A 102,516-nucleotide genomic window follows, 5' to 3' on the forward strand; every position below is an offset into this window, starting at 1 on the left:
GACCTCCTGTTCATGGGGTGATGCTCAACCCCTGAGCCACACCGGCCAGGGTAAAGATACTGGTTTTCAAAGGCAGAGACTACACAGAGTTATTCTTCTAATAAAATAATTATTTTAATGAAGTATTTGAAATAATTTCAAACATCTGATCAATAAGATTATACACAAATATGAGAATATGCTGCACTTTACAAAAAATAAAGTTAAGCATTTAAATATACAAAAACAACTTTAGGTATAGATCTCTTCGTAAAGTACTCTTAACATACACATAATTTATAACATGTACACTGTAACTTGTGGAACGAAGATGGGCCACGTTAGACTCGCTGGAGCGGGGGGCCGTGACAGCCCACGGGGGGAGGGAGGAGCCCTGCTCGAGGGCTTCCCTGGAGTTCACCCACTTCTGTGAAACTTCCTTGGAGTGTCTTCTCCTCCTGTGACTAACTACAGCTACCACTTGTCACCAGCCACACGGTGGCATTTAAAACAAAACAGCAAAACAAAGCAGGGTCTGCTTCCGCGAAATCAGCCTCCTCCTGGGCGAGTCTATGGAACATGCTTCTCAGATGCACGTGGAGCCGAGCCCACGAGCTTCGAACCCTGCCTGAGTCTAGAACCCCCAACGGAGTCCCGATTAAAACCTTTACATCACCAATTAGGGTTTTTTTAATGCAAAAAGGTGCTTAAAACATAGGGCAACTAAAAGAGTTTACAAAACTGTCCTTGAGGTTAAAGCGATCACAGAACAAAGAACTTGGTTTTGGAGACTGCAGTTTGGAAACGTAGCGAACATTCCCTTTGCTCGGGCTGGCTGTTTCCCATCAACAAAACACGGCCCTGAGCTCTGGGCCCGACTCCCCCACGCCCTGCCCTGCCGCGGGCACAGGCGGCGCTTCCGGCTGATGCTCCTTGCTTTTGCCTCCTCGGTCAGTCCTTCTGGTACGCTCCGCCCCGCCTTCTCCATGGGCAATGAGGTATGTCAGCAGCTACACCGGTCAGATTTCCCCTGCAAGCTGGGCCTCGCGTGGCGGCAGCCGCAGCGCGTGGTGCGTGAACGGAGGACAGCACCTCAGGCACACAGTCCCATCCGTCTCCGTCTGACACGGGACTCGGCGACCAGTGGCCACAGGCCTATCCCTGTGGCTGGTCACCTTCAGCGTCAGGAGGCGGCTAAGCAACGGGTTCCAGCCGAGCCCCCGCGGAGACGCCGCAGAGCTGGAGGCGGCCCCTCCCGGCACGGCGGTGCTAGGGCGCGGGGAGAGCCCGCCGCGTGCAGGCAGGCTCTGCCGCGGGTCCCTGCACAGGAGCAGATGCCAGCGTCTGCGTGCAGTATGTCACGACCGGTTCCCAGGAGGAAAGCGGAGTCCACCCCAATGTGCACGTGAGACGTAACGGAAGTTCATGACTGTAAACTAGGGCCCCCGGTGCTGAGCCCCCGCAGGGCAGCCCCGGGCCGAGCCTTCGAGCCTCGGCTGGAGGGACAGCAGGCGGAGGCCGCTCACTTCAGAAGCGCGAGGTAGAGCGCGCGGGAGTGCTTCATGTCCCGCTCCTGCTCCATGCAGAACACCAGGTCCCGCAGGCAGACCCGCGTGGCCCGCGGGCGGGGCAGCTGCCTGCTGCCTGTCAGGCTGCCGGTCCCGGGAACCAGAAGGTTGTCTTTTAAGCCCTGAACAGAGGCAAGGGAGAAACATGTTAAAATAAGCCTCGGCCACTGGTCAGTGCTGGAGACGACAGAGCGATGCCGCGAGGCGCCGCCTGCAGGACGCGCCTGCGTGGGGGCCCGGCTGCCGCTCACCCAGCTCAGGGCCCGCATCCCTGGCTCCCGGGCCACGCACAGCCTCCTCCCGACTTCTCTGCTCCCGGCTCCACTCCACGCCCTTCTCTGCTGCCGACTGTCCTCTCTGAGGGGCTTGGACACGGCTTTCGGGAATAACGGGGATGGCCAACAGTTTTGAGTGTGGTGATTCCACAAGTGCATGTGCACGTAAGCCCTGTCAGAGCTCGCACTTAGAATGTGGGCCGTCTTCTGCATGTCATCCATAGACTAAAAGCCTAAGTGACCGTACGGCAGAACAACCAGAACGACCGGTCGCTATGACGTGCACTGACCACCAGGGGGCAGACGCTCGACGCAGGAGCTGCCCCCTGGTGGTCAGTGCGCTCCCAGAGGGGGAGCATCGCTCAGCCAGAAGCCAGGCTCACGGCTGGCAAGTGCAGCGGTGGTGGCGGCAGCCTCTCCCGCCTCCGCGGCAGCGCTAAGGAGCAGCAAGCAGGTGGGTGGTAAGGAGCAAGGGGTCCAAGACTGTGAGAGGGTGCAGGCTGGGCTGAGGGGACCCCCCCCCCTCCAGTGCACACATTTTGTGCACCGGGCCTCTAGTCTATATATATAAAAGGCTAATATGCAAAGTGTCCCCTTGGGAGTTTGACCGGGAGAACGGGAGTTCAATCACTTGCTATGACGTGTGCTGACCACCAAGGGGTGGCATGGAACATTGGCGGGCAACCTGAGGCAGTGGGGTGCTGAGGGAGTGAGGGGAGGAGGAGGCAAGAAGGTGGGGAAGTGGGGGACGGGGGGCGCTGGGTTACCGCATGATGGCGGTGTGTGGGTGGCAAGGGAAGGAGGAGGCAGGGAACCTGATTGGCCCTGATCGCAAGCCAGGCCTAGGGACCCTACCTGTGCATGAATTTCGCGCACCGGGCCTCTAGTTATAGAAATAAAAGGGAAAGACGTAAGCGGCTCAGATCCCAGCACTCTATGTCCCAAATACCTTCTGGTTCCGTCACTACTCTTTTAGAGCCACAAACTCTAATCATTCCCTCCACATTTTTTTTGTTTGTTTTGCTTTTTAATATATTTTATTGATTTTTACAGAGCGGAAGGGAGAGGGCTAGAGAGTTAGAAACATCGGTGAGAGAGAAATATCGATCAGCTGCCTCACTGGGGATGTGCCCACAACCAAGGTACATGCCCTTGACTGGAATTGAACCTGGGACTCTTCAGTCCGCAGGCCGACGCTCTATCCACTGAGCCAGACCGGTCAGGGCTGTTTGTTTTGTTTGGATGGAGCGGAGGGAAGTCCCGCTTTGTGGTCTCCAAAACACTAGGGTCAAAACAAGTCAGCCTGCATGGCTCCCTTGTCCCAAGAAGCTCCTTGAGCACTTGCTACGTGCTCTCCACACATAATCTACTTTCTTTTATATAAAACTGAAGCACATTATATGGGTAACGTCCCATTTATCAAATGAGGAAACTAAGCTTAGATAGGTTAAGGTCACACAGCAACACTGAGCTGGGACTCAATTTCTAATTTGATCTAAAGGGAGGCTTGCCCTGGTCGGGTGGCTCAGTTGATTGGAGCATCGTCCCATATCAAAAGGTGTTAGGTTCGATTCCCAGCCAGGCAACCGATGGATGTTTCTCTCTCACATGGATGTTTCTCGTTCTGGACCCTTCCCCCCATTTCCTCTCTTTCTAAAATCAATAAAACACATCCTCGGGTAAGGATTAAAAAATAACAAAAATAAGTAAATAAATGGTGTCCTCTCTGTCATTGCTATAGTGCCCATCACATCAGATACAAACTCACCATTGGCTCCCCCTCCCCGCCTCATTTCCCATCACTCCTTTACAGAGCACCTCGACTCCAGCCAAAGGCAGAGACCGGCCAAAGGCCACTCCGGGCCAATATACTCAACTTCTAAGAACCATTTCAAGTGGTCTACGCCCCCTCTTCCTGCAGGGAATTCTCACTGTGGCAAGTGCCTTACACAGTATATCACAGCATCTGCGGCCATCACCAGCCCATGGCCACACCACGAGCTCTCTGAGGACAGGGACTATCATCTCTTGGACAGCTAGGACTTACTAGAGGACACAGACAAAGGTAGATTAACCTTTTGCACTCGGATGTCGAGTGTGACTCGACACGGTTAGCATTAGAATAAAGGAATCGAGAAAAAAGCGAGTGCAAAGCGTTAACAGCAACACTTCCTGAACTGGATCTAGTGGTTTAAAACAGAACCAATGTGAGTTCTAACTCCCCTCAATAGATGAGTGGATAAAGAAGGCGTGATACCTACTAGGTGTACCGGTTAATAATGCCGATTTTTGGAGTTACACATACGTTGATGTATATGCGATTTGATCTGTATGCTATTTTGTTGTATTTACAACAAGCATCAAAACTTCATATGTCAAATTCGCTGAAGGCGTTAACATCATAGATATTTTTACACTTAAAAATGTCAAATTTCGTGCCAAAAAAAGAGCATTTTCGGGAAGTTTTAATTCATTATTTTGAAGAAAAGTGCTGCTGAATACTTCGGGAAGCTTATGGTGAACATGCTCCATCCCAAGATACTTGTGAATGCTGGTTTAAACACTTAAAAAGTGATGATTTCAATGTGAAAGACAAAGACTTTCAGGTTAACCGAAAAAGTTTGAAGACCAACAATTATAAGCATTATTGGATGAAGATGCTTGTCAAACTCAAAAACAACTTGCAGAAAGATTAAACATTTCTCAGCAAACAATTTCCGATCGTTTACAAGCAATGGGAAAGATGTTAAAGGAAGGAAAATGGGTGCCACATCAACTGAACGAAAGACAAATGGAAAACGAAACGTCATCAGTAAAATGTCGCTTCAACGGCATGAAAGAAAGTCTTTTTTGCATCGAATTGTGACTGGCGATGAAAAGTGGATTTATTTTGAGAATCCCAAATGCACAAAACCATGGGTTGATCCAGGTCAACCATTAACATCGACTGCAAGGCCAAATCACTTCGGAAAGAAGACAATGCTCTGCGTTTGGTGGGATCAGGAAGGTGTGGTGTATTATGAGCTTCTAAAACCAGGTGAAACCGTTAATACTGATCGCTACCGACAACAAATAATCAATTTGAACCATGCTTTGATCGTGAAACAACCAGAATGTGCCAGAAGACACGGCAAAGTAATTTTGCTTCATGATGACGCACCATCACACGCTTCAAAACCAGTTAAAGACACGTTAAAAGATCTTGCCTGGGAAGTATGAACCCACCCGCCATATTCACCAGACCTTGCTCCTTCAGATGACCACTTGTTCCAATCGATGGCACACGCACTTTATGAGCAGCACTTCAAAACTACGAAGAAGTGGAAAATTGGGTCTCTGAATGGTTTGCCTCAAAACAAGAAAAGTTCTATTGGGACGGTCTCCACAAATTACCTGAAAGATGGGGAAATGTGTAGCTAGCGATGGACATTACTTTGAATAAAGCACTTTTGATGTTTCTCTTGAAATTATCGTGTTTTCTTTGATTACAAAATCCGCATTTTTAACCGGCACACATGGTATTATATACTATGGAATACTATGCAGCCATGAGAAAAGATGAAACACTGCCATTTGGGACAACATGGACCTTGAGAATATCATGCGAAGCAAAGTAAGTCAGAAAGAAAAAGTCAAGAACCTTATGATTTCACTCATATGTGGGATGTAAAGCTGAAAGCAACAAATGGACAGATAAAACAAACAAACAAATAACTCAGACACAGACAACAGCATGGTGGTTATCAGAGGGGAGTGAGTAGTAGTAAAGGGAAAAGGGGGTCAAATATAAGGTGACAGAAGAAGATTTGACTCTGGGCAGCGGGCACACAGTGCAATGCACAGGTGATGTATCCTAGAATTGTACACTGGAAACCTGTATCATTTCATTAACCAATGTCACCCTAATACATTTAATAAAAAAATGAATGAAACCCAATACACCTGTATTAAGACAGTTTTCTAAATATCAATGTACACATACCACTATTTAAAAAATAAGATTGGAAGAAAAAATTAAAAATACAGAATTCCTAGACAAGGGGTAATTTTATGAAAAAATCCTCGATTCTCGCGTTCTTTTTTTGCCACACTTCGTTTCAAAAACATCTTGATGGGGTGGGCACCTCCTTTCCCCCCGAAGACTTACACAGGAAGCAGACTGGTTCTGTCACTGTCCTTCGATGACCATCAGTCACCATATTCCCTCCACGTTCCTTTAATGGAGGGGAGGGAAGGCCTTCTTATGCTCTCCAAAATCACCACGGTCAAACAAGTCAGTTTTTAAATTTTAAATCCTCACCAGGGGACATTTTTCCCATTGATTTTTAGAGAGTGGAAGAAACACAGAGAGAAACATCGATGTGCAAGAAACACATCGATTGGTTGCCTCCCACACGGACCCTGACACTGAGGTCCGTGCCCTTAACCAGAATCAACCAGAGACCCTTCCGTCTGAGAGGTGAAGCTCTAACCTGTGAGCCAACCCGGCCAGAGCAAGTCAACTTAATTTACACATATTCACGGAATGACTGGGGGCATCTATCTAATGGTCAAGTAAAATCTCCTTAAAAGATACTATTCAGTTTGAGGGGACATGATGTCACCACCACATTTCTGCACGCCTTAGGTTAAACCTGGAACAAATTCTGGCTTGTCGCTCCTGCAGGCTCTTGGTCATGAGCAATTTGTACAGACACAGGCGACTTCGGCCAGGAGCGGCGTCGGGCACCAGCCGTCCCTCCTCCCTGCTGGCACTGCCACCTGGAGGTGGTGTAACGCAGGTGTCATCTCAACTACTGTGCATGAGCACCATGGAGACACTTCCATGCGATCCTGCAGAATGGGCCCGCCAGCTCGGATTAAAAGTGTCCATTGGGCAGAAAGCGAAGCAGGTGTGTCCTGGGCAGTGAGCGGCAGTTCTGTTGTGGACTGGAATTACCTGTTTAAAGTTATACAGTACACTAAGCAGAGACCCTTCTCTTAGGCAAAAATTGGTTACATTATGCTAAAGCTGAGTCTCTATATATTTACAAATGTTTTCTAACAAGAGTTTGCCCCCAATCAGTTATTTAGTGTTTTATATGAATTGTGCAATTGAACGCTTAGGTGGACGCACTGTCTGGCAATTCTACCTCAATGTAAATACCCAGGAACATGTCCTCTGTCCACCTAACGACACATGTGAGCAAGTTTAGCACCACATTTGATGACAGCCCCAAGCCAGAAACAGCCCACAGCCCATTAAGAGTAGAATAAATAACGGTGGATAATCATACAAACGGAAAACCACACAGCAGCAACACGCTGGGCACCCTGGGGAGCTTCACAGAAATGTGAGCTGGAGGAGGCAGACACGGGAATATACAGCGTCTGAGCCCTTTTCTCTGTAGATAAAAGCAGGCCTGGCTGCAGGTGAGGACAGAGGCCGAGGGAGAGGACGGTGACTGGAAGGGGTGGGAGGTGTGCTGGCGATGTTCTCATTGGCGCGTTTGGCTCTGGAAAACCAGAGCCTAGGACTGGGTGCTTTTCTGGATCCATGTCACAGGCTTCAAATGAAAGAAGCACTTAACAAAACCCTTGGCTAGGTAGGAAAGGAAAGGGGGAGTAAAGAGGGAACAAGAGAAAACAAAGCAAAATTGTTAAGCAGAAAACATGTACAAAGACCTAATGATCCGGGAGAGGAACAAAGGGGTCGCAGGTCACGGGTGTCACGTGTCACGTGACAAGCCTGCAGGGCCCAGGGGCAGCCACATGGCAGCTGCGGCACAGGGTTGAAAGCAGGTCATGCGACAGGATGCGGCGGCGCCCGGGGCGAGGTTCCGAATGAAGCTGCCGGGGACCCGCCGCCCACAGGAGCGCCTTTCACGCGGCCCGGGCCCAAGGTGACAGCAGCCCCTCCCCCAGCAGTGACCGCCCAGAGCCAGCCTTCCTCGAACCCGGCACAAACGCACGCCTTTGATTCCCGGGCTTGCGTTTCGGGAGAGTCCGACTGGCGTTTTCCCGATGACCGGCAGAATCATCAGCCACCTCTCCACTGACCACAGGAAGGGGACAGGACGGGGAGGGGGGGGGGGCACACAGTTAAGTTAAAGCCCTTTCATCGACAGTTTTCACCCTCTTCCACCCACCGAGTCCTTTCCCAAAGCTCCTCAGCACTGGCTTCCGGGCTCCCACTGTCAACGCCCAAGAACACGGATGTAGCTCAGAGGAGACTTTGTGCCCACGTGCGTTCATCTCCGGGTTTCCCAGCCGCTGCTCCACAGGAGGATCTGCCTCAGCCTGGGCTCCTCCTCCGATGAAGGGGGTCGGGGAGGCGGTTCTGCCTCAGCCTGGGCTCCTCCTCCGATGAAGGGGGTCAGGGGGGCGGGGCCAGTGAAGAGGACACGGGGCACCGCGGCTCCGGGACGCACAGCAAACCGGAGGCCCGCAGCCGCCGCCAGGCCAGGCCGAGGAGAGCCTTCACCTGCTGAGCCACACGCCCCACGGGGTTTGTTTTCATGACGAAGCCTGAGGGGCTTCCTGCTCGGAAGAAAGTAACGGTCACGTGTTCACCCGTGGGGGTCTGCTGGCTCCTTCGGAAGAGCTGGGTGAACACCGCCTCTGCAGGGACACGCACCGTGGTCTCCGCGCTCCCTCCACGGACATCTCTGGCCTGGCGCGAAGAACCAGCAGCAGATGCTCCCGCAGAACCGCAGCCGCCTCGTGATGGTCTCTGGTGTCCGTTTCTCATCGTCCGTGACCGGACGCCATTCTGACAGACACTGGCAGTCACAGGAAATCGCCACGTCCAACGAGAACGGGCGAGGTGTCCCATCGCCAAGGGTCACCCTGCTGCCTCCCCAAAGGAGAAGCGGCAGACACCTCGGGATGATCTTAAATTAAACCTGGGCGCCTTGGGGCTTCTGGGCCTTTCAAAGTCTCTTGAGCATTTTTAAACAGAAATAAATTCGGGCTCACAAAAGAAAAAAACAGTCAGTCACCAACTTCAAAGAAATAGCGCCATTTTAAGAATGACCCCAAGTCATTTTGAAAATGCACGTATCCAAATGCTCCTTCCCCCAGCCTGAGAGCAGGCTCTGGGGAGGGGCCCTTACCAGCCTTTCTGCTCCCCCGCGCCCTTACACGGCTGCCCCCCACTGAGAGGGTGCCCCCCACTGAGAGGGTGAACCGCCCCACTGAGAGGGTGAACCGCCCACTGAGAGGGTGCCCCCCACTGAGAGGGTGAACCGCCCACTGAGAGGGTGAACCGCCCACTGAGAGGGTGCCCCCCACTGAGAGGGTGAACCGCCCACTGAGAGGGTGCCCCCCACTGAGAGGGTGAACCGCCCACTGAGAGGGTGCCCCCCACTGAGAGGGTGAACCGCCCACTGAGAGGGTGAACCGCCCACTGAGAGGGTGAACCGCCCACTGAGAGGGTGAACCGCCCACTGAGAGGGTGCCCCCCACTGAGAGGGTGAACCGCCCACTGAGAGGGTGCCCCCCACTGAGAGGGTGAACCGCCCACTGAGAGGGTGCCCCCCACTGAGAGGGTGAACCGCCCACTGAGAGGGTGAACCGCCCACTGAGAGGGTGAACCGCCCACTGAGAGGGTGAACCGCCCACTGAGAGGGTGAACCGCCCACTGAGAGGGTGCCCCCCACTGAGAGGGTGAACCGCCCACTGAGAGGGTGCCCCCCACTGAGAGGGTGAACCGCCCACTGAGAGGGTGCCCCCCACTGAGAGGGTGAACCGCCCACTGAGAGGGTGAACCGCCCACTGAGAGGGTGAACCGCCCACTGAGAGGGTGAACCGCCCACTGAGAGGGTGCCCCCCACTGAGAGGGTGAACCGCCCACTGAGAGGGTGCCCCCCACTGAGAGGGTGAACCGCCCACTGAGAGGGTGCCCCCCACTGAGAGGGTGAACCGCCCACTGAGAGGGTGAACCGCCCACTGAGAGGGTGAACCGCCCACTGAGAGGGTGAACCGCCCACTGAGAGGGTGCCCCCCACTGAGAGGGTGAACCGCCCACTGAGAGGGTGCCCCCCACTGAGAGGGTGAACCGCCCACTGAGAGGGTGCCCCCCACTGAGAGGGTGAACCGCCCACTGAGAGGGTGCCCCCCACTGAGAGGGTGAACCGCCCACTGAGAGGGTGCCCCCCACTGAGAGGGTGAACCGCCCACTGAGAGGGTGCCCCCCACTGAGAGGGTGAACCGCCCACTGAGAGGGTGCCCCCCACTGAGAGGGTGAACCGCCCACTGAGAGGGTGCCCCCCACTGAGAGGGTGAACCGCCCACTGAGAGGGTGCCCCCCACTGAGAGGGTGAACCGCCCACTGAGAGGGTGAACCGCCCACTGAGAGGGTGCCCCCCACTGAGAGGGTGAACCGCCCACTGAGAGGGTGAACCGCCCAGTGAGAGGGTGAACCGCCCACTGAGAGGGTGCCCCCCACTGAGAGGGTGAACCGCCCACTGAGAGGGTGAACCGCCCACTGAGAGGGTGAACCGCCCACTGAGAGGGTGAACCGCCCACTGAGAGGGTGCCCCCCACTGAGAGGGTGAACCGCCCACTGAGAGGGTGAACCGCCCAGTGAGAGGGTGCCCCCCACTGAGAGGGTGCCCCCCACTGAGAGGGTGAACCGCCCACTGAGAGGGTGAACCGCCCACTGAGAGGGTGAACCGCCCACTGAGAGGGTGAACCGCCCACTGAGAGGGTGAACCGCCCACTGAGAGGGTGCCCCCCACTGAGAGGCAGAACCGCCCACTGAGAGGGTGCCCCCCACTGAGAGGGTGCCGCCCACTGAGAGGGTGAACCGCCCACTGAGAGGCAGAACCGCCGGGCCGCCCCAGGGCCTGTCTCCAAGGCCGCCGTGCGGGCAACTCAGCTCCGTGCGGCCCACGCGGTCACCTCAGCAGCTGCCTGGGCCACTGGGCATGGGGCAGCTCTGTCAGGGGCAGAAGACAGCAGGAGGCCCGAGAGCGGGGAACACTAGCTGTGTGTGTGTGTGTGTGTGTGTGTGTGTGTGTGTGTGTGTGTCCCGCAGGCAGCCTCACAGCACTGAGCTTCTCTGCGCCTGCGTTTCCGACCCGCAAAGCGAGGCAGTGACGGTGACTGCGCACAGCGGCTGGAGAGCTGCGTGAGACCAGGGCCCTCACGGCGGGAGCCCCGCTCTGTAAAGGGGCCCTCACTTCAAGAAACTCACTCATCAGTCGGTTGGGAAGCAGGCGGGCTGACAGACAGAGACGCGTCCCCTCCATCCAGGCCTTTCCTTCCATCCCCTCGTTAACCAACTGACCGCTCCTGCCACCCTATTCCCTCAAGTCCTGGCTACCGTGGAGCTCATCTGTCCTGCCACTCTCCCCTCGTCCGCCCCACACGCCCCCCTTGTCCGTCCCAGTGAAATCTTTAAATGTAGTGGAGCTCTGAATGCCTAAAGCTAAACACTAGACTAACGGGCATGTCACACACGTGGCAGCAGGTGAAGGGCATGTTTCCCATAAGCTCCTCCAGCCACAGCGAGCAGCTCTCGGCTTGACAGAAGTGACCACACTTATCAACAGGGTCTCCAGATGCTAATGGCAACCTCTCCCACTCTACCCCTGAATGGCAGGACCACGCCAACAGACCGCGTTCCTGAATCCTGACAGTTAACCAGGCACAACAGGGCGATGCTTAACAGAGAGCAGAAAGCTGCACCCCATTTCTCAGACCGCCTGCCGGTTTCACTCTAAGCCCATGTTACCTCGGCAGCTCTCAAGGGTCAACTCGAGTCTTAGCCTTTCAGGGGAAAGAAAGTAAGAACGAGGCATGGGAGCAGGGGGTGAAATGAAGAAACGGCTTCGAAAGAAAAATCAAACCTCTTCTAAGCCTCGGGAGCAGGTCACCGAACAGCGCCTGGCTGCTTGCCTGTGTGACAAGAACACGACACCTACGTTCCAAAGGCCCAGCTTCCGCCAGAAGGACAGCGCCGAGGAACAGACCGAGCCGAGGCGGACTGCCCTCTGCTGGCCAACAAGCAGGACTTTTAAGCAGCAGATTCGCCTTCATTACCTTCATTTTATTCTTTCTATTTCAGAATACTGACAACCCTGCACGTTACTTCGGAGAATCTTGTCACTTCTAAGTCTTTTATAAAAGTAACATGTCAAACTAGACTGATGTGACAAGCAGCCACGGGCTGAGTTCTAACCAGCTGTGTGATGAAGAGAGCAATAAAGATAATCCTGGCTGTCCTACGGTAATGACCCCATCTTTACCCAAAGAACGCCTTCTTAAATTCCAGACCTCATTTTCCACTTCCTAGTGAGGTCTCCAACGCAATGTACCATACAGTCACCATGTTTCAAGTCCTGTTCCTCCCTCCTTCTTTTCTTTCTTATTTAAAGGTCAGAAACCTCCCTATGACCAGTATGAATATTACACTGCAATGAGAATATTTCTAAAATAACAAATAATCCGATAATACTGTTTTCCTGCTTAAAACACTCCAACGGCAAAATCTCCTACAAGACCAGGTCCAAGCATCCAAGCGTGACACACAAAGCCCCCGCCGTCTCCGCTCTCATTCCCTCCTCCGCCTCAGACTGTGACCAGGCCACAGGACAGCTCCCTCTTTCTCCCCACCCCAATCCTCTCCCGCACGCCTCCTCCAGTCCCTGTCCCATCCCGGGACCACGTCACCCGAGTCCTTTAAGATCAACACAGGCAGCACCTTTCCCCAGTGCCACACACACACACTTACCACGTCGAGATGCGGTGCGGCTCCCGGGTGGTTAGCAGTGCTGTCTCTGACTACCATCACAGGCATCCAGTGAGGACCAATACCTTGAACTTCCTCACTTGCCAGGAGGCAAGGATTGGTGCCTCTGAATATTTTAGTGTTTGGCACTTAGTTGGTATCCCATCAATGTTTGTAGCACAATCAGGTGTCTAGTGCCCAGTAATACCACTGAACAAACAGTGAAAATGAGCCATATTATGGGCTTTAGAGCATTTACATTAAGACCCTCTGTCATCCTTAGCTTTAAGCCAAATAAATTTGGAAGAAAAACACACAGCCTTTTGATGGCTTGTTCCCAAGCATTACTCATCCCTGTAACAATCATCTCATCTCCTCGCTGCCACGAAGCTGCCACCACACATTATATTGGAAATGGAAACATATGGAGATGGATAAATTACAATACGCCAATGAAACGTGTAGAACATTTGAAGACATGGGTAAGATGTGCACATTATGTCATTATGTAAAAAAGTAGATTAACAGAAATATTACTGTACTATGATTTTTTTAAAATGTGATAGGATGTGGATAACTTTCTACAATAAACCTATTATTTTTGTGAAAATAAACATTTTAAATATAATAAAAGCCTAATATGCAAATCGACCAAAGGGCAGAATGACCGGTCGCTATGACGTGCACTGACCACCAGGGGGCAGACACTCAACACAGGAGCTGCCCGAAGCCCACAGGCCAGCCAAGGCGGGTGCCAGCGGGAGGGCCCCCCCATCATCCCGCCGGTCGCCCCGCAGAGGAGCTGATGGGTGGTGGTGGCGAGGAATGGGGCCGGCGAGTGGGCGGCACCAGACTGGCCAAGGCAATTGCCAGTGCCCCCTCCCCCCCATCACCCTGCCAGTGGCCCACAGATCGGCCCTGATTGCCGGCCAGGCCTAGGGACCCCACCTATGCATGGATTTTGTGCATCGGGCCTCTAGTTTTAAATATAAAATTTTATGTTACCGAACCAGGGGAGGAATGCTTACACAAATGCTTCAATACAAACAGTCTGAGGAGCCACAAGGCTCATGTGCCAGGAAGAGCTGAGAGTGAGGCCTGCTGGAGACACAGGAAGGAGACCCTGGATGAGGAAGGCCAGGCTTCCCAACGCCTGTCAGGCAGCTGGGCGGAGCCAGGCTTTGGGAGGGGACGTCCCCGTTTCACAGCACAGGAGGCCAATGCTGCCTTTCAAACCCAGACGTGTCCTTCCTCTGCGATGGCAGCAGACAGAGCAGCAAGCGGTCTCGCACCCTGGGAAGGCTGGCTCAGCAGGCTCCAAACCACTGGACGCCTAGCAGGCTCACCGGACGGCAGACGCTGTGCTGCGGGGGTTCTCCCCTGCGTGCCCGCATCTCACCACACGTCCAGATGGCTGCCTCTCGCTCACTAGCTCCAATAGCTTGGTATCGGTACTCGCATTCGCATAATGGCCTGGAGAGGAGAGCTACCCGGGTCTGGAAGACTAGCTATGACACAGGCCTGATGGGGAGATGGCAGTGAAGGTACACTGCTGAGCCTGCTAGTCAAAGGCATCGAATTCTGACGGTCTTGACTAGTAAGAAGAGAGGGAAACGCATGTGCCAGATCAGTACCTGCTCACCAAGTGCCAGGGGCTGCACTGACTTGCTCTCGCAGCAACCACAGCCGAGCACTCACCAATGGAAGCCAGCACCGGGTTAAGTTTATACAAGCAAGCACCGTCCTCTGAGAGCCACCCGTCTTTACTGCCCGACAGGTGAGCTGCAGGGGCTGTGCTGGGAATCACCACTGCAGCATCTCCCCCCCACGCGGCTCTGCGCCCTCCTGGGGGAACAATTCCCACGTGCTGGTTAGGCCGCATTCTAGTGGCGCTACTGGGCTTTCTCCCTCCGTCAGGGACCCACGGAGAGAACTCTAGTGTTACTACGTCTATCCCAATTACGCATTCCAGAAACACGGAAGCCCCTCCCGCCCACTGCGAGATGGACCTCGGCCCAAACTCCACTGACTGGTGGCAAACAGTGGTGCCTGGGTCCCCAGAACCCTCAGGCCCAGGCAGGGTCCCGCAATCCCTCCGAAGTCTAGTCACGCTCCCTGCCCGATGCCCAGTCAGAGCAGACGGCCGTGCATCATGGGAAAGGCGAGGGAAAGGCGAGGAGGAGGTGCAGGCAGACGCTGCGTTGTACAGCCGGGTCGTTCCTCAAGAGGCCCTGGCTTTGCCTTCATTCCAGGTCTCTGGGTCCACGGACGGGCTGAGGGGCTCTAACTCCGTATCTGCTGGCATTGCAGTAGCTACACCTAATTAGTCTTCAGCAATTAAGAGCCACCTGCCTCTGCCACCGACTTCTACCACTCCCGCCGACTTTAGGGTCCTGGTTGGATGGCCGCGATTTCTGTCATTACCAACTTAAAGAACAGCCGCCAGAGCCCCTAAGGACGCTGAGGCTCCCCTCACGAATGCGTATCTCAGCTTTGTGGGACAGAACAGCTGAGGTTCGTGGAAAAATGAGCCGGCAGATTCGATCTTCACAGACAAGCTGGGTTCAGATACACAGGAGAGAGGATTACGTAAGATGCTATAAAGAAGGCACAGAAATAAGAAGCGGAGAGAGTGAGCCTCCGTTTGACTAGAGACGGAATATAGGGAGAAGTACAAAGTAAGTATTAAGTAGGAGTGAAGTTCAAGGTGATACATACTTTACGACCTGACAGAAGTTTAGGTTTTATAAAATAGGCCAAGGGAAATGTTCAGAAGCGTTTGGCAGCAAACACGTGCCAGGCAGGGTGAACTACCTGCAGGAACTGCTTCCTTCGGCTGGCTGTGCCGACGGGAAAAGAGAGCAGCGAGCATTCCATCCTACCTCGCTCCCAGGCCCGGCCTCCAGGGGCCTCTTCCTCCTCGGCCCGATGGCAGCCAGGGCGGTGAGGTTCGCGTCCCGCTGCTGGATCTGCGCGAGCTCCAACTGCTGCAGCTGGAAGAGGGGGAGAAGGCAGCGTTTACACTCAGTGCGCAGAGGGGGAAGCTGGCCGCGGAGCCCCCTTCTGTCTTCGTCACACATTTACAAAGAGCAGGATGGAAACAGGCGAGAGTGCGTGTGTGTGGTGAGACAGGCAGTCTCAGGGAGACAGAGAGGTCGCTTCAGATTAACAAAGCATAAACCCCAGGTAACTGAGTTGTAAGTAAAGCAGAAAACATTTAACTAAAGAAAACTCATTAAGAACCATTTTCTATTTGTTCCACAAATGACAGGATAGCAATCTTTCTTTTAAAATGTGTTTGCTTATATAGAAATTGCTAGGAGAGTGTTTTCAAGAGTTGTAAATTATCTTCGGTTGATGCTGGCCTTCTTAATAAAATATGTCGTCTTAGAGTCTGATGCTGGCACATCCTGAGACTTTGGGGGTAAAGTAGGTTTTAGTTAATCCGCCCGCAGTACAAATCAAACAAGCTGGACTTCAGAGTCTTCCTGTGCAGAGAAATGGCATCTGCAGATGGTCACACCAAATAAAGGGTTAAAACTGACTTCTGTCATCGAATTCCTCTCCCATGGAGTCAAGTACAAAAACTGTGAGCTACACTTTGGTTGCCTAAACTCTCACACATGATATCTTAGAAAATGTCTTAAAACCCTAGAATTTTAATTTGGTTCTAAGATTATCCCTTGCCTTTTCCACATCCAAATAACACATTATTTTAATCAGTAATGAGCCTTCTTACCTTGTTTCTTGCACAATAATGCTTTATGGAGAATGGCATCACCTAGAGTTTTATACTATGTTTTCTATAAACAAAAATCCAAAATTCCTCAAGGTGCAAGTTTTCTAATCTATTTCTCGCTTTAACCATTCAATACTTATTCTTTTGCCCCGGTTCTAAGGTTGCACTGTGACGCCAGCCTGTCAGCAGGGTATGTCCTGCATCCATTTTCCTTCCTTCTGGTCAGGAACCAAGGAAGGTGGGATGCTCGGACCTGCTAAAGGGAAGTGAGTTCTTCGTCTTGCTCTGCAGATGCCCTGGCCTCCCATTCTGAGGGAGAAAGAAGACATCCCAGAGGGAGGAGGGCTGCAGCACAGACAGGAGTCAGGACGTCGGAGCTCCGAGGTCAGACAGCTCCCTGACAACTCTGGATGGTGGGGTGAGGAAGGAAAGCATGAGGGCCGGACGGCCATCGAGGGCACAGCACACACTCAGACATGTCTGCAGCTGCATGTCACACAGATGTGCCTACTTGTGTGAAACTGGAACATGGCGATTAGGAACCGATTAAAAACCTTTCTCAAACAGCGGGAAACGGAAGAATGTCAATGCTTACATTTTAGGAAAGGTATCTAGGAAAAAGATTTTTAAGTCAAAATTTAAAATTGTCAGTATTTAAAATATAATGTTACAACTGAGAGAACGCTTATATTTTTTCAGGCACAAATGGAAAAAGGGAAGCAGCCCTAAAGTTGAAGCAGGGATCTGCAGACATTTAGCCCCACAACAACAAGGTTCCCAAGCAGACAGGGAACCTGCGGGGTCCCCAAGGACAGCAGGCAGGGAGCAGCGTCCGTGCACGGGGACGAGCCGGAGGCAAACCCAAAGGCAGCGTTTTCTTACAGCGCCAGAGGAGCATGCCCGCCCTGGAAGAAGTCACCAGAAGGCTGAAAACCACTTTGTAAGAAGGGGCCAATGTCAGTTTGCCCGCACATCCAGAATGCGAAGAAGAAATGACAGCCTCTCAAGCCGCATGAGAGAAGGGACCACAGGGAGAAGATCCAGATCAAAACTCTCGTCCTCATGCCGAAACCGGTTTGGCTCAGTGGATAGAGCATCGGCCTGCGGACTCAAGGGTCCCAGGTTCGATTCCGGTCAAGGGCATGTACCTTGGTTGCGGGCACATCCCCAGTAGGGGGTGTGCAAGAGGCAGCTGATCGATGTTTCTCTCTCATCGATGTTTCTAACTCTCTATCCCTCTCTCTTCCTCTCTGTAAAAAATCAATAAAATAAAATAAAATAAAAAAAACTCTCGTCCTCACCAGGCAAAAGCGAACGTGGCCCATAGGATGATGCAGGAGGGGATTCATGGTGTGGCTTCATATTTATGTGACCGACATCGTTGCTGACACACTTCCTAGCAACAATAAAGCCTCAACTTCTCTAAACAGCTCTTCCGAGTCCTGTGTTCAGAAAATGCAGTCACTAACCTGTTTCCTAGGACCAGCCTGGTGGATAGTGGGACAGGAAAGCAGAGCAGTTTTGAATCAAGGAGCTCTAAGAAATCTGTGCTAATGTTCACAAATGAACCAAGAAAATGTGTCTTACCCTCCCCGGCCCCCCAAAAAATCAGAAACTGAAGCTTTCTGCTTTATACCACTGTGATAACCATGAGCACATCCCAAATGATAACCTGACAAATGACCACAGAAGAGAACAATTCAACTCCATTTTATTAAGGGAGGGTCAGTGATTTCTGCAACTAAACAAAGTATGGCATCCCTCTGTGCTCGACTCTGAATTAGGGCCCTTAGAACATTCAAGGCAGTAAGAGCTCTGGGGGTCAGGGAAAGACGAAATGACAATGTTTTACTTTATCAAACATGTGCGACTAACACAGAGTGGCTCTGTTCTTGGAATGGGGCCAGGGTATCTGATTCTTTTTTAATCAAGTAGATCCAAGATAGAACACTTTCAAAATATTTTGGAAAGAAATTATATTGAATTCATTTAATCTCGTGGAGAAAGAACTAAACGAAGATGGCAAGGGAGAGGGGAAATACAAGCTTGGTACCACCTGCTCTCATTAAGAGAAGTACTGTTTGTTCACATTTACTCTTACAAATTAAAAAAAAAAATGCTATCTACCAATTCATCTCTCAGGAAATAATTATACACAATATAAAAAACAAACAAACAAAACCATCCCACACAAACGGCGGGAAAAGTTCATCTCAGTTCAGATGTTTATGAAGGAGGAACAGGCAGGATACGATCTTTAAGGATAAAAGGGTCAGCTTTATGATGTATTATTTCCCATTACAGGGATACAATGGAAAGAAAGGGCATAGCATCTTACCAATCCTTAATTAAAACAAAGAGGGATACCCATGGCTCAGAGCAATAATAGTCGCCCATCCCCAAATAATCTATCATCAAGCCAAGCTTGCTGATAAAGGATTATAGGAAGAGTTCTCACATTACTTTTTTCAGAAACTATTTTACATGAGTTTTCCACTGGAAAGACGTGAGCATGAGAAATGTTTTGCTGTTGAAACGAAATGTTTCTGGTTTCAATTCTCTTTAATGTCTCCCTTCCAGTTCTCCTCACGCCAATCCAGAAACCCTGCCATTCAGAGCTCATGTATTTTCCTTCTCTACCTGAGTGTAAAAAGCCCACGTTGATTGTAAGATTCTTACTAGATTTCCAATTGTTTGCCTCAGCTCCTACATTAATCCAAACAATCAGGGCCTTTAGAACCTTCATGAATAACCTGCTGCTGCTGGCCCCTCGGAGCTGCGTGCAGCGATGTTAAGCAACAACAAATTTCATAGTTCAAGAGGCGCAGTTAAGGAAAAAGGTGGCTCAGGAAATCACACTTATTTAGCACCAAGATCCTTACAATTGCATGAAATCAGTCAAGTAACTATAGAAACCAATTTCTTCAGCTTCATATCACACGTCTCACACCTCGATTGTCTTTCTTATTGTCTGCTGTCAGATCCTTAATCAGAAATGTGAACGGGCTTGATGATTTATTCAGCAGGGAAAAGAATCTGTAGGTCAAGTGAAAAATTTCACACACACACACACACACACACACACACACACACGCACGCACACCCCAGCTTCAACCTCAGGTACTTTCATTTCCTTCTGTTCTCTGCAGCTCTGGGGGCAACTCCAGTGAGATCCAATATTAAGGCTCAATTAAAATAAGCTCCAATTAGTGGAGCTTTTTTCTCTGGGGCTAGAAAAGTCAGGAAATGGATATTGGGAAATGTAAAAAGTCAGCTACTGAGAGGAGGCTGCAGACATAAATGAACTTATTTGTTGATTTCTACAGTTGCTATGCAGAGGCCTCTGGGAGTAAAAGCTTAACCAGTCTGAGCTATAAACTAAACCCCTGCAGCTAGACATGAACTGTGTGAAACAAGGGCTCCATTCCAGAACAGAAAACTGCTGGGCCCAGAAAATTAAAAGCCAGAGGCGTTTTCCATTTAAAACTAAATCCCAGTACCGCCTCCCAGCCAAAGAATTATAAGCAGTATCAGATTTACAAAACGAACAATTACCCTGGAAAAATGTAGCCTATTGTACAGCCCCAGATGCTAAATCTCAGAAGTTACTTTTCCCCTTAATCCCCCGTTATTCCCTCCAAGGGTGCTGGAGCCCACAAAGAGCCCTTCTCGGCGGCCCAGCCCGGGCGCCAGTGCCCACGGAGAGCAAGCACTCCCGCCCTGACCTCATTCCAGCCTGCCCTTGCCCTCGGCGGCCCCCGTCCTCCAGGCCTCGCACACGGCACGCACGGCCAAGGCGGCCCTGACGCGCTGCCAGGGGAGAGCTGCCAGCCGCCCCAACACAAAGCAAACACGGCACCTCGGAAGTCCTACCTCCTTGGCCTTCTGCTTCAGTCTCAGCTGCTCTGGATCTTCTTTATTGGCACGGCTCTATCAAAGGAAAAGAAAATTTAATAGAAATTACAAGCATCTAAACACCACAGCTGCCGTTAAATATTTAATAAATGACAATTTTCTCTTGTGATTGAAAACCTGAGCTCCAGGGGAAATGCCTCAGTCTAGTTCTGTGCACTCTCCCCCTCACCGCTCCCCCCCCCCGCCCCCGCGGCCCCCCTATCGCCGGCGGCTGCTGCAGCTCCAGCCCGGAGCTCCGACCCAGCGTGATGCTAACAATGTCAGGCAGGTCCCGTGGACGCTGCTCCTGCCAGGGCACGAAGAACTAAACACCATGGTGTGGACGCAGGAGAAGAAAAGAAGGGTAACTGTTGGCTTAAAGGAATGAAAACAATCAACAATGGCTAATCTTTAGGGTAAAACCATTTGGGGGACGGGGGGACGGAGGGGGGGGTTGAGGGGACTACTAAAATCAAGACCCTGACTAGCTTCAAACCAATTCTCTCTCTCTCTCTTAGAAAGTGTAATTAAAAAAAAAAAATTAAGTAGAAGCCTGGCCAGGGTCACCCAGTGGTTGAACATCGACCTATGAACCAGGAGGTCATGGTTCGATCCCAAGCAGGGCACATGCCTGGGTTGCGGGCTTGATCCCCAGTAAGGGGGTGTGCAGGAGGCAGCCGATCCATGATTCTCTCTCATCACTGATGTTTCTCTCTCTCTCCCTTCCTCTCTGAAACCAATAAAAACATATCTATTTTAAAAGCGCAATGTGGAACGTCATTCAGGAGAAGGGTGAGTTAGGAACATGGTACTGGCCTAGTGCTGTCTCACTGAACATAACTTACCATTGGCCAGCCTCCAAATTCCCTCACAGGAAAAAAAAAAGATCCAGAGAGAGAGAAACACCGAACAGACCGTCAAACGTCAGAGGGAAGGCGGGGCGAAGGGGCCGGGAGGAGGGGTAAGAGAACAACCAAAGGACTTGTGTGCATGCACATTAGCATAACCCACGGCCACGGCCACTGGGGCGGTAGGGGGCTTGTCCTGGGGGTGGGAGTGGCCGGGGAGGGGTCAATGGGGGAAAAAGGAAACATGTAATACTGTAAACAAAAATAAAATAAAAATAAAAAATAATCTTGGTAAAGGAGATGAGCATTCTTTATGTAGTTCGGGCAACTTTTTGGCGAGCATGATACAATTTTTTTTTAAAAATTTGTTTCTGAAAAGCGATTCCAATGTAATTAGGAACAAATACTCTAAAAGGGGTGGCTGCCAAGAATGCTAAAAACTAAAACTAAGGTGTTTAAAATTCAAAACAAAACTAGTGTCCAACTCCGAGGCGACGCACAAAGGCCCCGAGCGGGACAGAACGGTGGGCAACGGTGCCAACTGCAGGGGGCGAGCTTCCCTCCCGCACCAGCAGCCCGCGGACGTTCAACAGGGAAGAGGAAATAAATAATAGCGTCGCCTGTTCTCTCTTACTCCCTCTCTAACCCATTTCTGGAATCCTACATTTTGTTCCATAAGATCCTAATTACTCTTAATTTTACCCATACCCTGCCTCTGTCTACCTTCCCAATTTTCCTCTCTCAACTTCAACGAGCTTGGCATAGATCAATCATATAGCTAAAAACACCATGAAAATTGTATAAGACATTTGTTGGGGTGATGCTAGGCACACAGAAATTGAGAACGAGGTATCTCATTAAACTAAATTAAATGAAAGCCACTGTACCCACCATGCTGGGTGTGAGAAATTTTATCAAAAGAAATCCTGGAGAAAAAGCTGAAGCTAGTAAAACCAAGACCGTCAACCAATGAGGAACCAGTTCTGCCCTCCTGGCCAGGCATGCTCACTCAGGCAGGCGGGCCTCACCTTGGCTGCCCTCAGTAGCATTTCTCTTTCTTCTAAGTCCTTTCTCTGCTTCTCCAGTTGATCCAGCTTTTCGAGAAATTTGAGCTGTGACCTGGTATCACTCGACAGGATGTAATTTTCACTTGTCTGGAAATAAAAAAGAGTCTTATGATGGTCCTAGGCAACACATTCACGTTAGGTCTTGTTACAAATCAGCTAACGGCAGGACCAGCAATATACAACAGGGCCGCTAATTTTTCAGAGGTAACATTTTAATTTCTGTGAAACAAACGTAACAAAAAAAAACTTTAATTACTCTTAAAATGTGAGAAATGATTAAGCATTTAAATTTTGAAGAGTTTTCCTAGTAAGCTTCATTGGGAAAGGGTGGGGGGATTAAGCCAAAGACGATCCTAACAAGTAGAAAGCAACAGAGTGTAGCATTTAACTGTAATCTAAATCTTTTTAGTTAAATTACTGTCTATCTGAGCAGACTTTAATGTGATTAATTAAATCTCAGGCCTGTGAAGGACAAAAACAAAACAATCACTTCACTGACAAACAGACCAGAGAAGAAAGTTATCACCCTTGTTTCCATCCTTGGATTGCTCTAACCTTGTCACGTGAATACAATTCCCACCAGACTAACAGCATCAGATCATAAACCCTGTTCTGAGGATTCCCTTAAGCCAAGCACGGCCCACAGGCCACATGCAGCCCACCACGATATTTCTGTGGCCCAGCCAATGCAAGGGGATGTAAGAAACGTTTTAATAAAAATTTAGTGACAATTTTATAATATCCTGTTATACATAATTAATAAAGAACTACAACGTTCGCTAATGACTGATTAATCGTGTTGCATTCATTTCCCTTACACGCCTTACGCGCAGGCGCACCATTTCTCTCCACTAATACTAGCAGCGAATATTTTAGCAGCCGATGGCCACGTCATTAGTCTTGGACTGACTTGTTTGGTGTGCACAACAGGAAATATTCCGCTTTCGGACAAGAAAAATAGGTTTATTTGCATTATGCTTATTAATTTGTGCAGTTATTCAGTGTCTGGTAAGTTAATGTTCAAGAAAAAATATTTATTTTTATTAAAATGTTCTATTATTTTGTTAACAATGACTCATTTATTTTAGCCCTTTGTCTCTATCGAAATAAACCTACGTTTCTATGAAAATTGAAGCTTCTGTTTTCTTTTGCGGCCCACATAAACTTAAACCTTGTTTATTTGACCTGTTTTGCCTTTGAGTTTGACATGCTTGCCTTAAGCTATGAACTTGGACAGACCTACAGTAAAAGAAATTAAATATCCTATATAATCCTATATAATAAAAGCCTAATATGCAAATTGTTCGACTGGGAGTTCGACCACTTGCTATGACTTGCGCTGACCACCAGGGGGTGTTGCGGAACATGGCAGGCGCTGGCGACAGGGTACTGGCAGCAGGCAGCAGTGGAGGTACTGCCGGTCCCAGTGGGCCCCAACGAGAGCAGGACCGCGGTGGGATGGCAGAGCAGGTGAGTGGGCAGCGCCAGGCCAAGGTGGGGGCAAGCGGGGGCTCGATCACCCCACCAATCGCCCCACAGATGGCAACCAGCAGCAGTGGCGGGGGGCCCACCACCCGGGTCCCAGGGGCTGAGGGAGCCCAGCTGATCGCCCCGCAGGTGGGATGATAGAGCAGGTGAGGGGGCGGCACCAGGCCACGGTGGGGTGCCAGGCGGGCCTGCAGGGCTGTGAGGCTGGGAGCCTGGGGCCTGATCCCCGCAGGCCACCCCAAGGGACCCCACCGGTGCACGAATTCATGCACCGGGCCTCTAGTACACTTTATAAATGAGAGCCATAACAGAAGTATAATTACGCCTTAATTGATCCATAAAATAATAAAATTTACATTGTTTCATTTATTCTGATATCGCAGAGTATAAAACAATCTAAATACTTTGTTATTTCCTCCATCTGATCCGACGACCTACCCCGCCTCTCTAATGCATGAGGAGTGTGTACACTTGTGGTGGAGGGCAATTTCCCATCAATATGTGAGACACCCTGCCTCCGTTCGCCTAGTGATTCGAAGTCAGGCTACAGGAGAGGGACCAGAAGACTGCGTAATTGGAAAACTTGGGATGTTTCTAAACATTCAGTCCAACAGCCAGGGTCTGGCTTGTAAACCCCGGGTACAGCACCACTCCCGTCTTTGTTTTACCCCGTGCTCACGACTGATCCAATTAACTGGGACTGAGAGATGGCCTATGTCCAAGATTCTTTTTAAATTAAATTTTTATTGTTGGTATTTCACTAGATCACTGGAGTATTGCATAGTGTAACGAACAAGGCTGTATTAGTGCTACTTATTTTACTTCATGTATAATAACAAAAAGAATTCTCAAGTGCTTTCTAAGTTAAATAATACAGATAGAATATGGAATACATTATAGGTCAACCATAGAGATCCTACCTAATAAAAGGGAAGTATGCAAATAACCATCACTCCACTACACCCACGATTGGGCCGGTGAGAGGCTGGGGGCGGGACTCGGGGTGGCTGATTGGGCTGGCGGGAGGAGCGGTGAGTCCCCGCCCTCCGTTCCTCTCGCGGGCCAGCGCTGCGGGAGGACCCATGGGGCCAGCAGAAGGCGCCTGTGGCGGAACTCAGGGTGGCCGATTGCGTGGCTGCTGGCACCAGTTTTCCGCCAGCACCAGTTTTCCCGATCGGCAGGTGGCCAGAGGAAAACTGGTGCTGGAGGAACTCGGGGTGGCCGATCGCGCTGGCGGGAGGCGCTCCAATCGGTGGGTGGCCAGAGGAAAACTTGGTGCCGGCAGCCAGGTGAAGGAAGGTCTATTGCACGAAACTTCGTGCAACCGGCTTCTAGTATAAACATAATAACGAGCGGTTTCTTAAATACTTCATCTTTATAATTTTGTATTCGATATACTGGAGATAGGTTACTTTAAAAAGACAACAAACGGTAAATTAAAAAAGGACAGAGACTTTCTAAACTTTCACCCAATCTCATTCCCATGCTGAGATTCCTCTTCTCTCCCCGACTTTGCTAAAGCCACCTCTGGCTTCATGAATGCATCCTTACTACTGTCCCCCCCACACAAAACAAATGAGTACATTCTCCTCTCCTACTGAGTCCCCGACCTTATTTCAACAACAGCACCCCAATCTCATCCTGTTCCTTTCTGCCTACCCAGAGGCCTAACTGAAGATTTCATGCACCACAGGGTATGGCTTAGCAATAAAAATACAAGGACTTAGACCAGTGGTTCCCAACGTGGGCACACACCCCACAGGGGGGCAGTTTGATTTTTAAGGGGGGCAATTCGAGAATGCCTTATTAACAGTGAATTTTTTGCATTTCGTAGGGTTCTAGGGGTCTTATTTATAGTATGTAAATATATATTATGACATATTTATGCATTTCAGTTCTCTACTATGTTTTGAAACTTTATTTGCTATTTTTTTCATGTCACTTCATATATTACTATTTTTTAACAATTTCTTAGTGATGTCTTCCTCAGGACTTCCACTGTCCTTTCGTTCTTTTCTTTTTATCTTTCGTGGATGCCGTGTTCTTGGGAAGGTTGTTCAGACCAAGTTCATGGCCTTTTAGGCTTCCTCCATATGAGTAGAATAGGAGTTCACTTTTTGAATAAGAATTATATGTCACAAGGGGAGGGATCAGGATTTTCGAGATGCTTAGGGGGGCATGGCTGAAAGAAGGCTGGGAACCACTGACCTAGACAAACGATAACATCGTCAGTGAACCCCAGCTAAGGCAAGACCGCAGTCCCTCCCTTCAACTGGAAACAAGGAAGCCCAGACAGCCAGGCATGCAGGAGCTGGCCTCCTTGTTCCGTGGGAAAACACCTGGCAGACAGACCACAAGCTCTGTCCCTCACGTCACTTCCTACTCCTTTACGGAAATCTCAGTCCACTGACCAACTGACTAGAGAATTGTGTCTAACCAGGTGAAAGAGTATCAGAAGCAGATGGGTTTGAAGTGGGGGAGTGAGAGGAGTGGGATTTTGCTTTAAATAAAAGTAGCTCACTTTTGTGAAATTCATGGACTAAGGACATACAGAAGGCCTAGAGGCATATGAAAACATGCTCAAAGTCACTAATCATCTGAGCGATGCAAATCAAAATGACAATGCGGTACCACCTCACACCTGTCAGAATGGCTCCCATCAACAAATCAACAAACGACAAGTGCTGGAGAGGATGTGGAGAAAAAGGAACCCTCGTGCACTGCTGGTGGGAATGCAGACTGGTGCAGCCACTGTGGAGAACAGTATGGAGTTTCCTGAAATATTTCTTTTTAGATAACTAATGATCTGCATTAGAGTAAATGAGTCTCCACCATGTGCTATCAAATTCTATTTTTTGCTCTTTTCAAATAAAGATATGAAAAATGCTGTGCTGAAGAAAAAATCATGGAGTAAAATTTCCCACACTGTACAAATAAAAAAAATACATCCTTTCAGGGATGAACTTAAATATAAAGACAGGTTCAATGCTCTGACACAAAGATTATTACAACCAAAGCCTACAAAATAAGTATAATTTTTGAAAATATCTTTTTACTGACTTCAGAGAGAGGGAAAGAGATAGAAACATAGATGAGAGAGAAACAATAATCGATGGGCTGCCTCCTGCACGCCCTCTACTGGGGATCGAGCCCAGAACCCAGGCATGTGCCCTGACCGAGAATCGAACCGTGACCTCCTAGTGCGTGGGACGATGCTCAACCACTGAGCCACCCCGCCAGGCCAAAATAATCTTGCAGTAGATCCAAATATAACTAAATGATTATCATTTCTCTTTAGAGGAAAATGTGGCTGCCTTTCCATGCGTACAAATTCAGACAGGGGCACTGACTATATTAAGGAGTGAGTGTGGAGAGAGGTGATAAGAGAAAATCAATCAGGACAGGCAGGGAGTGCACAGACAGAAAGCTAAGAAAGTATTAGCTTTACGCTAAGTTATTCAGGGAGGTTCCAGATGAGGGAGATACTATTCACTTTGCAAAGGGTAACCAAACCCTTGGTACACATGCTACTGACATACACCAGAAGAACTGCATCTGAAGGCGGTACACAATAGAGATCCGGAGACAACTCAGAATAGTAAGCTCTACCTGGAAAACTCCATTTCATACTAAACTGTACATGTTACATTTTGTATAGAAACTGCCCATCATAAACAAAAGTGCACTATGTACCTCTGAACCAACAGGGTGATGGAGGCAGGAATAGGGGAGAATCCAAGTTTGAAAAATGATGACTCTAAATGTACGCAGCCCTGGCTCAGTGGTTAGAGGGTCAGCCTGCCCACTGGAGGGTCACTGGGTTCTATTCATGGTCAAGAGTAGGGTTGCGCACTGACCGGTGTGGCTCAGTGGATAGAGTGTCGGCCTGAGGACTGAAAGGTTCCGGGTTCGATTCCGGTCAAGGGCATGTACCTTGGTTGCAGGCACATCTCCGGTAGGGGGTGTGCAGGAGGCAGCTGATCAATGTTTCTCTCTCATCGATGTTTCTAACTCTAACTCTCTATTCCTCTCCCTTCCTCTCTGTAAAAAAAATCAATAAAATATATATATATAAAAAAAGACTAGGGTTGTAATTTCCATCCCAACCTCAGTTGGGGCTCATGCAAGAGGCAACCAATCGCTGTCTCTCTCTCACATGGATGTTTCTCTCTCCTCTCTTTCCTATACCCCTACTCCCTTCCACTCTTTCTAAAAAAAACAAAAACAAAAAAACAATCAATGGGAAAAATATCCTCACTTCTTGAGGAAGGGTTTTTAAAAATATATACACAAAAGCTCTGGCTGGTGTGGCTCAGTGGTTTGGAGCTTTGTCCCATAAACTGAAAGGTTGTGGGTTCTATTCCCAGTCAGGGTTCCGTCAGCGCATGTGCTGGAGGCAGCTGGTCAATGTTTCTCTTTCACATCGGTGTTCCTTTTCTCTCTCTCTCTTTCTCTCTCTCTCTCTCTCTCTCTCCCTCCCTCCCTCCCTCCCTCCCTCTCTCTCTCCCTCCCTCCCTCCCTCCCTCCCTCTCACTCTAAAATTAAACATATCCTCGGTGAGGATGAAAAAGAAAATTAAAGTTGTAAAATACACACACACACACACAGGGAATGAGAAGTACACAAACAATAGATCAATTAAACAAACAAAAAAGGCAGTAACAGAGGAAATGAGACAGAAAATAGTGAAATAGCCGTTCTTCCTTATCAGTAACTGCTTTAAATGTAAATGGCTTAAACTAGCCAATCAAAAGGTAGAGAATGGCAGAATGGATAAAAAAACCATAATCCAACTATATGTGTCTACAAGAGATTCACTTCAGATGAAAGCACATAAAAAGGTTGAAAGTGAAAGATGAAAAAAGATATTCCATGTGAAAAACAACCAAAAGAAAACAGGGGTGGTTATATTAATATCAGGCAAGAGAGACTTTCAGTCAAAAATGGTTAAAAGCTACTACATCTAGTGACAAAAGAGTCCATTCATCAAGAAAACATACACACCAGGGCCCTTGCACTGAAGGGTCGTAGGTTCGATTCCGATCAAGGGCACATACCTGGATTGCAGGTTTGACCCCAGGTCCCAGTCAGGGTGCATACGGAAGACAACAAATTGGTGTGTGTGTGTGTGTGTGTGTGTGTGTGTGTGTGTGTGTGAGACTCTCTCTCCCCCTTTCCTTATATAGTTCAATAATAATACCTGAATTCTTCAATTCATCACTTTGAATAATGGGTAGAATATCTAGACATAAGATCAATAAGGAAATGGAGAACGGAGCACAATAAACTAACTAGATCTAGCAGACTTACACAAACACTCCGCCCAGCAACAGCAGAACTTACCCTTTTCTCAAGGGCACATGGAACTCTCTAAGACAGACCGTAAGCTAGGCCACAAAACAAGTCTCAATAAACTAAAATGATTAAATCACACTAAGTATCTTCTCTGACCACAATAAAATGAAGCTGAAAATCAATAGAAGGAAAATGGAAATTTCACAAAAATGTTTAAATTAAACAACTCTAAAACACCTGTTAAAAACTGTCACTCTTAATCAACCAATGAATGAATCAAAGAAATCTCAATGGAAATTAGAAAATAAAGAGGAATGAAAACAAAAACATAATGTATCAAAACTTATTTATGTAGTAAAGCACTGCTTTGAGGGAAATTTGTAGCAGTAAATGCCTCCATTTAAAAAGGAAAATCTTATATATCAGTAATTTGCTTTTACAAGTTAAGGAACTAAAATAAAAATTAAAGTAGGATCATTACTGATCTTATAGAAATAAAAAGGATGATGAGAATACTATGAATAATTAATGCCCTAGAAGAAACAAAGTCTAGAAACATACCCAAGAAATACTGATATTGGGTATTTTAAAGCTTTTTCTTCTTCTCATCACATATTTGTAAGTCAGTCCAGCAAATTCTGGCAAAGACTTACAGAAGTGAGGACCTCAGCAGCGACATCAATAGCCCTGCCCAGGTTCCCAAGGAAGCAGAAAGGAGAGAACACGAGTCCTCAGGGATGTGCCGGGGACCACGCTGCCCTGGCGTCCGTAGAATCTTTGGGCGCGAACCGCATCACATGACCATCCTCACGAACTCAAACCCCATGAGACGACCCACACCCCATGTTGTACAAAACCGCGGTATAAACAGTTCTTGGTATGGGGGAAAGCTTTACCTTTATCCTTTTTCTTTTTCATCCCCCACCTCTCTCCTCCAATACCGTAATTCAATGAGTCAAGGGCTTCCATCTCGATGGTGGCAGTGATGTGGCTCACACCACAGGGCAGAGGGCTACCCTTGCCGCCACTGTTTCCGATATAAAAGTAGTCAATCGAGAATGAGTGGCACAGTGTTAGCACCGGGGCAATGACCGCCGGGCTGAAGGGAAAGGAGTGCGAGCAGAGCACAGACCGCCCCAGAGAAGAGAGCTCCAGTGCTCCGTGCTAACACATCTCCTCCCCATCACAAGCTGGCGGGGAGAAGCCGCGGGCAGAGCAGATGCGGATTTCAATTTACACTGGCACAGAAGCTTCGGTACCCTTTTAAACTCTATTTTAAATTTTGTTTGTCATGCAAGCTAATTAAGGAAGGCAAATTAGGAATGCGATTTTGATTTTCTACCAACATAAAATATGTCTCAATCATTTTCTTTAAAAATATACTTAGAATACAAATCCTTACCAAAAACTGCTCTGAACATGACAAAGAGGAGAGAAGAACCTCGACTTCCCGCATGATCCCCTTACCTTGTAGGCTGTCATTCGATGCCGAGCAATAGTTGTCAGCTTCTCCAGAAGGCCTCGCAGTCGCTCCTGTGTTGCATGGGAGATCAGATTCACGGCCTCAGAGCTCAGTTCCGTAACGTCATGCTTTTTACCTGTGCAAGCAGAAGAAACCCAGGACGCGTTTTGGTGGAGGCTGATAATGGAAATAATTAGCACAGCAGGTATTCTGTTCCCCCTGGAAGTCAGACCCATTATGAATAAAGGTTTGGAGATTATGATTTTCCTGGAAAAGTCACAACTTCAAAGACCTTAGACATTGTATTAATAAACCTAGCCTGAAGCCTCAGAAAACACAGACATTGTTTCCCTTAGCCTCGAGGATCATTCTCCTGCAAGGTCATTTATAGGACAAAGTTAATAAGAACACAAATCAAGCCTAGGATTCAGGAAGAAAAATGGTAACTGCAGAAATGAGTTTATTCTGTTAATTTTAGTAATAAAAAAACAGAAAATTACACTTAGTCCTATTTGGCAATGCTAACCATTTCTGGCATTTCAAAGAATTCAGGTTGTGAATTTCTGTTAACGCCTTGTCTACAGACAAACCTATACTCCTTTTGTCCATTACCAATCATGCTGACATTCAAAATGGGTTCAAAGTCTCCCCATTTCATCCATCCTTTTGAGTCACTTCTCTTTCACCGTATCTCCTTCAGTACTCTGAAACCAGACTTTCATTCTTCCTCTTACTAACTAGAAACTTTCAGGAAAACATACCCAAAGGCAGAAGTTCATTTACAAGTCAACCTTATCACTACTTACATAGTAATTCTCCAGCTTGGTGAAACCACCTATACCAACAGAGACCTAAATCTAAAGATATAGGTAATTAGGTAGTGGAATTTAAGTGAGCTTTAAATAGTGCTGCTGTGTTTGTTTTTTAATCCTCACCAGAGGGCATTTTTTTCCTCATTGACTTTTAGAGAGAATGGAAGAGAGGAGGGGAGAGGGGGATAGAGGGAGAGAGGGAGAGAGGAGGAGAGAGGAGGAGAGAGGAGGAGGAGGGGAGAGAGAGAGAGAGAGAGAGAGAGAAAGCATCAATTGATTGCCTCCTGCACATGCCCCAACCTGGGCTGGGGATCAAGCCTCAATAGAGGTAGGACTTGAACCCGCGACCCTTCAGTCCTAGGGCAACACTCCAATCAGAGCCAAACCAGCCAGGGCTGTTGTGTTTGTTTCTAACATATGCCTATACACAGAAATTTTAAAATATTAATTTGATTTTGCACTCTATGTGAAGTATACTTATATACTCATCACAGTGTGAATGAGTACAGTAAAAACAAACTTTAATTAAAAGCCAACAAATCTCAAATTCATTCTTTGACATTATTCCATAATAAATGTTAAACTTTAATTCAAAACGTGGACTATAGTAAACCAGGCAGAAAGATTTTCAAAATGACCCAGCGGGCGCACCAGAGGCCTCGGATTCCGTCTGCAGGCGTCTCTGAGCTCGCTTGGGCACCACGGGCAAAGCTCAGCCTCCCGAGTCACAGAAATGGATGGACCAGAGTTATGGAAATTAAATGGCGCAGACATGCCCAAGGAATACTGCAGGGACTGGATCCCTGAATGACTCTTGTGAGGATGAGCGTGTGGAGATGGCATGTGTGGGAAGAACAATACCGAGTGGTGGTCAGACGAGGACACAGTGTCCTCCCGTCAGAAGCCTTGGAACGGGTGTAAAGAGTGGCTGTAAGGGGAGCTATGGGGGGAAAGAGGAACATCTGTAATCATCTGAGCAATAAAGATTAAAAAAAAAAGAACGGCTGTAGTCACCAGAGAAATCAACTGCCTCCACATGTTCCCTCTCCACAGCACCTGCTTTACTACAAGATAAAGTGTCCTGTCCATTTTCACATTGAACTTTTGTTAAATAAACTTCTGTACTAATCAAAAAAAAAAAATTATCCAGCTTCTCCTGAGGCAAACCTTCAAAATATACGTCATTACTTTCTAACAAAACTGAATTCATCACCGACTTTAGATTCAAGAGGGGAAAACACACCACAAGGTCAAATCTACTAAAGTCATCAGCATAAACAGGTAGCGGGACCTTCTACAGAAGGGACAGGACAACTTCAAAACACCCCAGTGATTAACATTACAGCTACGCACAGGGGAGACAGACAGGGGAGACATGCCATTCATGCTTAAATGAAGACAATGAACATTCTTAAATATTTAGTTTTGAAGGGGATGTTGAAATAATTTCACATGTATTTATAAAACAGGTAAGTCATCCTATGCAAAAGATCACACTTTTCAAATATTAAAATAAACAAGGCTGGATTTGTAAACAATTTCAGGATTTCGTGAACAATCAAATGTTTAAATATCTTCACTAAACCTATTTAAAAATGACAAAGTTAATACGGTCAGAAAAATCCCCACTATGAAATAAAACACTTTGTTAAAGTCAACATAACTGATTAGGAGAGCTAGTTGGTGCTTGCAAGCTTGCTATGTGACTTACAGATGCCTGTGCGAGTTAGTTTACGTAATTACCAAGAAGAGAAAACACTGGCATGCTTCCTCTAACATATTTAAGTAGGAAAATCTTCTTCCAAAATTTTTGGGGGTAAATTTGTATTTTCTGTTACTAAGGAATGATCTTATAGTTTTTAACCTGTTCAGTAAAAAGGAAATTTTACTAGAAATGGAAAACATTCCCCAAAATAACATAACTCCATTCACTCTATGGTCATTTTTTGAAAGCTTAAGAAAATTCAGAAATAAGAAGTTTTGCAATTTCTCATCCTGTTAAATGACAAGTTTGTGCTTCAATAACTGGAAATACCAATAGTTGTCCCCAAAACTTTCCTTGAAAACAGAGGCTGCACACTGAATGTGGTCTCTATTTAGTTTATGTATAAAATTGGATGGGAATACATTGTGCCTATTGCTTACACACTGTCTAAGCTGCTTTTGTAGTAACAGCAGAGGGGAGCAGCTGGGACACAGACCACAGGGCCCACAAAGTGGCAAATATTTATTATCTGGCCCTTGCAGAAAACAATCGCCCATCCCTGTCCAAAAAGATTTAAAAAATGCTCTTTCAAGGCTAAAAATTGTCCTATCATATAATCAAGGCTCAAATCAAGCTAGAAGTAAAATATGTACGAGGGGCAAGGAATTGACAAAATTATCTACTTATATGCTACCAAAGCTTCAGATAATTATATGGCTACAAATAGCAGGAGTTCAAGTACCAGGAGATTTCCCAAGCTGTCACAGAAAAATAGTGCTTAGGCTTGTTCCAAAAATAAAGAGCTGGCTCCTGTGCAGTACAGAATGCATATGGAAAGAAGAAAACTTGGAGAGAGAGAGAGAGAGAGAGAGAGAGAGAGAGAGAGAGAGAGAGAGAAGAAAGAGAGAGAGAGGGAGAGAGAGAAGTCAAAGAAAACACAAGCAAACAGAAAACAAAGTCAGCTCTCCTGAACTCCTATCCTTCGGACCACTTGCTCGCTTTCCATGATAAAAGGAAGATGATATGTACCAACTTAAATCAGAGATAAAAAAGTAGTAATAGCACAGCGTAGGAGCTCAAACATAGTATTTTGTAAAGTAAAAGTAAAATATGTGAGAGTGATGCACTTTGTAGTCCTTAAATATACCGTGGGGATATAAAAAGTCAGAAACCTTCCTATTTCCGTTAGACCTTCGATATAAAATGCGAAGACCCCTGCTCAAGTGCACTCAAAGGCACTAGCACTGGCCCCAAATTCGATGCGGGTGAAGGAAGAGACCTGCGCTCCAGCAAGCCCCGGGGTCAGGACGCAAGAAGCAGGTAAGTCACCTGCACAACACCTCGCCAGTCTGTCTCTTTTTCCAGTTAATCTGAGGGGATTGCCGTCTTTCACATTAACACAAGTTTGTTATTAAACAACAGAAAAGCTGTTTCGCTCCAGAAAAAAGGTATGTTCTCTTTAATTTCACATAATGTAGCCACCTAACAACCTACTGGACCTAGAAAGAACCTAACATTCTAATTTAGTTCTTCTGAAGCAAGGGAGGGTTTGAATTTCAGGGTTAAAGATACAAAAAAGGGGAATTACTCTCAATAGCTATTTCTTTATTTCATAAACACAAACTTGTAACCTAAGTATACATCTGTATATATATATGCCTAAAGGCCAACCAAGGAAGAAACAGGACAGAAAAAGTTTATTATATGTATACTAGAGGCCCGGTGCACGGATTCGTGCACCAGTGGGGTCCCTTAGCCTGGCCTGGCCTGCGCCCTCCCGTAATCCGGGACCCCTCAGGGTTTTGGCCCAATCCCTGCAGGGCACCGGGGGACCTCACCATACACCGGGCCTCTAGTGTGCATGTAAGATCTTTGGTTAATCTCTTCCCACCCTCTCCCCTCCTCCCTTCCCTCTGAGATTCATCAGTCTGTTTCATGTTTCCACGCCTGTGGTTTCCACTCCTGCGTTTAACATCTGCCCCCTGGTGGTCAGTGCAAGGCATAGCTACCAGACGATCGGCCGGTCACTTAGGCTTCTATATCTATAATAATAAAAGTAATATACAAATTGACCGAACGACTGAATGGTGGAATGACAGTCCGCACGACCTTCCAGATGAAGCCGGGGCTGCGAGGGCAGAGGCAGAAGGCCTACTCTTGCACGAGTATCGTGCATCGGGCCTCTAGTATATAGATATTCGTATAAAAATGTTAAGAAATATGAATAAAATAGTAACTTCTATTTTAAAAATAAAATACTTCTTTCTATAGCACTCATGAAATCTATGGAAGCCTCAGAGTTCAAGGAAGACCATCCAAGGCCATTTCCTGAGATCACTGTCTCTGGAACGAGCAGTCCTATGAGGTCAACACCATAAGCGGGTCCTTACCAATGTCTAAAATCCTCTTCTGTAGAGCGCCAACGAAGAGGAATGGCTCCTCTTTACACGACTGAATGAGTGTGCCAACCAGTTCAGAGTTTGTTGCTAAGATGCAGGCGTTTTCTTCATTGAGGTTGACCCCGGCCATGAAAGTCACATCATTGATGTCATCTTCATCTCTAATAGGAAAGAAGATACAGCTCTGAGGTAGTGGCAGTGGTGGTGCTTATATGTATGAATGATCTAAGAGATATCAAAGACACGATTTTACTCAATTCATCCGAGCAAGAGAACTGAAGAATGGTGTCCTTCCCTGTAAGCCTTTAAAAGTAATTGGTAACTCTGCCCACTGTGTACATTTACTATCAGAAAAATAACCCGAAGCAACTTTGTCTTCTAGTGCACTCTCTCCTGCTCTTGTTTAGTAAATGAGATGCATCAAGAGGGATTTGGAACTTACACGACGTTATCCACATCCCCCCCACACACAATGAAAGACAGACTTCTTTGTTTTCATCCAAGATGATGAGAAGCCCCCAAGTTCCCCAGTGCACTCCCCGGTCCACTGCGGGGCGGCAGACATGGCCCAGTCCTCAAAAGTCTGTACCTACATCAGACCCTGGAGAAGAGGCTTTCTTGACTAGCTATTCTGAAACCAAATGGCTAAAACACACTATTAATAATACAACAGCAAAACAATGAATTACATTTGAAGCAAGGCAGAACATATGGTTAGTCTATGCTAGAGAATCTGATTCCTGCAATATGAAAAAATGGACATTAAAGTTGGAGTAATACTATCTATGCAAATAACATGTAACCATCCTATATTATTTTCTCAAAGTGGTTTCCAAAGAAAAGTTTCAAAAATCACATTAAACTCCTAGCTGTTCAAAGACCTCCACTAACAGAAGTAATATATATGTATTATTCATCCATAAATATTTTATTACTTCTCTCTAAAATATAAAGACTCTAAAAATACTTAACCATAAAGCATTATCACAGTTTCCAAAAATCAACAATAACTCCTAAATTATCATCAAATAGCCAGTCAGTTTAAACAGGCCTAACTATACAAACATGCAGAGGTAGTATAGTATTTGTCACTTCTAATTCTGAAATAGTAAGGGTAAAACATGAATCTCTGGCACCCTCAGGTGTTTAAGAATGATATTGCTACGGTTACTCATTCAGGTACACTGAGCAGAATACAAAATATGATTTTCTAAGTGGAAAAAAAATCACAAACCAAAAAATTTTCAGTTAAGCAAGTAGTTTTGAAAAAGTAGGCAGATATCACTGTTATTACACCTCCTCCAGTTAAGTCAAGACAAGATTTAACGCCACAAGAATACTTGCTTCTTACTAACAAGAGTCAACATTTCAACAATAACTGAAGTGATATTGATATTAAATATCCAAGGAAGCAAACTTAAATATAAAGATATCACTCTAAGCTGTGTATACAACCACATATGACTCAAATTACTGCAAAGCATTATATAATGGAAAACTGTAGCTTAGTGCAAAAATAGAAGATATCAAGGTTTAAACTGAACTCAGAAGGACCAGGCCACACGAAGACGGGGAGACAGAGTCCCGGGCCTATCAATCTCAAATATAGCAGGACACCACTAGTGTGAAGAACAGAGCGAATGAATGCAAACACGGAGCCCCAGCCCTGACGCCACGCGCCATCACACCACCACGGTCTCCCTACTTCCCCTTCACCTGACGAGACTCTCTTCTGTCCTGCTTATGCCACTGCTTTTAGTTTTTCTGTTATCTACAACCTCACTGGATTCTAACCTCTATACCTAGAATTCATAAAATAGCCAATTCTCCCCCAAATTAATCTGATCACGTCATCTCAATGCAAGATTTTCACAGAGCTGTCCTGTTTCTAAACTTCACGTGCAACAGAAAATAACAAGGAAAAACCAAGGTGTCTTTGATGAAAAAAGGGATGAAGCGAAAACACATGCTCTATCAGCTATAAAACAAATACTGAAGTGGTAATAATTGAAAATGCAAAAATATTAACATAGACATAAAACAAAAACATAGAACTAAAATGAAATTTTATAGATGTAGCCTTGTATACATGAGGATTTACTGTACGATAAAGGCTGCATTTCAAATTAGAAAGATAATGATGAATTCTTCTGTAACCACTTTTGAGATGAACAATCCAATTGGCAAAAAATTCTTAATTTCCCTCATCCAGAACAGGACCCTCTTATAAGCCAGTATTTGAATAGGATTCATAAGCTAAAGTCATTTTTTCTAGAAAGGATGTTTACATTTCAGAACATAAGCTGCAAAATGGCAAATGACTGAGTCAGTTACGAAGAATTTTTAGCATGAGACATTTACAAAGATAAGATAAAAAGGTATGTGTGCATATGTGAGGTGTGTGTGTGTGTACAGATATCTTGAAAAAAATATAGGATCACATCACCATGAGCTGTGGACAGGGAAGGATTTCTTAGAATAGGTGAAAGTCAAAAGCCATATAGGAATCCAATATTGTGACAAATCCAAACCTTCATATAACAAAATACACGAAAAACAGTGACAAGTTAAGCCAAAGAGTAAATATTTACAACATATACAACAAATAATTACACACTCACATATACATATAAACCTAAAAAACAGTAAGAACTCAGCAGATAAGTGAGCACAAGTAATATGCTAGAAATTTCCCAAAGAAAATACTAATGGTGACACTTTTGCCTCAGGCAGGCAGTGGACTAGATTTACTAAGGAGAAATTACATGACATTACAACTAGACCAGCATACGACATTTTCATTCCAGTGTCCTGTGCACAGAAGTTGTCAAAAGGTGTCAGTAAAAATAAGCCATTGCACGCTATAAAGGTAGAACTGCCTCGCAAAAACGCCCGTGGCCAGCACCAGCTCCTGGGCCTCCGTTCAAGGGGAGAAACTGTATCTAAGTCAGGTTCCCTAGAAGAGGCTCAAGTGGGCCCAAGTCAATAGTCAGCCCCGTTTGCTGAAGAAACAGCCACCAATCCTCCCTGCAGTAAAGCAAACTGGATTTGGGCCTCAGGGTCAATCTAATTTCATAGCCAATAAGGTTCTAAATTCAACAATTACATTTTACACTTCTCAAGGTCTTATTTGGTTCTTTTTCAAATGTTTGTATTCATTTCTTAATAGGTAATTATTACTTGCTCACTTTTGTGATTCCACATTTTATTTTTAACCATTTTAGGATAGTTTTTAATACTGAATATTTGATCATCCAATGTTGAAGTCACTGGAGTTCCAAAAGTGTTGCTCTTTCCCTGTAGTTTAAAGCAGGGTAACGCCCTAGCCAGTTTAGCTCAATGGGTAGAGCGTCGGCCTGCGGACTGAAGGGTCCCAGGTTTGATTCCAGCCAAGGGCACATGCCCGGGTTGCAGCTGTTATCTACAACCTCAGTCGGGGGTGTGCAGGAGGCAGCCAATCAATGATTCTCTCTCATCACTGATGTTTCTATCTCTCCCTCTCCCTTCCTCTCTGAAATCAATAAGAAATGTTTTTTTTTAAAAAAGGGTAACTTTTCTATACATGTTTTATCTGTGAAAGCGAACACACACATGGATAGCAGAAAACAACAGAAAGACATTTTTAAACTGCTGAAAAGAGAGAGAAAAAATGCAACCCAAAATTCTAATCTTACTCCTGATCATATCATCTACATAAATAACCTAAAATAATCTGACTTGGAGAGCAACTGGAACTGTCATTATTGCTGGTAGGAAGATAAAATGGTACGGTCTTTCTGGTAAACAGTTTGATAGTTTCTTAAATACAGATGCTCCTGGACTTAAGCCCCGGGAAGCTGAAAATATTTTAAGTCGTAAACGCATTTAAAACAGCGAACCTATTGAACCTACCAGCTAAGCCTCGGCACCTTACACATCCTCGGAACACTTACGTTAGCCTACAGCTGGGCAAAATCACCTCGCTGCCCTGCCCCGCGCCCTGCGAGTTGTAAGGCATTCTGCCGGCCCGGGAAACAGTAGCAAGTCAAGATCCGAAGTACTGTTTCTACTGAATGCATGCAGTTTTCAAGCCACCATAAAGTCAAAAAACCATTAAGTTGAATTGTAGTAAATCCAGAAATCCAGGACCTCTGGAGTTAGATACACACTTATGTAATGACCCAGCCATTATACTCCCACATATTTACTAGAGAGAAATGAGAAACTATGTTCATACAAAAATCTGTACGTAAATGTTTATAGTGGCTTCATATATAATTGTTAAAAACTGCAAACAACCCAATGTTCATCAACAAGGATTTACATTCATACAACAAATACTTCTCCCCAATGCAAAGAACAATTTTCTAATATTCATAATGACATAGGATATGAACTTCAAAAACATAGAGTGAAAAAATTCAGATGCAAAAGAGCAGATAATGTAATTTTTCATTTATGTGAAGTTTAAGAATAGACAAAAATGACCCATGGTGATAGATATAAAAATAGTGGCTGTAGGAGGCAGGGGATGGGATATTGATTTTAAAGCAGCATAAAAGCGTCTTGATCTGGATTATGATTACCCCAGTATATGTTTGTCAAAATTCATTAAGATGTACACTTAAAATCTGTGCACTTATTGGTTTATAAATTATACTCAAAGTTATGTTAGATTTTTAAAATGCATAAATATATATATTTATTAAAAGTACTGTTATCTCTTCTTTTTTTAAAATATTACTTCCTTAAACCAAATCAAGTTTCAACTATTTATGTTCTTTACCTCAAGGACGTCACTCCATTCTCCTTTATTTTATCTTTCAGAATAGAAGATACTTGAAGAGGCAGGATTTTATTTCCTGGCAGGGTAGTTTGCTTTAGAATGGGAGCTACAAAAACAAAGCAAGAAAAAAGTATGCTTTTAAATAGGCAATCACGCCACATGATGAAAAATTCAAAACAGCTTTTAATATCAAAGAATCATCAAAGAAAATCTCAAACTGCCCTAAAACTATGTTTAAATTCAAACATGACAATGAATTTATTCCCTGCACACAGAATCATTCACTAAAATCAAGACCTCCAGCCAGAATTACCAGCACTATAAAAATAGTATGCAGAAAAAGTGACAGAAACATGTTAATGATATATCATTTCTATGGAAGATTTTAAAAACAATAAAACCTCTAAATTTTATGCGCAAGACTAACAAAGAAAGAAGCACATCTTAAAAAGAAAAGGCTACAGAAAACTTTGTAAGTCAAAAAAGTACTTATTTACTACTGGACCGTTGTATCTGATTACAAATACTGTGAATAGTTGCTTCTTTTATTCTAAAACAACAAATACCCTTAGAAAGTGGCTCTGTGTGTACAAAGATGTACCACCGTTATCTTTCAGTCTTCTCTCTCAGGTCCCAACATAAAAGACCACATCTCTCGTCTCTTAATAGAACATGAAGAGAGAGTACAAAACCCCCTCCTGTTTCAAACCCAGTGTGGTGGGTCCGAGTCTGGCTGGAGGTGGCTGACCGGAAGCTACTGCAGTGGTCACTGGCATCTTCTTCTGAAGGGTCAGTGCTGGGGACGGGGGAAGCGTGCCCACTTGTTGTGAAAGGCCCCCTGCCGGCTGCGGGACTACCTGCAACAGCGAGAACCGTCATTACAGTCATGCAAGCCAACCTGCTTCCGCTGTAACTATAGGACAGCAACTGTGCTCGCCCAGCTGTCACTACACCTCGATCACAGCATAACAAGAATGCCTACTTAATCTTAATCTGTATGCAGCAAAATTACATTGTTCAAAACTGAAAAATATGACTATCTCACACATTATATTTCTTAGAGTGGAGCTCAAATTTACATTACATATTGCCCAATTTAAACCTCCATATGCGCCATATTTTCATTTTTTAACTTTTATCATGGAAAATTTCAAATATATACAAAGGCAGAAGAAACAATAAGATGAAACCACCTATGCCATTATTGCCCAGCTTCAATGATGATTAATTCTTTACCAACCTTGTTTCCTGTATATCTCCACCCACTTCACTACCACCCCCAATTATTTTAAAGCACCTCCAGATATAACTTTTTATCTACTAGAGGCCCAGTGCACGGATTCATGCACCAGTGGGGTCCCTCGGCCTGGCCTGCGGGATTGGGTCGAAACCGGCTCTCGGACATCCCCGGAGGAGTCCCAGATTGCAAGAGGGCGCAGGCCAGGCCAAGGGACCCCACTGGTGCATGATCGGGGCAGGGGAGAGATGCAGGGGAGGCTGGCCAGCTGAGGAGGGACAACTGGAGGGCTCCAGGACATGTATGGCCCATCTCACTCAGTCCCGATTGGCCGGACCCTCACAGCAAGCTAACCTACCAGTTGGAGCGTCTGCCCCCTGGTGGTCAGTGCACATCACAGCGAGCTGTTGAGTGACCTTAGCATATCATTAGCATATTACACTTTGATGCTTTGATTGGTTGAAGAGCCAACCAGTCGACCGGACACTTAGCATGTTAGGCTTTTATGATATAGGATAAGTATTTCAAAATACTAGTAGATCTCCAAAAGATAAAGACTTTTAATGGGACGTTTTTTAAAAATACCTGGAAAATGACAATGCTAAAGGCATCCTCCAAAAAAAACAGTTCAAGAAATCCAGAGGGTGAGTGTTGGGGACAAAGGAAGCAAAGTTAAGGTAATAGCAGGGCCTTATTTTTAGCTTCAAAGAAGGAAAAAAGTACAATAGCAGAAGTTCCTTTTTTTTTTTCCACCTCAAAGAAGAAAAACAGTCACCATGTATTTGAGCCAGCTACTGACAATGAACTATTTGTAAGTGCTTAAATTCGTTTTTGGCTAATATAAATGTGCCAGGAGACAGACTTCTGAACAGAATTTGGGAGTACAATTTATTCTGTATTTTAATTTTTTTTTGTAAATAAAATATAAAATCTAGTGTGCATCAATCACTAAATAAAAGTAACTCATAGGAAACTCAAAATAGGAACTAATGCCCCTAGAGAAGAAATACAAAATTGGAATAATTCAACTGCCATCATTCTGAGAATACTCTTGAAAGAGAAAAAAAAAAACACTCTTAAAAGCAATGATTTATTTTAGCAAGTTGAGATCATACTTATCCTATACCAGAGGCCCGGGGCATGAAATTCATGCACTGGAGGAGGGGGGTGTCCCTTAGCACGGCCTGCGCTCTCTCAGTCTGAGACCCCTCGGGGGACCCGATGCTGGTTGTAATACCTTGCGCAGAACCAGCTTGGGAAGGTGAGCCTCAGTGGAAACCTGCATCTGGTGCTGTGCATGGCCTGGCCTACAGACCAATCAGGGTCAAGTTCATGCCAGTGGCAGGAGGCAAAGGTGTCAGTTCAAATACATGTGTGTACACACACACACACACAGAATAAATGATGATATGGGATGTTTATATGTATCACCAAATTTGAGCTGGGACACACAATCTAGGGTCCCCATCATTGCTCATCATAACGACCATGAAACGGGGCAGCATGTGCAGCATTAGCATTCTCCTGCACATTTGTAAACAAAAGTAAAATCATGAGTGAAAATATGTAAGAGATTTATATATAGAGAGAGAGAGAGCAGGAGGAGCAGGAGGCAACCAATCAATGTGCCTCTCTCACATCGATGTCTCTCTCTCTTTCTCTCCCACAACCCCCCACTCTCTCTAAAAATCAACGGAAAAAATATCCTCAGGTGAGGATTAGAAAAAAACAAAAAACGAAGAGACTTTTCCTTAAGGGGTACACAGTATGTAGAGGTGCAATGTCATGATTTCCACCTCGCAAATGGTTCAGAAAAAAGTGTGTGTGTGTGTGTGTGTGTGTTTTGTAGTATGCCAGCAGAGTGTGTGTGTGTGTGTGTGTGTGTTTTGTAGTATGCCAGCAGAGTGTGTGTGTGTGTGTGTGTGTGTGTGTGTGTGTGTGTGTTTTGTAGTATGCCAGCAGAGCGAGGGAGAACAAGCAAATGCGGTCAAACAGTAACAACCGGTCAAACGTGGCCCAGGGGACACAGGGCTCACTGTAATTACTAGTCTTGCCAATTTTCTGAATGATTGAAATTTTCAAAATAAGGAAGTGAGGAAGGAAGGAAATGTTACTCACCAGCTGCTTGACTGTCACTGCCTGTGGGAGAGCAGCCGATTGGGAAAGGATGGGTCCCGGCTGTGCGAGCGTGATCTGGACCGGAGCGCCCACGACAGGCTTCTCACAGGTGGTCCCCGCACAAGTAACGACAGTTTTCACAGACACAGACGGAAGGCAAAGAGCGGGTGAAGTTTCTCCCAAAGTTACTGCTGGGAGGGCCAGCGTCATCCCTGCGCCAGAGACCACTGGCCTTTCCGGGGGCAGCGAGGCGGCTGTCACTGTGTTCGGTACAGACGGCACCAGCGGCTGTGGAGTCTGCAGCACACCAGGTCCCGCTGCTGCTCCTCCTGCCACAGCAGCTGGACCCACAGGATGCAGCGTCACCACCCCAGCTTTGGCCCCCCCTGGGCCAGCGAAGGAATTCAGACTTTGTACGGACACCGTTCTGGGTGTGGCTGCTCCAGAAACGCCGAGGGCCTTTCCAGCCGGGACCGAGGAGTCTGTGGCCGTCACCACAGCGGTCACCGGTGTGGAGCCGGCAGCAGCGCCGGCCGCCCCGGGGGTCTGCTGAACACACTGCTGGATGAAGCTCTGGGAGCTGGGCAGCAGCTGTCGCAAGGCACTCACACTTTTCTAGACGCAGGGAGGGAACACCAATCACTAAGGAGACCAGTGACAGTGAAACAAAAACACTTTGCATTTCATGTCTTTACAACATAAAATAATCCAGAAGTCCATCAACTTTTCAGTTGAGGAAATCTGACATCACTAATGTATGTCTGTCAATATCCAAGATTCAATTTATTTCAAACGAAAAGTGCTTTATTTTTCAATATGAAATGATTATCTCTCAGTCTTAAACTTGTGAATACTGAACATCAATTTTTATTCTGCCAAACCAGGCTCTTATTGTCAAAGTTACTGTTCTCCGTCAAAACTGTTTAATTCAATACATCTTAGAGAAGACTATGCCTACTAACAAAATAAATTAATTTTTAAAACAGCCTCTCCAGCCCAGCCGGCATGGCTCAGTGGTTGAGCATTGACCTATGACCAAAAGGTCATGATTCAGTGGTTGAGCACTGACCTATGACCAAAAGGTCATGGTTCAATTCCTGGTCAGGGCACATGCCTGGGTTGCAGACTCGAAAAGCAGCCAATCAGTGATCCTCTCTCATCATTGACGTTTCTATCTCTCTCTCCCTCTCCCCTCCTCTCTGAAATTAAAAAGAAAAAAAAAAAAAAAGAAGCCTTTTCCCCTAAATTTGGCATTATGCTGTTAATTTCTAAGGGAATGTGAGTCATTAGGACAGAGCAGAAGGCCCTATTTTTTTAAATGTCAAGAAAGTTGCACATACAGGCATTAAAATAACCTATCAGGTTATCTTCATGACTGAGATGTTACTTGTTTTCCCAGTGTGTTCCGAGCCAAAGAATGTGAACTAGCAACGTGAGGTACAGGTTACAACACTGAGAGGCCTCTCCTACATTGCTAGTTACCTTCGCCTTCAGCTGATAGCAAGCTGAAATATCCGGGTTTTAAATTACGTTAAAAGTAATCTAATACCAAGAATTTTTTCAAAGTAATAAATAGGTAACTACCTTAAGAAAAGGGACTAGGTGAGGCTGGGGTGAAGACTTGAGTTCAACATACAGTTGTCTAGTAAATTCCTCCGCTTCGATTTCTGCATCCTGAGGACAAGGGAAAGAAAGACACTTTTAGGTCTACAAATATTTTAAAGCAGAAACAACGTGTAATTCATGATTGTAAACATAAGCTCTGAACAGTGACAAGTCCATCACTCAACGGAGGCCTTTTTTTCATGTCCCTTGTGAAATGAATAAGCGTCATGGAGATGTCTGTTCATGCAGGGATGATCCCAGTAAGCAAAACCAGAGTAGGGACGGCAGGTTTTTCGTTTTGGTTTTTCAATTTTGAAATTACCTTCATCAGGATACACCGTTTTTAGAATGCGGGGAGGCTGTAATAACAGATGTACATTGTTCCGAAGGACTTCGGAAGCCTTCCATACTGCCCCACATGCTAAGCATTTCAGGGCTATAAGGTCTAAATTGTTTCCATATTAATACTAAAAAGGTGTTTTTGGCCCTTTTCACTGTGCTGAGATTTGCACTGATAGTATAGAAGCATCAGTAGGTAAAATTGCTGGCAAGAAAGGCAATGGCCACAAATTGAAAGAGGTGTCATCATATTCTATATCACGAGGTACTTGGGGTAAAAAAAAAAAGAGCCAGTTTCCTTTTTAAATGTCCTCAATGAAGCAGTAAAAGTTCATGTGACTAAGTATCAACCCTTCAGGAGGCATCTTTTCCACACTGTGTGCTAAGAAACGGGAGCCACACACAACCTTTCTGCTCCGGACCAGACCAAGACGCTCAGGGAAGAGCAGCTCGTGGCGGAGACGCTGAGGGAGCCAGCACCCAGTACGACACCCTCCATCACGGCAAGGGAACCGACCAGGTGCCTGATCTTGAGTGGACGTCGACTCCTGTTTATGGACATCGAAGACTCCTCGAGGGTGAGAAGCCACTGACACCAGAGACAGACAGCTATCCCAAGACACCGACCAAGCTTGTCTAGTTCTGGACTGAGACCGAACTCGGAATCCATTTTGTTTTACTGTTTTTCACTAAAATGCTAATGATATTAGTCATAATAATTGTTATACTTGTTCTTTGGGTTTTTCTATATAGTCCAACTATTTCTGACTATTGGACGTGTATACTGTTAATACTCTTCTCGTGGTTTATGTAAATGTTATACTAGACGCCATATACAGAAAAATAAAACAGAAGGTAAAAAACTCAAATCATGATAGTTCATAGGATAAAAATGATCTAAGACTATTTTTCACAATGAAGGTCATAACTTTCCATTAACCTTCCATTAACCTGCTCTTCCCTTTTTGGGAAAAATACCACCTCACTCAGATCCTATGGCTACGGTATTGCCCCATCCCCAATGGTCAACAAGTCAACACTGACACTGAGACTTCCCCAGAATGAGGCTTCCAAAAGCTGGAGACCACACTCTCCGACTAAAATTTTGGTCTTCAATGCACCCTTCCAATTGATTTATGATCAAAAAGGGGAACTACGGACAAAAAGAGGGGTGTTCTATGGAAAGTTAGTAACCTCACAGGGTGACCTGATCATAAATTCCTAACTGGGCAGCTCATGGGCAGTCATGCCCCAGGCCTGAGCTTTAGTGGGAAGCTGAAGCCAGCTCTGTCCATTGCTCTTGTGCTTTTATATAACCAACCTTTGAAATGGCAGAGATAAAAACCCAGAAAGGGGGTATTAACCCTCAAAAGAGCACATAATCTTGTTAACTATCCTGTAATCCAACTCCTGCCTTGATTTTCCCCACTTCCATGTAATCTTCCTTATGTTCCCGCCTTAATTTCAAATGCATACACAAAGATGCAAAACTGTTATTCTCCAGAGCATTTGGAATCTTGCTTTTCAGTACACATATGTCATCAGTTTGGTTCAAATAAACTCTTATAAAAATAGAAATCCAAAATTATATTTGTTACATCCTCAGCATATTTCTTAAACATTTAATATGCAGTATTTGCTAATTTCCACATTCATCCACTTTTTAACATATCTAAGCATTTTACCTGAAAGAGGATAGAAGAAACCATTTGGTAGCTAAAAGACATGGCATCTTGGCACTTACATAAACCTCAACGATCATCACGTCTACGCTGCTCATCTCAGAGAAGGAAGCTGAGGCGTAAGGAAGTTAATGTATTTCCATGGGTCCAAAAGTTTGTTGTTTGGATATACAGAACTGAATTTTATCATTTAATAGTCCAGCTTTTGGTATTTACAGTTCTAATAACTTTTTATTTGACAAACAATCAACCTTCTCTCCAAGACCCCTTTTGGCTAAGGGCAGAAGACTGACACGGAGAAAGGAATGTATACTACCCAGATTGGCTTGTCTGAGACTTATAATCATCACAAAGCTTTCAAGCAGCAAAAGCAAAGTTTATTTAAAAATCCATTTAAAATAAACCTCATTTAAAAATAGTCATTTCCCATTTAAAAGACGTTCTATGGATTCTTACAGCGCTTGCAAGGTTTCATCTCACTAACTTACCAAAAGTTGTCCCACCAGCTTCTTGACATTCTGCCCCATTTCTGGGGACTGTGATCCACTACATGCTAGTTTTATTAACATCGCAAGGAAGTTCTTACATTTCTTCACATTTTCTAGCATCGCCTAAATACAGAAACATAAACAAGCACTCATAATAGAGTTAACGTTTTTTGAAGAGCTGTATTTCTGGAAGGTGCAGGGAGAGCTCACCGGAGTAAGACTGGTCTGAGCAGCTGCTGAGTTCCCTGCGTTGAGGGTGGGCTCGCTAGAGAGTGCGTGTGATGCTCCCAAACTTGAAGGCTTCAGGGTGGTTACAGTATTCGACGGCTTCACCGGAGTGACTGTGACAACACTGGATGGCACCGCCACAGACTGCAATGAAAAGGAGCATATATTTAGATATGTATTACTATGACAGGTATCATAGTGGCACCTCATTTCACTTACCAGACTATGCAGGTGGACTTGAAATCTTTGCTTTTATTTTATGTTATGTAATAGCTACAAAAGCTCTGGACTCTAGCAGATCTGGGATTCAGTCTCACCTACCTACCTTCTTTTCATTGACACCTACTGAGTGTTGACCTCAGGCAAGTTACTTACTCCTGCTAACCCTCTGATTCCTGTCTATAAAAACACAGGAATAGCAATGGTACTACTACTTTCGGGTTCTTTGTGAAATACAGTGCCAAGCACAAAGTCCTCACAAAATATTAATACGTCTCTAAAAAGGATTGGAAATAGTAAGCCTTTATATAGAAATATAGAATTTCCTGTTCTGTAATTCTCTGCTTTTTCATAAGTAAAAAGCAGAGAGATTTACTGGCCATTTTATCCTATATAATAAAATCCTAATATGCAAATCGATCAAACGATGGAATGGCCAGCAGGGGGCAGACGCTCAATGCAGGCGGTGCCAGGCTGCTAGCCAAGGCAGGTGCCAGCGGGGGCCCGCCCGATTGCCCCACCCGCCAGGGGCCCCACAGATGGCCCTGATCACCAGCCAGGCCTAGGGGCCCCACCCTATACATTGGGAACAGTCTCTTAGATTTAAAAATTAAAACCTGGCAAGGCTCCTCTAACACTGAAAAAACAGGATGATGCTGCGATGACATGCATGGACTCTGGCTTACACTTTTGTGGTCAGCCCTGATTCTGACACTTATAACTGTGTGACAAAGCCAATTACTTAACTTCTCTCTGCTTCAGTTTTCCACCCATAAGATGGGGAAATGGTACTACTGCCTCAGAAGGATCATGTCATGTACTACTTTTTATAGTCAGGGCAAAACAATGTAGCTGCCCATACAACAGCAAGATGCCTTTCACCTGCATGGAAAGTATGGTCACTGGTGCATGCAGCGTCCGGGATTGCCAGAGAAATGTCTGACTGCCAGTTTAGGCCCGACATCCCCCAGGGGTCCCAGATTGTGAGAGGACGCAGGCCGGGCTGAGGCGACACCCCCCCACCCCCGCCCAAATTCATGCACCAGGCCTCTTGCTGATAAGCTGTTTTCATGTAGACCATACGAGTAACTAATTGATATCTTATTTTCACATTGAAAAGAATTTCAGTTGCTTCTTCTACCCTGCACTGAAATGAGCTGTGATTATAGCACCACCTGCAGGATAAACAGTTTCATACAAGAAATCAAAGTCAGGTAGTAATTTAGAAAACCATATTGAGATCAAGCAACAAGCTTATTTTAAGGACAGACACTAAAAGTGACAGAATATGAGTAAAGTTTGAGGGTAGAGAGAGAATAATATTTACAATTCACACATAAAACTGAACACTGCACCATAATTCTAATTTAAATGCTTGTATTCTATAGGCATACAGCACCTGCTTCTGGACACTTGGGAGACATGGCAATTTGATGCATTTGTGTTAATTTAAAATACTCAAGTAAAGTTGATATTCCACGAATCTACACCATGTTTATCTTGTGTTTCTCATACCTCCAACAGTTACCAGTTTGATACGTGTCATCACATATCACTGAATTGCTCTCTTCAATGTCACATAGTCAGCAACTTACACATCTGGCAGAAAACAGCTAAATAATAAAGAAATATGGAAGAATAACCAGGCACACATGGCCACACGTCTGTCACACGTACTTGTACTAAGGAAGGCTTTGTAACAGTGGTTACCACAGTAGCTCCCATCTGTGCCAGTTGTTTAACAGGTGCCACGGCCACTTTCTTGATTAACTGTGAATTAGAATTCTGGGGGTTGGAGAGATAATACAGAGTCATCAGCATTAGTAATTTAAAATCAACCAGTACTGGGGTAAACATTAAAACACTTTACCATAGCAAATTTCTGGGTTATACCTGGCTTTCTAACCTTATCAATGTTATGCACATTCTCTACTATGAAACTAACTGGTCAATCGACCAGTTGATATTTCATATACCTAAGGAGGCAAGTGATTTAACAAATAAGTATCAAATTATTTCAGGATAAATTTCCAAACTCAACTGTATGGCGCATATAGAAAACATGAATTCTTATTTGCTATCAATGATAGAAAAAAATCTGCTAATCTATCTTCTCAACCCACTGCAGTTAGATACAGCAAACCAGAGAGGGAAGGAGTAGCTATCACTGACAGATACAGTAACAGAGAAAACAACTGGCTGAAAAACCAGAATCAAATTAGAAGAGTACAAAATGGGGGTGGGGAGATTTAACCTGGCAGAGAATGCTAGTACCACAGAGAACAGTGCAATCTTTCTTTAGGATGAGCCTGACTCATCAAGAAAATGCTATACTATATTCAGCACTTTCGATTTAATCAAAGAAAGGTGCCCATAAGTATGTGTATATATATATTTTAACTCAGGCACACAAAATAAGCTTCAGGTACATGAAATGACCATCATGTATGTAAAATAAGTCAGTTCTGTACAACGCCAAGTTGATAAAATACTACATTAGAGTTCTGAATTTCTTAAAGGTAATTTCTATAAGCTATGGATAAAAGTGAATACTATAGTCTTAATATTTTGCTATAAATTAAAATTGAAGCAGAATGGCTTTCTTTCTATTTAAAGATACAAATAGCCCTTTGAACATTCCCTTAAAGACTACAAAATCTTTGAGTATGAAGACTCAATTTTTATTGTTTTAGCAATCAGCAAATGACAAAATCAAGTATCCTGATAAATTAAAGAAAATGGGGGGGGGGGGGGTAAAAAAAAAGTGAAGGTATGTTACCGGCATTGCACAGATTTTGACTGTTTGAGGATTTGTTGGAAGAGCCGGCCTTGAAATTATGGTTCTTGTAGTCTCGGCTCTTGTTACAGGTTGCTGAGGAGATACCAACATCAACTGACCACTGTTACTTTTGATCAAAACTGTTCCTATATTGAAAAATAAAAATAAAATTGACGTAGCTGATAAGTGAAGCATAATCATCAGATATTTCTTCTCCTATTTCTTCCAATCATGTAAATGGTCTGAAAAAGCGATTAGTACATACTGAATTCTATATATATATAAAAACCTAAGCAACCAAAATGCCAAACGATCAGAACAACCGGGACAACCGGTCGCTATGACACGCACTGACCACCAGTGGGCAGATGCTCAACGCAGGAGCTGCCCCATGGACAGTACGCTCCCACAGCCAGCCTCCTGTAGCCGGCAAAAATCCCCTGCCCCCCACCCCCCCGCACCCCACGCCCAGCAGCAGTAAGGCCCCAGCCGGCAGCCCAAAGGCCCCTATCGGCCCTGATTGCTGGCCAGGCCTAGGGAACCCACCAGTGCATGAATTTCGTGCACTGGGCCTCTAGTTATCATATATACTATAAAAATGTTGTTAATCAAACCTACTTAAAAGTCTAAGTATATGGCTGAAACCTTTCTGGAGGAGGCAAAATACTTTTTTCTTCATGACATGAAACTATTTATAAAGCTACAGTGAGTAAGATGCCATGAGTAAGAAGGCATGGTAAGACTATACAAACTGACCAACGGAACAAAACAGAGAAGCCCAAAATAGACTCATACAGACATGTAATATTGAACTTTCCTAAGAGGCCCTGCAGATCAGTGAGGAAGAGAGACCGACTATGCAATAAACAGGACTAGGTCCATGCATTATCTACATGGAAAAGATGGAAAGCTTCACACCATCCACAAAAACCACTCAGATACAAGGGTAAAAAAGTAAAACCTTTTAAACTCTTAATGTAGAAAATTATCATTCTTAACTTGGAATAAGAATTTCTTAACTATATAATGTTGGATACATTTGACTATATCAAAAGAGCTTTTGTTTAGCAAAAGACCACCAGGTAAAAAGACAAACCACAAGATGAGAGAAATTTTTAGTTCACATATACTAAAAGGACAAATGTCCAAAATGAACAATAGGAACAGATGCCAATGACAGGGAAAGGTAGATTAAGACACAGTGATATATCAACTTATATTTACCAGATCGGCAAAAATTACGAAGTCTTGAAAAGCATTTGCTCATTTCATGTCTCTGTGTCACATTTTGGTAATTCTCATGATATTTCAAATTTTTTCATGATTATTATATTTATTATGATGATCTGTGATCAGCAATCTTTAATTTTCCTGAAATTGTTTTGGGGTACCACAAACAATGTCCATGTAAGATAGCAAACGTAATAAATGCCATGTGTTCTAACTACTCCACTAACCGGCAAGCAATTTCCCCCATCTCTATCCCTTTCCCCAAGACACACCAATACTGAAATTAAGTTAGTAATATTAACCCTACAATGGTCTCTCACTGTTCAAGTGAAAGGATGAGTCCCTCACCTCTCACTTTAAATCAAAAGCTAGAAATGGAGTGAGAAAAGCACATCAAAAGCTGAGACAAGCTGAAAATTAGGCTTCCTGCACCAAACAGTTAATAATGCAAAGGAAAAGTTCTTGAAGAAAATAAAAATATTACTCCTCCAGCGAACACATGAATCATGAGAACGGAGGACAGCCTTATCACCGACATGGAAAACGTTTTAGTGGTCTGAGGATTAGGTCAAACCAGTCACAGCACTCTCTTAAGCCGGAGCCTCATCCAGAGTACGGCCCTAACCCTCTCAATTCCACGAAGGCTGGGAGAAGTGAGGAAGCTGCAGAAGAAAAGTCTGAAGCTAGCGGAGGGGGGTTCCTGAGGTTTAAAAAAAGGAGCGGTCTCGGTAACATAAACGGAGAAGAGGTCTAGCTAAGACAATTAATGAAGGTGGTTCAGGTGACACAGGTTTGCAATGTCGATAAAACGGCCTTGCTTTGAAAGAAGGTGCCATCTAGGACTTTCACAGCTAGAGAGAAGTTAATGCCTGGTTTCAAATCTTCAAAGGACAGGCTGACTCCCTTCTTAGGGGCGAACGCAGAGAGTGACTTTAAGTTGAAGCCAATACCCCTCATTTACCATTCCAAAAAACCTAGGGCCCTTAAGAATTATGCTAAATCCTCTCTGCCAGAACAAAAAGCCTGGATGACAGCACAAGTGTTTAAACATGTTTACTGAATACATCGAACCAACTCTTGAAACCTACTTCTCAGAAAAGACTCCTTTCAAAAGAATTACTGCTCACTGACAACGCTCCTGGTCACCCGAGAGCACTGGTGGAGATGCACAATGAGATTAATGTTTTTGTGCCTGCTAACCCAACATCCCTCTGAAGCCCATGGTCAAGGAGTAATCTCACCTTTCAAGTCTTATTATCTACACTAATAAAAGAGCAACATGCTAATTGACCATACCTTCATGATGCCCACCAGCCAATCAGGAGTATGCAAATAAACCCAACAAGGATGGCAGGTTAATTTGCATACACAGGCACCAAGTGGGACACTTGCGACGTCGCCATAGCGACGACACAGGCGTTCTGCACCACCCCAGGCACTCCTGGCCTCTGGGCAGCGTGGGCAGGCAGAAAGGCGGCTCTGGGCCGGAGCAAAAAGGCAGCTCCGGCCAGAGCGAAGGCGGTGCTGGCAGCCAGGGGAAGGAAGGCCCATTCTTGCAGGAATCTTCGTGCATCGGGCCTCTAGTTTAATAATAAAAGGGTAATATGCAAATGGACCAAACAGCGGAACGACTGGTCGCTATGATGCACACTGACCACCGGGGCAGACGCTCAACACTCGGCCACAAGCCGGGCTGACTGCTGGCAAGCGCAGCAGTGGTGGCAGGCGCCTCTCCGGCCTCCACGGCAGCGCTAAGGATGTCAGTCAGACATCCCCCAAGGGCTCCCGACTGCTAAAGGGCGCAGGCCAGGCTGAGGGACCGCCTCCCTCCCAGTGCACCAATGTTGTGCACCAAGCCTCTAGTTATTTAATAAAGAAATCTCTTTTGTACAGCTATAGCTGCCATAGATAGTGATTCCTCTGATGGACCTGGGCAAAGTAAATTGAAAATCTTCTGGAAAGGATTCCCCACCAACAACACTCTCCCTCAACCCCCTCACCAGAGCTGTCTACGCATTCTCTAGGAGTCTGTCTCAATTTTGATTGTTAGTTCAATTAGAGTCCACACATGAGTAAAATCCTATGGTATTTGTCTCTCTCCGACTAGCTTATTTCACTTAGCATAATGTTCTCCATGTCCAGCCATGCTTTCACAAAGGGTACGATTTTCTTCCTTTTTATGGCCAGTAGTATTCCATTGTGTAAATGTACCACAGTTATTTTATCCACTCATATACTGATGGACACTTTGGCTGCTTCCAATCTTGGCTACTGTAAGTAACAGTCTCAATGTGGCCTCCTCTGTAAGTCCTTGGTTACAAGGCTTCTCTCCAGCTGCTCTTCAGATGGTTATTCAGGATGATTTTTCTATACTTTAGTTGTAATTCAGGTTTGGTCCTGGGAGAAGGTGAGTGTAGCTTCCATCTAATCTGCTGCCATCTTGGATCTTCCCATATTTACATATTATTTAAACCAGTTCTGATCATAGAGGAAATTGTGAAGTAAAGAGAAATCAAATACTTAAAGTATATCATCAAATCACGCTTCTCGAATGTCGCCCATCTCCAACAATTCAGTTCTCAACCAAGTTATTCACAGAAAAAATGTGTCAGTTGTCAACCAAAACTTCAGTGTTCAACCAGACAACCCTTTCATGCTGATACCTCAGCATGACAAAAAGCCTCTCTCAGGCAACAAAGGAGAAAATGCTTTTGTTGCTGGCGAAATCAGAGAGTAGCGCAATTTTAAAACATAAAGAGGCAATTAAGAGGGCTAATGCTGCTGAGGGTGTGAAGATGCTCACCAAACACAATCACAGGCAGCGGAACAGGGAGAAAACTGTTGTTGGCTGGTTGGATAAACTGAAAGCAGTTCAGCCAATGCTATCGGTGGTAGCATTTCAGAGGCAGTGATAAATGAAATATTTGTTTAAGGCTAGTGGGGGTTAGTTTGATAAATTTAACAAGTGTTTATTGATAGATTAAACAGCACATTAGATATGTACATGTATGTGAGAAAGGTTAAAACGGAATCATTATGGGGGTCTGGGATAGATTAATTTAATTTACATTATTTCTAATGAGAAAAGAAATGATTCGGTCTTCAAACAAATCGCCTTCTGGAACAAATCAAGTTCAAGAACCCAGGTTCCACTACCATGTATACTATCCTTAAAGTATAAGACTTCTATATAATTAAGAAAATCATCCTTGAGTAATCAATTGCTAATGCTCAGTATGTAAAAGAAATGGTACAAGAATCATAACCTTGCAAAAACATTAGTGTTTCCATTTCATTCTTCAACTCCCGGTTACCTTATTCTGCACGGATGAGAACACAATGCTCTCCTGCCACATGAGCAAGAATTCCCACAAGCTGCTCCTCAGAAGCACGCCCCCCTCGGGAACGGAACACCACGACAGGCAACTATCTCCTCTCCTGCGAGCGTTTCTTCAGGGCCACCGCGTGAAATGTGTTGGTGCCACATACGCAGGCTGCGGCCCTGGTTTGCTGCTATCTAGCGCTGGCAAGTTTCAGTCTGCTTTCTGTGCATAAGAAGATTAGGCTCTAAAACTCTATAAATCACCTTTGTCACTGATACCCAATGAGACATAACTGTACACACACCAAGTGGCAAGCACAGTGCTGTGGAAAGAGGACAGCAAAACAGAGCTGGATTCAGATTCCCTGACACCTATGAGTTTAGCATGGGGCACATTACCCTTAGAGAATGGTTATTTGCTACCTATTATGAACAACAAACAAAAGAATACAAATGCATAAAAAGTGCCCAGCCCTCCATAGGTGATCAGTACACTCTCAATAAGGGATCAGTTCCCACTTATCAGCACGTCTTCACTCTTGAAAGTTCTCCCATTTTAACCCTCTTTTTGATTGCTTATAAACAAACTTCACTGACTACACGGCCGTTTAGTTTCAGGAGGAGATGTCATTCAAACACATTCAGAACTCCTTCAAGAGAATGCACGCAGGGTAACTTAGAACCAGAAGGAAATGTACCCAGCGATGCACACAGCTGAACAAGCGTATGCACCCGTGTCCCATACAGAACTGAAACAGAACTTGATCGGAGGTGACCAAACAGAACATCAGCTACAAAAGAGACCCCATCATTTCGCTATGACCCATCTGACAGGCCACGGTGGTGAAGAAGTCCAAGCATTTGATTGAAAAGATTTCAATCAAATGCTTGGACTTCTTCACCACCGTGGCCTGTCAGAGTTCCAATGCTGCTGAGCAAAATTAACAGAAGAGTCCGCTCCGAAGAATGTGCAATGAGCTTCCCCACCCCGCAGTTCCAAGAGATTTTCAGGTGAGGAAAGCGAGTCAACACTCCAACATCCTTTATCGAACTTGTAACAGGAAGTGATCGGAGCACAGCCTCTGCATAGACCATGGGGAGCAGGCCCTGGGTCAGAGCGGGCTCAGGCCCCTAACCGGAGCACGCACGCCCCAGACCTCAGCGCGGGTTCTCACCGCACCATCCACTCCGGGCGCCGGAAGCAGTCAGCGCGCTGACGTTGAACTGTGTGGCTTCCATGTAAAACCCTCTTCCTTCCTAACACCAGGGAACTTTCCAATGCTCGCCCCGTCACCCCGGCATGTGTGGGTAGGTCAACTGGCCCTTTCTGCACTTGAACAGACTCAGCCCTGCCCGGGCGGGAGCAGGCCTCGGCCCGGAACACGCTGCCCGCTTTCACCGGGGCGCTCGGGTGAGAAAAGCTCCCGTGACGGGGAACCTGCGCGGGGAGGACTCCGAAGACGGGTCCTCTCGGCGGGGCTTTCCGTCAGCTGCCCTCGAGGAGGCGCCATCCGGGGCCCTGACGTCCCTGTCCCCGCGGCCGGGCGACGGCCACCCCGCCGGGCACCCACCTACCCACCTACCTGGGGGCAGCGGCCACCCCGCAGGGCACCCACCCACCCACCCACCTGGGGCAGCGGCCACCCCGCAGGGCACCCACCCACCCACCCACCTGGGGCAGCGGCCACCCCGCAGGGCACCCACCCACCTGGGGCAGCGGCCACCCCGCAGGGCACCCACCCACCCACCCACCTGGAGCAGCGGCCACCCCGCAGGGCACCCACCCACCCACCGGGGGCAGCGGCCACCCCGCAGGGCACCCACCCACCCACCTGGGGGCAGCGGCCACCCCGCAGGGCACCCACCCACCCACCTGGGGCAGCGGCCACCCCGCAGGGCACCCACCCACCCACCCACCGGGGGCAGCGGCCACCCCGCAGGGCACCCACCCACCCACCTGGGGCAGCGGCCACTCCGCAGGGCACCCACCCACCCACCCACCCACCGGGGGCAGCGGCCACCCCGCAGGGGACCCACCCACCCACCCGGGGGCAGTGACCACCCCGCAGGGGACCCACCCACCCACCGGGGGCAGCGGCCACCCCGCAGGGGACCCACCCACCCACCCGGGGGCAGTGACCACCCCGCAGGGGACCCACCCACCCACCGGGGGCAGCGGCCACCCCGCAGGGGACCCACCCACCCACCGGGGGCAGCGGCCACCCCGCAGGGGACCCACCCACCCACCGGGGGCAGCGGCCACCCCGCAGGGGACCCACCCACCCACCCGGGGGCAGTGACCACCCCGCAGGGGACCCACCCACCCACCCGGGGGCAGCGGCCACCCCGCAGGGCACCCACCCACCCACCTGGGGGCAGTGACCACCCCACAGGGGACCCACCCACCCACCGGGGGCAGCGGCCACCCCGCAGGGCACCCACCCACCCACCTGGGGGCAGTGACCACCCCACAGGGCACCCACCCACCTACCTGGGGGCAGCTGGAGGCTGGCGGGCAGCTGGATGGCGGCGGCGGGGGCTTTCACGGCGACTATCTGCGCGGCGGGCAGCGCGCTGACAGGAGCCACCTTGGCCCCCAGGGTCCCCACGGGCGGCCGCGAGGGCTGGGACGCCGCGGGCTCCACGCGGACGTGGACGGGAGCCTTCGTCACGGCGCCCGGGGCCACGGAAGTGCCCTCCGCCCGGACCGGCCGCGCCCCGGCCGGCGCGCCCGTCAAGGTCCCCGAGGAGCTCACGCCGGCGAGGGGCGCGGGGCCGGCCGGTTCCGAGAGGCCCGCGGGCATCGCGGGGGCTCAGCGGCCGCTGCGGCGCCGCCGGTCCGGGAGCGCGGGCGGGCGGAGGCTGGTCCCGCGGCGGCCGGCTCCGGGGAGGATCCGGCGCCACAGCATCTCCGGGGGCGCGGGGGCCGCGGCACGCGAGTCACTGACAGGCGCCGGCGGGGGCGGGACACTCGCGCCCGGAGCTCCCTGCGGCCGCGGGACCCCGCCGGCGGCGCTGTCGGCTCCGCCGCTCCCTCCGCCGCGTCCGCACGTGCGACGGCTCCGCCCGGCGCCTCCGCCTCGGTCCCGCTGCCGAGCGCCCGGCGGCGCGGCTCCCGAAGGGGCGTCGGCGAGGCGCTCCCCGCCCGGCCGCGCTCGGCGCCGCGGTTCCCCCGCCACAAGTTTCAAACCCGCACGCGCGCGACCCCCGCCCGCCGCACGCTCCGCGCGGCCCCCGCCGGCCCTGTTTATATAGCCACGCGGAGGCTCCGCGCACGCGCACCGTCCCCGCCCCGCCGCCCTGGGCTTTCCCGGAATCCGGACTCCTGATTGGCCGCGGCCTGAAATCGCGCTCGTGACGTCACTAGGGGCGGTGCCAGGGGCGTTAGCATCTTCCCCGGGACCCAGAGGGAGGCGGGGCGAGCGGGCGGAGGTCCGGCGTGTGGGCGGGGCCAGCGTGTGGGCGGGGCCAGCCGCGCACCTAAAGCTGCGGCCTCCGCCTTCGCAGCCGCCTTCCCCTCCGCGAGGTCCCCGCGGCGTGATCCTTAAAAAGCCGGGATGGCCTGGCCGGTGTGGCTCAGTGGACAGAGCACCGGCCTGCGAACTGAAAGGTCCCAGGTTCGATTCCCGTCAGGGCACATGCCAAGGTGGTGGGCTCGATCCCCAGTGGGGGACTTGCAGAAGGCAGCCGATCCATGATTCTCTCTCATCATGGATGTTTCTCTCTCTCTCTCCCTCTTCCTTCCTCTCTGAAATCAATAAAAATATATATTAAAAAAAAAAAAAAAAGTCGGGATGAGGCTCTCCACCGGCTGATACCTTATAAGCAAGTTCACGGAGGGCTGGTTTTGGAAAACAGGAACTCGGTAGTAAAAACTCAGGGTTGTTCTGAGGGCTTTGCTCTAAGGCCATAGCTAAAATTAACATTACAATCGACATGGTGAATGTCTTAAACGTCCTTTTCTTTTAAATGTTTAAGAACGTTGTATAGTCCGTAAGACCTGCCTATTTTCATGTAATTTGAGTTGAGCTGCCCCCTAGGAAAATCCGATTCCCTCCACGCTGCTACGGAGGTCTCCGTCAACCCCAACTCACTCAGATTATTTCCGCCTCTGTCTCCTGGAAAACGGGGACCGTGTCTGTTGACTTGGATCTTAAGTGCAATCCTAGATATTCTTTGAATAAAAGTGCTCGTTGAATGAATCAATAATACAGTCCCATGTGGATTTCTACAAGGAAGATGTCTTGATTTCTGGCCATGGTAATAATATGGCACGCTTATAGGAACTGACACTGAACTGAAAGGGATTTTGCAAGTAGACAGGCAACCTGAAGTTTATGGCTTCTAGTTCTCTCCCTCCATGCAAAACCCAATGGACAAGGTGCTGGGTCCTCACAGGCTTAGTCTCCCACACCTCAAGTCCAGACCAAGAACCTATCCAATGAACAGATCCATCGCATCCCTCAATCCACGCAGACTTGTATGATCCCTTACCTCCTAGAAAACTCCAAGTGGAGTTGTTGGGGGTGGGAAGGGAAACTAAATTAACTGAGCACCTCTGAGTGTGCTGGTCACTAAGAGATAGATACATGTCCTTGTTTCTTCCCACCCCCAACAACCACCTCACCTTACTGATGTGAAAACTGCATTTAAAAGAGGGATTTCTCCAAGAAGTTGGATTCATACCGGTCTGTATGATGTCAAAGGACATCTCTTTCCACTACTCCACATCCACAAAAGTCTGATTCATCATACATCCCACACTGCCTCTGGCAAAATGCCTTGCGCACACAAGGTATTTAATAAATATGTGCTAAGTGAATTTATTAACGGAGCCAGGCAACATTTTCAGTGAAATGGATTTGAACCCCGGAGCTGCTCTTCACTAGCTGGGCAAACTGTTTAGCTTCGGCATTTTTTCTCTCCAGAGAGGCTAGATAGTTCAGTAAGTATTTGTGGGAAGAAGACAGTGTTTGCTCTGAGAACGCTCCAGTTTCCAACTTCCATTAGACCACCACCTTCAACTCACATATTTTTCTTAGGAATGTAAATAACCTCAAGCAAGCTACAAAGAGGCTTGGCAGAGAAAGTATACTTTTTCCTTAAGGTGACCTAGCATATTTTTCTTATAACGTTTTGTTTGCTTTATAGCTCGATTCGCTGATGGGGATTTTAATTTTCCAGTTGCAAAGAACATGCTCCTTACTCAGCACAGAAACGACTGTCCTGAATTTGGAGTTTAGTAATAATTATGTTCACTACATTTCCTTCCTATAGAAGCATACTAATAAAGCAGGATATGTAGGAGGGCAACATGCATTTTATCCCTCTATGCAAGAAAAGAAAAAATGGCGAAGATTACAACTTGATTTTATTATGTTTATCTATTAAAATATTGGTAAAATTAAAGATATTGAAAAATACGTACCCATTTACTTTATGTCCTAGGCCCGTGGTCGGCAAACTGCGGCTCTCGAGCCACATGCGGCTCTTTGGCCCCTGGAGTGTGGCTCTTCCACAAAATACCACGGCCTGGGCGAGTCTATTTTGAAGAAGTGGCGTTAGAAGAAGTTTAAGTTTAAAAAATGTGGCTCTCAAAAGAAATTTCAATCGTTGTACTGTTGATATTTGGCTCTGTTGACCGATGAGTTTGCCGACCACTGACCTAGTCCATTTGAGCTGCTGTAACAAAATATACCATAGCCTGGGTGGCGTAGAAACAGCAGAAATTAAACTCACAGTTTTGGAGGCCGGAAGTCAGATCGGGGTGCGGGCATGGCCAGGTGAGGGTCTTCCAGGTGAGGGCTTCTCCGGGTGACCTCGCCAGGAAGAGGGGGGAGGGGTCTTTCTGGAGCCTTTTAAAAGGTACTGATTCTATTTACCAGAGCTCCTCCCTCGAGACCTAAGCGCCTCCCAAAGGCCCCACCTACTAATTCGAAGGCCTTTGGGAATTAGGATTTCAATATTCCATTGGGGGGTGGGGGGGGGGGGGTGGGGGGGAACACAGACATTCAGACAAAGCACCCTTAAAATGAAGGAGTGCATCATTAATTGTCCAAGAATTCTGCTCATGGATTCAGGCAATGAGAAAGAACTATGAACAAACAGAAAAGTTACACTTCCAACATTTCACTATTTTATACACACACACACACACACACACACACACAGGAACACAATTTAACTTGGGTGAAACCAAAGGCTAAGAGTATAATTATTGGGTAGAGAATGCAAATTATTTTTATTATCCTTACGATTTTTCAAGCACCTACAGTCTCTTCAGAAAGTAAATAAAAGCTTACTACTCTAGAATTTAAAGAGGAAGCCCTCTTTACCTGTGCGATGAGGCTCACTGAAGAATCTGCCGGGGAAGACAGAACTATTTGGCTAAGACGGTCATGGCCTCACCTTCAAGTTCTGTGCCTGAATCTGTCCCCTGTCTGTGCTTCTGCATCAGAGCATCTAAGGTTTTCTGCCACAGAACACACTCCCACAGCACCGCTCTGTCGTGTCTTTGCTCAAGGAATGCAGCTTAAACTTATAAAAAGTTTTGGCTCTACTAATGAATTCCATTTTTAAATGTTAACATTTTTGTCCTATTTTTACTTTTTTTTTTAAAAAAAAATCTTCATCCAAGGATATGTTTATTGATTTTTAGAGAGAGGAAGGGACAGAGAGCAAGAGAAACATTGATCTGTTACCTCAGACACACGCCCCGCCCAGGGACCCAACCTGCAACCTGGGTATGTGCCCTGGCCAGGAAGCACACCCACAACCTTTCGGTGCAAAGGGTGATGCTCCGACCATCTGAGTCACCGCCAGGGCCACTTTATTGTTTTGTTGAGATATAAATTGACATAACATGCTAATTTCAGGTGCATAAGACAATGATTAATATGTGTATATAATGTGAAACCATCTGATTCCTTCATTAAAGTTTTAATGAGACTGAGTCACTTTTTTAATTTTTTAGTATTTAAAAGTAATGCCCCTATAAAGGTAGATACAACTGACTAATCCTAACAGAAGAGATCCATTAACACTAGTCAGTCATTAAGATTTACACTTGTAGAGGTACATTCATGGATATGGAAAAATGATATATAGAGGCCCGATGTGTATACTAGAGGCCCGATGCACGAACTTCATGGAAGAGCAGGCCTTCCTTCCCCCGGCTGCCGGCACCGTCTTCCCTCTGGCACCCGGGACCCGGGCTTCCCTCGCAGCCCCAGCTTCGTCCGGAAATATGTCCGGTCTATTTAGCATATTACACTTTTATTATTATAGATTGTTAAATTTAAAAAGGTATAAAATAGTATGTAAAGTATGATTTCATTTTTTTGTAAATAAAAAAACTTTTATCCAACAAGCAAGTAAATTATGTTCATAAGAAAATCTAGATTATAGACCAAACTGTTAACAGAGGACATCTCTGTTTAGAGACATTCTAAGTGATCATTTTCTTTTTCTTTTTCTGTATTTTCTAATTTTTCTACAATGAATGAATAATCTCTCTCTCTCTCTCTCTCTCTCTCTCTCTCTCTCTCTCTCTCTATATATATATATATATATATATATATATATATATATATAACACTAATATGCAAATAGGCCGAACAGCGGAAAAACCGAACAACCGGTCAGTATGACGTGCGCTGACCACCAGGGGGTGTGCACGGAACATGGTGGGTGTAGGCAGCAGGCGGCAGAGTACAGAACATGGTGGGCATTGGCCGCAGCGGGATGGTGGAGCAGGTGAGCAGGGAGCCAGACCAAGGTGGGATGCCAGTCGCTGTCATTGGAGCGAGCCTCTGGTGGTTACTGAAAATTCTTTGTTCCCACACACCACGGTCCCATTGGGTGCTCGCACCCGCTACTGGCGCCCAGCACCGTCCTGATCACTCAGCGCTATCAGTAGGTGTGAGCAGCAGCTGCCGTCCCGATCACTCCTCAGGGCTTCTCCACCTCCACCTGCTCCTGAGGGGCAATCCGGGCAGCAGCCTCTGCTCGCACTCACTGATGGCGTGGTCCTGCTCGCACCCGCTGCTGGCGCCAGCCCCAGTTGCTCCGCCTTCAGCGGGTGTGAGTGGGGCTGGCGCCGTCAGTGTGTGGGAGCGGTGGCAGCAGAAGCGGGGCTCCAGCAGACAGGGGACCAGGCCGTGGTGGGAGGGCCCGGGCGGGGGTGCGGAGGATGGGCTGAGACCCACCCCTGTGCCCACCACATCCTCGAGGCCCACCGTTCCTTTCAAGTGCACGAATTCGTGCACTGGGCCCCTAATTTTCATAATAAAATAATACAAGTTTTTTTTCTTAAAATATGTATTCTTAGAAACATTTATGTAAGTACAGCTAAGTACTCCCTAATTCTTCTTCATAGCACCCCAGAAACCTCCCTGAACTTCATGAAGCTGGGCAAATATATTAGCCGGCTCAGGCTAGGCCAAGCAGAAGCTTACTACAAACGCCGCCTCAACCTAGAAGATGGGCCATTTTCTAAACGTGTGCGTGTTCACTTCCTTTTATTTCACATTAAGTGTAGAAAAGGAAATAAGACTGCTCAAGAAGCCATAATCCCAGAAATAATCTTTTATTTTCCGGAAGGTTCTGCAATCACAGAACTGTATACTTACATTGTGTTATAGCACTCCGTTTTCTTAGACGCTCCTCCACCTCACCTCCCTTCAGTCAGTCATTCACATAACAAATGCTTATTGAACGCTTACTAAGTGCTTGACAATAGAGAATGTATCCACAAAAAAGGAAAAGACAGAAATCTCTGTTCCTGTGAAGCATACATTCCCGTGGAAAATGACAAAATGAAAATGTAAATTGTATTAAATGTCATGCAAAAGAACATAAACCAAGAGCATAGGGAATACGTTAAGTGTGTCGAGGAGGGAAGAAAAAGAGGCAGCAGTTACAGTGGGCTGTGTGTACGTTTTTTAGCTTTAACCCTGAGTGAGATGCAGAGGCTCTGGGAGATTTTGTGCGGCAAAGTGACATCATCTGACTTATATTTTAACCCTCACTCGGCTGCTGTTTGAACAGCCCCGAAGAGCAAGGACAGTTGCAGAGACAGTACTTAAGGAAGCTGCGGAAAGATCCGCTGCGAGAGGACGGCTTACTCTAAGGCAGTGATGGCGAACCTATGACATGCGTGTCAGCACTGACACGCGTAGCCATTTCTGATGACACGCGGCCGCATGCCGAGGATGAAACATTTGCTGCTCCTGAGGATGAAACATTTGCGACTAGAGTCTTGGAGTTAGTTTTTCCCTCAAAGTGACACACTACCCGAGTTATGCTCAGTTTTTTGGCGAAGTTTGACACACCAAGCTCAAAAGGCTGCCCATCACTGCTCTAAGGTAACACCATTGGAAGCAGGAAAAAGTGAACAAATTCTGGGAATATTTTGAAAGATCCAACAGATTTTTCTGATCGATCAAGTGTGAGGTATAAGAGAGAAGGTAGGGGTGACTCCAAGGTTTCTGGCAAAGGTTTCTGTTCATTGGATTAGGGACAAGTGCTCCGAGGGCTGGGAAATTGGCTGCTCAATTTGAGGTATTTTAATTTGAAATGCTTATTGATATACAAATAGAGTATGGAATAGGAGCTGGGTATGCAAAACCAGAGTTCAAGGAAGAGGTCCGGGCAGAACACACACACACACACACACACACACACTCTAGGGGCCCAGTGCACAAATTTGTGCACCTTGAAAGGAAATGTGGGCCGTGAGGCTGCTTGGCCTCCCACCACGGCCCCCCCACCCCCCTCCCCGGTTCCCTGTCTGCTGGCAGCCCCGCTCCCGCCACCACCGCTCCCACGTGCTGAAAGCGCCGGCCCCGCTCGCACCCACTGACAGTGCAGAGCTGTTGGGGCCGGTGCCAACAGCAGGTGCAAGCAGGGCCGGCAGCGTCAGTGGGTGCGAGCGGCGACTGCCGGCCCTGATCGCCCCTCAGGAGCAAGGGGAGGTGGAGAAGCTCTGAGGGGCGATCAAGGCAGGCAGCCGCCCGCTCACACCCACTGACAGCGCCAAGTGATCGGGGTCGTTGCCGGGCGCCAGCAGTGGGTGTGAGCAGCAGCTCTGGTGCCGGCCACGGGTGCGAGCGCCGGGCGGGACTGCAGTGCACTAGAGCAAAGACTTTTCAGTAACCACCAGAGGCTCGCCACGATGACAGTGACTGGCGCCCTGCCTTGGTCTGGCGCCCCTGCTCACCTGCTCCACCATCCCGCCATGGCCAACGCCCACCACGTACTGCACGCACCCCCTGGTGGTCAGCGCACATCATAGCGACTGGTTGTTCAGTTGTTACACCTTTCGGTCTATTTGCATATTAGCCTTTTTTTAAAAAATATTTCTTTATTGATTTTAGAGAGGAAGGGAGAGGGATAGAGAGATAGAAACATCAATGATGAGAGAGAATCATAGATAGGCTGCCTCCTACATGCCCCCTACTGGGGATCAAGCCCACAACCTGGGCATGTGCCCTTGGCTGGAATCGAACCTGGGACCTTTCAGTCCGCAGGCCAATGCTCTATCCACTGAGCCAAACCAGCTAGGGCCATATTGGCCTTTTATTATATAGGATATGTATATATGCATACAGATGGTCTTCACAGCATATAGCTGTTATTTTTAATGCCATTGGGCTCAGTCTGATCATGGAGAAAGAGAATTTAAATGAAGAAGAGGCCAGAGTCCTAATCTAATCCATACCCCTCACTGTTTCTAGATTGATCTTCCTAAAATGCTAATCTACTTATGGAACTCTTCCACTTACAACTTTTTAACACCCTCCCATTATCCACAGGATAAAATCTCAAATAGCTATTATGGCATATAAGGCTCATTACCATCTGGTACCTGCTAATTTGCCCAAACACTCTTACTCATGGGGCACCTTCCATTGGCATTATAGATAACTACAGGAATTTCCCAATATCCTACACACTCAACTTCATCCTTTTCATACATTGTTTTAACTCCCTTCAATGTCCTTTCCCATCTGAAACTTGTGGTCTACCTGGCCAATTTCTTTTTGGCATTCAAAAGCCAATAACTTGCCTGGCCAGCATGGCTCAGTGGTTGAGCACCAACCTATGAACCAGGAGGTCATGGTTCGATTCCCACTCAAGGCACATGCCTGGGTTGTGGGCTCAATCCCCAGTGGGGGGTGTGCAAGAGGCAGTCGAACAATGATTTCTTTCTCATCATTGATGTTTCTATCTCTTTCTCACTCTCCCTTCCTCTCTGAAATCAATAAAAATATATATATTTAAAAAAAAAAAAAAACCCTAGCTAGTTTGGCTCAGTGGAGAGTATAGCCCTTGGAGCATTGATTCTGGTCAAAGGCATGTACATTGGTTGCAGGCTCCATCCTGGCCCTGGTCAGGGCCCATGCAGGAGGCAACCAATTGATGTGCCTCTCTCACTTTGGTGTTTCTCCCTCTCTGTCCCTTCCTCTCCTTTCCACTCTCTCTAAAAATAAATGGAAAAATATCCTCGGGTGAGGATGAATAAAATGATGTTTTATGAAGACAAGGATTTTTTTGTTGTGGTTCAGTGCTATCTCCCTGTAGCCTGGAGCAGTGCCTGGCGCATAGTAGATGTTTAATACATTGTTTGGACTGGATAAGTGTGTAGAGCATGAGTTTTTGTAGTACTGTTGTATTGATTAGATATAAAGTCCATAAAAATGTTGCATAAAAATGATATGCTTCCTAGTCTTGTTCTTTTAAAATTTTTTTTATTTTTATTGATTTCAGAGAGGAAGGGGGAGAGAGGGAAACATCAATGATGAGAGAGGATCATTGGTCAGCTGCCTCCTGCACGACCCACACTGGGGATTGAGCTGCAACCGGGGCATGTGCCCTTGACAGGAATCGAACCTGGGACCCTTCAGTCCTCAGGCCGACACTCTATCCACTGAGCCAACCCGGCTAGGGCTAGTCTTGTTCTTTATATGTATTAAACCTCAAGTGGTTTAATTGCTTGATGCTTGCCTCTTTAAAACAAAAACATGAGGTTTCTTCATACTTAAAACTTTCCATGGCTCCCCTCACTCCCTCCCCCAACACCTCCAGAGTAAAACCCCACATAGAAGTCATGGCCCTGTTTGGCATCACTTCTGGCTACTTCCCTCTTCCCACATCAATCGTGTCTTTCCCGACTTCACTCACTTTGTCATCTTCCTCACGATGACCAGCAATGAGGGAAGGAGAGACTTTTTAAAGGGTTAAGTGCTAACCTTCGTAATGAAGCCAAGATGTCAGGGCGCTGTTAGATGAGGGAACATGATAATGAACACTCGTGACCACCCATTCCTTAACATATATGTCGTGTCAGCTGTGGTGGAAGCCCCCTTCTCCTCCAACCATCCCGATTTTGCTCCCCCCAAAAATGTTTTCACTGATTATTTAGAGAGGGAGGACGGGTGAGCAATAGAGAGATAGAAACATGGATGGGCGGCCTCCTGCACGCACCCCACTGGGGATCAAGTTTGCAATCTGGGCATGTGCGTGACTGGAAATCAAACCATGACCTCTTGGTTCGTGGGTCAACGCTCAACCACTGAGCCACGCCGGCCGGGCTTGCCTTTTCATTTTACTACATACGTGTGCACCCAGGGACAACACAGCACACTGCACCTGGGCACGCTTCCATTCTTCTCACCCAGGGTGCTTCCTGAGGACAGGTGTCAGTTTTCCTAACCGTTTCCTGCACTGCATGCCTTTAGGTGCGATTATGGAACGCGGATAAGTGAGTGCAGGCCGCGTCCGGGCGGTGGGAGCCTAAGGAGCGGACTCGCCCTTCTCCCACGCCCTGCGCACCAGCACCGCCTCCCTCCGGGGCTCCAGCACAACTCCCTGTCCTGAATTGTGCAGCCACCATTCCTGCTGCTCTTGGGCTTCACTTCAAACATTGTGTCTTTTGAACACGATTGTGGCTTTGTGGTCTTGAAGCTGTCTAACCATTGCACGGTGCACTCCAGCGCACCGGGTGGGTTTCTGCCCGTGGGCTGAGAGCGAGCAGGTGCTCACATGGGCTGTAGAACTGGCCTCCCCTGCCGCCGGGTGTGCTTCTGTCTGAGTGAATCACTCACTCACTCATCTGCCTGCTGGTGAATGTTAGGTTCCTTCTAAATTTGTTGCTCACAAACAACGCCTTTGCACATGATTATCTGTGTGCACATACGCCTGAGTTTCTGTAAGTGGTTCTCAAAGTGGAATGGCTGGCTAAAGGGCATATACGCCTCTTTGACTTTACCAAAAACACATAGATTTTTTTAAATTTCCATTTTCAGGTAGATGGATTATCGATCTTTCTCTTAATGTTATCACGTTTAGTATCTTGTTTAGGAAATCTATCCTTGCCCCCCAAATCTTAAAGTTACTTTTCTTTATTGTCTCCTGAAGGTTTTATAGTTTTACTAGTATGTTTAAGTCAACTCATCTGGAATTGGTTTATTGTTTTTAATGGTATGAAGTAAAGGTCCAATGTTCTTTCTTTTCAAGTGGATAACCAGTTGTCCCATTACCATTTATTTTATTTTTTATCCTCTCCTGAGGACATCAGAGAGAGAGAGAGAGAGAGAGAGAGAGAGAGAGAGAGAGAGATCCTTCCATACTTGCTTCAACCAGGGATTGAACCAACAACCCAGGTATGTGCCCTGACTGGGAATCGAACCCACAACCTTTTAGTGCATGGGACGATGCTCCAACCAACCGAGCTTCCCAGCCAGAGCAGTCAAACCTCTTTTCAGACAAGTCCGTATCTTGTTCACTTCTGGAACCCGGAAAAAGGACTTCCCCTCGGGGTGAACAGGAGGGGAAGGACACTCAAATCCCGGGCCTTCACCAGGTTGCCCAGGGTCAGACTATGTTGCACAACAACTGACCTCTCTTCTCCTGGGAGTCCCCACTTTGATTGGCCAGGATCGGACCCATCTCAGGGGCTCTGCGTGCAGCGTACCTTCCCTGACTATTCTCTCATCACTACATGCTCACAGGGCCAGAGAGACTGGGAAGTTGGTTTCTATACCAAGTGAGAGATTAGGTACAGAGGCTCCTTGATTTACAATGGGGTTTTGTCCTGATAAAACCATCATAAGTTGAAAACACTGTTAAGTCAAAATGCTTTTAATACACGGAATCTACCCAACATCATAGCTTAGCCTCGCCTCCCTTATTAGTGCCGTGTAATTATTTCCGGTTATTTTTTTTTTTTTCAGTTACTCTATCTTCCTCACGCTGTTGCGCATCTTTGCCATTGTTATTCTGAACTCTCTATCAGATAAATTTCTTAGCTCCATTTCATTTCTCTCTCCTTTTGGAGAATTCTCTTATTCTTTTATTTGGGGGTGTTTTCTTATCTCCCAGTCTGGCTGCCTGTTTATTAGGTGGATCTGCTACGCCTCTCAATCTCCAAAGCCGTTTCTTAGCCTCGCCGACCTGAAACCAGCTCAGAACACCTACATTCGCCTACAGTTGGGCTAAGCATCTGACACCATGAATACGAAGCAGAGTGGTCGCCGTTGACCCTGGCGGTTGCTGACTGACCCCAGACAAGACCGCGCTGCCAGCAGGACAAGGGAGTGTGTGTGCGGATCACTCGCCCGGGAAATATCAAAATCCAGAATGCCGAGTATGGTTGCTGTTGAGTGCGTGTGGTTATTACACCACCGGAAAGTCAAAAATCCTAGGTTGAAAAAACAAACAAAACAAATCGTAGGTTGAACCATCACAAGTAAGTCGGGGACCATCTGTGGGTCATCCTCTCTCCTTCCTCTCAATACCTGGTATTTGCAAAAACCTGCAAGTTAACTCAGCTCCACAGCACGCATGCAAGTCTCAGCAGCTGTGGAAACTGATGGACAGACAGGGGTCCCAGCCCTGCTCCCGATTGCAGTGAGTCACTGGGTGTAAGGTCTGCCTCTCACTCAGCGCGGTGACTGATCTACCCCAATACCACGTCTCCAGCATCCAGCATGGTGCCTGCGCCCAAAGCACTCCCCGTCCCTCAGCAAAGATCAGATGTAACTTCAACACAGTCCGCCCGATGCGTGCCAGGCAAGAGGATCAGGCAATGCCAGGTCAGGGCCGGGCTCAGGGATGGTGCCCCATCCCATCCCGCCAGGGAGAGCATGCGCAGGCGTGTTGAGCGCTTCAGTGGGCGCTGATCGGATTGTCAAGCGCTGGCCTTTGGTTTCAGAAGCCAGGAGGTGACAGGGAGCAAGCGCATGGCTTTAATCCTACGTTTTAAAGAGGAGGGTACAGAGCGAGCCATGGAATTCATGGCTCCATGAAACCAGAAAGGCAGGGGGGCATGTCAGCGTGGGGTGGAATGGCACACTCCGCCCAGAAAATGCCCCCCACCCCGTCTTTATGGGGACAGAGTAGAGGGCCCAGGAGGAACCAGCGAGGGGCCCTGGAGGGTCTTTCTATCCTGAAATTCTGCCTGCGCGCCCCCTGCCCTGCTCAGAGCACAGCGCCCAGGAGTCTTTCCTCACCTTCTCCTTTGAGCTCCTTTGCAAGAATTCAACCTCCCTCCTCCCTGTTTCCAAAAAGAACATTTAAAAAGAGGCAAAGCTCTGAAATGATAAGGTAGGTGGGCTTTGTTTTTATACCGTTTGATATCCTTTGCTTTAAAAACATAACTTCCCTCCCGGCATTACGCACCTTCTTTTCCTGGGCCGTGCGGGGTAATCTCCCTCTGCGGGGAGGGGTCACTCTGTATGTCCTTTGCTCCTCTCAGAGGCCAATGCCAGCACTCAGTAACAAGCACCCATCTATTGGACGGAACATGTGACGAATCTATCACACGGGATATATTTACGATAAAATGCCAATCAGAACTAAGATCACCTGTATTCATTTCTCTCCTTATTTTCATAGAGAACCCTGTTCAGATGATATACTGCAACTTATAAAATGCAAAAGGTTAAATAAATATGATAAAATATTTAAAAATGAAGGAGACTGACAAAATTTTGACAATTCACCAACACAAGGGTGTTTTTATCATTCACTTAGAAATGTGACTCAGTATTATATTCAGTCTATTTTCAAATAGGTATCTCTCTACCTGACAGTCAATACTCAAATGTCACCAAATTATTCATTTTTTTAATTAAAATTTTTCTTAATTTTCATACATGAAGAAATAAAACACTGGACAAGTTATAGAGTATAGTCTCAAGCTTATGTGGAATTATGACTGCTTTCAACAGTTACTAAAATATTTTCAAAGAAAACCTACATATTCTTGTATGTCTGTCCCTGTGATAGACTAAAGAGACTCACAAATCTGCAGTCTCAAAACAGCACATAACTACTAATGCAATGCCATAAACCAGCGTATTTCCCTTAAAACTCACTAAATAATTCTAAGCACAACAAAACATTAAAAGCGCTCAGTGTTCACAAAGTCTTCTTTGGTTTTTTCTTCTCTGCTTCTTCCTTTTCCTTTTCTATTGCAATGACCTGTAATTCAATTTCCTTGGCACTAAACATCTGAAAAGAAAAACAAATTAAACAAATTGCAATTATACCAAACATTTCTAAGTATTTACAATATGAAAAAAAACCTATTATCTATATATACAAAATCCCATCAACCGGAATGGCAGAACAACCTGTGGCCATAACATGCACTGCGGCAGCCAACCAGCCTGATCCAGGCCCTGATCAGACTCCCACTTGCCAGCCCTGGTCCCGATAAGGGTGTTGGAGGCTGATTGGGGGTGGGGCCAGCTGGCCAACCACCAGCGGCCCTCCTCCCACTGGCCCTGCCCCGGATCGGCCCCCCCACCCTGATTGGGGACAGGGCCGGCCAGACCTCACCTGTGCACAAATTCGTGCACCAGGCCTCTAGTATGTTATAAATTTCTATTAACTATTTATAACTTCAAATACATAATGAAGTGTTTCAAAGAATCAACAGCAATATACTTGTAACTATTATGAACAAAACCAGAACTCTACGACATTTCCACTACTGTTGTGCTAAAAGAGAAAGCAGGCAGAATGTGACATTGCATTACATATCCCACATCAAAATATAACTAAAACCATTTTAATGCAAGACTCACTCTGTTCATGAGCAAATAACTCATCACTGAACTCCACCCCCTCCTAACTGTGATTCTCTGAAAAGGTTTGACTGTTTTATCAGCTCATGGACTAGCCACAAGAGATAAGGAAAAGATGATTTGCACTGCTTATTTACATCTCCCTCATGGAATTCAAAGCAAAAATAATGTTTCTTTTATTTTATTTAAAGTAAAAAGATGGGAGCAAATTGCTCAAGGTCATACTGTTAAACAAACTGACCCGCTAGGACTTACATCCAGGTCTGTCCAACTCCAAAGCATGTGTCCTATTTGCCACGCAGCCTGTCCTGAGATACCATGTGGAAGGACACACACCGGCCTGCCACTCAAGAGGTAAAAACATGTGTGTAACTGTGTGTGTGTGTGTGTGCGCGCGCACATATGTGTGGGGCTGGAGAGGTGCCTCTGGTCTCTGGTTCTGTGTCCCTGCACTGTTGCATGTATGTCCTAGGCCCTTGGCAGCAGGGCTAATAGCCCAGCCCAGTTCCCATCTCCACATTCTATGCTCAGCAGCCTGATTACTATGTGCGGCCGTGTGGGGGAAGACCCAACCACACCCCTATTTCTCTAATTCACTGAAACTCTGCTGCTGGCCTAGCCTCACATCCCCATCCATTGGCTAACTAATAAAATATGGGGATGTGGTATCGTTACATCAACAAGAATTCCCTGCCCCAATCCAAAACAAAAACAAAACCCCACTCCACACCGCGCTCATTTCGACACTCCTTCCCCCGGAATGTTTTCCTACAACAAAAGGTGCACATAAAAGAATGCTTCCCATGCTTCGAGTGCTTTTGTGTACTCAGCTAGAGCGCTACCTGGCACACCACACTGTACAGCTCTACCTCAGGAACAGCAGAGAACCATGTTCTGAGTGCTCTCTAGCCAATGAATCCTCTATCATAAATTCAGAGCCCTTTATCACGTTGTTGTGAACCATTTATTTTGCGGCCCAGCAGTTGTTACACAAACAACAGTGCGAGACTCACCCAAAGAAACAGGGAAAGGGCACCACACGAGGTGTTAAAGTTTAAGTCACCAGTGGCTCAAGGCACTTTTAAGTGGAAAGTGTAGAAAACAGATAAAAACCAGTAGGCAGTCCAGACTAGGGGGAGGGTTTGTTGACATATGAAGACCACATGATGTGGGAGGCCTGGCGGGCCAGCAATGACATAAGTGGCAGCTGAATGACACTTGCTGGAAGCATATCTTGATTTTGGAAGATCTAAAAACATAGGAGGAGCAGCTGCTCTGTAAGGTGGCGGGAAGGACTCTCCATGGGGACCGTGCTGTGCTGATCCCTGACGTCTGACTCAGCAGGGTCCCTACCTATAAGGACACACACACACGGGGGAGTCTGTGCACGGGCCGCAGCGCCTCCGGGCCTCACAAAGGGCGAGGGAGGGGTGACTGCTCGCAACAAGCACATCACATTAGAGAGCCTTCGCCCCAGAAACAAACCAGAAGCTGCCATCACGTCGATGGTGCTCAGGGCGTTCAGGCTTATCATGAAGACGCAGGCGACGCATCTTAACTTCTGTCAGACACACTACCGACACTCTCCCCGTGGGGAGCGACTTACTTTCAAAGGTTGGTTTCTTCTCATGATAGCAAGGTCAATGTTCTTCCCACCGGACTGGACAACCTAATGTAGAACAAGTCGGTATTAGAATGACTTCGGGAAATTCTGTGTTTCCATAAGCAATGAAAGGACAAAAACCTCTGCTTTCCTGAATATCCTTTACTAGAGGCCTAGTGCACAAAATCCGTGCACTGGTAGGGTCCCTAGCCCTGCCGGCCAGGGCCTCCCGCTCTTCCCCCGGCTGCCTGCTGCCCTGCTGGCGGGGCCTCCTCCTTCCCCAGGCTGGCCCCGCCCCCTGGGTGAACTCCCAGATGAACTCCCGGCTTTTCTTATATAGGATTAGATCACTTACTTCTAGCAAAGCTCTTATTGCTAGTTTGATAGCTTCATTGTCGTTAGCTATAGCATCTTCTGTGTAATTCTTTTCTAGAAATTCTCGGACAGTTTTAGCACTTCGGCCTATTGCATTTGCCTTGAAAAATAGAAGATAACTCTTAATAATACTGCAATATGAAGGAATTTATGGTTACTAAGTGAAGTTTAAAGATTCAGAGTTTACTCCAGTATTTCTTAGCGTAATTGCAAAATGAAAATTGTAGGTTTGAAAACTTAGCAAACATTTCAACAGCTCATTGGTCACTACATGAATAATCTGTAGTGACGGCAGGAGTAATTTTCAGATATACCCATGTTTATACTGGCCATTGCGTTCTGTTGCTTTAATAGTTCCCAAGTTCTTGACCACCGGAATAGATTGAAAGAGCTGAAACTCTGTAAGAGGTGGGGAGGAAAGGAGGTGAGACTTTGCAGTATGGTGCAAAAGGAAGAAAAATGAGGGGAAAAAGAACATCAACGTGAAGAAAGCTGTTTACATGAATGGGACGGCGCGTCACATTTTACATGAATTATCTCATCCAACCCGACCATCCCCCAAACAGTTAAAGAGGTACCATTACTAACCCAGTTCAGGCGTGGGGAGAGAAGGGCGGGAAAGGTTACAGGGAGTTTTCTTAACCTCAACACGACTGACACGTGGGAACAGATCATTCTTTGCTGCGGGAGGGGCGGGCTGTCCTGTGACTGTAGGCTGTTGAGCAGCTCTGCCCGCTGATGCCAGCGGTGACGACCAAACGTGTCCTACCCCTCGCCAGGTGTCCCTGAGGGGACACACCACCCCATTTGTCACCGCTGGCATAAGTAATCATGCCTAATACCACATCGGGGTCACATGCAAACCAGCCCCCTTGTTCTGGCGCTTCTACGTGCAGTGACTGTGTGGTTCCGCACAGAAGACACATCCACCTGCGGGAAGTGGTTCCCGGGGGCGCGGCGGCGCGGGAGGGAGGGGGAGGCCACACGGGAAGCTCCGGTTGCGTGGAGCTGGCTGGCGGCGCGTGAGTGTTGTGCCATCACCGTCATTACTCCCACCTTTCACTTAAAACGTGAGCTGAAGCAAGTATGCTAACATGTTAGCACCTGTTTAAACCTGGTGAATACATGCATGTATTTATATTATTTTTGTGTTCTTAGGTATACGTCTGAAATGTCCCACTAAAAACAATCATTTCTTGCACTTAAAACTGTCCAGCTCCCACCTGCCCACCTTCACACGGAGTTCCATGCACTTGTGCCTATTTAGAGTCTCTCCTTTATGTCTTCCACTTTCCTCTACATCATCAAAATCCCCCTCTCCACCTTATCACTTTCATAAATGCATACATATTCCAAAACATTTCAGCCATTCTTACTTCTCTCTTTCACACCTTATATCCATTAAGCAAAGCCTCACACCGTTCCTCATCTTGCAAAATAAAACCAGCATCTAACCGCTTTTCACCAAACTCAAATCACCTATTTTTAAAAATGTATTTTTTTAATCGATTATTTGAGAGAGAGAAGTGAGAGGGTGAGAGAGAGAAACATCCATAACAGAGAATCACTGATCAGCTGCCTTCTGCACGCCCCTACTGGGGATGGAGCCCGAAACCCAGGCATGTGCCTGGACTGGAATCAAACCCAGGACCTCTTGGTGCATGGGGCAATGCTCAGCCACTGAGCCACACCGGCCAGGACAGGCACCTATTTTATTATATTGCCTGCATCCCTCCTTGCTCTCTCCATACATTTTTTTTTTCATAGATTTGTTTCATAGTAGCCAGAGGGATCCTTTAAAAAAAGCCACTTAATGTTCCTGCTTTGCTAAAACTGGCTTCCGGTCCTGTTCAGAGTCAAATGCACCATTTTGCAAAGGAGGGTGAGGAAGGCCCTCTGCGAGTCCCACTCCCGGCTCCGTGGACTCCTCTGCCATCTCATGTCCCACCTCTGCCCCTCTCTCCTCCTCCCACCTCTCCCCCCACACACAGGAAGCCGCCCTGCAGAGCATCTGCACTTGTGCCCCCCCCCCCCCCGCCCCCCCCCGGTCTGGGACCCCAGCCATGTCCAGCCTCTGCTCCCTCACTTCTCTCAGGCCTCTGCGCAAACCCTCTGCTTCCCAGACTCCCTCTTCAGAACCGCACCTCCTGCTCCTCCCTCCGCCCCAGGACTCTGCTCCTCCCAAGCGGTGCTGCTGAGGCTGCCACCGGGCAGGATCCATGGGCCTCTCGGTAGGAGCGCTCCTGGCTCAGCCGGTCTGAGGGGGCTGCTCCTGCATTCCCAGCTGCGCCGGGTGATGCCCATGCTGCGGCTCCTGGCCCACACCTGGGGACCCACACCTGGGGGCCCGCACCTCGGGGCCCGCATCTGGGGGCCCGCACCTGGAGGCCCGCACCTGGGACCCGCACCTGGGGGCCCACACCTGGAGGCCCGCACCTGGAGGCCCGCACTTGGGACCCGCACCTGGGGGCCCGCACCTGGAGGCCCGCACTTGGGACCCGCACCTGGGGGCCCGCTCCTGGGGGCCCGCACCTGGGGACCCACACCTGGGGACCCACACCTGGGGGCCCGCACCCGGGGACCCACACCTGGGGGCCCGCACCTGGGGGCCCGCACCTGGGTGGCATGTGTTACCACCACAGTCCACCATGCTGTACATTGACTTCTCTCCCCGCTGCCTCTAGCATGTGAGCGCTCGGAGAGTAGATGCCATGGCTATGCTCAGCGTCCACGCATATTACGAGCTTAATCCCGTTGCTGACTAAACGAAACCTGTATACTGTCAAGTCTTAAAAAAACACCTTCCTTGAACCCACATTCTCCTGTAGCTGTCGTTCATTTCCCTGCTCCCCTTTATAGCTAAACTTCTTAAAGGAGCCATCACCACCTCCTCCTTCTTACTATTCTCTCTCCTCAATGTTCTAACTTGACCATTTCAAACCTATGCAAAGTTGAAAGAACAATGAACTACCATGTACCTTTTTACCTAGATTCCTAAGTTATTAACATTTTGAGATATTTATTTTATCTCTCTCCATTTACCTACACACACATATGCATGCTTGTTTATGTTGAAGTTGAAGATGTCATGACATTTTGCCCCTAAATACTTCGATCAATTCCCTTAAAACAGGGATTTTAAAATATAACACTGTAGTTCCACATCCCCAAGACTTAAGGCTGATGCATACCATTGCCCATTGTGTTCAGTGTCTCTGGCTGTGACTGCTTCCCCATCGAGGAGCCAATCAAAGACCTCGGGCATTGTCTGTTTAGTCTCCTTTGAGCTAGGAAAGTCTCCTGGCTTCTTCTTCTTCTTTTTTTTTTTGTCTTTCAATGAACTTCTTTTTTCAGATCTTTTATTATTTTTTTTGTTTATAGTATTCCAGATATTTCCCATTTCCTCCCCGTCCCCCCTCCTCCCAACTCCTACTCCCCCCTTCCCCCCGTTTTTCACTACCCTATTGCCCATGTCCATTGACTTTGAAATAAAAAATGCTTCTCTGTGTGACCTCAGGGAGCAACCAAAATAAAATGGAAAATTACATAAACGTGGAAATTGTTATGAACCTGAAAGGAAGAGTGATGACGTAATGATCAATGCAAACAGAAGACAGCAGACGTCAACACATTCAGAGATTCCGTGTAACCGCTCGTCTGGTTTAGGGCAGAGGTGTGGAGGCGCAAGAAACCGCGCACATGTACAGGTGTCTCACCGGCAGGAACGAGCCTGGTATTAAGCTCAGAGCCTCTGACTGCCCATGAGATTGTGCAGGTGGCTTACAGGATGTGCGGCTAACACAAGGATCCAGATCTCTGTGGTAAGAATATAAGCCACTGTTTTACTGGATTTATAAAATAGTATGAGTATGGTCAGCTCAAATCAAAATACGTTACTTAATACAGGCTTAAAAACCAAGGCAAGATTTCCCAATTAATTTATCTGGATGTTAATAACAGTAAAATAAACTCTGCATAAAATTATTTTAAAGCCTAAGTATTTAAACTGTTTAAAAAATATTTTTATTGATTTCGGAGAGGAAAGGAGAGGAGAGACAGACAGAAACCTCAATGATGAGAGAGAAATATGGATCAGCTGCCTCCTGCACACCCCACACTGGGGGTGGAGCCCGCAACCTGGGCCTGTGCCCTGACCGGGAATCAAACTGTGACCTCCTGGTTCCTAGGTCGCTGCTCAGCCCGAGCCACGCCGGGCCCTGACAGGGCAGCATTTAAACGTTTAATAGTCAGCATCACTTAGACTGGATTGTGTGGTGTAGTCTTATTCTCACGTGTAAGAATATAGGAAACGTCACCTCTGAACACTGCCATGGTGGCGTCTGGCCTCGCTGTGGGCACCACGAGGCTGCAGTGCGCCGTTCAGCAAAGCCGGCAGCTGGCGCTGAACCAGGAACGGCGACTCAAAACAACCGAACCAACAGAAAGCTGCCTCCCAGGGGTCTGAGGGCGGCACTCGATGCACCGGCACCGGAATAAACTCGGTTTGGGCGCTCTGACTCGCGTTTGCAGGCTCTGTCATGCTTCACTAAGAGCAGAAGGACACACGCTTCTCCTCAGAGCAGAGCCATGTGGCGCGGTCGTCACTGGAGCATGGCGACGAGCAGGAACTGGGTATTCCTCACTTAGGTGTGTCACATCTTTCCACACGTAAAGGAAAAGCCCTGGGACTAAGAAGCCAGTGTTTCTGTCCACCAGAAGCCATCATAATGCCGACTAGCTGAACGGTTACAGAAAGTTCCTACCACCCTCGATATTTTAATGTAACATAACTTTCATCATGCCCTGGAAAGTGGTAAAGCGTGTACAGTGAAGACATCTACTCAACTTCTCTTACACGTTAAAAATGGATGCCTCACCTTCCAGGCGTGGTAGGTGCCAGAGGGGTCAGTCTGATACAGTCTCGGGATACCATCGTCGTCGAAGCCTACGATTAGGGCGGAAATGCCAAAAGGTCTTCGCCCGTTGCTCTGAGTGTATTTCTGAAAAAGAACATGTTTCGGTAGTTACTTGCACTATAGGCCATGCAAAGGCCACACTATTACTTATCATTCTGTATATCTCATTCTGTATATCTTCCCGATTCTCCTCCCTTACTTTCTGGACTAACCTCAAATCCATAATGAAAATTTAAAAAACGTACATAGTCTATAAAACCACATCCGAAGTTTACTTCTACATGGTTTACTGTGGTTTTCTATTGGCTGATGCACAGTTGGGTAACCTAACAAGACTGAGCCTTTGTAACACAGCAGAGAACCGTGTACCTCGCACCGTTTGGGTTCCTGGAAAGCTGGTTTTAGTTAGCTGTGCCTTAGATCCCTCCTCCATTACTGTGAGAGACACTACAATTGTTATCAAGCATTCTTACACGACACTACTGCTATCAAATCTTTTTCTTGGTACTATCATTGCCAAGTATATTGTCCACCGTATACTAAGTCACTCTACATAAAACCCAACCCAGACACTCTGTCAGCTCCAAAACAAGGAACTCTTTGTTTCTCTCCAAGAAAAAACGTGCTTTTTCCTCACAGTCAACAGGGCACTGGAAACCAATTGTGCTTTTCACCTGAGTGCCAGGATCTGAGCTCCATCCCGGAGTGGGACCCACACTCACCCTGCGCCTGTGCCCCTAGAATGCAGAGGGGTCCTGACAGGGAGCTGGAGGCCACCTGCAGGCAGCTCAGCAACGTGTGCAACACGGCGGCCCGACTAGCTTTACACCCAGCTTTCTCCTGGACGGGTCTAGCCCTGTATCTACTTAAAATGCCTACATCCTATTATGTATGTGTGTTAATAGCCAATTCAGATTATGGATGCAAATACCGGGCTACACAAACATAAACACACCTTTAAAGGAGGGTCTATGTCTTAATTTCTCTGTGTCTCCTAATGCTCCCAGATCACACTGACGTATGAAGAGGATGCTTGGCAAACACACCTCAGAGGACAGACCCTTCTACTTTATGTGCTTAGTCAACCGCTTTTTTTTTTTTTTTTTTTTTTTTTTTTTTTTTTTTTTTTTTTTTTTTTTTTTTTTTAAATTTCTTTATTGATTAAGGTGTCACATATTTGTCCTCATCCCCCCATTCCCATCCCACACCCCTCCCCTTGGATGCCCCAACCCTCTGTTGAACTTAAGCATTGGTTAGGCTCATATGCATGCACACAAGACCTTTGGTTGATCTCTCCCCCCTCCCCCCACCCTCCCCTATCCTCCCTCTGAGGCCCGATAGTCCGATCGATGCCTCCTTGTTTCTGGTTCTGTTCTTGTTCATCAGTCTATGTTGTTCATCATTTCCCCTAGATGAGCGAAATCATGTGTCACTATAGATATACTTATAAGAATTGAATGTGCGACGAGCAATAATAGTTATGCTGACAGGCAAATGAATCAGTCTGTAGTGAGTTTCTTTCTGGACCAACAGTTCTTTTGAGACCCAATATCAATGTCCACCGGTTCCCTATGAGTACATGTCGGCACTGACCCCTCAGCTCTGGATGGTGGACAAATGGTGGTAATGCAGGTCCGACTCCCTCTGGTTTGGTCTCGGCTGGACCCAGGGGCACTGCTTCACCCGGATCCAGGGGCCCACGGCCTCACCTGGACCCGGGGCCAGGCTCACCCGGATCCAGGGGCCCGCGGCCTCGCCCGGTCCCGGGGCCCAGGGCTCACCCGGCTCCAGGGGCCCGCGGCCTCGCCCGGACCCGGGGCCCAGGGCTCACCCGGCTCCAGGGGCCCGCGGCCTCGCCCGGACCCGGGGCCCAGGGCTCACCCGGCTCCAGGGGCCCGCGGCCTCGCCCGGACCCGGGGCCCAGGGCTCACCCGGCTCCAGGGGCCCGCGGCCTCGCCCGGACCCGGGGCCCAGGGCTCACCCGGCTCCAGGGGCCCGCGGCCTCGCCCGGACCCGGGGCCCAGGGCTCACCCGGCTCCAGGGGCCCGCGGCCTCGCCCGGACCCGGGGCCCAGGGCTCACCCGGCTCCAGGGGCCCGCGGCCTCGCCCGGACCCGGGGCCCAGGGCTCACCCGGCTCCAGGGGCCCGCGGCCTCGCCCGGACCCGGGGCCCAGGGCTCACCCGGCTCCAGGGGCCCGCGGCCTCGCCCGGACCCGGGGCCCAGGGCAGTCAACCGCTTTTTAAAGTGAAAGTAGCACATGCACATGGTCAGAACAATAAGTACCAAAGGTGTATCTAAAGCATCTCTCTTTTATCCCAGAACCCAGGGCCCTCCTCAGTGGCAACTTGACTTTTACAGACTTAAAATGTATCTATATATATAAAACCCTAATATGAAAGACTGAACGGCAGAACAACTGAACAACCGGTCGCTATGACGTGCGCTGACCACCAGGGGGCGTGTGTGGAACATGGCAAATGTCAGCAGCAGGCGGCAGAGTGCTGAACATGGTGGGCATTGGCCACAGCGGGATGGTGGAGCAGGTGAGCAGGGGCGCCAGACCAAGGCAGGGTGCTGGTCGCGGTCATCGGGGCGAGCCTCTGGTGGTTACTGATAATTCTTTGCTCCCGCGCACCGCAGTCCTGCCGGTGCTGGCCCCGCTCACACCTGCTGCCAGCGCTCAGCGCCGGCCCTGATCACTCGGCGCCGTCAGTGGGTGTGAGCGGCGGCTGCCGGCCCCGATCGCCCCTCAGGGCTTCTCCACCTGCCCCTGCTCCTGAGGGGCGATCAGAGCCAGCAGCTACCGGTGATGGCCCCACTTGCACCTGCTGCCAGCACCAGATCCGCTGCTCACACCAGCTGCCGGTGCCCGGCGCCGGTCCTGATAGCCACTGAGGGCTTCTCCACCTCCCCCTGCTCCTGAGGGGCGATTGGGGCAGCGGCCACCACTCGCACCCACTGCTGGCGCTGGCCCCAATCGCTCCGCCCCGTCAGCGTGTGGGAGTGGTGGCGGGAGTGGGCCTGCCAGCAGACAGGGGATGGGGGGGAGAGGGGCGGGTGGCTGAGGTGGGAGGGGCCGGGTGGCAGTGTGGAGGATGGGCCGAGACCCACCCGTGCCCACCGCAGCCTCACAGCTCACAGTTCCTTTCAGGATGCACGAATTCATGCACTGAGCCCCTAATCTATAATAATAAAAGTGTAATATGCTAATTAGACTAGGCAGCCGAACGTCCTTCTGGATGACCTTCCGGACGAAGCGGGGGCTGCGAGGGCCAAGCTCCTTGCACGAATTTCTTGCATCGGGTCTCTAGTGTTTCTATAATATTCTACACATAACCTTCATGTTTCTAGAAGAAAACCTAAAAATTACAATTGGGAATCTTGTATACACAATGTTCCACACCTTGTTTTTTGGTGGATACCTTTATAAACTCTGGAAAAAGCAGAGCAAATAAAAAAAGCAAAAGAAATATAAAAATGTTGGACTTTCCTGCAACATAAATTAAATTTTAAAAATAGGGCAATTTAAAAATAAGTATGTAATTTAAAACTTTAATATATAGAAAGTATGGTCTATAAAAAAATCTCTATGTGGACAGATGGTAAAATCCAGCCAGAAAGTGTTCTAAATGTTTTAAATGTATTAAATCATTTAATCCAACTCAACAGAGTAGGTATTCCTGTAATGCTCATTATATAAATAAGAAAATTAAGGCAAAACAGGCTAAATAGTTGGCCCAAAGCACTAACTATGTTATACTTCTTGGCAAAATAAAAGAAAAATGAGAAACCAGTGCTAATGATCCTTCAGGGGTACACTTATACATTGTTCATTGCATAGTAAAAATTGGTTCAATTTTTTCAGAAAGTAATTTAGCTATATATAACAAAAGTCTTAAAACCAATTATAATCTTGCCCAGCCCGGGTGGCTCAGTGGTTGAGTGCTGACCTATGAACCAGAAGGTCACGGTTCAATTCCTGGTCAGGGCACATGCCTGGGTTGCGGGCTCCATCCCCAGTGTTGGACATGCAGGAGGCAGCTAATCAATGATTCTCTCTCATCATTGCTGTTTCTATCTCTCTCTCCCTCTCCCTTCCTCTCTGAAATCAATAAAAGTAAATTTTAAAAAGACCAATTATAATCTAAAAAAAACCCCAATATAATTTAAAAATAATAAAATTTGTTTCAAAGATAATGTTATTAAAGTAGCAATTTGAGAACTAGCAAGTGAGAAAAGAAATGAGAAAATGAAATAGACTAGAAACATCCTAAATAATTATGGATAGCAACTAACATCAATTTTACAGGCATACCTCTGAGACACCATAAGAAAGAGAGTATCACAATAAAGTAAGTCTTAATTATTTGTTGGTGGAGTGTCGTACTTTCAATCCTATATAATAAAAGCCCAATATGCTAAGTGTCTGGTTTACCAGTCAGTCTTTCAACCAATCAAAGCGTAATATGCTAATGTATGCTAAGGCCGCTCAACTGCTCTCTATGATGTGCACTGACCACCAGAGGGCAGACAGTTGACTAGTAGGTTAGCTTGCTGCTGGGGTCCGGCTGATCGGGACTGAGTGAGATGGGCTGGACATGCCCTGGAGCCCTCCCACGGTCCCTCCCTGGCTGGCCAACCTCCCGCGTCCCTCCCCGGCCCTAATCGTGCTCTCTCACAATCCAGGACCCCTCGGGGGATGTCAGAGAGCCAGTTTCGGCCTGATCCCACAGGCCAGGCTGAAGGACCCCACTGGTGCACGAATTTGTGCACCGGGCCTCTAGTTTATAATAAACACAACATCTGTAAAGTGCAATAAAGTGAGGAACAATAAAAGGAGTTCTGCCTGGCCCTAACCGGTTTGGCTCAGTGGATAGAGCGTCGGCCTGCGGACTGAAAGGTCCCAGGTTCGATTCTGGTCAAGGGCATGTACCTTGGTTGCGGGCCCATCCCCAGTAGGAGGTGTGCAGGAGGCAGCTGATCGATGTTTCTCTCTCACTGATGTTTCTAACTCTCTATCCCTCTCCCTTCCTCTCTGTAAAAAAGCAATAAAATATATTTAAAAAAATAAAGGAGTTCTGCCTGTATAGAGTTATATAAGGATTTCATTGACATATACAAAAGCACATAAAATAATAAGTGAAAAACATATTTGTACACATTATGATTAGACTTAATATTAATGTACCTACTCATGGATTCAGAAGTAATACCTGAACACTATCAGTTGTGTTTAGGTTTGTAAGTGGAAGAATCATGGGTATTTGCTTTGGTAAACTCTAAAAATTGGTGCTCCTTACTCAATCTCCAGAAGTGAAGAAATCCCCTTAAAAGATTAGATTGCTTGCTCTTTTTTATCCCATATAATAAAAGGCTAATATGCAAATCGACCAAATGGTGGAATGACTGGTCGCTATGATGTGCACTGACCACCAGGGGGCAGACGCTTAATGCAGGAACTGCCCCCTGGTGGTCAGTGTGCTCCCACAGGGGGAGCGCCACTCAGCCAGAAGTCGGGCTCATGGGGAGCAGGCCTAAGCTGGCAGTTGGACATCCCCCGAGAGCTCCCAGACTGCGAGAGGGCGCAGACCAGGCTGAGCATCCCCCCCCCACAGTGCACGGATTTTATGCACCGAGCCTCTAGTTTTAATATAATCCCCACAACTGATACTGATTGAGATTCCTAGTGATCAAACCAATCCATTCCGCTGCAGTAACAGTGTGAGTATGACGTGTGAAAAAGAATAAAGAACTCAGTAGATTTCATGGACTGACTGACTGAAGTATTTGCATGACTAGACCTGAAATAGTAAAGGAGAAACCTGAAGCCGTTTGTTGCTCTCTGGGCTTACCTGTTTTAAGGATGCTATGAAGCGCGTTATATACTCGACGGTGACGGGGTCCTCAACGGTGAGCTTATGGCTTTGGCACTCCACACGGGCTCTGGTTATCACCACTCTCGCATCAGCAGTCAGTCCTATAAAAGTCGGTGAACCATTACAAGAAAGAAGGCCTTTTTAATGTCAAAGGGTTTTAGCTACCACAAAATCTTCCTTATAACGTCCTTTGTTTTCCTCAGTATACGTCCATTATAAAGACTAAAATTCTTTGTGAATCCCTTACCTGACATTCTGATTTACTTCCTTCAGGGCTTAACTTAACGCATTCTTACTTACTTTTTAAAGAAAATGACTTCAAAGAATAACGGTTAAACACTAATGTTAAGTAAACTATTTCCCAAATATTAAAATGGTTTCATTCATAGTAGATGGGTTGGTTGTTAGGGTTTATTAAAAATAATTTTTTAAAATCTCTGTAGTCACATTTTTTAAAACCTTTTCAGGGGGAGATATCAATGGCAGACTGTTCAAAGGTTGATGGGCTATCCTGGATTCCAAAACCAATATACTGATTACCTAAACCATGAAGTAAGCTGGATTTCTTATGAAAACAATGTACATTACATTTCATTATCAAACACATATCCACTGAATTCAAACTTCATTCAATGTAACCGTGAAATATTTCTCAGCATTTTGTCTAAGATTAAGGATTGGAAAATAAAACATGTTAAACCAGAAAAAGCAAACATGCCTTGCTTTTATCATACCAAAACATCCTGTAATTAACTCCTCACTTCTATAAGGAACTACAGTAACTGCCCCAGAAGATGCAATGCATGGGAACATTTCTATTACATTAAGACTTCTTTGGCCGAAACCGGTTTGGCTCAGTGGATAGAGCATCGGCCTGCGGACTGAAAGGTCCCAGGTTTGATTCAGGTCAAGGGCATGTACCTTGGTTGCAGGCACATCCCCAGTGGGGGTTGTGCAAGAGGCAGCTGATCGATGTTTCTCTATCATCGATGTTTCTAACTCTCTATCCCTCTCTCTTCCTCTCTGTGAAAAATCAATAAAATATATATTAAAAAAAAAAAAAAAAAGACTTCTTTGGCGTTTGACCTTTCCATGGCCTATGGTTTCTTTCCCCACGCTCTTCAAACCACATGCCCAAAAGGTCATTCAGAGTCTTTGAAACATCCCTTTCTCACCTAACCCTCCGTATGTGTGGTCACAGACTCTTGTTCCCCTTGTTAGCCCTGGTTGGGGCATGTGCAGGAGGCAACCAATCGATGTGTCTCTCTCATGTGGAAGTTTCTGTCTCTCTCTCCCCACCCACTCTCTCCGTAAATCAATGGAAAAAATATCCTCAGGTGAGGATTAAAAAAGAAAAAGAAAAAAAGAAATGGAAAAAGACTGATTTAGTTTATCCTATGATTTAAAAGCTTCACTCATTTACAAAATGTGATCAGAAAGGAGATTTCTAAGTATTGTCCATTTACAATATATATGATCCAGAAGTAGAGAAACATAAAAGCATACTTAGAAAGTAGTATTAAACTGATTCAGAGACAAGTTTGCCAAACCATATGAGTATCATAGTTGTGTGTGTTTTTTTAACATAATAAGCAACAATTATACTAATCAATACTAAATGACTAGGAAAAAGAGAACAAATTCTGTTTAAAGATAGTATTGAGCCCTAGCTGGTTTGGCTTAGTGAATAGAGCATCGGCCTGCGGACTGAAGGGTCCCAGGTTCGATTTGGGTCAAGGGCACATGCCTGGATTGTGGGCTTGATCCCCAGTGTGGGGTATGCAAGAGGCAGCCGATCAATGATTTTCTTTCATCACTGATGTTTCTATCTCTCTTTCCCTCTCCCTTCCTCTCTGAAATCAATAAAAATATATTTTGAAAATATAGTATTGAAATTTCACTTTGTTTATAAATAAGCAATTATAGAATGAGTCTCAGTCCAATGCTTTTAAATTTATGCCACAAACTTACATTGAAGCTATCATATTGTAAAATTTCTACTATTCAATGGCATTCCACATGGCACATGAAATCATTTTTTTCAAATTCTTCGATTTTTCCCCCTAAGGCCTGTTTTTCAAGCATTAAAAATATAATAACATCAACAAAAGAATGTGATTTTTTTCAAAATGGCACTGTATTTCTTTCTGATATGTGCTCTGATATGTACCTGTTATTCCCCACCAGAGGGAATAAGGGGTACCAGGTAATTCTATACTTTAGAAACAGAACTGTATCATACATAATCTTTTGTAACTTACTATTCTTAATATATGTTATGGATACTTTCTCATGTCAATACATACATTCTACCACCTCCTTTTTTAACTGCCACTAAATACTATCACTACTACTACTAATGTTGTAGTTTATGCTGAGTGAAAAAAAGCCTGTATTAAAAGGTTTTATGCCATATGATTCCATTCATACAGCATTCTCAACATGAAGAGATGGAGAAGAGAATAGCTTACTGATCGCCAGAGGTTAGTGATACGCAGGAGGGGGAGCATGGGTAGGTAGTCTTGTGGTAATGTAAGAGTTGTGTTTCTTGATTGTGGTGATGGTACATGAATCTATACATGTGATAAGCCCAATAAAACTACACACACATGCAAATGAGTGCATGTAAAACTGGTGAAATCTGAAAAAAATCTGTGGCTTGTAACAATGTCCATTTACTGGTTTGAAGATGTTACCCTTGGGGAAAACTGGGTAAAGGATAAAGGGGACTACTTTGTTTTTTTTTTTTTCTAATTTCCTGATCTAAAGTTATTTCAAAATAAAAAAATTAAAAAGAAAACAGCTACCTAAAATTACAATTAAGATAATATAATGTATACCTTCTGACATTTATGTTTTATCAAAACTATCAGAAATCCTGGTTTACAGAGCTGTGATTTTTCCAGAAAAGACAGGGTATACTGTTGTGTTTAATGAGAAATGGAGCGAGCTCCGTATGTTGTATGAATACAGCAGCACACAGCTGTGGGGGGACCACATGTGTGACCACTGCACAGGATGCTCTGTATCGTCCCTGTAGGCCCCCGGGTACCTGCAAAAGCCATGCAGACGTGGTCGTCCAGGGCACAGATTTTCCTCACAGTTCGTTCATCTTGAAGCTTGGCGACTGATTTCTTTTCTACCCCAAGTACAACTATATTGGTACCACGAATTCCAACCTGTCAAATCATTCAAAAATAGAATTAGTTGTCAGTTTTAACATTAAATCAAGTTATCCTAACACATGCCTTACAGAAAAACGCTCTTCCTTAAACATTCAGGAAAACCGAGAAAGCAGACTTCTAAGAAGACAGCTGCGTAGACCCTGGCTTGCTGAAGTCCGTTACTCAAACTCAAGGCAAAGAAGATACACAGCTGGAAGCTGGAAGACTATCCCGCAAATGCTGAAACTACGAGCAGCTTACTCTCAGACAATACACTGAAGAGCTGCTATCTAAACACAGAACATGGACCATGTGGGGTCCTTCCAGAGGGCAGGCAGCACCGGCACCGCTGGTAGAGCAAGCATGGAAGGCTAAGTGGACACATCTATGTCTGTCCCCATCTGGAGGACAGGGATTGGAGGTCACAGCAGCCGAGAGACAGAGCAAATGCCCGCCCCCCGGACCACTGAGAAACAAAGCCTCAATCTAACTGGAATACAACAACAAGAATCCACTGCTCCGCCCTCCGCCCCTGCCCGGGGAAGGGATGGGGAAAGTCTCACAAATAATGGGTAAGGGTAGGAGTTCTTCTGAGGAAGCGGCCCTAGTCTTAGGGCCTCAAGCGTAACCTGTGAGAATGTAATTCTGTATCACAGCAGTCATCTTCTATTCCGCTATTGGTATTTGTGACTGCCTGTGGCCAAGTGTGATCAGATGGTCCTGTTTTATACAACACACCCAGGCAAAAAGGTGTATTCTGAAATTCATATTCTTTTAAAAAAGTTTTTGATTGATTTTAGAAAGAGAGAGAGAGAGAGAGAGAGAGAGAGATTTGTTGTCCCGCCCACTCATGTATTTCCTGGCCGATCCCTGTATGTGCCCTGACCAGGGGATTGGACCTGCAACCTTGGCGCATCGGGACGACATTCCAAGCAACCGAGCGACGCAGCCAGGGCGTGACTTAGCGTTCTTGAAGTGAAAACACAGAACAGGGTAAATGCAGACCTACACCTGCGATTACATCTTTTAATTAAACAAAACACTCTTTCAATTAAATAGGTAACGTATGACAGCTTTTGTTCTAACTGTCCCCTCACTCCATTCAAGTCATTCAAGGCCAAGAGGCCTTCCCTAACCATCCTCTCTGCTGAGCCCTCCCTCCAAGTCCCACCTCCTATGAGAGACATGCTGACCTTCACACCCTACAGGGACCATGCCTTCTTATCGAGTCGTGGGCATTACAAGTTAACATATATTAGGACTCAAAGAAAATCTCAGTATTTCCCCCCAATTGAAATAAATCCATTTAAATTCAGGGATCACGAGGTAACACAATAAGCTTTATAACTCTCACCGACACAATTGTCCGCTAAACAGAGACGTTAAAGCTGCCACAGGCTGGGTCACGAGTGTGCCGCCCCCGCAGGCAGCGCCACAGCCCGGAGCTGTGGGCAGAGCTCCCTGCCAAGGGCTGAGCGACAGTGGCCCATCCATCCCAGGGACGGCGGGAGGGGGGGGGGAGGGAGAGGAGGGAGGGGGAGGGAGGGGGAGGGAGGGGGAGGGACGGCGGGAGGGAGGGCGGGAGGGGAGGAGGGAGGGCGGGAGGGGGGGGGAGGGAGGAGGCATTTTGTAAATAATTTTTTTCTTTCCAAAGAACAAAACACAACAAACCTGCCCCCACACACTCTCTCGAAAATGCTTGCAACGGAAGTCCCAATACCAAAGGCTTTGGATGTGGACAAAATTATGCTCAGAAGAAAATTCATAATCTCACTTTATAAAATCAAATTAAAAATTAATTCAAGAAGTTAAAAAAGCGATAAAAATATTTAAGCTCAGCTCAAGGGGAGAAATAAGGAAAAAGCAGAAATTAATGACTAGAGAGAAAACAACAAATTGATAATACCAAAAGACAGTTTTTTAAAGAAATAATTTTTTAAATGTCTTAGTTAAAATAGCCAAAAGGCAAAAAGAGTAAAGGAAACATTCCACGTGGGGAAAAGTAGGAATTTGAAAATCATGCACCTAATAAATTTGAAAATCTGACTGAAAGGACAAACTAGAAAAATAAAGAAAACTGCCCATGCTGACTCAAAAACAGAAAGACTGGGTCTCACCAACAGGAGCGGGGAATTCACTGCGGGGGGGGGGGGGGGGGGGGAAGGGGTGTAAGATGGAGCAGCCTCAGGGAGCAGCAGTGAGGCAATGCCTTACAGAACTGACCGGCAGTGACCTATGACCCAGTGACGGCACACGTGGAGATTCCCACTGATGTCCACACGGAAGCCTGCTACGCACGGGCACCGCATCTCTCTTCAGAGCAGCGCCGTGCGGGACACCACCCAATGCCCGCACCCAGGGCCCGCTAAGCGGCGATGCACCCAGACCATGGACACCACCCGGCAGCCAAACGGAGGCTGCGACCCCGGAGGGATCTCCAGGGCAGAACGCGAATCCCCAAGGGTTCAGACTATGACACCACGCCTGACGTCTGACACGATAAAATATTAGGGATGAAGACAGAGGAGGGTGCCAGAGAGTAGGGCTGCGGCACCGGGAGGAGGGTGGGGAGGAGGGTGAAGAGGCGGGTGTGGTCACAGAGGAGCGGCAGGGGACTCCCCGGAGCTGGGCACTGTCCGGTGTCCTGCCTGTGGACACACGAATACACACAGGCAATAAAACATGGCAGAACTCGATGTACACACAACGGACTACAAGCAGAATGGAGAAATCTGGGTAAAATAGGTGGCTTTTATCAATATCAATATCCTGATTGAACCATAGTTTTGCGAAATGTTACCACTGGTAGAAAATGGCCAAAGTATACAAGTTTCTTACAACAGCATATAAATCTGCAGTGATCTCAACAAAACTTCAATGAAAGTATTCCACTGGGGCCTTGGCCAGTGTGGCTCAGTTGGTTGGAGCATCGTCCCGCACACCGAAAGGTGGCAGGTTTGATTCCCAGTCAATGCACATACCCAGGTTGTGGGGTCCTGGGTGCATGTGGGAGGCAACCGATGGATGTTTCTCTCTCTCTCTCTCTCTCTCTCTCTCTCAAATCAATTTTAGAAAAGTATTCCATTAGGAAGGGGGAAATGTTGGGAAAGATAAAAAAAAAAATAGTAAAATGGTGACAACTGTTGGAGCTGGTGTACAGAGGTTCACTATACTATACCCTTTATACATCTCTTTTTGTTTGGAATATCTACATATTTAAAACCCTATTATGCAAATATACTGATCTGCAGAACAATCAAACAACCCAACAGCTGGTCGCTATGATGTGCGCTGACCGCCAGAGGGCGCGCATGGAACAAGGTGGGCGTCAGCTGTGGCGGGATGGTGGAGCAGGTGAGCGGGGTCACTGTCATCAGAGCAAGCCTCTGGTGGTTACTGAAAATTCTTCCCTCCCGCGCACCGTGGTCCCGCCCGGCACTCGCACCCGCTGCCAGCGCCACTGCATCTGCTGCTGGCGCCGGCACCAATCACTCTGCGCCGTCAGCAGGTGCGAGTGGTGGTGGCAGGAGTGGGGCTGCCAGCAGACAGGGGACCAGGCCGTGGTGGGAGGGGCTGGGGGGGGCGCAGAGGATGGGCCGAGACCTGCCCCTGTGCCCACCGCAGCCTCGCTGCCCACAGTTCCTTCCAAGGTGCATGAATTTGTGCACCGGGCCCCTAGTTCTATAATAAAAAGTTAAAAATAAATCAAATTAACCTAAAAAACAAATAAACCTCAACTTTATCTGCTGGTTTTATCTCACCAGCATTGAAACATATGCTCAAGTCGCTCTCATATTAAACAAAATCTTCAAGACCACGTCCCTTCAATCCTGCCTTTTTCACTCAATTCTTTAAAAGCCAAATATTACCATCACCCCTCAGCTCACAGCAATGTGGTGTTTACCCCACCTCCTCCCAGAGGTTAGCCAAAGTAGACTATCCACAGGTCACTGAGCGCCTCCAGGTTGGAGGCTCGCTTGTACGCAGTCTGTGTAGTCTATCGTCTACTTTTCCCTTCTCGAGTGAAGAAGAGTATTCAATACTCATGTGCTTGCCCGTCAGCATAGGTTTTAGAAGGGGTGGAGGGGGGTAGGGGAGGATACACTAGATAGTAAGCTCCCATTGTCAGAAGTGGAGTCTAACTTTCTATGAAACACGAGGGCCCACAACCACACTTGGCAGGTGCAAGTATTCACCAAAAATGTCTTGAAATGACTGTGCTGGGAAACCATAGACAACATTGAAGGAAAAAGAGAAGACAAAGCGATAGTCAGTAATAATAGCTGCCATTTACTTGCTGTGAACCCAACACTGTGCAAGATACGAACACGTGTTATTGCTTCATGCAACTGTCACGGACCCCGTGGAGGCGGTGCCGTTTTGGTGCCTAGTTTACTGTTCAAGAAACTGAAGCTTAAAGACGTTAATTGTCTGATTCCACGTGCATGGTAATGACAGCTAACTAACAGACACATTTTACTGAACAAACTGCACGATGCAATGCAAAAAGCAGAGGCTTTGGAACAAGAAAAATGTAAGTGTGGACACGGCTCCATCAGCGTTTAGCGGGGTACCTTCATCAAACTATGGAAGCTCTGAATTACAGATTCCACATCGATAAGAAGGGGATTAAACACTCTCCTTAACATTAGGTCATGTACAAAAATACCTGATACTAAGTAAATGTTACTTAAATGTTCGTTTTCTTTCCGCCCAGCCTCTCCACGGTACACTGTGTAGTAGAATCACAAAACACACCGTCTAGATTCTCACAGACCTTCCGGTCCAGCTGCGAGAGTCTGTTACAGACCCCTGAAATGAAAGGGGATGCGAGGCCAAGCAGCACATGCTGTGTGGCGCTCTGTGTTACAGATTATAAACCCAGAAGCGAAGGATCCGCCATGAGGGGCGTGGGTCGGAGATGGCTTCACGAAGGAGCCTGCGTGACCCGGGAGGAAAAGGAAAGCGAGAGGGCGGCACAAGAAGTGTTTCCCCCCCTCCTCCCCTCCCCTCCCGAGGGGCAGAGCTGGATCAGTGAGACCTGGAAGCTGCCCTCCACTGAAGAGGGTGGGGAAGGTTCTGGAAGACTTTGATGGTCAGACGGTGGAGCTGAGCTTTGATAAAGTAGGAAATGTGGAGCTAATAGCAGGTTTAGGGTCAGGGAAAGGACAGAAGGAGGAATGATAATAAGTCGTATCTTTTTCATGAGAATATTAGGAAGGGTTCCTATTTGTCCCAAGGAGAAAGGTATTACCTCTCCAAAATGTTATTCAAAGATGGTTTTCATTTATAGAAAAGGGAGCTAACAGAAAGGAAACAGGACTCATGTCTCACTTCGGCTGGAAAACCATCGCCGAGAAGGAGGTGAAACCCACGCCTGTCATTGTGGCCCGTGTACTTGTTGTCTGACTAAATAACAGCACGTTCACATACTGGTCAGAACTGGTTAACGGTGGCTTATGTATACCCATCCCATCAAATGTCATTTATAGACAGATTATTTTGTGACACATTTTAATAAACAACTGTCAGTGTAAACTTGACCCCATGGAAAAGGTCATGGCACGCTCAAGGAAACACAGGAACTCCATACAAAGATGCAAACTGTAATTTCAGAATCCTGAAACAAAACCGTCTCATCCTTCCGATGTATCTTTAGAAGTGCCCACTCCAGGTATTTTTATGTCCTTCCCCCTTTACAGCTCATTACAAGGAGCCATCCATCAGTTCTATGGCGTTCTAAAACATTCTAACGGAGCCGCCGGTTTCTCATCACACCTCGTCTTCTCCCATTACTCCCTCTGTTGCAGGCTCTAAGCTTGGGTGTTATCTTCTAACCATCTGCTTCATGCCATGCTGGGGATTAGAGAACTTTTGTTTTTATCAAGATGGTACCCTTTTGGTTTAAGCTGCATCAGACTTTTCTTAAATTTACAATTCTAAAGAAAATTACTTACAAAAAAGAAGCAAAACTAGTGGGCCCCATTAAATAGAAAAATACTTTTAAAACTAATAAGATTCTTTCCAGTGTTTTTTTTTCTTTACCATTTACCTTTGATAGATTTGTAATAAAATTGAATTATTTCCTCCCATAACTAAGTTGGTATGGAAAGCGAGACAAAATACAGACACCGCTACATTTAGAAATGACTGTGCCTTCTCAGAGCTGGTGTCTCAACTTCCAAAATGCACAACCAACGGCCTCAGGAAATTTGAGAGATTAAAAAACCCCGGTCCTTCTGAGTTGAAGGCTAGGACTTGGAAGATTTGGGATAATCCATCTTTGGTCACCAGAGCATTTTTGTCATTTTAATTTTTATAAAACATAAAGTTATTAAACATAAACTAAAACTTGGCAGGAGCATTACAGCTACCCTGAGTATTTAAGCGTTTTTCAGAAATGTGGACAGGTCAATTTAAACAAGGGCATCATCTCTCCAAGACTTTCAGAATTATTTAAAAATCACACACACACAGAGGAGATGGTGGGGGCCGAGTACCAGACATGGGGTGCACACATTAGGACAATGCTTTAACAAGCGAGAGTAATCCTCGCCACAGGGTTTCCTCTTACGGTGACCGAGTCTGTGCTTCAGGCCGCGATCGGCCTTAAATCCTTATTATAATCCCAGTGAGGGCCGCCCCCCGGGAGGAGCCTGCTTCCCGCGGCCAGTGACCCCAGGAGGGGCCCGTGCACCCCAGGAGGGGCCCGCACCCCAGGAGGGGCCTGCACCCCAGGAGGGGCCCGCACCCAGGAGGGACCCACACCCAGGAGGGGCCGCACCCAGGAGGGGCCCGTGCACCCCAGGAGGGGCCCGTGCACCCCAGGAGGGGCCCGTGCACCCCAGGAGGGGCCTGCACCCCAGGAGGGGCCCGCACCCAGGAGGGACCCACACCCAGGAGGGGCCGCACCCAGGAGGGGCCCGTGCACCCCAGGAGGGGCCCGTGCACCCCAGGAGGGGCCCGCACCCAGGAGGGGCCCGTGCACCCCAGGAGGGGCCCGTGCACCCCAGGAGGGTCCGCACCCAGGAGGGGCCCGTGCACCCCAGGAGGGGCCGCACCCAGGAGGGGCCCGTGCACCCCAGGAGGGGCCCGTGCACCCCAGGAGGGGCCCGTGCACCCCAGGAGGGTCCGCACCCAGGAGGGGCCCGTGCACCCCAGGAGGGTCCGCACCCAGGAGGGGCCCGTGCACCCCAGGAGGGTCCGCACCCAGGAGGGGCCCGTGCACCCCAGGAGGGTCCGCACCCAGGAGGGGCCCGCGCCCAGGAGGGGCCCGTGCACCCCAGGAGGGGCCCGGCCCGCGTGCCGGAGGCCGAACGTGTCTTTCCTATTCTCGCACTGCGTGAGTTGTCGCACAGCCGGATCCTGAAACACGCACGCACGCACAGACGCAGCACGTACACACGCAGCACGTACGCGCACACCACACACGCACACACAAGCACGTACACACGCACGGCGCGCACGCAGCACGCACGCCCCCGGCTGTCGTTAGACAAAGGCGGGCGCACACAGGGCTGTGAAACCCGCCCGCGGGGACCATCCTGGCCGCGAGTCCGCGTCCTCGCCCTGACGGCAGGCACGGCGCCTCGTACGGGGCCCCCTGTCCCCCCCCCGCCCCCCTCCCGGTCCCCCCTGTCCCCCAGGCCGCGTGGGCCCCCTGTCCTCCCCCGCCCCCCCTAACCCTGTCCTTCAGGCCACGTGGCGCCGCGGGGCCGGAGCCGAGGGCCGGCGGGGCGCTCACCGCGGTGGAGCCCTTCTTCACCGCCTCCTGCGCGTATTCCACCTGGAACAGGTGCCCGTCCGGCGAGAAGACGGTGATGGCCCGGTCGTACCGCGACGCCATCGCAGGCCTCGAGGAACCGCTCCGCCACGTGCGAGCCGGAAGTGGAAGTGCGTGATGGGGTCCGGGCGGAAGTGCCCGCCAGCTCTCTGCCCGTGGGGGGGAGGGGGGAGAACCGGGGAGGGGGAAGGGATGTGGGGGAGGAGGGAGGAGCCCCGGGGGCCCACCCCGGGCCAGGCTGTGCGCGGCTGGCAGAGGCCCAGCTCCCGGGTCCTCCAGGCGGTGACCGGGGTGCGGTCTGATCGCCCGGTACAAACACACATCAAGATGGGGGTGCAGCCCGGCCTGAGCCGCTGGGGGGTTGAGTGTGACCTGCGGACCAGGACGTCCTGCTTCTGTTCCCAGCGGGGCACAGGCCCGGGTTGTGGCCGGACTCCCGGTGGGGGCGTGCAGGAGGCAGCCGATCCATGACTCTCTCTCATCATCGATGTTTTATTTTTTTAACGTGCTCTTACTGATTTCAGAGAGGAAGAGGGAGAGAGAGAAACACCAGTGATGAGAGAGATTCATGGAGGGGCCGCCTCCCGCCCCATCCCAATGGAGCGGCAGCCTGTGCGCCCTGACCTCCTGGTCCATAGGTCCAGCCTCAACCACCGAGCCACACGGGCTGGGCTGGACCACAGCTTCTGTGTCCCCTCATCTCCTGATGGGCACTTGGGCTGTTTCCAGAGCTTGGTGTGCCCAGCCAGCCGGCCATGGCATACTCAGCCCCACGGTGGGTGCCATATGAGCCGAGGTTCGGTGAGCCTGAGAGGGGGCGGTGAAGGATTGAGAAAAGACAGAGAAGAGAAGAAAGCTGGGTCTGGGTGGGACGCTGCCCTCTCTGATGGAGAGACAGCGCCACGGCCTGCAAGCCAAGTCTTGATTTTATAGCCAGATTCCAGGAGGCAAACCAAGGGCGTGGTCACAAGGTTCTTGCGTGTTTCTAATCTACTCAATGACATGCACCTGAACTCCCTCAAGTCCACATCACTCAGCCACGTGGGACCACAGGTTGGGACATAGGGTCAAGCTTACAACCATAGCCTTTGGCTGTAATGGTGCTGGGAGGGCTTTGCCCTTCAAGCTGGGACCTGCACATGGCTTTGCCAGGAGAGGACCTGCCCTCTCGTCAGTCCGAGGCTTGAACCTGTGCAAACGCGGTGGCCGCCCCCACGTCTTGGCTGTTGTACATTGTGCTGCTCTGAACGTAGGGTGCACATCCTCCTGATGGGTGTTTGGGGATCCTTAGGATATGTACCCGGAAGTGGAATTGCTGGGTCAGGAGGCAGCTCCATTTTTAATTTTTTGAGGAAACAACACTGTTTTGCCCAGCAGTACAGGAAAGTCTCCTTTTCTCCACATCCTCACCAGCACTTGTTTGTTGACTTATTGATAGCAGTCAACTTTATTGTATGTGAAGAAAAGGTCAAAGTTCATTTAAAAGTGTATATCTAGCTCTTCCAAAAAAATCCTTTCTCCATTGAATTATCTTGGCCTTTGTATTAGTTTCCTATGGCTACGGTAATAAATCACTACAAACTTGGTGGCTTAAAAATAGTAGACGTTTATTTTCCCCCAATTCTGGAGGTCACAGGCTGAAATCATGGTTTCTACGTGACTGCACGATGCTATTATGCTCTTACTTTCCTTTTCAGAAAATGTGTCACAAATGTGATTGTTTGGTTAGCTTAATATATATTAGGACAGTAGTTTGTAGCATATTAAGTGACTTAATATTTTAGTGCACATCGCCTAATTCACCCATACATGTGAGATGGGGAAAAAACCCTATTGCAGCTGTGACAAATTATCACAAACCCAATGGCTTAGAACAACACAAATTGATCATCTTACAGTTTGGGAGGTCAGATGTGCAACATGGGCCTCACTGGCTGTAATGAAGGGTTAGCAGGATCGTGTTCGATGGCAGAGATGTTAGGGGAGACCCGCTTCCTTGACTCTTCTCACTTGTAGAAGCTCCCCACATGCCTTGCCGCAGCACCCCTCCGTCTTCACAGCCAGGCAAGTCTTGCTCCAGATGCCATCACTCTGATTAGGACTCTTCAATCTCAACTGTTCCTCACTTAAGGATGTTTGCGCACGCGTTGCGCTCATTCAGACAACCCATGTCAATCTCCCTATGTCAAGGTCAACCCATGTACCTCCTTATGGGTTGACCTTGACATAGAGAGATTGACATGGGTTGTCTGAATGAGCGCAACGCGTGTGCAAACATCCTATTCTATCTGGAATCTCAATTCCACTTTGCCATGTAACTTGTCATACTATTCACAGGTTCTGTGGGTTGGGAGGTGGTTATCTTTGTGAGAATGAAATTATTCTGCCTACCGTACCATTCATAGAAAAATTAGCTCATTCATAACAACTCAAAGGGAAGTTAGTATATTACCACCCTCTCTGTAAACTGTGAAGCAGTTCGAGAAGAGTCATTATATTCTTTTACTAGAGTAACTGCACGTCATGCACAAAGGTCAGAGAACATTCTAAATTGGAAAAAGATCACTTGCTCTCTAAATTTTAGCCAGGAAATTTCCCAAGGGTAGACTGAACTACCAAGTCCTTTCTAGTCATCAAGTATACACTTTTCTCCTTACTGGGTTATTAAGAACAAATCTCATCCTTGTTTAGTAAGTTACAATACCCCATGCGTTTTTACATGTTTTACCTGTTAGAAAATTTGTGTCAATCTTCAGAACGTAATGTGAGATACTCACCTAGGATATTGGCTGTACATAATACATGCTAAATAAACAAACGCCTTACTATTTCTAACAGCCTTTCCGACGGGGTGGCGGTTTTCCAGTGAGGCGAGTGAGGTGCAGAAATGACCCGTCCGGTGTCATGCCGTCGGTGGACGAAGTGGCCACTCCAAACCCGGGCATTTGTCACAGTGAGTCCAGGCTGCAGAGTTGCACAGAGAAACTAATTGTTTAAAGCAATATTTTCTTATCCTATCCCCCAAATGTAATTGAGTCAGCTCCTGCTCCACTCAGTGCGTTTGACACCGTAAGAAGAGACGGAGAGGCCCTAAATGGGCTTTGCTATCGTCTACTTTGAAGGACATCTTCTGGAGTTCTGGAGAGAAAGCATTTTATGGAGAACTGGGGAAGGCGATCTGTTCTTCTCTAGAATAATGCCTGTCTATATAGATGTACGCTCTTCTCCTTATAGTCTTGGCATCTGTGGAAGCCACAACTCAAAATGACTCAGCAAATGCCATGGAGACGGCAGAAATATTTTGAAAGATATTACCTGAGGGGTTTCGCTCTGAGACCAATTACACGGAGACAGGCTTGGTCTGTGCCTCCCGATGTATTCTAAGAATTTATGGCAGCACAGGGGCTTGAAGTACCAGAAAAGGTGATCGTCTGTGTGTTGCATTATTCTAAAGCGGTAAGTGTTAAATGCTTGTCGCTGCACAGGCATCTTTCTGTGTGTGGATTAGACAGTGTTAATGCCGTCGTCATATAGTTTCACTAAGATTGCGCAGAGTCCCGGAGCACGGCAGCAGTTCAGTGAACTGCATCTAAAGAATACAAACAAGTTCACGTAAAACGTTAAAAATGGAAACATTTGAAAATCAAACATGGCATTTCTGATTTCCTTTTTTGGGTTAAGTGCATCTACATTCATTGGTGTCAATAACCAGGATTTAATTGTTCACGCGGGAATTTTACTTAGTCTGAGCCGTGTGTGTTCTGCTGGGTCATTCTGAAAACCCTTCCCCTCTTTGTGTGACCGCAGTTCCTTCTTCAGGTGCCTCGCCCCAGAGCAGCCGGAACAGTGGGGCTGCCTGTTCTGATGGGGAGATGGTTGCCTGGGCAGCTCATTTTTTTAATCCTCACCAGAGGATAGTTCCTCCATGCTTTTCAGAGAGAGTGGGAGGGAGGGAAGGAAGGGGGAAAGAGAGAGAAACATCGATGCTAGAGAGACCCGTGATTGGGCTGCTTCCTGCATGTGCCCTGGGGTGGGGAGGGAACCCACAACCCAGGTGCGTGCCCACGTCCTGGAATCAAACCTGGGAGCCGTCAGTGCCGGGCTGGCGCCCTAACTACTGAACACACTGGCCAGGGCCAGGTAGCTCATTTTTAAGTTCTGAGTAATTTCTCAGGCTTGGAGCAACTTCCCGTCTTTAGTCTCCATTTTCTCTTTACTGAATGCTGGGGTTTCTTTATTCCCTGTCCCTCCCAACTCTACTGCCACTCGTCTGCACCTTGAGATTCCTCTCTCCAAAACGAATGGTGAGGCGAGGGAGGCGGGGTTTGCCTGGTGTTCGGTACCCTGACTATTTTCCTCAACGCGGGGCTCTTACAGGTAACGAAGGCTCCAAACTCCAAGGAAGTTCCTGTAGGTCGCAGTCTTCCCTCTCTGGGTTTTCTGCTTTTCCAAGTTAAGCTGACTGTGTTTGCCAAGGGAGCGTGAGCGTAGGACAGGGTCCCTTTAAAGGGTCTTCTCTTGGGGAGATGATGTGTTTGGGCTGGACCTGTACTCCAGTGCTTCCCGCCACATTCCGTGTGCTGGGCCCGCAGGAAAGCATGATGGTCATTTTGTGGCACACCTGGTGTCACCGGCCCTGCCCTGCCGCCCTGACCCTTCACCCCGGGGCTGGCCCGGTGCTGCCGGCTTTCAGTTGGGGGGCAGTCCTTTAAACAGAAGGGACCTCCTGGGAAAACAAACCCCTTCGCACTTTTTAAAAACTGGGATACAGACATTCAGACGATTCCTGCTAGTTCATGTTGCTCTTTAAGATTTCGTTGCTATCTGCTCGGCTATAATTTTCCCACCGAAGTACTGTTCTAACCACAGTAGGTCCCTGGGTTCCCTGGGAGATCCCTCCCTATGGCGACATAACGCGATTTCCGCCGGAAGTCGGAACCCACCTACATAAGCACCTATGTCACTCACATGGAGCACAGACACAGCAGGAATGAAGTGACACAGTAAAAAAAAAATTAAAAGATAACAATTCCCGACCTTTACTTGTGGTAAATAAAAAATAAAAAAATTAAGCACATATGTACAGACATCGAAATGACGGAACTTTTTTTTATAAATAAATGGGAGATGGCGACGTAACCATGAAACAACGTACGTCAAGTCCGACGTAACCAGAGGACTGCCTGTACTTAGGTACTTTTATGCACCTAGATGATAAAGATAAGAGGATGATCTATAATAATCTATAATAATAAAAGCATAATATGCTAATTAGACCGGATGTCCTTCCACACGACCTTCTGGACAAAGCCGGGGCTGCGAGGGAAGCCCGGTCCCGGGTGCCAGAGGGAAGCCGGTGCCGGCAGCCGGGGAAGGAAGGCCCACTCTTGCATGAATTTCTGCATCGGGCCTCTAGTGAGATGAGAAAAAGCCAGGTGTTGGACACACGTTAGTGGTGGACAAGACTTTGTTTCGGTTCTGAGTTCAATACAAGTTCTTCCAAGTTGATCTCATCACGTTAAATCCAGATACAGCAGAGTGGTTTTTTTCCCAAGGCATGGGACAGTGAAGGACAATTAAATTCATAAGAATAACTACTGTTGGTAGGAGTATAAATTGCCTTCCCTTTCTTCCTAAGGATGGCCTGAGTGTTTTCATCCTCTAGGTCTTGGTTTAAATATAACGAAGCCTTCCCATCCTGACTCAGGGGCGTCCCTCTCTCTCCCCTTCCCTAGCCTGCCTTTGCGCTTCACACTTGGACGTACTGTTTCTGCCCTGTGGGTCCTGCGGGTGTCAGCTCCGCGGAGCAGGCGCGCCCAGCTGGCTCCGCTGTGCCCTCCGTGCTGCCAGAGCACACACCCAGACTTGCTGAACGAATGAAACGCATGACTGTTTGGGGGCGAAGATTTACTTATTTATTTTAAAAAATCATATTATTTTATTATTTAAAATGTTTTTATTGATTTCAGAGAGAATAGGAGAGGGAGAGCCAGAAACACTAATGATGAGAGAGAATCATTGATCAGCTGCCTCCTGCACACCCCCCATTGGGGGATGGAGCCCACAACCCTGGCGTGTGCCCTTAATGGGAATAGAACCCAGGACCCTTCAGTCCGCAGGCTGACGCTCTACCCACTGAGCCGTACCAGCTAGGGCATATTTGAAACAGAAAACTTTAAAATACACCCCCCCCCCCCCCAGTTTATTTTGTATGTAAACTGAGACATTGATTTTGAGCCTCATTAATGTTGGGTGACATTTTATATAAACGTTTCGTGTTCTATAGAAATTAAAATTTTAGAATTAAAAACCAAACCCCATTCTAACACATTTTACCACGTTCTTTCTATAAGTTGAGAATTTGGGTTTTTCTCCTCATTTTGACTTGCAGCTTGACAGCTTGGCCCATTGGGGTCCCGCTCGGGGGCCAAGTGCGCGGGGCGGGTGG

At 47.3% G+C, this 102,516-nt stretch overlaps 2 protein-coding genes across 4 annotated transcripts; both read right to left on the bottom strand.

Annotated features, from left to right (window-relative positions):
* Positions 1 to 250: 250 nt before the first annotated feature.
* On the bottom strand, positions 251 to 58,476 carry TAF4B (TATA-box binding protein associated factor 4b). Of its 3 annotated transcripts, none has more exons than XM_079783595.1 (15): positions 57,749 to 58,476; positions 50,706 to 50,851; positions 49,604 to 49,711; positions 47,690 to 47,851; positions 47,480 to 47,602; positions 44,950 to 45,039; positions 43,366 to 43,980; positions 40,759 to 40,867; positions 40,011 to 40,116; positions 35,237 to 35,406; positions 30,335 to 30,465; positions 22,046 to 22,171; positions 20,149 to 20,205; positions 15,419 to 15,529; positions 251 to 1,669 (listed from the first exon to the last, which is right to left on the bottom strand). In XM_079783595.1, exons 1-15 carry the CDS (start codon positions 58,059 to 58,061, stop codon positions 1,502 to 1,504), a joined length of 2,535 nt encoding a protein of 844 aa, XP_079639721.1. In that variant the 5' UTR covers positions 58,062 to 58,476; the 3' UTR covers positions 251 to 1,501. The 3 variants fall into 3 exon arrangements, with proteins under 3 accessions (XP_079639721.1, XP_079639720.1, XP_079639722.1); XM_079783594.1 differs by having other exon boundaries at positions 40,720 to 40,867; XM_079783596.1 differs by having other exon boundaries at positions 1,616 to 1,669; positions 15,351 to 15,529; positions 40,720 to 40,867.
* A 13,203-nt stretch (positions 58,477 to 71,679) lies between these two features.
* On the bottom strand, positions 71,680 to 96,172 carry PSMA8 (proteasome 20S subunit alpha 8; the record flags this gene model as incomplete). Its single annotated transcript, XM_079785135.1, has 7 exons — positions 96,030 to 96,172; positions 88,174 to 88,300; positions 85,098 to 85,222; positions 79,206 to 79,328; positions 74,309 to 74,428; positions 73,957 to 74,019; positions 71,680 to 71,772 (listed from the first exon to the last, which is right to left on the bottom strand). Exons 1-7 carry the CDS (start codon positions 96,129 to 96,131, stop codon positions 71,680 to 71,682), a joined length of 753 nt encoding a protein of 250 aa, XP_079641261.1. The 5' UTR covers positions 96,132 to 96,172.
* Between the last annotated feature and the right edge of the window lie 6,344 nt (positions 96,173 to 102,516).

This window comes from Cnephaeus nilssonii (genome assembly GCF_951640355.1).
Source record: "Cnephaeus nilssonii genome assembly, chromosome: 11".
Taxonomy (NCBI): Eukaryota; Metazoa; Chordata; class Mammalia; order Chiroptera; family Vespertilionidae; genus Cnephaeus; species Cnephaeus nilssonii.

What these genes read in the sequence shown, in the direction of transcription:
- TAF4B (XM_079783594.1), bottom strand. Translation starts at nt 58,061, where the DNA reads ATGCCCGCGGGCCTCTCGGAACCGGCCGGCCCCGCGCCCCTCGCCGGC. An exon ending in CAGCCTCCAGCTGCCCCCAG is followed by an intron (nt 50,852 to 57,748) that starts GTAGGTGGGTGG and finishes TTTTCAATATAG; the next exon opens with GAACAGTTTTGATCAAAAGT. An exon ending in ATCGAATGACAGCCTACAAG is followed by an intron (nt 22,172 to 30,334) that starts GTAAGGGGATCA and finishes TTTTATTTCCAG; the next exon opens with ACAAGTGAAAATTACATCCT.